General features: G+C 43.2%; 1 protein-coding gene across 2 annotated transcripts; it reads left to right on the top strand.

Annotated features, from left to right (window-relative positions):
- The first annotated feature begins 53455 nt into the window (after positions 1–53455).
- LOC117347047 (acid-sensing ion channel 2-like) lies at positions 53456–112143 on the top strand. 2 transcript variants are annotated; one of them, XM_033917364.1, is made up of 10 exons: positions 53456–54369; positions 70642–70792; positions 74065–74192; positions 79989–80139; positions 84933–84989; positions 86009–86162; positions 94982–95073; positions 100111–100190; positions 110576–110644; positions 110947–112143. In XM_033917364.1, the coding sequence occupies exons 1-10, from the start codon at positions 53707–53709 to the stop codon at positions 111046–111048; spliced, it is 1647 nt and encodes a 548-aa protein (XP_033773255.1). In that variant the 5' UTR covers positions 53456–53706; the 3' UTR covers positions 111049–112143. The 2 variants fall into 2 exon arrangements, with proteins under 2 accessions (XP_033773255.1, XP_033773256.1); XM_033917365.1 differs by lacking the exon at positions 100111–100190.
- Positions 112144–120758: the final 8615 nt, after the last annotated feature.

The raw sequence follows: 120758 nt of genomic DNA, 5'->3' as shown, positions 1-120758 counted from the left end.
AGGAAAACGTGGAGAAACCTGAAAGGGCAGAGGAAAACGTGGAGAAACCTGAAAGGGCAGAGGAAAACGTGAGGAAACTTGAAAGGGCAGAGGAAAATGTGGAGAAACTTGAAAGGGGCAGAGGAAAAGGAAAAATGTGGAGAACCTGAAAGGGCAGAAGAAAAGGAAAATGTGAGAAACCTGAAAGGGCAGAAGAAAAGGAAAATGGTGGAGAAACCTGAAAGGGCAGAAGAAAAGGAAAATGTGGAGAAACTGAAAGGCAAGAGGAAAAAAAACGTGGAGAAACCTGAAAGGGCATAGGAAAAGGAAAATGTGAGAACCTGAAAAGGGCAGAAGAAAAGTGAAAATGTGGAGAAAACCTGAAAGGGCAGAGGGAAAAACGTGAGAAACCTGAAAGGGCAGAGGAAAATGCGAGAGACGAGAAACCTGAAAGGGCAGAGGAAAAAACATGGAGAAACCTGAAAGGGGCAGAAGAAAAGGAAAATGTGGGGAAACCTGAAAGGGGCACAGGGAAAAGGAAAACTTGGAGAAACCTGAAAGGGCACAGGAAAAGGAAAACTTGGAGAAACCTGAAAGGGCAGAGGAAAAGGAAAACTTGGAGAAACCTGAAAGGGCAGAGGAAAAGGAAAACTTGGAGAAACCTGAAAGGGTGCAGAGGAAAAACTTGGAGAAACCTGAAAGGCAGAGGGAAAAATTTGGAGAACCTGAAAGGGCAGAGGGAAAATGTGGAGAAACTAGAGACGAGAAACCTGAAAGGGCAGAGGAAAAAAACATGGAGAAACCTGAAAGGGCAGAAGAAAAGAAATGTGGGAAACCTGAAAGGGCACAGGAAAAGGAAAACTTGGGGAAACCTGAAAGGGCAGAGGAAAAAGAAAACTTGGGGGAAACCTGAAAGGGCAGAGGAAAAGAGAAAACTGGAGAAACCTGAAAGGGCAGAGGAAAAGGAAAATGTGGAGAAACCTGAAAGGGCAGAGGAAATCTTGGAGAAACCTGAAAAAGAAAACTTGGAGAAACCTGAAAGGGCAGAGGAAAAACGTGGAGAAACCTGAAAGGGCAGAGGGAAACGTGGAGAAACCTGAAAGGGCAGAGGAAAACGTGGAGAAACCCGAAAGGGCAGAGGAAAAAGAAAATGTGGAGAAACCCGAAAGGGCACAGGAAAAAGAAAATGTGGAGAAACCTGAAAGGGCAGAGGAAAAAGAAAATGTGGAGAAACCTGAAAGGGCAGAGGAAAACTTGGAGAAACCTGAGAGGGCAGAGGAAAACTTGGAGAAACCTGAGAGGGCAGAGGAAAAACATGGAGAAACCTGAAAGGGCAGAGGAAAAGGAAAATGTGGAGAAACCTGAAAGGGCAGAGGAAAAACTTGGAGAAATCTGAAAAAGAAAACTTGGAGAAACCTGAAAGGGCACAGGAAAAACGTGGAGAAACCTGAAAGGGCAGAGGAAAAGGAAAACTTGGAAAAACTGAAAGGGCAGAGGAAATCTTGGAGAAACCTGAAAAGAAAACTTGGAGAAACTAGAGAGACAAGAAACTAGAGAACAGAGGAAAATGGAGAAAACCCGAAAGGGCAGAGGAAAAACTTTGGGAATCCCGAGGAACAAATGGAAGAAATTCAAAGAAAAATGCAGCGAAAAACACTGAGAAGTAGCAGAAGAAGAAAAACTAGAGGAAAAAAGCAGAGAAAATAGAGAAAAAAAGCAAACTCAAAAAAGTAGAGAAAAAAGCAAGTTGAAGGTTGAAGAAAACGGCAAAGCAAAAGTTAGAGAAAAATCCAATACAAAAAGTTGAAGGGAGAGAAAATAGAATACAAAAAAGGCAAGTTGAAGATGAGAGGGCAAACTTTAAAGCAAAAGATAAACTAAACCTTAAGTATGTAAACTGCATCATCTCCACAGAAAGTAGAGCTCAACACAGTTGTACAGGAATAGAAGGAACTCCAACGAAAGTTAAAGGACTTAGTAAAGAAGAAAGTTTAGAGGGACTTAGTATATTGAATAGGGAGAGGTCAATTATATTTTAGAGTAAAGCCAAGTTTTCAAATGTTTTTGGAAGAGTTGGGAGGCTAGACTCTGAAGCGGGGCAGTAAAGCTGTTCCACGGTTCGGTGATCCTGAAGACGATGGACGTCCCTAATTTTCCTTAATGGGATATGCCTTTTAAAGAAGGGAAGAATAGTTTTGAATGTTTGAGTGGATCTGGTGGTGTTGGATTCGAGGAGTTCCAGGATAGTGGAAAAAGGGGAGGAATGATGCCATGTAGAGATTTTAAGGTTAGGCAGGTGCATTTATAGTGGACCCTAAGAATTACTGGGAGCCAGTGAAGCTTAGACATACGCGGGGAGACATGGGTCAAGATGTGCTTTTTACAAAGGGATTAGTTTAGCCGCAGCGTTCTGAATCCTTTGAAGTCTAGGAAGGCTTTTCTTTGTTAGGCTTAAGTAGATGGAATTGCAGTACATCCAGTCTGGAAAGAATGATGGATTGTACGAGGACAGCAAAGGTGTTGTTGACAAAAGCAGGATCTCATCACTTTCCTTAACATGGTGAAGATTGAAAAAAGGCATTTTCTTTATTAGGGAGTTAAGGTGGTCGTTGAACGACAGTGTAGAATCGATGATGCCCAGAACTTTGCTTGAGTGCTCAAGCTGCAATGTGGGTAGCTGATCTAATTTTGGGCCGAGCCAAAGTAGTTTGTTTTGGTCTCATTTGTATAGTGAGAGCCTAGGATTGGAGGTTCCAAATACATGAAGAGATGTTCTCAGAGAGATTGGTGAGATTAGAGTCGGTCTCGAGGAGCACAAGAATGTCATCGGCGTAAGTGTAAAGTGTTTTCCAAGGGGGATAGTTGGGAGGACATAAATATTGAAAAGAATCAGGATAGAGGTCAGAGTAGGAGCGGGAACATAAGAAATTTTCAGAACCAATCTAAGACTGTTGAGTTATACCAGTTTCAGAGAGTTGGAGAATTAGTACATCATGATGGACAATGTTGAAAACCTGCAGAAAGGTCAAATTGAAGAACAGCAAACTTATTGCAAAGAGTGAAGTTGTTGGACCTTTGAGATTAATGAGGCCAGTAGGGATTTGGTGCTGAAGCCATGTTGGTAGGAGAATGAGAGATTTCTCAAGATAGGATGAGAGTTGGGTAGAGATGGACTCCAGCATCTTGGTCCAGGAGAGGGATGTTTGCTATTGGGGCGCTAGCTGGATGGTGTGGAGGGGTCTAGATCAGCTTTTAAGTAGTGGGGATAAGGCGATGTGTCCCATTTCAGCAGAAAATAGGCCTGAAAGTAGGCAGAATTTATAAGTTTGGTGAGAGATGAGATGGCTTGTGTGGGAATTTTCTCATATAGGTAGGAGTGAAAGGTCCCAAGGTACAGTTGCAGGATTTCAACTTGAGGCAGAGTTTAGCAACCTGGGAAATTGGATACGAGCTCAAAGGCGGTCCAGGATTTGTCTACTGATATGGTTGGCGATGGTTAGTGTACGGTTAGAGTTGGTGGGCAGAGAGTTGTTAGGAGGGTGTTGGTGGAAACGATAATCATAAGGTAGTGACTTTCGTTGAAAAATTTTACTAAATCATCAGCAGGTGGAGGAGGGGACTATGGAGTCAATTTTGGAGGATATGGAGCACCAGATGTTAAAGTATTACTTTGGTTGTTGATCTGGAGATTGTTACCGTAGTAGTTCTTCCTTGCTTTTTTTAGTTCAGAATTGTTGGACTTGATATTAATCCTCCAGGACTGTCTATCTGTGGGGGATTTAGATTTTAAAACTTGAAGGCAAAGAAGCCAAACTTGAAGGCAAAGAGACAAAATACAAAAGAAAAAAGGCAAAATATTAAGCCAAAAGTTGAAGGGAAAGGAAAAAATGCAATACAAAAGTTGAAGAGCAAAAGACAAAAAAAAGTTAAGGAGAGAAAGCTGCAAAAGGTGGAGAAGAAAAAAAAAAAAGACACGAGGCAAACATTTTATTGGTTATACACTAAAAAAAGGAAAACAGACTTTCTGCTGAGTCTGGTTCTGGTGTATTCTGCATGGATGCTTCCAGAGCTGCAATCCAGCATCAACTGCTTCAAGACTTCCTCTTCTAATTCTAGCCACTGCAAGAAAAACCTACAAACGGATAAGCTCCTTTAACTTTGTTTTCCTGGTGTGCACACAATACATTTCATTTTATTCAAATGACATTTACCTGAGAATCTTCAGTAGGTTACTGCACAGGAAAACAATTAAAATTAACAAAGACAATACAAAAGAGTGAAGACAAAGGTCAAAGGAAACTGAAAATGCTTACACGCAATACTCCCGCATGCTTATCTGCAAGGACAAAAAGATAGTGTCGGCATTATAGAATTTAGAACTACGTTCAATTAAAGAAAGACCTAAAAAGTTGAGCAGAGATAAAATGAAAGAGGGATGCTTACCCGCAATACTCCAGCATGCTGCTTATCTGCAAGACAAAAAGACAGCGTCAGCATCATAGAATTTAGAACTACATTCAATTAAAGAAAGACATAAAAAGTTGAGCAGAGGTAAAATGAAAGAGGGTTGCTTACCCGCAATACTCCCGCATGCTTATCTGCAAGACAAAAAGACAGCGTCAGCGTTATAGAATTTAGAACTACATTCAATTAAAGAAAGACATAAAAGTTGAGAGCAGAGATAAAATGAAAGAGGGTTGCTTACCCGCAATACTCCCGCATGCTTATCTGCAAGACAAAAAGACAGTGTCAGCATTATAGAATTTAGAACTACATTCAATTAAAGAAAGACATAAAAAGTTGAGCAGAGGTAAAATGAAAGAGGGTTGCTTACCCGCAATACTCCCGCATACTTATCTGTAAGACAAAAAGATGGTGTCAGCATTATAGAATTTAGAACTACGTTCAATTAAAGAAAGATATAAAAAGTTGAGCAGAGGTAAAATGAAAGAGGGATGCTTACCCGCAATACTCCCGCATGCTGCTTATCTGCAAGACAAAAAGACAGTGTCAGCATATTAGAATTTAGAACTACGTTCAATTAAAGAAAGATATAAAAAGTTGAGCAGAGGTAAAATGAAAGAGGGATGCTTACCCGCAATACTCCCGCATGCTTATCTGTAAGACAAAAAGATGGTGTCAGCGTTATAGAATTTAGAACTACGTTCAATTAAAGAAAGATATAAAAAGTTGAGCAGAGGTAAAATGAAAGAGGGATGCTTACCCGCAATACTCCCGCATGCTGCTTATCTGCAAGACAAAAAGACAGTGTCAGCATATTAGAATTTAGAACTACGTTCAATTAAAGAAAGATATAAAAAGTTGAGCAGAGGTAAAATGAAAGAGGGATGCTTACCCGCAATACTCCCGCATGCTTATCTGTAAGACAAAAAGATGGTGTCAGCGTTATAGAATTTAGAACTACGTTCAATTAAAGAAGATATAAAAAGTTGAGCACAGGTAAATGAAAGAGGGATGCTTACCCGCAATTACTCCCGCATGCTGCTTATCTGCAAGACAAAAAGACAGTGTCAGCGTTTAGAATTACATTCAATAAAAAAGTATAAAATGTTAAAATGACTACCTTATGTATTTAAAAAGGCAATAGCTAGAAACAAAGAAATAAGGCGTACCTTTTTTATTGGACTCGCTCGCTCTAACTCGCTCAATAAAAAAGGTTCTGCGTTATTTCATACATAAATTTATAACAGAATGCAAACCGTCCTCCAAAAAACCCCCCAACAAATCAGCATTGGGAAGCAAAGGAGACTATGGACTCTGAACAATTGCCTTTTAAGTAGTTTCCTAAATTTGCCTCTCGTGTCCTAAACCCGCCCCAGCTTTAAATTTTATATTTTTGACTATCTGCAAAACTTCAAGACATAACAAAATATATAAATTATGCAAAGGCTCTATCGCAGACATATTGTATTAGAGAAGTGTGGTGAAAGGCAAACTTTGGAAAACATTTTGTAGTTGCCTTTGCTTCCTATTGCTAATTCTCCCCAAGGATTTCCCTTCTGTTTTATAAATTTATGTCAACCAGAGAAAACCCTCTTAAATTGTATAGCCAATAGAAACTTAGTCAAAGTACTGCTAGAATTGGCTAAACCCCCTTTAAACCTGAGATGAGTCTAAAAATATAATATTTGCTGAGAAGACACCGGAGTAGAGATCAAAGACATCAGTATGAGCCCGCCATAAATCGTGGAAACCTCTGGCTCGGGTCTAAATGAGAATTGCCTCATACATCATAGTCTATGATCGTCTCCCGTGAACAAAATAGTTATATTTCCAAGTGAGAAAATACAGGCTTAACACTCAGGAAGGAGGTAAAGACATCAAATACCCCTTCAAAGACTAAACCAACACAACTACAATAAGTAATAATAAATAAGGAAACTATGTGAATGGCAATCAGTGATTTACACATGCGCGATTCTAAATATTAAATTTTAACAATACATACATACATAGACATTGACATTAATAAATAAATACATATTATCCAATAAAATTAGTGCAAAATATCTAATAAATAATTCACTGAATAAATATGAAATCTTATACAAATATATAAAAGCAATGTATGAAAGAATTGTGTAAATATAAGAAAGGCCCCTGAGAACTTAATTACTATAAAGAGATTATATACTCATGAAAAGTGCCAGTGCAAAAGTTCCTGTCTAAGATAGCAGCCAATTCTAATTAAAAACCTTAAACATCCACTAAAAGTGAAGTGCAACTGCTAAAGTGCAAATGCTGAAAAAGAACACTAAAGTACAAGTAATACCACTCATAACAGGATTGCAACAGCTACTAAAGAACCAACACTGCAAAATATTACTGGGGTCCCAAACCATTACTAACCCCCAAACATACACACACTACACCACTCAAACCATATACATATCGCCACTCGACAGAGCTCTGTTTCGCGTCATCAGGAGCGGGATACAAATAAATTGATGACCCAGTGGAAAGACAACAAATTTCTCAGGAAATCTGTCAAGTCATGAAAAAATAAATTGATGCAAGTCATAAAAAATAAATTGATGACCCAATGGAAAGATAGACAACAAATCTCAGGAAATCGGTCAAAAGTCATGAAAAAATGAAAATGAATGGTGTGTATGAATCAAACACTAGCGTTGTTTGATTCGTACACGCCGTTCATTTTTTCATGACTTGACTGATTTCCTGAGAAATTTGTTGTCGGTCTTTCCACTGGGTCATCAATTTATTTGTATCCCACTCCTGATGAAGACGTGAAACGGAGTTCTGTCGAGTGGCGATATGTATATGGTTTGAGTGGTGTACTGTGTGTATGTATGTGTTTGGGGGTTAGTAATGGTTTGGGACCCCGGTAATATTTTGCAGTGTTGGTGCTTTAGTAGCTGTTGCAGTCCTGTTATGAGTGGTATTACTTGTACTTTAGTGTTCTTTTTCAGCATTTGCACTTTAGCAGTTGCACTTTACTTTTAGTGGATGTTTAAGGTTTTTAATTAGAATTGGCTGCTATCTTAGACAGGAACTTTTGCACAGGCACTTTTCATGAGTATATAATCTCTTTATAGTAATTAAGTTCAGGGTCCTTTCTTATATTTGCACAATTCTTTCATACATTGCTTTTATATATTTGTATACGATTTCATATTTATTCAGTGAGAATTATTTATTAGATATTTTGCACTAATTTTATTGGATAATATGTATTTATTTATTAATGTCAATGTCTATGTATGTATGGTTAAAATTTAATATTTAGAATCTTGCATGTGTAAATCACTGATTGCCATTCACATACTTTCCTTATTTATTATTACTTATTGTAGTTATTGTGTTGGTTTAGTCTTTGAAGGGGTATTTGTTTGTGGTGTCTTTACCTCCCCCTTCTTCCTGAGTGTTAAGCCTGTATTTTCTCACTTGGAAATATAACTATTTTGTTCACGGGAGACGATCATAGACTGATGTATGAGGCAATTCTCATTTAGACCTGAGCCAGAGGTTTCCACGATTTATGGCGGGCTCATACTGATGTCTTTGATCTCTACCCTGGTGTCTTCTCAGCAAATATTATATTTTCAAACTTTCATCTCAGGTTTAAAGGGGGTTTAGCCAATTCTAGTTATAAATTTATGTAACATTATGTAAACCATTTAGGTTTTTATTGCTATAGAAATTTAATCTAACAGATAGTTAAACTCAGTCTTTAAATAAATAGATAAGAGGAACTAAGATAACACCTTTTTTACTGAGCGAGCGAGCCCAATAAAAAAGGTTTTGCCTTATTTCCTTGTTTATCTACTGCCTATTTAAAGAAGACCGATTTTAAAAATGTCTATAGCAATTAAAACCTAAATAGTTTACATGTTACATACATAAGTTTATAAAACAGATGCAAACCATCTTCAGAAAAGATAATAGCCAAAAGAGGCTTGTAAAAACTAGACGATTGCATTTAAAGTAGATTCCTACCACATTTCTGTAATACGATTGTATTTCAGAGAAAGCCTTGTGCAGATACAGCCAAAATATATAAAGATTAGCTGCAGTGGATCTGCACAAGGATTCAATACATAAAAAATGTATGTGTTGGGCGAAGGCTCTCGTATTATATTACAGAATTGTGGCGATAAAGGCAAAATTTACCCCCTATTTTACAAAATTACAACTGCAGTTTTGTAAAAAGAGTCCTTAGGAACGTACTTAAAATGCAATAAAATATGGCTAGAAGCTAACTTGGCTTCAAATCGAGTCAACAGGTATAATTCCATTAAAGTCAGTCTTCTTCAAACAGACCATATAGAAATAAAGGAAATAAGGCAACCCCTTTTTTACTGGACTTGCTCACTCACTTTACTCACTTACTTGCTCAATAAAAAAGGTCTTGCGTTATTTCCTTCATTTCTATCTATTGCCTATTTAAGGAAGATTGACTTTCATGGAAATATACCTGTTGACTTGATTTAAAGCCAAGCTAACTTCTAACCGTGTATTTTAGAAATTTCTATAGTGGTGAAAACCTAAACAGTTTAAATTAAACAGAACCAAACGATCCTCTGGAAAATCAGTACTAGCCAAAAAAGGCTTGTACAAACAATGATGAACAAGTTCCCGAAACAGTAGAAAAAAGAAACTAAACAATTGCGTTTAAGTGGACTCCTACCTCATTTCTGTAATACGATAGGTAACTAAGAAAGCCTCTACCTGATTTATACATCTCTAATGTACTGAAGCCTCATGCGGATAGATCTCAAAAATTTATAAAAAATACCCCAACTTAAAGCTAGGATGGATCTACATGAGGCTTCGGTACATAAAATGTATAAATTGGGCAGGGGCTCTCGCTCACATATTGTATTACAGAAATGTGGTGAAAAGGCAAAATTTAAGCAAATTGAAGAAATGACTTAAAGGCAATTGTTAGCAGTTTTTCATCGCTATGGAAATTTCACACAAGTATATGGCTATAATCTAGCTTGGCTTTAAAACGACTCAACAGGTATAGTTCCATTAGAATCAATCTTCTTTAAATAGGCAATAGATGGCAATAAAGGAAATAAGGCAACCCCTTTTTTACTGGACTCGCTCACTCACTTTACTCACTTACTTGCTCAATAAAAAAGGTCTTGCGTTATTTCCTTCATTTCTATCTATTGCCTATTTAAAGAAGACTGATTTTAATGGAACTATACCTCTATCCTATAGCCATATACTTTAATAAAATTTCCATAGTAATGAAAACCTCAATGATTTACATAATACATACATAAATTTATAAAAAAACAAAAACGAGCAATAAGACAGTAGCCAAGAGGCTTGTACAAACAATAGTGAAAATCAGGAGTGTCCAACCTTTAAGCTTCCCTGGGCCGCATTGGACGAAAAAAAGTTTCTGGGGCCGTGCAAATGCTGCAGCGAGACGGAATAGTGATGGTAAACACCAGGGGGGGGGGGGGAGTGGAGAAAAACACTGCATCGCCCTCAACCGGGACCGCAGGTTGGACACCCTGGTCAGTAGTATCATGAAGCGACAATATCTAGAAAAAGGCCAACTATGAACAATTGCGTTTTAAGTAGCTTCCTCAATTTGCCTTTCACAGCATTTCTAAGAGAGCCTCTGCCCGGTTAATACATTTATGTACTGAAGTCTTGTGCGGATCCACCCCAGCTTTAAGTTTATTTATATTTTTGGGCTCTATCTGCACGAGACTTCAGTACATAACAAAAATGTATAAATGAGAGAGGTTCTCTTGCTGAAATATATTACAGAAATGTGGTGAAGGCGGCAAATTGCGATAACGGTTTCTAGCGTGGGGGAGCTGTGCCGAATGGCCTGCGCTGCTCCCGACACTCATACAAATTCAATGAGTGTCGGGAGCGGCTCAGGCTGTTTGATGCGGCTCCTTGAGCTAAAAACTGCTATCGTGGTTTTGTAACAGGAGACCTTCAGAAACTACTTAAAATGCAATAAAATATAAGACTAGAGGCTAGCTTGGCTCTAAATTGAATCAACAGGTATATTTCCATTAAAATTAATCTTCTTTAAATAGGCGATAGAAATAAAGGAAATAAGACAACCCCTTTTTTACTGGACTCACTCACTCACTTTACTCACTTACTTGCTCAATAAAAAAGTTTTTGCGTTATTTCCTTTATTTCCATCTATTGCCCATTTAAAGACTTTAATAGAAATATACATGTTGACTCGATTTAAAGCCAAGCTAGCTTCTAGCCATATATTTTTAAAATTTCTATACTCATTAAAATCTAAACAATTTACATATTATACATCAATTTATAAAAAACAGAACCAAACAAACCTACAATTGATCCTAAAAAACCAAAACCAGCAGTAGGAAAATAAGGCTTGTACAAATTATAAAAAAAATTCCCAAAGGTCATTAGTCAAGAAGCATCAATATCTAGAAAAAGGCAACTATAAACAATTGCATCTTAAGTTGTTTCCTACCGCATTAGTGTAATATGATATGTGAGCAACACAGCTTCTGCCCGATTTTTACTTCTCTTGTGTAGTGAAACCTCATGCAGATAACTCAAAAATATTGAACCAAAAAAAAACCAAAAACCTTAAAGCTGGGATGGATCTGCACAAGACATTGGTACATAAGAGACATAAATCACATATTACAGAAATGTGGGTGAAAAGAAATTGAGGAAACTACTTAAAGGCCTTTTTGACCTTTGAGAATTTTCATCATTCTTTGTACAAGCCGCTTTGGACTAGTGTCTTCCTATTGCTGATTTTCCTGATGATTGTCTATTTACTTCTATTCTGTAAATGTAAGTAACATTATTATGTAAACTGTCTAAATTTTCATCACTATAGAAAGTTTTAAAATATACAGCTAGAAATTAGCGTCGCTTTAAATCGAGTCCATGGGTATAGTTCCATTGAAGTCGGTCTGCTTAAAATAAGCAATAGATAGAAAAAAACCAATAAAGGAAATAAGATAATCACTTATTTTATTGAGCAAATTAGTGAGTAAGTGAGTGAGCGAGTCCAATAAAAAAAGGTATTAACTTTTCCTTTATTTTTTTAATTATATCTATTGCCTGTTTAAAGAACACCGACTTCAATGGAACTATACTTGTTGATGCGATTTAAAGCGAAGCAGACTTCTAGCTGTATATTTTAAATGTTTCTATAGCGATGAAAACCTAAACGGTTTACTTTAATAATGTTACTTACAATTATAAAACAGAAGCAAACAAACAATCCTCAGGAAAATAAGCAAGAGTGAGACAATAGCCTCGTACAAATGATTGTGTAATTCAGCCAAGAGCTGAAGCAAAAAATAAAGTTTCACTTAGCTTTTGGGTTGTCAACAGGAACCGACGTAAGCCGTGTAAGATTTTTCCAGGAATCCAGAAATAAAGGACATCTCATTTCTATACCGTTCAAGTGATAGAGGTGCGCTGTGAAAAAAAAAAAAACAGAACCAGTGTCAAACTCATTGGAAAATTTAAATTACATAAATTATATACAGAAGCAAAAAAAAAAAAAAAAAAAAAAAAAAAAAAAAAAAAAGACAGTACATCCTTAAAGTATCAGTACTAGGAAGATAGCCATAAAATGCTTGTACAATTATGAAAAAATTCCCAAGGCTTAAAAGTAAAAAATCATCAATATCTAGAACAAACAATTGCTTTTAAGTTCTTTCCTACTGCATTTCTGTAATATTATGTGAGCAAGAGCACCTCTGTCCAATTTATAAATTTCTTATGTCCTAAACCCTCATACAAATAGAGCTCAAAAATTTAAAAAACAAAAACTTAAAGCTGGGATGGATCTGCACAAGGCTTTGGTAAATAAGATATGTATAAATCACATATTACAGAAAATGTGGTTAAAGGGAAATTGAGGAAACTACTTAAAGGCCTTTGACCTTTGGGAACTTTATCATTCTTTATATAAGCTGCTTTGCGCTATTGTCTTCCTATTGCTGATTCTTTGTCTGCTTCTATTTTATAAATGTAACTAATGTTATTATGTATACAGTTTGAGTTTTCATCGCTATAAAAAGTTTTAAAATATACAGCTAGAAGTTAGCGTCGCCTTAAATCGAATCGACGGGTATAGTTCCATTGCAGTCGGTCTGCTTAAAATAAGCAATAGATAGAAAAAAACCAATAAAGGAAATAAGATAATCACTTATTTTATTGAGCAAATTAGTGAGAAGTGAGTGAGCAAGTCCAATAAAAAAAGGTATTAACTTTTCCTTTATTTTTTTAATTATATCTATTGCCTGTTTAAAGAACACCGACTTCAATGGAACTATACCTTTGACGCGATTTAAAGTGAAGCCGACTGCTAGCTGTATATTTTAGATGTTTCTATAGTGATGAAAACCTAAACGGTTTACTTAATGTTACTTACATAAGAACATAAGAACTGCCATCTCCGGATCAGACCCATGGTCCATCGAGTCCGGCGATCCGCACACGCGGAGGCCCAGTCAGGTATACACCTGATGTAGTTTTAGTCACCCATATCCCTCTATGCCTCTCAATTATAAAACAGAAGCAAATAAACAATCCTCAGGAAAATGAGTGAGACAATAGCCCAAAGTGGCTCGTACAAACGATTGTGTAATTCGGCCAAGAGCCGAAAGAAAAAAATAAAGTTTCACTTAACTTTTGGGTTGTCGACAGGAACCAATGTAAGCTGTGTTTTGAAGATCTTTTGCCAGGAATCCAGAAGTAAGGACAGCTCATTTCTATACCGTTCAAGTGATAAGAGCTGCGCTGTGAAAAAAACAAAACCAGAACTGGTGTCAAACTCATTGGAAAATTTAAATTATATAAGTTACATACAGAAGCAAAAAAACTGAATTGATCCTTAAAAAAATCAGTACTAGGAAGAAAGCCATGAAATGCTTGTACAATTATGAAAAAATTCCCAAGGCTTAGCAGTCAAAAAACATCAATATCTAGAAAAAACTACAACCAATTGCGTTTAAGTTCTTTCCTACTGCATTTCTGTAATATCATGTGAGCGATAGCACCTCTGTCCGATTCATAAATTTCTTATGTCCTAAACCCTCATACAAATAGAGCTCAAAAATTTAAAAAACAAAAACTTAAAGCTGGGATGGATCTGCACAAGGCTTTGGTACATAAGATATGTATAAATCACATATTACAGAAAATGTGGTTAAAGGGAAATTGAGGAAACTACTTAAAGGCCTTTGACCTTTGGGAACTTTATCATTCTTTATATAAGCCGCTTTGCGCTATTGTCTTCCTATTGCTGATTTTCTTTGTCTGCTTCCATTTTATAAATGTAACTAATGTTATTATGTATACGGTTTGAGTTTTCATCGCTATAAAAAGTTTTAAAATATACAGCTAGAAGTTAGCGTCGCCTTAAATCGAATCGACGGGTATAGTTCCATTGAAGTCGATCTGCTTAAAATAAGCAATAGATAGGAAAAAACCAATAAAGGAAATAAGATAATCACTTATTTTATTGAGCAAATTAGTGAGAAGTGAGTGAGCAAGTCCAATAAAAAAAGGTATTAACTTTTCCTTTATTTTTTTAATTATATCTATTGCCTGTTTAAAGAACACCGACTTCAATGGAACTATACCTGTTGACGCGATTTAAAGCGAAGCCGACTGCTAGCTGTATATTTTAGACGTTTCTATAGCGATGAAAACCTAAATGGTTTACATAATAATGTTACTTGCATTTAAAAGACAGAATCAAACAATTCTCATAAAAAAATAATAAGTTTCACTTAACTTTTGCATTGTCGACGGGTACGTCACTCAAGTTTCACAGATCTTTTTCCAGGAATCCAAAAGTGAAGACAGGTCATTTGTATAATATTCAAGTGATAGGTGCACTGTGAAAAAAACCAAATTGGCGTCAAACTCATTGGAAAATTAAAATAAAGAAATTCATAGTAAAGATTAAAAATGAATTAAGGACAGGGGAATACCTATCATACGCAACCTTCACACAATGAAACAGTCATTCCTGCACTGCTCTTTCCTTTTTATAATGGACCAAAAAAGCAGACAGATTTAAAATGAAGAATCAGAAAAGGACTGACAGCCTTGGGAGGTGACACATCATCGAACCTCATATTCCCTCGCTCCATTTCACTACCTAGTGAATATTCCCACCCTAGAGGGCCTAGAATTTGCCACAAGCACAAAGTCATCCTCATCCTACTCTACAGAACCCCCCTGCTCCCGAGCAGAAGCCCTAGAATCCCTACTCAAATTCCATCAGCGAGCTATTCATCTCCCACAAACATGTGACCATCCCAGGACACTTCAACTAAAATTCCAACTGCAAATCAACCCCCATCGCCTCCCTTAAACTCCCCTTCCTTTCTGCACTAGCTTCTCCATTCTTAACCTTTACTTAAGTCACTGTAAAATCTTTTGACTGTCTAAATGTATCCCACTGTGAATGTTTGCTTCTAACCCATTCAGAGCTACTGGGAAGAGGGGATAAACAAATTCAATATTTGCCACTTCCCTCCTTACCTTTACATTTCTGCCAAAGCCAGACATGCATCCTCCTGTCAGAAATCCACAAGGTCAAACAGAAAACACCTCATCTTCCTGCGTAAGACCTAGGCAGAATACATACATGAAGTTAAAAGAAACCATGGAATCCATACCCTAACAAAAAGAAGAAACACCATATTCCAATATGGCAGTGCAGCCAACCGCAAGTCTTAGACAGGATGTATGCCCAAATTATTTGCTCAAATGTCATAGAAACATAGAAAGACGGCAGATAAGGACCACGGCCCATCTAGTCTGCCCACCTTAAATGACCCACCCCCACCTTTCTCTGTGAAGAGAACCCACGTGACGATCCCATTTTGTCTTAAAATCGGGCACGCTGCTGGCCTCAATCACCTGAAGTGGAAGACCATTCCAGCGATCTACCACTCTCTCGGTGAAAAAGTATTTTCTGGTGTCACCGTGCAGCTTCCCTCCTCTGATTTTCCACGGATGCCTTCTTGTAGCCGTGGGACCTTTGAAAAAGATGATATCTTCTTCCACCTTGATGCGGCCCGTGAGATATTTGAACGTCTCGATCATGTCTCCCCTCTCTCTGCGTTCCTCGAGTGAGTATAGCCGCAACTTATCCAGCCGTTCCTCGTAAGGGAGGTCCTTGAGTCCAGAGACCATCCGGGTGGCCATTCGCTGGACCGACTCCAGTCTCAGCACATCTTTGCGGTAATGAGGCCTCCAGAATTGTACACAGTATTCCAGATGGGGTCTCACCATGGATCTATACAATGGCATAATGACTTCAGGCTTATGATTGACGAAACCCCTACGTATACACCCTATGATTTGTCTAGCCTTAGATGAAGCCTGCTCCACTTGATTGGCAGTCTTCATGTCTTCACTGATGATCACCCCTAAGTCCAGTTCTGCTACAGTCCTTGCTAGGATCTCGCCATTAAGGGTGTAACTTCTGCATGGGTTTTGGCTGCCAAGGTGCATGACCTTGCATTTTTTGGTATGTCAACTCTTCTATAACCATTAATTCCAGGCATAATGAGCTTACAAATTTAAGGCTACAATTTCATGATCTACAACTCAGGTTGATAAAGTACCGCCTCATTTTGAGAGGGGGAGAGATCAGAATAAGCGGATTGTGGCCTCTAGAACTCCCCTACATCCACTCCTTTACCTCCTCTTCTACACAATCTGGACGCAGTCCAATTACATTAGTGGGAAGAAATTTTATGATCGCTTGCGACACAGCTGTTTAGGACTTTAGAGTAGACCACCACAAAGTGAACACACCCCAAAGCAGTGTACACCAGGGCAGTGATCAACCTCCCCCATAGCGGTGTACGCCAAGGCAGTGTACACCAGGGCAGTGATCAACCCCCCCCCCCATAGCAGTGTACACCAAGGCGGTGATCAACCCCCCCCCCATAGCAGTGTACACCAAGGCGGTGATCAACCCCCCCCCCCATAGCAGTGTACACCAAGGCAGTGATCAACCCCCCCCCCATAGCAGTATACACCAGGGCAGTGATCAACCCCCCCCCCCCATAGCGGTGTACACCATGCCAGTGATCAACCCCCCCATAGCGGTGTACACCAAGGCAGTGTACACCAGGGCAGTGATCAACCCCCCCCCCCATAGCAGTGTACACCAAGGCGGTGATCAACCTCCCCCATAGCGGTGTACACCAAGGCAGTGTACACCAGGGCAGTGATCAACCCCCCCCCCATAGCAGTGTACACCAAGGCAGTGTACACCAGGGCAGTGATCAACCCCCCCCCCCATAGCGGTGTACACCAAGGCAGTGTACACCAGGGCAGTGATCAACCCCCCCCCCATAGCGGTGTACACCAAGGCAGTGTACACCAGGGCAGTGATCAACCCCCCCCCCCATAGCGGTGTACACCAAGGCAGTGTACACCAGGGCAGTGATCAACCCCCCCCCCATAGCGGTGTACACCAAGGCAGGGTACACCAGGGCAGTGATCAACCCCCCCCCCCCATAGCAGTGTACACCAAGGCAGTGTACACCAGGGCAGTGATCAACCCCCCCCCCCCATAGCAGTGTACACCAAGGCAGTGTACACCAGGGCAGTGATCAACCCCCCCCCCCATAGCGGTGTACACCAAGGCAGTGTACACCAGGGCAGTGATCAACCCCCCCCCCCATAGCGGTGTACACCAAGGCAGTGTACACCAGGGCAGTGATCAACCCCCCCCCCATAGCGGTGTACACCAAGGCAGTGTACACCAGGGCAGTGATCAGCCCCCCCATAGCGGTGTACACCAAGGCAGTGTACACCAGGGCAGTGATCAACCCCCCCATAGCGGTGTACACCAAGGCAGTGTACACCAGGGCAGTGATCAACCCCCCCCCCCCATAGCGATGTACACCAGGGCGGTGATCAACCCCCACAGCGATGTACACCAGGGCAGTGATCAACCCCCCCCCCCCAAAGCGATGTACACCAGGGCAGTGGTGAACACCAAGGTAGACCAACAAGTAGTTAACATCCTAAAGTTGACCACTGCTGTTCTTATGGAAAATCTGCTCAGCCAAAGCCTCCAAATATTCCTGTCTTCAGTAATAAATTCCCACTAATGTAATTGGACTGTGTGCGAGTATATAATGTTCCTAATACTCTTATGATAAACACTTATCTTTCCCAGCGCTGTGCAGGATCAGTCTGTGTCTTTCATACACACTGGCTGTTCTTGTGACAAGTCCGCTCAGTCAAAGCCTCCAAGTATTCCTGTCTTCAGAAATAAATTTTTCTATAAACACTTTTCAAATATTTCAATTCATTTCTATCCATTTTTAAGAAATGCGTTTCCCCAAAAATAAGACTCATTCATTTTGAGCCCAAAAAAGACACTAGATTTTTCCCATATACAATGATCATCTCTTCCTTCTTTTCCACCCCAATTCTTCCTATTTCCTTTCTATCCCTCCCTCCCATCCCTTGTGCAGCAAAACCCTTGCAGCTTTTATCCCTCCCTACCTCCCATACCCCATGTAGCATCTTACTATTCCCCCCCCCTCCGGTCCCAATGGCCTCAATCTATTTAATGTAGCTTGGGCAATGGAGGGATTAAGTGATTTGACCAGGGTCATCAGGATCAGCATGGGTTTGAACCCAAAGCCTCAGGATGCTGAAGCTGTAGCTTTAACCACTGTGCTACACTCTTCTAAAAATATTTCCTTTTTAAAAAATGCATGGCTTCAGTCTTGTGTATAATTCGATTCTCAACTCTAAGGTTCTCCTTGACCAATCACTACCAACCAATTTACCATTTGGGAGTCAGGAAATTCTTACCTGCCATCCTTCCTGTAAAATTTCAGTCGACTCCTTTCAGTGATCAAGTAACTCGCATCCTAGGAATCCCTGCAGTACAAAACAAACTAAATATGTAAGTGAGGAAAGGAAGGACGCGTTAGGACTTGAGGGAGCACAAACAGGATGAAGGAAGGAGGGGCATGAATGGAAAGAGTGAGGGGTGCACAAGCCATAATATGCAAGAATGGAGGGAGTGAGGAAAAGAGATGCTGAGGTGTGGGAGAGAATAGAAAGGGAGAAGTGGGTATCTGAGAGGGAAAGAGATGGTGCACATGGGGAGATAAAGGAGGAGACCTATTGGGCAGATAGGGAGGGAGAGAGAGTTATTGGTCATGGTGATGGGAGAGGAGAGAGGTAGAGATGTATGAGCGCAGAGAGAAGGGGGAGAACATACTGGGCTGAGGAAGCCTCCACACTTTTTTTTTTTTAAAGTACAGAGGGGGAGGGTATTAATGAAGTGCTAGTTTGGCTGTGAGGAGGGGGGGAGAGCTTATGGGGCCAGAAACAAGAGAGATGGTGGGCAATAGTCTCAAGGGAAAGAAGTTAGACCTGGGATGGTGTGGAGGAAGAGGGAAAGATACTTGAAAGAAAAACTGTTGGGAAGAGAAAGGGAGATATGGTGGACCTGGGGAAGGGAGGCAGGCAGGGGGGAGAGATGGGATGGGGCATTTGGGAAGAGGAAGGAAGAGAAGTTGGATCTGGGGCTGGAAGGGAGGGAGGGAGAAATGTTAGGTCTGTGGATGGAAGGCAGAGATGCAGCATCAAGGAGGGGGAAGGGAAGAAAAACAGAAAAGAGCAAAACATTGGACTGGGGATAGAGCAGCAGAGAAGAACCCATAGGAGAGCAGGAGGGAAGAGCTGGGTAAGAAGATGCTAGGAGATGGAAAGAAAGAGATGGGCAGTTACAGCCTGAGGGAAGAGGGAGGGGGGATTCTGAAAGTGGTGACCCATGACAAGAGCAGTGAGTACAGTGGTATTAATATGGTAATGGGGAGTAGAGACCAGGAAAAAGGAGGCTGGGAAAAGAGTGAGATGGGAAACGGAAATGGAAGAGCTAGGGACAGAGAAAAGATGGAAAATTGAGAGGTAGCGGAACGTTTAAAAAGGCAAGATTGAGTGGAAAGAAGCAAAAAAAGAAGTTAAGAAAGCTGAAAGGGAAAAAATACATTGGACACAGGCATAAGAAGGAAAAACAATGGAATGAGAGGAGAGGAGAAAATAAATGGACAGCAGACACTGGAAAGAGACCTAGTTGAAGATGGACAAAATGCAGAAAGAGAAACTGGGATCGAGATGATGGAACAACAAAACATCCAGACAAGGTAGAAAAATTTTTTATTTTGAATTTATTAACTGGAAATTCTTACCTGCTATCCATCCTGTAAAATTTCAGTCGACTCCTTTCGGTGATCAGGTAACTCACATCCTAGGAATCCCTGCTGTACAAAAAACAAACAAATATATAAGTATAAGGGAGGGAAATAAGGAAGAAGGACATGTTGGGTCTTAAGGGAGGGAGCACAAACAGGACGAAAGGAGGGGCATGAACTTGGGACACAGAATGAAGGGAAAGAGGGAGGGGAGCACGAGCCATAATATGGAAGAACGGAGGGAGTGAGGGAGAGATACTGAGGTGCGGGAGAGAATAGAAAGGGAGAATTGGGTATCGGAGGGAAAGATGGTGCACATGGGGAGATAGAGGAGAACTGTTAGGCAGAGAGAGAAGGGAGGGAGTGGGAGAGGAGTGAGGTAGAGATGCATGGGCATGGAGAGAAGGGGGAGAACATACTGGGCTGAGGAAGCCCCCCCCCCCGGACTTTTTTTTTTTTTTTTTAAGTACAGAGGGGGGGATGGTATTAAAGAAGTGCTATATAGGGCTGGGGGGGGGGGGGGGTGAGAGCTTATGGGGCCAGAAACAGAGAGAGATGGTGGGTAATAGTCTGAAGGGGGAGAAGTTGAATCTGGGATGGTGTGGAGAAAGAGGGAAAGATACTTAAAGGAAGAACTGTTGGGAAGAGAAAGTAAGAAATGGTGGACCTGGGGAAGGGAGGCAGGCAGGAAGAGAAAGGGAGAAAAGTTGGATCTGGGAATAGAAGGCAGAAAGATGCTAGAAGATAGAAAGAAAGGGACAGGGAGTTATAGCTTGAAGATAGGTGACCCATGTGGATGAGGTAAAAAGGGAGATGACAAGATAAGAGAACAGCGAGTACAGTGGTATTAATATGGTAATGGGGAGTAGAGATCAGGAAAAAGGAGGCTGGGAAAAGAGTTAGATGAGAAATGGAAGACCTAGGGATGGAGAAAAGATGGAAAATTGAGAGTTAGCGGAACATTTAAAAAGAAGGGTGAGAAAGAAGGCAAGATTTGAGTGGAAAGAAGCAAAAAAGAAAAAAGTTAAGAAGGCTGAAAGGGAAAAATACATTGGACACAGGCATAAGAAGGAAAAACAATGGAATGAGAGGAGAAAATAAATGGACAGCAGACACTGGAAAGAGACTTAGTTGAAGATGGACAAAATGCAGAAAGAAACTGGGACCGAGATGATGGAAAAACAAAACATCCAGACAAGGTAGAAAAAATTGTTTTATTTTGAATTTATTAACTGGAAATTCTTACCTGCCATCCTTCCTGTAAAATTTCAGTCGACTCCTTTCAGTGATCAGGTAACTCGCATCCTAGGAATCCTTGCAGTACAAAAACAATATATAAGTAAGGGAGGGAAATAAGGAAGAAGGATGTGTTGGGACTTAAGGGAGGAAGCACAAACAGGACAAAGGAAGGAGGGGCATGAACTTGGGACACAGAATGAAAAGAAAGAGGGAAAGATGGTGCACATGGGGAGATGAAGAGAACTGAAGGGAGAGAAGGGAGGGAGTGGGAGAGGAGTGAGGTAGAGATGCATGGGCATGGAGAGAAGGGGGAGAACATACTGGGCTGAGGAAGCCCCCCTGGACTTTTTTTTAATTAAGTACAGAGGGGGGGATGATATTAAAAAAGTGCTATATAGGGCTGGGGGGGGTGAGAGCTTATGGGGCCAGAAACAGAGAGAGATGGTGGGTAATAGTCTGAAGGGAGAGAAGTTGAATCTGGGATGGTGTGGAGAAAGAGGGAAAGATACTTAAAGGAAGAACTGTTGGGAAGAGAAAGTAAGAAATGGTGGACCTGGGGAAGGGAGGCAGGCAGGAAGAGAAAGGGAGAAAAGTTGGATCTGGGAATAGAAGGCAGAGAGATGCTAGAAGATAGAAAGAAAGGGACAGGGAGTTATAGCTTGAAGAGAGGTGACCCATGTGGATAAGGTAAAAAGGGAGATGACAAGATAAGTGAGAGAGCAGCGAGTACAATGGTATTAATGGGGTAATGGGGAGTAGATAACAGGAAAAAGGAGGATGGGAAAAGAGTGAGATGGGAAATGGGAAAGCTAGGGACTGAGAGAAGATGAAGAATTGTGAAGTAGCTGAACATTTAAAAAGAAGGGCGAGAAAGAAGGCAAGATTTGAGTGGACACAGGCAAAAAAAAAAAGTTAAGCTGAAAGGGGAAAAAAATACATTGGAGACAGGAATAAGAAGGAAAAGGAATGTTACAAGAGAAGGAGAAAAAAAATGGACAGCAGATACTGGAAAGAGAATTAGTTGAAAATGGACTAAACGCAAAAAGAAAAACTGGGACCGAGATGATGGAAAAACAAAACATCCAGACAAGGTAGAAAAAAGTGTTTTATTTTGAATTTAAGTGGAATGTGTTAGCTTTGGGATATGTGCATCACAATTATTTTTGTATTCAGTGGTATAGTCATATACAGCTCATTTGGGGGAGGGACTGGAGCCCAAAATTAGTAGATGGGCACCAAAGTTTCTCCCTGCCCGAGTGCAATTTATAAATACTTAAGCTAGTGTGGATTCCCAAGCCCTGCTGACTGAAGACATCTTCCTCCGGTTTAGCAACTCAAAATCTCAAAGCTTTGCAGCCAATGGCAATATCCTCAAGCTGCTACTGCTTTCAAGAAAGCCAAGGTGGAGATTTCAGACATAATTTCAATTGTAATCACGTTATTGAAGCCTTAAAAAAATAGAAGAAGAAGATCAATACCCTCATTATTTGCAACATTTTGTTAATGCTTCAAACATTAGTTACTGTAATAATTCTTTAACTATATTATAATAAATTTCCAATTACATTTTTAAACATTCTTATTGCTTGTCAAGTATCTATTTAAATCATCATAATATAATCTGTAGAATTATATTAACAAAATATATAAACTTAGATTTAAACTAATGTCTTTATTACTGATTCATAATCATCTTTGTAAATTGAATCCCCTATGTTATAGGGATCTTTATAATCAAAAGCTAGATCAATCTGGTGCCTCAATTGAAGCACTTAAAAGTATGCTTTTAATTTGTTCTTATTCCTTCACTAGTTAACCTCTTATTCACTAATTAGAATAAACAAATTATATTATAGCAATCTTTATAATCAAAAGCTAGATTAGTATGAGTTACTCTCCAACTTTTAATATACTATCAATTACAAGATCAACTGTTTATCAATCAATTATAGTCAGCAATAAAAATCATTGTGTTCACAAAATACAAATTATTTGAAATCACATCTTATTAAAAAAAATCTCATTTTCTCTTTGAATTAAAACTGTGCTAATTTTTAATGTGCATATTAAATTTTTTTATAACTTTTAAAACCTATGACATTAATAGTACCACATGGTACATAATACAATAATGAATCTATTGGCAACGTGATTTTAAGACCGTTTCTTAAATTGCTTTTTCATTTAATTGAAATCATTCTACCGCTTCTAAAGTTATTTTTTAATTAGTTAAATCATTGTGGTTGTTTTAATTTAATTCAAGTTATACCTTCCGTGAAGCCTGAAAAGAACTGTCGGCAGTGTTTCAGCTACTTCCCCCGCGGCTCCCCTTCCGCGCTTTTCCGGGTGGATTGCGGCAGAGACAGACACGAAAAGCGCGGAAGGGGAGCCGCGGGGGAAGTAGCTGAATCACTGCCGAGGCCGAGTTTTTCCGGGCTTCACGGAAGGTAAAGGACGGGAAGGGCTAAAACGCGGACCTCACGGATCTAAACCCGTACGGCCTTAAAAGTCCGAGGTCCGTGTCGGTCTGTGTCCGTGGCTCTTGTAGTTTCTGTCGCTGACAGACCTTGATTGAGATTTGAGCGCTGACGGATCCGTCTCTGCATAGGGAGGGAAAAGTGTTAGGATCCGTCAGCGCTAAAAATCTCTTCGAGGTCTGTCAGAGGCAGAGACTAGTGCTGGAGCGGCAGAGCAGACGCCAAGAGAGCAGGGACATAGGTTTTGGAAAAGAAGTCTCCGAACTCCAGCACTAGTCTCTGGTTCTGACAGACCTGGAAGAGATTTTTAGCGCTGACGGATCCTACCACTTTTCCCTCCCTATGCTGAGACGGATCGTCAGTGCAAAAATCTCATCAAGGTCTGTCAGCGATAGAAACTACAAGCGGCAGAGACACGGACCGACACGGACCTCAGATTTTTAAGGCCGTACGGGTTTAGATGGCTAAAACAAAGCTTCGGTTTAAGAATACTGAAGGCAACGACTATAGCTAACTTTAAACTGTCAAACTCATTCTAACCGCTTACATCTTAAAACAGCATCTAAAAACTTACCCGCTGTAGCGCTGAACCTCTTCCCTCCAAGGTCACAGCATCGCAAAGATTACCGAGCACAGTCACATCTCCTCACTCCAACGTTGCATTCTCAAAAGTGGCGAATACCGTGAACTTTATACGCTCAGTCATTAGGCTCCACGTCATCGCTCACCTGATTGCCATATGATCATTTACGCTAGCTTTGGTCATCACCCCTCATAGGGTGGTAGATGTTACGTAAACTTCGTGCGCTGGTGACGTGCACCCGATTAATCGTCCGGTTCCAATTCTATCCCGCACAAAGGGAGGACGATTTTATACCTCACAAAATGCTTTAATGAGCTTTTATAAGTAGAATAAGCTTCTTAATGTATATAGACTATGTTGCAAAATTTAATTCTGTACACCAAATTAAATGATCTTGGTATCAATTATATATCCCATGATGAACTTTAAATAAATTATATTTTTCCATCAAATGTGAACTGTTTTGTTCTCATTGCCACAACCTCATTTAAAAAAAAAAAAAAACAACTTAATTTTGCAGGAACTTGGCTGCTGCTTCTTGGGCCATGCACCAAGAGCATAACTTTCCCTTCTATGTCCCATGGCAACCATCCCCTTCTATAAAGCATCTGCCCCCTCCCCTTTCATTTTCCCCTTCCATCATCTTCCACCTATCTCTTCTCCACACCATCTGCCTAGTCTAAGTTAAGGCACTGGTCTTTCACCTGGGGGCCGCTGCTGGAGCACACTGCTGGGCAGTTTGGACCCCTGGTCTGACCCAGCAGTGCCAATTTCTATGTTCTTATTTTCTCTTCCATCTCTGCATCCCCTTATATAAAGCATCATCCTCTTCTCTCTTTCCATCCAGTATCTGCCCCTCCCTCCCCTCGCTCCCTTTCCATCCAGTGTGTTCCTCTCTCTCACCTGACACCCTGCTGCTGAGGTTACAGGTCAGAGTAAACAGCTGATCATATTGAGGTAGCCTGTTTTGCCAGCAGCAGCAGAAGTCGCCAGGGGTGCTGGGGAGATGCTGCTCTTGCTGATGTGGGTCTTCACAATAGTTGTTAATATTCTCTATCTCTTACAGTTAGTGTTCTCTCTCTATCTAAGTGTTAATGTTCTCTCTCTATCTAAGTATTAATGTTCTCTCTTCTAGTGTTAGTATTCTCTCTCTCTCAGCATAAGTGTTCTGTTTCTCTCACTGTTAGTGTTCTTTCTCTCAATTTTAATGTTCTCTCTCTCTCAGCGTTAATGTTCTCTATCTCTCAGCCTTAGTGTTCTGTCTCTCTCAGCGTTAGAGTTCTGTCTCTCTTAGTATTAGTGTTCTGTCTGTCTGAGTGTTAGTGTTCAGTCTCTTTCAGTATTTATGTGTTGTCTTTCTCTTAGTGTTAGTGCTCTGTCTCTCACTGTTAGTGTTCTCTCTCTCTTACTGTTAGTGTTCAGTCTCTGTCAGTGTTCAAGTGCTCGCTCTCTCTCAATGTTTGTGTTCTGTCAATCCTAGCGTTAGTGTTCTGTCTCTCTCCGTGTTAGTGTTCTGTCTCTTCTAAGTGTTAGTGTTCTGTCTCTTCTAAGTGTTAGTGTTCTGTCTCTCAGTATTCATGTGTTCTCTCTCTCTTAACGTTAGTGTTCTGTCTCTCTCCGTATTCATGTGTTCTCTCTCTCTCAGTGTTAGTGTTCTGGCTCTCTCAGTAGTCTAGTGTTCCCTCTCTCAGTGTTTTGTCTCTCTCAGTGTTAGTGTTCTGTCTCTTCTAAGTGTTAGTGTTCTGTCTCTCAGTATTCATGTGTTCTCTCTCTTAACGTTAGTGTTCTGTCTCCCTCAGTATTCATGTGTTCTCTCTCTCTCAGTATTAGTGTTCTCTTTCTCAGTGTTAGTGTTCTGTCTCTCTCAATATTCATGTGTTCTCTCTCTCAGTATTAGTGTTTTGTCTCTCTCCGTGTTAGTGTTCTGTCTCTTCTAAGTGTTAGTGTTCTGTCTCTTCTAAGTGTTAGTGTTCTGTCTCTTCTAAGTGTTAGTGTTCTGTCTCTCAGTATTCATGTGTTCTCTCTCTCTTAACGTTAGTGTTCTGTCTCTCTCCGTATTCATGTGTTCTCTCTCTCTCAGTGTTAGTGTTCTGGCTCTCTCAGTAGTCTAGTGTTCCCTCTCTCAGTGTTTTGTCTCTCTCAGTGTTAGTGTTCTGTCTCTTCTAAGTGTTAGTGTTCTGTCTCTCAGTATTCATGTGTTCTCTCTCTTAACGTTAGTGTTCTGTCTCCCTCAGTATTCATGTGTTCTCTCTCTCTCAGTATTAGTGTTCTCTTTCTCAGTGTTAGTGTTCTGTCTCTCTCAATATTCATGTGTTCTCTCTCTCAGTATTAGTGTTTTGTCTCTCTCCGTGTTAGTGTTCTGTCTCTTCTAAGTGTTAGTGTTCTGTCTCTTCTAAGTGTTAGTGTTCTGTCTCTCAGTATTCATGTGTTCTCTCTCTTAACGTTAGTGTTCTGTCTCCCTCAGTATTCATGTGTTCTCTCTCTCTCAGTATTAGTGTTCTCTTTCTCAGTGTTAGTGTTCTGTCTCTCTCAATATTCATGTGTTCTCTCTCTCAGTATTAGTGTTCTGTCTCTCTCCGTGTTAGTGTTCTGTCTCTTCTAAGTGTTAGTGTTCTGTCTCTTCTAAGTGTTAGTGTTCTGTCTCTCAGTATTCATGTGTTCTCTCTCTTAACGTTAGTGTTCTGTCTCCCTCAGTATTCATGTGTTCTCTCTCTCTCAGTATTAGTGTTCTCTTTCTCAGTGTTAGTGTTCTGTCTCTCTCAATATTCATGTGTTCTCTCTCTCAGTATTAGTGTTTTGTCTCTCTCAGTAGTCTAGTGTTCTCTCTCTCTTAGTGTTAGTGTTCTGTTTCTCTCAGTGTTAGTGTTCTGTCTTTCTCAGTGTTAGTGTTCTGTCTTTCTCAGTGTTAGTGTTCTGTCTCTTCTAAGTGTTAGTGTTCTGTCTCTCTCCGTATTCATGTGTTCCCTCTCTCTTAGTGTTAGTGTTTTGTCTCTCTCAGTGTTAGTGTTCTGTCTCTTCTAAGTGTTAGTGTTCTGTCTCTCAGTATTCATGTGTTCTCTCTCTCTTAACGTTAGTGTTCTGTCTCTCTCAGTATTCATGTGTTCTCTCTCTCTTAATCTTAGTGTTCTCTCTCTCAGTGTTAGTGTTATCTCTCTCTGTGTTCAAGACTTCTCTCTCTCTGAGTCTTAGTGTTCTCTCTCTCTCAGTATTAGTGTTCTCTTTCTCAGTGTTAGTGTTCTGTCTCTCTCAGTATTCATGTGTTCTCTCTTAATGTTAGTGTTCTCTCTCTCTGTGTTAGTGTTATCTCTCTCTGTGTTCAAGTCTTCTATCTCTCTGAGTCTTAGTGTTCTCTCTCCCTCAGTATTAGTGTTCTCTTTCTCAGTGTTAGTGTTCTGTCTCTCTCAATGTTAGTGTTCTGTCTCTCAGTATTCATGTGTTCTCTCTCTCTTAGTGTTAGTGTTTTGTCTCTCTCAGTGTTAGTGTTCTGTCTCTCTCAGCCTTAATGTTCTTTCTCTCTGTGTTAGTGTTCTCTTTCTCTCACTGTTAATGTTCTCTCTCTCTCTTAGTGTTAGTGTTCTGTCTCTCTCAGTGTTCAAGTGTTCTCTCTCTCTTAGTTTTAGTGTTCTCTTTCTCTCTTAGTGTTAGTGTTCTATCTCTCTTAGTGTTAGTGTTGTGTCTCTCTCTCATTGTTAGTGGTCACTCTCTCTCAGTTTCTAAGTTCTCTCTCTCTTAGTGTTAATGTTCTGTCTATCTCAGCGTTAGTGTTGAGTCTCTCTCAGTATTTATGTCTTCTCTCTCTCTTAGTGTTAGTGCTCTGTCTCTCTCAGTGTTAGTATTCTATCTCTCAGTGATAGTGTTCTCTCTCTCTCAGTTTTCATGTGTTCTCTCTCTTACTGTTACAGTGTTCTCTGACTCTTAGTGGTAGTGTTCTCTTTCTCAGTGTTAGTGTTCTGTCTCTCAGTATTCATGTGTTCTCTCTCTCTTAACGTTAGTGTTCTGTCTCTCTCCGTATTCATGTGTTCTCTCTCTCTCTCTCAGTGTTAGTATTCTGTCTCCCTCATAATTCATGTGTTCTCTCTCTCTCAGTGTTAGTGTTCTGTCTCTCTCAGTGTTAGTGTTCTGGCTCTCTCAGTAGTCTAGTGTTCCCTCTCTCTTAGTGTTAGTGTTCTGTTTCTCTCAGTGTTAGTGTTTTGTCTCTCTCAGTGTTAGTGTTCTGTCTCTTCTAAGTGTTAGTGTTCTGTCTCTTCTAAGTGTTAGTGTTCTGTCTCTCAGTATTCATGTGTTCTCTCTCTTAACGTTAGTGTTCTGTCTCTCTCAGTATTCATGTGTTCTCTCTCTCTTAATCTTAGTGTTCTCTCTCTCAGTGTTAGTGTTATCTCTCTCTGTGTTCAAGTCTTCTCTCTCTCTGAGTCTTAGTGTTCTCTCTCTCTCAGTATTAGTGTTCTCTTTCTCAGTGTTAGTGTTCTGTCTCTCTCAGTATTCATGTGTTCTCTCTCTCTGTGTTAGTGTTATCTCTCTCTGTGTTCAAGTCTTCTATCTCTCTGAGTCTTAGTGTTCTCTCTCCCTCAGTATTAGTGTTCTCTTTCTCAGTGTTAGTGTTCTGTCTCTCTCAATGTTAGTGTTCTGTCTCTCAGTATTCATGTGTTCTCTCTCTCTTAGTGTTAGTGTTTTGTCTCTCTCAGTGTTAGTGTTCTGTCTCTCTCAGCCTTAATGTTCTTTCTCTCTGTGTTAGTGTTCTCTTTCTCTCACTGTTAATGTTCTCTCTCTCTCTTAGTGTTAGTGTTCTGTCTCTCTCAGTGTTCAAGTGTTCTCTCTCTCTTAGTTTTAGTGTTCTCTTTCTCTCTTAGTGTTAGTGTTCTATCTCTCTTAGTGCTGAAGTGTACTCTCTTTCTTAGTGTTCAAGTGTTCTCTCTCTCTTACCATTAGTGTTCTCTCTCAGAGTTAGTGTTCTTTCTCTTAGTGTTAATGTTCTCTCTCTTAGTGATAGTATTCTGTCTCTCTCAGTGTTAGTGTTCTGTCTCTCTCAGTATTCTAGTGTTCTCTATCTCTCAGTCTTAGTCTTCTCTCTCACTTATTGTTAGTGTTCTCTCTCTCTCAGTGTTAGTGTTCTGTCTCTCAGTATTCAAATGTTCTCTCTCTCTTAGTGTTCAAGTGTTCTCTCTCAACGTTAGGGTTGTCTCTGTCTCAGTACTAGTGTTCTCTCACTGTCAGAGCTATTGTTCTGTATCTCTCAGTGTTAGTGTTGTGTCTTTCTCTGTGTTAGTGTTCACTCTCTCTCACTGTTAGTGATCGCTCTCTCTCTCTCAAGGTTCATCTTCTCTCTCTCTCAGTTTTAATGTTCTCTATCTCTCTCAGTGTTCAAGTATTCTCTCTCTTAGTGTTCAAGTGTTCTCTCTCTCTTAGGGGCACTCGGAGATACTGAAAGGGGACAGGTTTAAAACCAATGCTAGGAAGTTCTATTTCACTCAGAAGGAGGTAGACACCTGGAATGCGCTTCCGGAGGTTGTGATAGGACTGAGTACACTACGGGGTTTCAAGGAAGGATTGGATAAATTCCTGAAGGATAAGGGGATTGAGGGATACATATAGAGGTAGAGATAGACTATAGAAAGGGTATAGATAGATAGGGGGATTGAGGGATACAGATAGAGGTAGAGGCAGATTATAAAAAGAGTATCGATAGAAAAAAATAAGAAGGATTAAAGGGCTTAGACAAGGACCACCTTACAGGTCATGGACCTGATGAGCCGCCACGGGTGCGGACTGCTGGGTACGATGGACCTTTGGTCTGACCCAGCGGAGGCAACTTCTTATGTTCTTATGTGTAAAGCCGATTGGGTGAAAATCCTGTCAGTCAATGAATCAAAAGAGAGAAGATGTGTATATTAGATCAAATGATAGCCCTACTGAAACAGAATGAATGAATGGGGCTTAATAAACCTTTAAAGGTACTGTTCCAGTGAACTGGGGGGGAGGGATTTTGGCAGAAAGTGAGTTGATCGCAGGGATGTGTAAAGCCGTTTGTTTGAAAACCCTGTCAGTCAATGAATCAAAAGAAAGAAGAAGTGTATATTAGATCAAACGATAGCCCTATTGAAACAATGAATGAATGGGGCTATATGTTCCGCTCCAGTAAGATGGGAGGAGGGATTTTGGCAGGGAGTGATTTCATTGCAGGGAGGTGTAAGGTCGGGTTGGGTGAAAATCCTGTCTGTCAATGAATCAAAAGAGAGAAGATGTGTATATTAGATCAAATGATAGCCCTACTGAAACAGAATGAATGAATGGGGTTCTAGAAACCTTTACAGGTACCGCTCCACTAAGCTGGGAAGGGGGATTTTGGCAGGAAGTGAGTTGATTGCAGGGATCTTTAAGCCGGGTTGGGTGAAAATCCTGTCAGTCGATGAATCAAAAGAGAGAAGATGTGTATATTAGATCAATTGATAGCCCTACTGAAACAGAATGAATGAATGGGGTTCTAGAAACCTTTACAGGTACCGCTCCACTAAGCTGGGAAGGGGGATTTTGGCAGGAAGTGAGTTGATTGCAGGGATCTTTAAGCCGGGTTGGGTGAAAATCCTGTCAGTCGATGAATCAAAAGAGAGAAGATGTGTATATTAGATCAATTGATAGCCCTACTGAAACAGAATGAATGAATGGGACTATATTGTCAAATATATTTTATTGAGCACAACAAAACAGCCAAAACCAGAAACTTAAAGTGAAACAAGGTCAGCTCAAAAATTCACCCTTGATCAACCTAACCCACCCTACCTCCCAACCTCCCCCCCCCATCATCCCCTCACACTGATACAGCAAAAATATTCGATAGGAAACAAGACCGTCCAAGACAAAAGCAACATTAAAAAAAAGCAGAAGTACAGAAGTAATTAGGCTAACAGTTCAAGAGGCGACTACTTGCCGCCGGCGTCATAGTGGTCCAAAAGGGTTCCCAAATGCGTTGGAAGGCCCGGATAGGAGCGTGATCAGGCGGCAGCGCCAGAGTGAATAGTCAGGAGCCTCCACCTCCAGCAACTTGATCAAGATACACTTTATTGCTATCAAAACAGCCCAACGGAGGAATGCTGATGTCTCCGGTTGACGGGGATGGAAGTGTGGGATGGCTCCAAACAACACCAAAGCTCTGCGCTGTACAATAATGTTCCAGATACGGTCCATAAAGAGAAAAATAGTGTCTCATAAGGCTTGTATTGAAGGACAAGTCCAGAACATGTGACCCAGACCAGCATCAGGGGCATCACAGTGTGGACAATCTGCATTTGGACAGAGCCCCACCAGATGAGCTCGCCGAGGAGATATATACAAATGGAGAATCAATTTATAATGTTCCCAAAATACAGTATATTTGCCATAAAGTGGTAAATTTTTATAGCGTTTAATAGCACATCCTCAGACAATTCTACATTTAAATCATGAGCCCAAGCATCCCGTAAGGTAATATAATCAAGCAAAGGGGATTCGTCTTTCAAATGTCTATGGTGAAATTTTAAAGGTAGGGGCTGTTGAGAACCAAATGTAAATGCCGTAGTCAACAATTCCCGACAGGAAGTCGAAAGATGGGTATTAGTCATAGAGGAAATATAATGGTGGATCTCTAAATAGGCAAAGACATCCGTAGGAGGAAGAACAAATTACTCACAGAACAGGTCGAAATGAATGGGGCTATATAAACCTTTAAAGGTACCACTTCGCTGAGCTGGGAGCAGGGATTTTGTCAGGAAGTGAGTAAAGGCCTTTAAAAATACAGCACTATGAGAAATAGTCAAAATTCCAAATACTATTTTAAAAGTACAAAAACACTTTTACATGAAAGAGAAAGAATTACAATTCAATGAGGCACAGAGTATATTACCAAAAAAGAGACAAGATGTGTAATATAGATGAATTGAAAGCCCTACTGAAACAGCATGGGTTACAGGTACTGCTCCACTGAGCTAGGAAGAGGAATTTTGACAGGAAGTGAGTTGATCACAGGGATGTTTAAGCTGGGTTGGGTGAAAATCCTCTCAGTCAATGAATCAAAAGAGAAAAAAATGTGTATATTAGAACAATTGATAGCCCTACTGGAACAGAATGATTGAATGTGGTTCCAGAAACTTTAAAGGTTCCACTCCACTGAGCTGGGAAGAAGGATTTTGGCAAGGAGTGAGTTCATTGCAGCGAGGTGTAAAGCCGGATTGGGTGAAAATACTCTCAGTCAATGAATCAAAAGAGAAAAAATGTGTATATTAGAACAATTGATAGCCCTACTGAAACAGAACGAATAAATGGGGTTCCAGAAACCTTTTAAGCTTCCGCTCCACTTAGCTGGGAAGTGGGATTTTGGCAGGAAATGAGTTCAATGCAGGGATCTTTAAGCCGGGTTCAAAAGAGACAAGATGTGTATGTAAATCAATTGAAAGCCCTACTGAAACAGAATGAATGAATGGAGTTATAGAAACCTTTAAAGGTACCGCTCCAGTGAGCTGGGAGGAGGGATTTTGGCAAGGAGTGAGTTCATCTCAGGGAGGTGTAAAGCTGGGTTGGGTGAAGACCCTGTGAGTCAATGAATCAAGAGAAAAAATGTGTATATAGATAAATTGAAAGCCATACTGAAACAGAATGGATGAATGGGGCTATATAAACCTTGAAAGGTACCGCTGCAGTGAGCAGGGAGGAGGGATTTTGGCAGGAAGCGAGTTGATTGCAGGGATGTTTAAGCCGGGTTGGGTGAAAATCCTGTCAGACAATGAATCAAAAGAGAGAAGATGTGTATATTAGATCAATTGATAGCACTACTGAAACAGAATGAATGGGACTATACTGTATTGTCGAATATTTTATTGAGCACAACAAAACAGCCAAAACCAGAAGCACAAAGTGAAACAAAGTCAGCTCAAAAATTCAACCCAAACCAAACCAAACCAACCCAAACCAAACCAAACCAAACCAAACCTACTCTTTGTGATTCTGTACAGCACTGCATGTGTCTGGTAGCGCTATAGAAATAATTCATAGCAGTATAACCTTCGCTGGACTTTGTCATGTTATTTCTCCTTCACTCTGTTTTTGTGAGTTCCCCTTTTAATGCTGATTTCTAATTATTTGGCATTATTTTGACAAATACACACTTAGCCACAGAAACATTTTTTTCTCTCACACAGACAGATGCAGAAACAGAGACAAACAGTGTCGTAAAGACAGCAGTGATTGCGTTTCTTGCTTTCCCATTTCACTCTTTTCTTCATGCAGCTTTCCTCTTTTGTCTGTCCCCTAATTTATTGTTTTAATATCTTTTTTTTTTTTAATCTCTTTGCCTTCCTCTCTCATCCTGCCACCTTGATCCTCTTTTCCCTCCCTCCCTCCCTCCCCCTCTTTTCACTAACCTGCCTCTTTTTAACCCATCATCTCCTTTTTCTTCAAGCCTAAGAAGCGAGTCACGACCAGCAGCATCTGGATTGGAAAGGGAGAGATGCATTTCAAGGAGTACATGCTCCACAATGCGGAGCTCTTTTCTGGATGCATTTGCAAAGTGCAGTGTTAAGCAGATTTTTCTTTTTTAAAATAATCTCCTGCAGTCAGTGTGTAAGCGAGAGGAAAAGCATATGAGTATGTGAGGGATGGACAGTTTCTCTCCCACATCTAAAGCAATTCAGGAGGAAATCAAGAGCCAGTGTTTGAATGGATTTCTGTAGGAAACGTGCCCTCTCTTCCCTTCCAGGACCATCCATCAGGGCTGGGTTTGAAGCCACTAGCTAAGAATTGAATAGATGGCTCGGAAAGGCAGCAGCAGTGAGGACAGCCTAGGCACCTCGCAGCAGCCTTCCCACCTTCCCACCTTTGCCAACTCATCCACTTGCCATGGACTCCGCCACATTTGGGGCCGGGGTCCGATGACTTTTCGGCGCTTTCTGTGGAGCCTGGTCTTCATGGCATCTCTGAGCCTGTTGCTGGTGGAGAGCTCCGAGAGAGTGGCGCTCTACTTCTCTTACCAGCATGTCACCAAAGCGGAGCAAGTGGTGGCCAAGAGCCTGGTCTTCCCTGCGCTCACTATCTGCAACCTCAATGTCTTCCGCTTCACCAGGCTCACCACCAATGACCTCTTCCATGCCGGGGAGCTCCTGGCCCTGCTCGATGTCCACGGGCGAGTCCTGGAGGCGCAGTTGGCGGAGTCGGCGGTTTTGGCGGCGCTGCAGCAAAGGACCAACTTCAGCCACTCCAAGCCTCAAATGTTCAGCATGCTGGAGTTCACTGACCGTGTGGGCCACGACCTCAAGGACATGATGCTGGACTGCAAATACAAGGGCCAGGGATGCAGCCACCGAGATTTCCAAAGAGTGAGTACAAGCTGCGCTTTGATTTGGCATTTCAGACGGAAGGTCCTGGCAAAGTTGGGCTCATTCTGACTTAGGAATGACTTGCTTGATCTTTCTTAAATGAACGCTCAAAGATGTCGAAAGAGGAAGAAGAATGTTTGTGTTCAGGCTGTATTTCTAATCCACCAAAACCTGAAAAGCAGATAGGTTAGACGTTTCTTCAGATTTAGGTGATTGCATAAGCTTAATTCATGTTATTTGACTGGTTTGAGTTTTATTCCTCTTTGCCACACACTGTGCCCAAGGGGGGGGGATTTTTGTACATCTGTCCTGGATATAGCTATCTATGAAAGCTGGATGGGCTCCAGAAAGTGTGCTGGAGGGAGGCTTTACTTGATGTCATAATTAATATTAATTGAAAAGTTTAAAAGCCATTAGGAAGTAGATGAGGTTCCTCAAGGCTATGATGCCTGTGTCAGGCTATATGCATCACCCTTAGGGAGTAGAGGCATCAATATAATAGGTGAATTAGGGCTTAAAAATACTTGCAGTTTTGGCCATGGGATTTCACAACCACCAAACAAATTCCTCCTTGTTCTTATGTCCTCTGTGATGCAGTGCATGGGCTGGGACACTAGGGGGGATATCGCACTGCATATCATTCTGGTTGTGAACACTTCTGAGTAGGAGTAAGCCTTAGAGTGTCCCTTGGACACTCCGTTCTTTGGAAATAGAGGCAGGAAGAGTCATCCCTTCACTCAGGCCACAAATTCTGGTGCTAGGGGTTCTTATATCACTCCTTTGGATCAATTTTGATGTAGGGTATATAAATGCCATAGGTTACCAGGCGTCCGGATTTTCCCGGACATGTCTTTCTTTTGAGGACTTGTCCGGGAGTTCAGATGGCTTTTCAAAACCTGTCACTTTGTCCGGGTTCTGAAAAGCTTCCTCTAAATCTCATTAGGCAGGAAGAAATCTGTGTATAGCAGCGGGGGGCAGGGATAAGGTGGAAGGGGGCGGGGATGGGATGGGTGGAACTGGGCAGGCCTGGGGGCAAGTCTAGGGGTCTGGATTTTACTATAGTAAAATCTGGCAACCCTACACATGGCTATCCCACACTTTCTTGAAGTCAGAGTCTTTGTCTCTATCACCTCTACTGGGAGACTTTGTTCTAAGATTTCATTATAGAATACTAGTGTAAGTCAGGTGCGAAAAGCTATATCAAGTCAAATATAGAAACACATGGCAGATAAAGGCCAAATGGCCCATCTAGTCTGCCCATCCGCAGTAACCATTATCTCTTTTTCTCTCAGAGATCCCACGTGCCTATCCCACATCCTTTTGAATTCAGACACAGTCTCTGTCTCCACCACCTCTTCTGGGAGACTGTTCCATGCATCTACCACCCTTTCTAGAAAAATGTATTTCCTTAGATTACTCCGGAGCCTATCACCTCTTAACTTCATCCTATGCCTTCTAATTGCAGAGTTTCCTTTCAAATGAGACTACACTCATGCGCATTTACATTACGTAGGTATTTAAACATCTCTATCATATCTCCCCTCTCCCGCCTTTCCTCCAAAGTAAACAGATTGAGATCTTTAAGTCTGTACCCATATGCCTTATCACGAAGACCAGACACCATTTTAGTAGCCTTCCTCTGGATCGAGTCCATCCTTTTTTATCTTTTTGATGGTGCGGCCTCCAGAATAATATTCTAAATGAGGTCTCACCCAAGTCTTATACAGGGGTATCAATACCTCCGTTTTCCTACTGGCTATACCTCTCCCTATGCAACCTAGCATCCTTCTAGCTTTCGCCATCAGCTTTTCAACATGTTTGGCCACCTTAAGATCATCACATACAATCACACCAAAGTCCTACTCTTTTGTCGTGCACATAAGTTATTCACCCCCTAAGCTGTACCCCACCCTCGGGTTTTTGCAGCCCAAATGCATGACCTTGCATTTCATAGCATTAAATTTTAGCTGCCAAATTTCAGACCATTCTTCAAGCTTCGCCAGGTCTTTCTTCATGTTATTCACACCATCCTGGGTGTCTACTCTAGTGCAGATTTTGGTATCATCTGCAAAGAGGCAAATCTTACCAGACAACCCTTCAGCAATATCGTTTATAAAAATGTTAAAAAGAACAGGCCCAAGAACAGAACCTTGAGGCACACCACTGGTAACATCCCTTTCCTCAGAGCGATCTCCATTGATCACTAATCTTTGTCACCTTCCACTCAATCAGTTCTTGTCCCAGCCCATCACTTTGGGACCTATCCCGAGGGCACTCAGTTTATTTATTAGACATCTGTGTGGAACACTGTCAAAGGCTTTGCTAAAATCCAAATACACCACATCTAGCACACTCCCTCTATCCAATTCTCTGGTCACCCAGTCAAAGAAATTGATCAGATTTATCTGACAAGTCCTACCTCTAGTGCCTCCATGTTGCCTCCAGTTTTGTAATCCACAGGATTTCAGAAACTTGACCATTCTCTGTTTTAAAAGCGCTTCCATTAATATGGTTACCACAGCAGTCAGACTTACTGGCCTGTAATTCCCTACTTCTTCCTTACTTCCAATTTTGTGGAGGGTAACATCTGCCCTTCTCCAGTCCTCCGGTACCACTCCCGACTCTAGAAACTCGTTGAAAAGGTCAGTCAGCGGAGCTACAAGAACTTCCCTAAGTTCCTTCAGCACCCTAGGATGTACACCATCCAGCCCCATCGCTTTGTCTACCTTTATTTTAGCTAGCTCTTCATGAACACAACCCTCTGAAAATCAATCATGGTCTATTACTCCTCCATCCCTATTCATGTTTGTCTTCTGCGGTCCTGCTCCCAGCACTTCAGCTGTGAATACATAACAGAAATATTTGTTAAGCAGTGTGGCCTTTTCTTTATCAGCTTCTACATATTCCTCCCCTTAACATAAGAACATAAGAAGTTGCCTCCACTGGGTCAGACCAGAGGTCCATCGCGCCCAGCGGTCCGCTCCTGCGACGGCCCATCATGCCTATGACTTGTGAAGTGGTCCCTGACTATTCCTATAACCTACCTCTACTTCTATCTGTACCCCTCAATCCTCTTATCCTTTAGGAATCTATCTAAACCTTCCTTGAACCCCTGTACTGTGCTCTGGTCTATCACAACCTTCGGAAGCGCATTCCATGTGTCCACCACCCTCTGGGTAAAAAGGAACATCCTAGCGTTTGTTCTAAACCTTTCAATTTCTCCGAGTGCCCCCTTGTACTTGTACTTCCCCACAGTCTGAAGAATCTGTCCCTGTCTACCTTCTCTATGCCCTTCAGGATTTTGAAGGTTTCTATCATGTCTCCTCTAAGTCTCCGCTTTTCCAGGGAGAATAGCCCCAGCATTTCCAACCTGTCAGCGTATGAAAAATTTTCCATACCTTTTATCAGTTTAGTTGCTCTTCTCTGAACTCCCTCAAGTACTGCCATGTCCTTCTTGAGGTACGGCAACCAGTACTGGACACAGTATTCCAGATGTGGGCGCACCATTGCACGATACAGCGGCTGGATGACTTCCTTCGTCCTGGTCGTGATACCCTTTTTAATGATACCCAACATTCTGTTCGCTTTGTTTGCAGCTGTCGCACACTGTGCTGATGCTTTCAATGTTGTGTCCACCATCACCCCCAGGTCTCTTTCAAGGTTGCTCACCCCTAGCAATGATCCCCCCCATTTTGTAGCTGAACATCGGTTCTTTCTCCCTACATGCATGACCTTGCATTTCTCTATGTTAAAGCTCATCAGCCACTTTTTTGCCCACTCTTCCAGCTTCGTTAGGTCCCTTTGCAGGTCTTCGCAGTCTTCCGCGGTTCTAACTGCTGCAGAGTTTGGTGTCATCCGCAAATTTAATAACCTCACATTTTGTTCCCACCTCCAGGTCATTAATAAATATATTGAACAGGAACGGTCCCAACACCGACCCCTGTGGAACTCCGCTCGTGACCCATTGCCAGTCTGAGTAATGGCCCTTTACTCCAACCCCCTGTTTCCTGCCTGCCAGCCAGTGTTTGATCCATCGGTGGACATCCCCTTGCACCCCGTGGTTCCACAGCTTCTTAAGCAGGCGTTCGTGGGGTACCTTGTCGAAGGCTTTTTGGAAGTCAAGGTAAATGATGTCTATGGATTCCCCTTTATCCATCTGGCTGTTTATTCCCTCAAAGAAGTACAGTAAGTTCGTGAGGCACGACCTTCCCTTGCAGAAGCCGTGCTGGCTCGCCTTCAGCTGTCCATTGTTTTCTATGTGTTCGCAGATGGTGTCCTTAACCAGTGCTTCCATCATCTTTCCCGGAACCGAGGTCAAGCTCACCGGCCTGTAGTTTCCCGAGTCACCCCTTGATCCCTTCTTAAAGATGGGCATGACATTTGCTATTTTCCAGTCCTCCGGGATCTCTCCAGTTTTTAAGGATAGGTTACATATTTGGCGAAGTGTTTCCGCTATTTCGTTTCTCAGTTCTTTTAGTACCCTTGGGTGGATGCCGTCCGGACCTGGTGATTCGTCGCTCTTCAGTTTGTCTATCTGTCGGAGGACATCCTCTAGGCTTACCTCTAGTTGGACCAGCTTTTCATCCTGATCCCCACTTATGATCTCCTCGGGTTCTGGAATATTGGATGTATCCTCTCTTGTGAAGACTGACAAGAAGAACTTATTTAACCTGTCAGCTATCTCTTTTTCCTCCCTTACCACTCCCTTCTTGTCTCCATCATCCAATGGTCCCACTTCCTCCCTGGCCGGTTGCTTCCCCTTCACGTACCTGAAGAATGGTTTGAAGTTTCTTGCTTCCCCCGCCAGTCTCTCTTCATATTCTCTTTTTGCTTTCCTAACCACTCAGTGACATTCCTTTGGGTGTCTTTTGTGCTCCTTCTGGTTGTCCTTGGTTTGGTCCTTTTTCCATTTTCTGAACAATGTTTTCTTGTCCCTTATCGCCTTTTTCACTGCATTTGTTATCCACACTGGGTTTTTTGTTAGATTCTTTTTGCACCCTTTCCTAAACCTGGGGACGTACAGGTTCTGTGCTTTGTGCACCGTGTCCTTGAGTAGGGACCAGGCTTTTTCTACGGTCTCCATCTTCCCTGAGCTGCTGCTGAGTTTCTTTCCCACCATTTTCCTCATGGCCTCGTAATTCCCTTTTCTGAAATTGAGTGCTGTCGTTGTGATTCTTTTCACCTTTAATGTTCCTATTGCTAGCTTGCACTGGATCATGTTGTGATCACTGTTTCCTAGTGGCGCTAGTACTCCCACCTCCTTTGCAGGTCCCCCTAGCCCATTGAGGATTAGGTCGAGAGTGGCATCTCCTCGTGTTGGTTCCGTGACCAGTTGTTCCATGAAACAGTTCCTCATAGCCTCCAGAAATTTTGTTTCCCTCGTGCAGTTTGAGTGTCCAATACTCCAATCTATTCCAAGGTAGTTGAAATCCCCCATCACCACCACACTTCCGCTTTTGCATACCTGCCTCAATTCAGCCTCCAGGTCCTGGTCATTTGCTTCTGATTGTCCTGGCGGGCAATAGTACAGTCCCTTCATCTTTGAGTCTCACAATGCCACTTTTGCACTTCTCCTATCACTAATATATCTAAAAAAAAGTCTTGTCTCCCCGTTTTACCATGTCTGCTATTTTTTTCTTTCATGTGCATCTTTGTTTTCCTGACTACACGACCAGCCTCTCTTAACTTTTCCAGATATTTTTGCCTGTCTTCCTCTTTCTGCGATCTTTTGTAGTTTATGAAAGCTAACCTCTTATTCTTTAGCACTCTCCAGACCAGTAGAGGTTAATCTTTACGAGTGGGTATACATCCAATCATGACCAGCAGGTGGAGACTGAAAACAAAGCTGTGGAATAGTACATAAGAGATACCTTTCCCTATTCCTATCAGTCTTCTTTCAGTCTCCAGCACGTGTGAGTGAGCTGTATCCATCTCTCTTAGTTGGGCTGTTGGAATTTGTTTAGGGGATTTCTAGTTCCTGTTTTTGGCCAGACAGAGCTTGGGTGGGCCCTGTTTAGGTATACGTCCAACCTCGGGGGTGTCAATCCCAGCGGGTCTCAAGTGGGATTCCTCCCCCCACTTCCTCCACCCACCTCCCCACATTTTTTTTTAGAGGAGCCTCAGCAGTAAGCCTTGCCCCCTAAATCAAGCAAGGCATATTGCTTCGAGAGCCTGTGGAGTCTGTTCTGTTAATAAAAAAAAAAAATCCTGAGGTAGTGCCGGTCTGTAGGGTTGCTTCCCTGTCAATTTACTGTATTTTACTGTATTTTTGCACTAACCAACACTTTTCTTCTAGCTAGATCGCATATGGAGCAATTGTGCCATTCTCCGGGGGAGTGGTATACAATTTGGTCCAGCCGTGAGGCATTCGCAGCCGGCCTGAACTCGGTGCGGTCTTCTCTCACTGTCTCCGGTGGGATTCCCCGAACCACTGACAGTAGGGGAAAAAGGATTCCCTCTCAGCTGATTTTTCTATCAGCTGTTGCCGGCTTGCCTGCTTTAGCGGATGAGACAGTTCAGGCTTCCCAGCCGCTACAGGCCGTGGAGGGGTTATTTTTGGCAGGATCTTCGCCATTTTAACAGACAGTCCCCTCCATTTTGTCTGCAACCTCAGGTGACCTTCCCCCTGTATTGCAGACACAGGGGCAAGTTTCAGCAGGGACCCCTGCTGGGGCAGGGAGTCCCTGGGGACCCCCTGGGAGTTTTTTTCCCCTGATTTAAATTTCTTTCTTTGTGCAGAGCCTATTTTAGGCAGTTGGGGGTCCCACGTGCGCCCAGGGGGTTTCGGGGGTGGTTTCCCTCTGCACCCCCTGTGGTTTGCCTCTCTCCTTTCATTTGGCATCACCACTTCCACCTCCCTCATCCAAGCGCCCGCAAATTGGTGGTCGGAGGAGCGTGTTGGCGTGGATGAGGACCTGGACGTGTTGGAGGGCTTCCAGGATCCTCTAGAGGGGACGGCTGCTGGCAGCGGGGCAGCGGGTTTCCTGTCTTCCAGCGCAGAGGCGTCCATGGTGCACCTTTTGTTTGAAGGGATGCGCTTTTAGATCTAATTTAGCAGGTCTCCTCGGTGCTGCGTTTTTGAACATGTGCCACTGGAGACCCTGCGTATGGGGGACCCTCTGCTTCAGGGGATCCATCCTGTCTCCCGCTCTTTTCCTGTTCTTCAGGATTTTCAGGATATTGTGCTAGCACAGTGGAATACGCCGGGGGCGCCATTTTGGCTGGTGCACACTCTGGCTCATGGGTATCCCATTCCAGAGAGAGATAGGGCTACCTTACTTTCGCCAATGGTGGACGTGGTGGTCTCAGCAATTGCTAAGTGGCTTACCGTTCCTGTTGATGCTGGCTCTGCCCTTTGGGTCTCTGAGGAACGTATGTTAGACACACTTCTTAAGCAGAATTTTGATGTCTCTGCCTTGGGGGTCCAGGCGGCTATTTGTGAGGGGGATGGTGGCTCACACCATGTTTCAGTGGGCCCAGTATAACTACATCCTAGTCATGGTTCTCTGTGCACCATGTCTCTGTGATTGCCACTATATCCAATTCCTCTTCTTCCATCACAGCTTCTAGATCCAGAATCTTGTTTCCCATACTTCGAGCATTAGTATAGACTGCTTTCCAGACATTGCCCCCTTTTCCCATCCGTGTAGAGGAATTCAGTGTTTTACTTTCCTGAGGGCTTATACTCACCTGGGAGCTTTGATCAACCTGCCCTGTCACTTCTAGTTTAACACTCTTTTCAATAGATTAGCCAGCCTGCTGGCGAAGACACTTCTTCCCTTCTTTGATAGATGCACACCATTCCTGCTCAGCAGCCCTTGGAAGATCATCCCATGGTCCAGGAAGCCAAAACGCTCTTGACAACACCATCTATGTAGCCAAGCATTCATCTCCAGGATGTGAGCCTCTTTGCCCTGGCCTTTACCCTCAACAGGGAGGATGGACGAGAATACCACCTGCACACTGTACTGCTTCACCTTCTCTCCCAAAGCCACAAAGTCACTTTTGACACGTTTGCAGGGGTGCCTGGTAATATAATTAGGGCCAATGTGCATGAGCAGCATCAGATAGTAGTCATCAGGTTTGATAAGTCTCAGCAAACTCTCCATAACATCTTGGATTTTGGCACCAGGCAGTCAGCATACCTCTCGTGACATCATGTCTGGTCTGCAGATTGATGCTTCTGTAACCCTCAGAAGGGAATCGCCAACTACATTACACAACTACCTTACACCTTCTAATGGTCACGGAAAATTTTGTAAGAACTAATCATTAGTATTTCCCTTTGATTTCTGAATGAGTGCTATGCACATCCAGGAAGGGTGAGAGGGTGCAGGAGGGGGGGGTGTTATGTACTTATTATATCATTTGATTGTAATGAGTGCTGTTTATTGTATTAATTGTTTGTTAACCTGTTGCACTTTATGTTGTCTTTTAAAAATGAATAAAGATTTATTAAAAAAAAAAAGAAGTCACCCAAAAAGATTTTATGATCCACAGGGACATTAGGTAAGGATAGTACTATACCCAGTAATTTTTTTAAGAAAACTGCCTGAGCGCTATTAGGAGTATAACCCGAAGCCAGGAGAACAGGGCGCTGATGTAACGTACCCAGAGCAAAGACATATCTGCCCTCAGAATCAGCAATGAGTTTAGTCAAATGGAAAGGGATGAGGAATGCCACACCCGCTTTAGCAGTAGAAGAGGAGGCCGAATAGCACTGACCCACCCAAGATCGTCTCAGCTTACCATGCTCCTGGTCACTTAATTTAGTCTCTTGGAGACCCACAATATCGGCTTTGTGTCGAGCTAAGCACTGAAGAACCTTTGTCCTCTTAATCGAAGAGCCTATACTAGACACGTTCCAAAACACACAACGTATGCCCCGCTTAGGTGTCAGTCACACAGGAATACACTAAATACCAGCAGCACTCAATACCAAACAGGAACTGCCAGGGGTGCCCACCCCCCAACAGCCAGACATCCAGGGATCATGCACACACTCCCCATACACAACCACACAATACCAGGCACCCCTCCCACTCACACCCCAACCAAACCCCCTCCCTCCCCTCTCCTCCTCCCCAGAACCACCAAACACCACAACAAATGGAAAGTACTAACATGCAAGTAGCTCTTCCTTCCCCCACCCTCGGAAAACTCAACCAAGTCACTTAGCAACAAAAACAGATTTATAAGAAAGAAAAGCCCCAACCCCAGAACAATAAAATACAGATGTACACAGAGGCCAAAATAGACCTCCCCGTCAGAAGCATCAGCAACCAAAGGGGGGTTGAACAATAGGGCCTAACAATAAACAGACCTAGACTAGCAGAAAACAAGCAGTCAAAACTGAACCCAACAATAAGAGTCCTGTTCAAAAAGAGAAAAACTTCCAAACCGCTCCACACAGAAGCAGCTGCTGTCCCACAAGACCACCTAGATGGTCAGCCAGGCACACCTAGAGCCCCGAGCATTGAATCAGGAAGAGTCAGGTGCTAGACACCAGATCAGGAAACCATTGAAGCACCTGAGCCCGAGCACTAGAGCTGGTAAATACAAAAGGCTGGCTGTTGTAAAGGACTTGAAGCTTAGTAGGAAACTGCAATGTGAAACGCAGTTTTTTCTCACTGAGTTGTTTGCAAATGGCGGAAAAACCTCGATGGAGAGAAGCCACGTGAGCCGAGTAATCCTGGAACAGGAGAGTGCGATGATTTTGAAAAGTAAGTTCCTTCTTCTGCTGATACACTTTCAAGATCGAGTCTTTGATGGCAAAATTGAGAATCTGAAGAATGACCACTCGGGGTCTAGACATTCCCTCTTGCTTCCGGCCCAAACGATGAGCGCACTCATTACGCAGCGGGCCCAAGACATTAGTAACCAACAACTCCTCCGAAAGCCATTTTTCCAAGGTAAAGAGCAGCTCCAAGTCCAGCAAAGTCTCAGGAATTCCCACCAGGCGAATGTTATTCCTTTGGGAACGATTTTCTACATCCTCCAGCTTGTCTTCATAGCTAGCCAATTTACATTGCAGGGTCTTAAGCTGTCATCAGTAATGCGCCCTGTGTACAGCATTACTGATGACATCATCAGTAACATGGCAGAGGGAATTCTCTGCCAAGAAGGCTGCGAAACAGCCTGTTTAGAATGCTGCTGGCCCGATGCTGCTCTGCAGGAAAGTATTTATGGCTAGCAGTCGGCGGGTTTAGGATGGGAGGGAAGGATGGAGGGTCAGCAGGGGTTCGACTGCGTGGCAGGGGCTCAAGGGTTCTGCTGCACAAGGGATGGAAGCTGGGTAAGAGTTCTGCTGCACGAGGGGTGGGAGGGAGGGAAGGATATAAACTGGGAAAGGGTTCTGCTGTACAGGGGGATGGGAGGGATGGAGGGATAGAAATATGCTGCAGAGGGAAGGCACAAGGGGATGGGTGAGAGAGGAGGAAAGATGTTGCACATGTGGGGGAAAGGAACGAGGAAGAATTGGGGTGAAGGAGAGTAAGGGAGAGATGATCATGTACATGAAAAAAACAAGCCCTACCCGAAAATAAGACCTAGTGCGTTTTTTGGGCCCAAAATGAATATAAGACACTGTTATTTTCAGGGAAACACGGTATAAGTCTCACACTGCTTTGAGATATATTTTTAAAATCAGGACTGGCCAATAGGTCTCAGTTCTTGAAACTGAATACTTTTCAGCTCTGCAAGTATCACTGTTTTGCACTTTTGTGTTTTATTAAGACTGGTTTAAAAATGTAGAGGTTTTACCACTGAAATATTCCTACTTTTGAACATTGATGTTCTTATCTGCTGCATGGTTGAAAATATCACTAAAAACAGACTTAGGATATAAACTAAAGGATCTGCTATCACCACCTTGACTTTTCTGACTGCCTGGTTTTGCTCTGTTCTGCTTTTGTCAGTAGCTGTTATCTCATCTTGTCCCCAGTGTGAGATCAGGTGGTAGGACATTAACTCAGCTCATTACTCATATTCTGTGCTTGGAACTTAGCCAAAAGGATGGGGAGAACAGCATTCCTGTTCATTAAATCCAAAGAGAATGCAGAGTATGCCTTTGACCTTATATGTGCAGTGAAAAGAAGCAGTAATTCTTTGTGCAAATCTAGAGAGAAAGACTTATATCAGAAATGAAAAAGGTAGGACTGGGTCCTGCGTAATGTGAGGGGGATTGAAGACACCAGGTGAATGTTTCATGCTGCAGGCATTTCATTTCTAAACACCATGAGCAGTGTGGTAATGTATAATCTGAAACATCTAATCTATTGTACTTATCTGACAAATTCTTCTGAATGTGATAATACACTGTTAACCACATTGAACTGAGAGGTTACTGCGGTATATAAGTAAGTATAGGGGAATGTGTGGTGCAGTGGTTAGAGGTACAGCCTCAGCACCCTGGGGTCGTGGGTTTGAATCCCCCATTACCCCAGGTGTGAGCCCACCAGGATTGATAGGGAAAAATGCTCGAGTGCTTGAATGTACACCACTTGGATCATAAGTGGTCTATAAATACTAAAATTAAATCAATAAATTTGTTATGTTATCTTCAAATTATATATATATGATGTTGTTATAGAAATTGCACTCGGAGTAGGCATCTAGGCACCTAACTTTGGCCCCTATTTGTTTTGGTGATGCCACTAAATATCCACATTTAATTTGGACTGTTTGAAGAATCTATCCCTCTCCACTTTCTCTATGCCCTTCATGATCTTGTAAGTCTCTGTCATATCCCCTCTAAGTCTCCGCTTCTCCAGGGAAAAGAGCCCCAGTTTCTCCAGTCTTTCAGCGTATGAATGGTTTTCCATACCTTTTATCAAACGTGTCGCTCTCTTCTGGACCCTCTCGAGTATTGCCATATCCTTCTTTAGGTACAGCGGCCAATATTGGACGCAGTACTCCAGATGCAGGCGCATCATCGCCCGATACAACGGCAGGATAACTTCTTTCATTCTGGTTGTAATACCCTTCTTGATTATACCTAGCATTCTATTCGCTTTCTTAGTGGCCACTGCACACTGTGCCGACGGCGTCATTGTCCTGTCGACTATTACCCCCAAGTCCCTTTCTTGGGTACTCTCACTCAGTAATAGCCCTTCCATCGTGTAGCTGTATCTCGGGTTCTGTTTCCTACGTGCAAGACTTTGCATTTCTCTACATTGAGCTTCATCTGCCATCTCATCGCCCATTCCCCTAGTTTGTTCAGGTCCCTTTGTAAATCTTTGCATTCCTCTATAGTCCTAGCCCCACTAAATAGTTTGGTGTCATCTGTGAATTTTATTACTTCGCACTTCGTCCCTGTTTCTAGATCATTTATAAATACATTGAATAGCAGCGGTCCAAGCACCGACCCCTACGGAACACCACTCATGACCCTCCTGCAGTCCGAGTAGTGGCCCTTCACTCCCACTCTCTGCTTCTTACCCGCCAACCAATTCCTGATCCATTTGTGTACGTCTCCTTCCACCCCATGGTTCTTCAGTTTCCAAAGTAGGCGTTCATGGGGTACCTTGTCAAAGGCTTTTTGGAAGTCTAAGTATACGATGTCTATGGGGTCCCCTTTGTCCATGCGTTTGTTAATTCCTTTCAAAGAAGTTCGTTAGGCACGATCTTCCCTTGCAGAAGCCATGTTGGCTTGTTTAAATAAGTTTATAAGTGGCATACTATTTAGCCATTAGTAATTGATTATCAACAACCAATTATTAAAGGTTAATTAGCAACAATTAGGATTTGTATGCACATTTAGTTACCTGCTATTCTTTACCTCTGGGTGCCTAAATCCCATCGCATGCAACCCCAAAGGGAGCATGGCCATGGGCAATTTAAAAATGTGTGCCTGATGTCATAGAACTCTGGGTTCCTTTGCCCAACTTGAGTTCTAGGATTTCCATTAGGTTTCAGCGCTCCGATTTGGATAAAAACTGCCCTTTTAAAGGACAAAACAATCCTCCTCTGATTTTACCCTCCCTATCGTTCTTCCCTTCTATGTTCTTTTTGCAAATATTGTAGTTCTTGTCCATCTCCTTATGTTTGGGGTATGTCCGTAAGTCAAGTAATTTGTTGTACCAACATCCCCTAGTATTGGCCATCTTTCTTAATTTTATAATTTGTTTTTAGAGTATCTATTCTCAGTGTTATTAGTACTGTACACCACCTAGAAGCCTAAAAACAGCAATATAAGAAATTTTTAATAAAACTGAAAAGGCATGCACTATTTATAGAATGGCTTTTAGGACCATATTCTTTAAATGGCGCTGTTATCGGCAATTGCCTTCAAAAGTGGCGCCGATCGCATGTCAATCAAGAACAGCGCCATTTTGAGAATCGTGACTATGTGAAAGGGAGGTCTGCCCCAGGTGCAGCCTTAGGGGGGGGGGTGCACAGCCGGCCAGGTCCGGAAAACTCTACCAGGCCGATCAGCCTGCCTCTCCCCGACGTCAATTCTGCCGTCCGAGAGTAAGTTTGGGCCAGCCAATCGCTGCCTAGCTGGGTGGAACTTCCTCTCCGACAGCAGAATTGACGTCGGGGAGAGGAAGGCTGGTCGGCCCGACGCAGGGAAGACGAGCTTGGGGTGGCGGCGGCTTTAGAAGGGCAAACAAATGTGTCACTGAAAAAAAAAAGAGAGGCCAGAACTGGGTCACTGAAGGCAGCATGTTTACTTCATTCATGCAGCCGGTGGCCCGAAGAGTTGCAGCAGTGCTGCTGGGAAGAACAATGAGCAAGCACCGGATCCTGCCCGGGGGGGAGGAATAGCATGGGGAGGGTAAGAGAGATGCTGTAACGCGGGGATGGGGAGAAAAGATGCCAGACATCCAAGGGAAGGGGCTGACAGAGATGCCAGACCACGGGAGGGAGGAAGGAAAGGGAGGAAAAAAGATTGGATGCACAGTCAGAAGAAGAAAGTGCAACCAGAGACTCATGAAATCACCAGACAACAAGGTAGAAAAAATGATTTTATTTTAAATTTAATGATCAAAATGTGTCTGAATTTATATCTGCTCTCTTTATTTTACACTTTTACTAAACCACAATAGCGGTTTTTAGCGCAGGGAGCCTATGAGCATCGAGAGCAGCCCTGGGCATTCAGCGCAGCTCCCTGCGCTAAAAACTGCTATTGTGCTTTAGTAAAAAGGGAGGGGGGTATTTGTCTATTTTTGTATGGTTGTTACTAAGGTGACAGTGCATAGAGTCATCTGCCTTGACCTCTTTGAAAACCCCCCAGAATAGGAGTGATAATTAACATTTTCTCAGCGTACAGTGTGCTTTGTGTTTTTTTTTTAATTTTATTGTTGATAGATCATTTTGACTTGGTCATTTTAAATGTAGCTCGCAAGTCCAAAAAGTGTGGGCACTCCTGAGCTAGAGCATTGAAGTTGTGTGTTTCTGCTGTAAAGGTCATCTCTGATGCAATCGGAAGTTGCATCAGAGACAACCTTTACAGCAGCCATATGCAACTACAATGCTCCGGCTGCTATAAGAAGGCAGTTTAGACATCGCCGCAGGGAGGTTTGTCGGACTGGGCCTGTTGTCCGGGCCGGGGGGGGGAGAAAGCGCCACGAAGGTAAGGGGCAGGGAGTGAGAAAGGAAGAAAAGGTGGGGTGGAGAGGAAAACAGGGTAAAACAGAGGGGGGAGAAGGATGCTGAAAGCACATGGGGAAGACAGAGTGGGAAGAAGATGCTGAATGGAAATGGGGAACAGAGAGTGGGGAGAAGATGCTTAAGGGAAATGAACAAAGAGTGGTGAGAAGATGCTGCAGGAAAATGGGGAAGAGAGAGTGGAGAGAAGACGCTGAAGGGAAATGGGGAAGAGAGAGTTGGAAGAAGACGCTGGCAGGGAAGAAGACAGATGCCAGACTATGGGAGGAGCGGAGCGAAGAAGATGGGTGCCAGACCAATTTGGAAGGAGGGAGAAAGGGAGAGGCACAGTAACAGAGCAAATGGAAGATGCAGAGAGAAGAGGGACAGTGGATGGAAGGAAGAGAGTAACAAGAAGATGAGGAAAGCAGAAAGCAGAAACCAGAGAAGACAAAGGTAGAACAAAAATTTTCTATTTATTTATTGCTTTAGGAGACCTGTGTCACTGTTTCTGTGGTGTTGCATTGTATGCAGAGTCCAGCTTCTTGCTGGTTCAATTTAACCTTTGTCTATGTATTTCTATTTTATCCCCCCTTTTACAAAACTGTGGAGCATTTTTTAGCACCAGCCATGGTGGTAGCAGCTCTGATGCTCAGAATTCTATGAGTGTTGGAGCTTTTACCACCGTGGCTAAAATTCATACTACAGTTTTGTAAAAGGGGGAGGGGTTAGTTTGTGATGACATATTCCATACTAGGCGAAGGTGTTTTCTGTGTTCTGTGTGTTCGAAAGACATGGTTTTCTATTAGGATTGACGGTGTAGGAATGATCTGTACTAGTCTGGCTTGTTTAGTTTTACAATGGGTGTATTGATGTTGTACTGCTCACTTCAGTATGTAAGATGCTGCCTTTTCCTAGGTACTCATGTGTGACATGTGGCTTGTTACTAAAAATCATGTTTTGTGTACAGATGGGGGGGTGCCAAAAAATGATGGGCCCCGGGTATCACATATTCTAGGTATGCCACTGTGAGATAGAAACAGGAAAAAGGACAAAAATTCCCACTGATCCAAGCCATACACACCTATAATGTGGAATGCAAAACTCCTAGCCCATTAAGGGAGAGCTGAGCCACAAAGTTTGCGATCCCCACTCAGGGAAAACTTAGCACCAGCAAGTACAGGCAGGAGCGCTCCAATGCAGAGTAAACATCGCTGCACTAACAATCACTTGCCTAATAATCATTTTCAATAAGTTGACCTTTTTTAAAAAAAAATTCTTTATTAATTTTAAAAACCAACACTAAGTGCAATAGGATATACATCCAGTTGGTACAATAGACAGCACATATATCTATCAAATAATAAAATAAGTACATATCACCCCCCCCCCTCCACCACCCTGGATGTGTATGAAACTCATTCAGAAAGGAAAGACTTATACTTATGATCAGTTTTTACAAAATATCGCTAATGGATCCCAGGTTGACCAGCTTATTAAAAATCACCTTTTAAATCCAAAGTGTTGCTGGGGGGGGGGGGGAGGTCAAGCTACAACCTATTTTGACTGCCCCTCTGGCTGTCATTCTGCCGGGAGTCCCCACACTGATGTCTTCTCCTTTTCTGCCTGTCCACCCACACAGGAAGAAAAGGGCACATCATATTGGGCTGGACCTGGCAGATAAGGAGTGAAGACAAGAGCAGGGGACTCCCTATAAACTTATAGCAGCTGTGGCAACCAAAAAAAGAGGAGGTCTGCTGTTAAGTAATCCAGGATCCATGGGATCCTGGAAAATTCTGCTTTTTCACCAAGATTCAATACTGTTTAAAAGAGAATCCTAGAAATCCTTGTTTTACTTTGTTCCACATAAATCTCTGACTAAACCAGCAGCCTTCTGTTTGTCTAGTATTGTGGTAAAGCAAACCAGGAGAGAATTATCCAAAACCCAAGTGAAGACGAACAAACCACAGTGGAGATTTAAAATGATGTTGGTGTGTAGTTTATTCAGAAGTCAAGGGCATTACTTAATGTCATATAAGGTACTCTTTTTCTTACCTGTTTAGCACAAATGGACAAGTACTGTTGGTCATTTCAAGAAAGACAAGAATTCAAGCAACTTTTCCTTTCCCGTGGCTGCCCTGGAGAGATGGTGCTCTGAATAACAAACCGTACGGCAACCAGAAAGGAAGAACTTTAGTTCTCTGCCGGGGGGTGGGGGGAACTTGTAAAACTATGATCTTGGAGTGTGGCAAGAGGATTGCAAGGGTCATGTAAGCCTGAAGGAGAGGATACAAGAGAAAAAAGTCCTTTATTGGTGTCTATAATTAGTATGTTTCACAGTAAAATATGTGAACCAGTGAACAAATGAAATCTGATTAGCAGCCAATAAAGATGAGCACTAAAACAGAGGGAACTATTCTTGACTTTTTTTGCCTTTTCTTTTTTGTATTATTATTATTATTTTAGTTGTATCCTTATATTTTAGTCACTTTAATAGCCTATATAGGTGTAATGGACATGGGTAAATTTTACCCCTGCACAAAGGTTACTAAATGCCCTCGATTTTCGGAGATGGTCTTAGCACTACTGATTACAATCGAGCATATATAACGTTGCCATGAGAACATTACAATCCTGAAGCATGGACAAACAATTGTGTATTACAGTAGCAATGTACTTACTTCTTTCGAGCTGAAGTATAGGAAGATCCCGCGATAACAGCGTCTACTGGCTCTGTTCAAAATAAGTAAGTGATGTCGATGCTGGGTGGGGGTGGGGTGTCTTGTGTCGATCCTGGGGGGGGCCCGTTGCCAAGGGGGGGGGGGGAGGCCGATGCCGTAAAAAGAAAAAAAAAAAAATGTTGAAAAACTGAATCCTCTGTTTGCCCTCCTTCAAAGGGCCCCCCTGACAATTTCGGGCCCTAGGCATGTGTCTACTGGGCCTATCCTTTAATCCGGCCCTGGCACAGACCCACCAGCTGTTGAAAAAAAATCAAGGTTAAACACATTTGGTATGTAAACATTAGCTAACACCATCTCTTGCCCCTGGATATCAAGATGAAGAAATTTTACTGGTTTTTGTCAACTATTCTGCCCTGCCTTTCTGTAGCTAAGAGCTGCCTCTGGAATGGAAGGGACAGTTGGAGTTGGAAGTCTTCGCAATGAGGCTGAAAGCTGACGTTCAGGGTCCAGTAGCTTTCTGACCACTAGATGTCAGTGTAAGAACATTCTGCTGGAGTCTTTCCCGCATCTTCAACCATGGTTTCCTGCACTTTCGGGTGGGCCCTATTTTATGATTTCTCTATTTATTCAATTTTCTATAGGAGTTCATAACAGTTTACATGAATTTATTCAGATCCTCAAGCATTTTCCCCTGTCTATCCTGGTACACTTCTCTCTCCCTATTCGCTGTGATAGGGGATTAACAGACATGCAAATACAGAAAAACGGCAAATAACTTTTTCAAATTTTATTTGCGGTTTTCTATTAAAAAATCATTGTGAATATGGTAAAACTGAATAACTTGGAGGGAGATCTGGGCTGTTTCTGAAGGAGAGGCAAAACACAGTGAAGAAAGTGCTGGGAATCAGCGATTTTCTCTGTAAATGCTTGTAATCAGCAATTTCTCTATGCAAGCTGATGTAATTTTTTTTTTTTTTTTGGGGGGGGGGGGGAGCCAGCAAGCTAAAAACCGTGAATAATCGAAACCGCGATTGCTGAAACTGCGAATACAGAGGGAGAAGTATACTATCTAATGTACCTGCGGGAATGGGGGGATTAAGAGCTAGATGCACTAAAAATGGTCATTAAGACCATGTGGGTTGCTGTGGGCTGATTTCTAAACAGTGATCGATGTTCAAACGGCTCCCCATGCAAATGAGTTTTGTGGAGATCACTCACTTAGAAACTGGCTCTCAGACATGTGCAGAGCCGGTTTGGGAAAGCCCCAAAGCAGCCTCCTGCCACTCAGCTGTTTGGGGCTGTGTGTTACACATGCACAATATCTGCCCCATTAAAAAAAAGTCAGTTTGAGCTGCCCCCCCCCTCCCATGACCAAAAATAGAGGCAGGAAGGATGCCCATTCCCTTGTGCCCCACCCAGAAGATGCCATTTTGGAGTGACAGGCCTGTGTGCAGGAGGAACTAGGCAGCCTTCCTGCTATATCATCTGTACTCAGAGATATGGGGATGGTTTGGGGGTGTAGGAGGAGCTGGAGGGGCTGAGGCAGGAGGGAGTGGGCATGCCAGAGTCAGCCATTTAGTGGATCTGGGTCTAAGTCAGTGGTCTTAAACTCAAACCCTTTGCAGGGCCACATTTTGCATTTGTAGGTACTTGGAGGGCTGCAGAAAAAATAGTTAATGTCTTAAAGAAATGACAATTTTGCATGAGGAAAACCCCCTTCAGAACATTACGCAGCCTGTAGAGAGCGTTCCTTGCAGCGGTCCCGCCCCTCCTTTGACAGCAGGGAGGATGCTGCAAAGAGCGCGCCGCGAGTTTGATTTGCCCAGGGTCCTTGTTGCTCGTTTCCCTTTGCCACTTAAGAGGAAGGCGTGGCCCAGTGGGTAGAGCTACAGCCTCAGCAGCCTGAGGTTGGGGCGTTTAATCTTCCAGCCGGCTAGCAGTGACGTCATCATTTGTCGGCAGCAGCTGATTCTGCCGGAGGAGCTGGACAGACGCCGCTGCTCAGTGTTTGATGGGAGCGGGGGAGGGGCTGGGCATGAAGACGGCGGCCGAGGAGAAGAGCCAGAGCCAGAGCCAGAGCCGCCCTCCCGAGCAATGCGCAAAGAAAGCGCAATAAGACGAAAGCGGCCTCGTTCTACTGCGGACGGGCTGCGGCCGCAGGCTCGGGGCCAGAGTCCAGCAGGGGGCGCGGTGAGCAGCTGCAGTACCGATCGCGACCAGGCGGTGGCAACAGTGAACAGTGGCAAATGGAGGCCCTGCAAACTGCACGCTCTCAAGTACATCTATTCGCCAAAATTGGCCTTCCAGCAGCGGGCCTTCTGGTTCCTGGCCCTCTGCACAGCTCTAGGCCTTTTCCTCTCCTGGTCCTCCAACCGCTTCTTCTACTGGCTCTCCTTCCCCTCTCACACCACAATGCATCTGCAGTGGAGCCAGGAGCTGCCCTTCCCCACCGTCACCCTGTGTAACAACAACCCGGTGCGTTTCCAGCGGCTCAGCAAGACTGATCTTTACCATGCTGGCCAGTGGCTTGGACTACTGCTGGCCAACCGCACAGCTCGGCCACTCTTGTTGGACCTACTCAGCGAAGAGCGCAGGAAGTGGTTCCGCAAACTGGCAGACTTTCGGTTGTTCCTGCCGCCGCGCACGTTTGAGGGCATCAGCTGGGAGTTCATGGACCGTCTGGGACATCAGTTGGAGGAGATGCTGCTGTCTTGCAAGTACCGGGGCGAGCAGTGTGGACCGCACAACTTCTCAGCGGTGAGTTTAAGGCAGTGTCCCTCAAACTTTCGAGCCGGGGAACGCTAAAGGTAGTGGCCAGGGCTCGAGGCACCCGGAAGTGTGCAGACATCGCCATGATGACATCATGCATGTGCGTGACATCATCACATCCATGCATGCGCAGAGGCCCTCCAGACGGACCCCGAGACACCAGTAGGGAAGAGGGCTGGAGAGCACTGGTGCCAGCAGATTGCCTACAGCAGTGTTTCTCAAGTGCCCCCAACCACAGACTTCCCAGGCTCCGCCCTACACCCACCCAAGCTCTTCCCCAGATCCCGCCCCCTTTTACTAATTGTAATGCAATTTTTTCCATTCATTTTTCATATCAACACAATATACACAGCAGATATAAATTCTTAAGACTGACACATTTCAATCACTATATTGAAAATAAAATCATTTTCCCTATCTTTGTTGTCTGGTGACTATTTTTCCTATGCTTTTAACTATGTTTCCAGGGCCTTCTTATCCATTGACTGTTTTTCTCTCCTTCACTTTCTGCCCTGCATCCATCTTTCAAAATAGAACAAAACAATACTGGGCAAGCTTCTCAAATAATATCATCATCCATCTTTGGTATTAACTTAACATTCAGTTTTTCCAATTTCCTGCTTTCTTCTCAAAATCTAATTTTCCATGTCTTCCCTTCCCATCTCTCTCTACTACTACTACTACTACTAATAATAATAATTTATATACCGCAGGACTGTGAAGTTCTATGCGGTTTACAATGATTAAAAGATGCTACAAATTGAGTGGAATTAACAAAGGTAAAAGCTAGTTACAGCTCTAGGGATCAGTTATTGTAGAATAAGATTGCACAGGTCAGTTGCCTAAATACTTCAGGAACAGATATTTCTATAGCGCTACCAGACTCCCTTCCTTCCCTTCCATGGTCTGGTATCTCTCCCTTCCGTTAGTCATCTCTCCACCCCCCTACCCCCAGTGTAACATTTCTCTCTCTCCCTCCTTTCTGCCCTCTTCAGTCCATCTCCCTTCCCTTCCTTCTTTCTGGCCCCGCTCCCAGTACAAGATTTCTCCCTCCTTTTCACCAGTCCAACCTTTCTTTCTCTTTTCCTCTTGCATGCTGCTTCTCCTCCGGTCCTCCTTCCCTCCCTCAACCAACTTCTGTCCATGAGTCCAACTTTTCACTCTCTGCCCTCTTCCCCCCCCCCCCCCCCCGAGTGTGACATTTCTCCTTCCCTCCTTTCTATCCTCTCCATCCATCATGCCCTTTCCATGAGTCCAACACTCTCTGCCTCCTGCATGCTTTCTCTCTCCTTGCTTAATCCCTCAAGTGACATCCCTCTTTTCCACCCCTGAACCCAACATGCTCTCTCCCCATGCACCATTTTGTCCTCTCCTCCACCCCATGTCCATTTCTCCCTCTCTCATCACTATCACTCCAGCAACTATTTTCTTTTCTTTCCCTCCCCCAAACCCACCCTCAGTCCAGCATGTGTCTCTTTGGACCCCCGCGTACTTCTACACCAGGGGCCCCCCTGAAGACCTGCATGTTTCCCCCTGCTCTCTAGCGGCTTCCCTCCTGGCCTCCCAGTCTCACCTTTAAAGCTAATTACGGGAGCCTGCAGAGGATCACCGGTGCTGTAGTGAACCTAGCAGGTTGCCATCGGCCCCTGCATCACATTCCCTCTGCTGCAGTCCCGCCCCTCATGTCAGAGGAGGGGTGGGACCACAGCATAGGGAACGTGCTGCAGAGGCATTTGGCAGCCTGCTAGATTCGCTACAGCACTAGCGATCCTCTCTGGCTATAGGTTGCCGCAGTTAGCTTTAAAGGTGAGACTGGGAGGCTAGGGGGAAAGCCGACAAGCCTTCGGTGAATCGGGCAGCACTATGCAGCGCTGGCGCTGTACCACGTAGGCAAGTCAGCTGGCAGGCGCCTCTCTTGCTCCTTAGTGTGCTGTGGCACACTTGGAATCTCAGGAGGCACACTAGTGTGCGATACATCGGTTTAAGGCTGTGGTTGCTAGTTGCTACATTTTTGGTTCTTTGTGCAGTGATCTGGGTAACTGGGTTCCATCCCCACTGCAGCTCCTTCTGACTCTGGGCAAGTCAGTTAACCCTCTATTGCCCCAGATACAAATAAGTACTTGTCTGGTTTCTTCTTCCTCTTACACTCTGTTCTCGTTATTCGAGTGTTCACGATGCACAATTTCACCTATCTGCAGTCGTATCAATTGCGACCAATGTTCCCCATTCATGCTCCTGTATTTGCATATTCGTGGATCTACGCTTTAAAAAAAAAAAAAAAGCTTTTTTGCTTTCACTCTCACTTCCAAATAAGGTCTCCAAGCTTCTGGAGATTACAGATACTTCAAGTGCTGTCCCATGCAGTAACCTAACCCTATTTCCCCCATGGGATCTACTGTTCACTTTTTGTGGTTTTGAAGCACAAGGTGTTCTGCTGGAACCTAACCTCTATTTTCCCCAAACATAGAAACATGATGGCAGATAAAGGCCAAATGGCCCATCCGTTTGGCCCATCTGCAGTAACAGTTATCTCTGCCTCCACATTTTGTTAGTCATGATTTCATGGTTCAGGAACTGTACAGGAATGGACTGTATTCCTCTTTTGGTGCTGATTAGCTGCTTTCTATCTAGTTACAATATTCCTCTCGCCATCTTAATACAATTGAATGCAAGGGAATGAAAATTAACAAAAATATACTGGCCTAACTTAATTCTGAAGCCTGAAAGCAGTGGGGACTTTTTTGGGAGAATGGAGTTATCTGAACATTCTATTCCATTTTCAAACTTGTCCAAGATATTTACATTTTCTTCTTGTATTAAATCTGTATGTTTTTTGGGGAAGTATTATACCTAGAGATGATTTGGCTTAATACACCTTTATCTTTTTCATATACTGTAATTCTTTTCAGAGGTTAAAAAGCTTTTTGTGAAACTTCTTCATTAATGTGTGAGCTTACGATTTGGCCATAGCTTTTGTGGCATCCTGTACTATCATTTGTTGGTTAATCTCTACTTCTCTGTAGGAGATCTGGTTGGAAAAGAGAAAGTAGGGATGGAGTTGAAAGGGTTTCTGGGTTGTTGGTTTTTTTTGAGTACCAAGAGAAGAGCAGCAATCGGACATATGGATCTCGTCAGTGCTGTGTGGTTTGTAGATGAAGGAATGATGTCAGAAGAGTGTGTGGTAAGTTAAGTTATCTTCCCCGATAAGTTGCCTGATTGGAAGTGCTTTGGTGCAGTTAAAGATACTAGGATAGGCCAGTTCCATTCCAAGTGTGTGTGTGTTTTTCTGTTTGTTTATTTTTAATTCTCAACCCTTTGTAACATACAAAATTTTCTATATTACAGTACTTAATTAGGAGTATCGCTGCCTTTTTGCTGTACTTAATGTAATGGGATTACCCAAAGAGAAATGAACACTAGAAAATCTCTCAGAACCATGAGAACTGTCTTAATATGAGACAGAGATGATGAATGAAACACCCCCCGCTCTCCTTCACTAGTGTTCATGTAAGGATGGAGTTTTCATGTAAGTGTTAATGGGAGAGTGTGGCACAGTGGTTAAAGCTACAGCCTCAGCACCCTGAGGTTATAGGCTCAAACCCACGCTGCTCCTTATGACCCTGGGCAAGTCACTTAATCCCCCCAGGTACATTAAATTAGAGTTTCTCAACTTCTTCAAGTCAAGTACCCCTTAAATCTAACAAATATCAACCGAGTACCCCTGCCCAAGCTCTGCCCCAGACATGCCCAAACTCCACCCTAGACCCCACCCCCATAACAATAGTACTAATTGTAATGCAATTTCTTCCATCCATTTTTCATATACTGTGGCCGGGTAAGACCTGGACTGGATTAGCCCCAAGCCTGACCTGGTCATCCAAGCCTCGGCCGAGCAGTTAAGCTAGGCATGGAGGGTAGAGGGGTGTCTACATCAAATAAAGAATGTCCAGCAAAGGTGTGTAGTGTGAATTATTATTTCTTTATTTTATGGCTTATTCTTTGGTGAAACAAAACATGTCCTGGTAGCTAAACAGCCTGTTAGCCCAAGCAGGTTTCAACAATTGTACAGTTCCACAATCAGAACATGTGCTTGCAGCAAACTATGCTCTGCCAGTCTGTATTTCAAAGAAAGAAAAATTCAAACTTTCTGTATCACAGTCCTGGAATCAGCTGGGACTGCTCTGCCAGGTTCCCTCACAGTATTCTTGAGCTTTATACAATGTCAGAAGCATTGTTCCCCTAATTTAATTAGAAGCAGTGATTCTTCACTCCTCTGTTAACAGGATTGGTGAGACAATTCCACTTTATCCAAAACAGCATTACTTTCCCCAAGCTTTACTCCATAAGCATGTCTTCAGACACAGGAGTCTACAGGTTCCATTTCATAATCACTTGTATATATTTCTTCTGGCATTTCTACATCCAAAACAGTGTTACCTTCAGAAGATTGCTTACAAGATTCAATCCTGAAATTTTCTCCCCGTTTCCTGAGGGAAATGCTGGTCTCTGGCTTCTGACCCCTGGATTGCACTGGTCTGCCTCTTTCCAAGGGTTCAGGCAGACTGAAGGTTGGTGGGTGCCTCTCTGGCCTAGAGACCACACCTTTTTCTCTAGCCTTGTGCTGATTGTCTCTAGAAACACCTGTGGCTCTCTGGTGCTTTGCTAATGAGCCTGGATAGCTTCCCTGCTGACTAGCCCTGCCCCCAGCAGACCTGATTGCAGGAGCTAATCCCTTTGTGGGTTTTGCTATCACCTGCCTGGTGCATGCTGTTACTTGTAGTTCTTTGCCTTTAGCATTCCCTACACTAGAACTAGGCAAGTATAATCGGGTCACTTTTGGGCTGCCTTTCACTGGGGATAAATTCTGCAAGGCAGTTTCCCTAATATACCTGCTTCTAAGAGCAGGTTTAGGGATATTTTTAGAGCACTGCAAGGTTTCTTCTGGCATGACACAATACGCACAATATAATCTTATTAATACATAATGGTAACCACAAAATTAGAAAAAAACAAACCACAAAGCACACTGTATGCAGAGAAAATCTTAATCATTTATATTCGGGGGGGGGGGGGGGTTGAAAGAGGTCAAGGCAGATGACTTTAAAATATGAAATGTCACCTCAATAACAACTATAGAAAAACAGAAAAATATAGTGCAAAATATAGGCAGCAGATATAAATTCTCAAAACAGACACATTTTGATCACTAAATTGAAAATGAAATCATTTTTTCCTACCTTTGTTGTCTGGTGATTTCGTGAGTCTCTGGTTGCATTTCCAATATTTCTTTCTTTTTGCCTCCTGCATGCTTCCTTTCCTCCAGACCCCATTCCTTTCTCCAACCAACCAATATCTGTCATGGTGGCACGTGCAGTGACTCACAAGCCTTCCCCCCAATGTCAAGTCTGACGTCAGAAAGAAGGTTCCGGACCATCCAGGCAGCAATTTAAGGTAGTACTGTATTCTATAGTAGAATATGGGTGCCCAGATAGAATAGGTGCTACCCTTGCATCATCAGGGTGTCTACAAGAAGGTGTCCACTTATAGAAATGTCATTAAGCTGTATTAGTGTTAGGCCTTTGCATACATAGATGATTTTCAGATCTTGACAACCTCAGATGTTCAGGATACCTAGAGAATTGCTTTACTTAATAACAGACTTGATAAAATTGCTAATTGGTTATTTCAGCACAAGATGAAATTAAATGCTGATAAAACCAAAGGGATGATATTAATAGACAAGCTGCATAGTCTTGTGTTGTAACAATATTTATGTTCTGGTCTCCCAGCTGCTTGTGTTTCCTTCTTAAATTCTAGGAATAACTGTACACGAATTAGCTTTAAACAACACATATTGCAGTATTATCACAGATTACATTGGCTGACAATGGAGGCTAGAATAATCTTCATATTTGGCTGTATATGTTTCAAATCTTTGAATGGACTATTGCCAAGTTATCTCTGATCATTTCAAATTCGTAAATAGGAAACTTTTATGTAATGTATAATTCTTTGACTTGTGTTTCTAAATGATTCTTTGGTAAAATGTTAGCATATCACATATCATTTTCCACCTCCTATTTGGCTTTTAGAAAAATGCTGAAAACATACTTGTTTGGCAAATATCTTGATTAATTTGTTATGATTTTACTATGTCTGTTAGTATTTCTTGCTTTGTAAACTGCACAGAACTGTGAAGTAGCTGCGGTATGTAAGAATTTATGGTATGTTATGTTTTTCAAATTACATATGATTTGATCTATGAAATCCATCTTCACTGGAACATTAATTCTTTCTACTTAGGGTTACCAGATTTTCCGACTGGAAAATCTGGACCCCCCTAGACCCATGTCTCATCTGGAAGTCTTCCCTCTGACATTGTGACGTCAGAGAGAAGGCTTCCGGTTCAGGCACAGGATGAGCATAGGAGCCGCTGCGCGTGGCTTTGTGCACTGCAGCAGTAAGGAAGAGGGGAGCCGGCCCGAAAATAACACCGCATCAATCGCACTGTGGACCTGCAGTTGAAGAACACTGGTGTAAACAAAATAAATAAAAAAGACACTTCCTCTCTCTTTTAGGTTCTAGCTCACGCTTGCAGTCTAACACCAGCTCTGGCAAGATACACATCATCAAATCTGACATATTGTAATCACAAAGTAGAAAATAAAATTATTTTTCTACCTTTTGTTATCTGGTCATTTTATTTTTCAATTCATGTTGAGCTAGAGATCAACAAACCAAAATCTTCACTAAAGACAAGGCGGAACAAAATATTTTCTGTTACAGCTCCCCAACAATGGAATCATTTACCTACTTATCTTCGGGAAGACACAAGTTTAGAGCGATTTAAAAGCTCACTGAAGAGCTTCCTTTTCATAGATGCTTTCGGTAATTAGCAGAGGATAATCCTTGATCTTCTTTATCCACTATTAACCCTTTCAGGACCATAAGGATCGTAGGCCAATTTTTGTGGTTTTGACGACATTTTTATGGTAAAAAGGGCTTGCAGATGCCAAAAAATTGATTTTTTTTGTGAAATATCATTTTTTTTTTAAAAAAATCAAACTTCTGGCTTATGGACAGTGTGGCAAGTGAATCTTCTCGTCAATCTGGCAACGACGCTAATGAATGAATGTCGGAACCAGTTTGTTTACATAAAGGCAGTATCATATGGAATCCGTACATATCAAATTTAGAACTGTAGACTATCCCAATCAAAATTTATAGGATTTTAAAGTTATGGGACAAATATGTCCCTTGGTCCTGAAAGGGTTAATGACGTAACTCTAATTAACAGGGTCCCCCTTCCTCTGTGTTCTTTCCCTTAATTGGCCTTTTCTTTCCAAAATTTTAGTTCAACTCTTTTTCCTTTTATTTCCAAGTACTGTAAGTCCTAATATAAGAACATAAGAATTGCCGCTGCTGGGTCAGACCAGTGGTCCATCGTACCCAGCACGGCGGCCCTCTGGTCAAAGACCAGCGCCCTAACAGACTAGCCCTACCTGCGTACGTTATGGTTCAGCAGGAACTTGTCTAACCAAGGATTTTTCCCTTATTCCTATTTTCTATTTCCCTCCCTTCTCCAGTGTATCTAGTCTAGACATATATAACAATCCTTAGCCAGGGATCTATTCACTAGAACTCCTTCCAGAATCCTACATTGATGAATGCTAAACCTAGCTACTAGGTGTCACTAGAGAATGGCATCATGAGAAAACTAATTATGTATAGTTTTTTATTGTTATGTACATCGCTTTGAAATCTTTATAAAAGCATTTTAATCAAATTTTTAATAAACCTGAATCTTAGGTCTGTCCCAGTATGGCATCTCTTATGAGGATTGATTGTAAATTGCTGTAACAGCCGTAGCCCAGTCAGTCTGGGGAAGTAGGAGAATAATATTTTATTTATACAGAAGTAGGGGTCTGATCTCATCACCTGCTCCCAAAATACATTGCCCCTCTCACTTTAATTTAGTCAGTCCAGAGTTCTGGGTGACAGTTTTTCACGTCCAGCCAGGAGCACAGTTCATGCAACCCCGCCTCTGAGAAAGTTTTAGATTATTAGTCCAATCTCTAATTCTATCTGCTCTTGATTATTGCAACATTATCTACTTAGCATCTTATAAGAAAACCTTAAATCGCATCCGAATAATACAGAATACGGCAGTGCGCTTGATCTTTGGATTAAAAAACTATGATCATGTGAGCCCCTTTTATCGACAACTGCATTGGTTGCCATTCAAAGCGCGAATTCTCTTCAAATTTAGCTGCACTTGCTTTAAAGCTCTTTTTGGTCTGGCTCCACTATCATCCCAATTTAAAGTATATAAGTCAAATAAAAATACTCGCAATATCTGTCTGTTTATGTTCCCATCTACAAAAGCTTGTTGCTATAGAAAATTCTTAGATAAGACTTTCACTTTCCAGTTAGGAAAAATGAATTCCTGGTTAAGTCCTCTGATTTCTCAAACGCAATCATATCAGGCCTTTAGAGAATTACTGAAAACCTATTTGTTTGATAAATTTGTATTATAATTATTCTCTTGACCTGTTTATATGTATGCTTCACTGATTGTACAGTCCTTCTTAATTGTTAACCGCCCTGAACTCATGGTTTGGCGGTATATAAAAATAAAGCTTATTATATTCCTCTGTAAGCAAAAACTTCAATTCAGCGGGTTCCTACCTCAGTTGGGAATACGTTACAGTTCTCTACTGATCCTCCATGTCCTGTAAAAACGCTAGAGCAAGCATGGACCCTTTTTAAGGACACAGTCACCAAGGCGCAAAATCTATATATACCGCGTATCAACAAGGGATCGAAGAGGAAAAAGAACAAGGAACCAGCGTGGCTCACTGTAGCAGTGAAGGAATCGATCAGAGACAAGAAGACTTTGTTTAAGGAATGGAAAAGGTCAAAAACGGACGAAAACTGGAAAAAGTACAAACAACATCAAAGCAGGTGCCATAAGGCGGTAAGAGGGGCTAAAAGATACTACGAGGAAAAAATAGCCAAGGAAGCAAAAAACTTCAAGCCGTTCTTTCGATATATTAAGGGGAAACGACTCGCAAAGGAAGCAGTGGGGCCGTTGGATGGAATAAAGGGAGTGCTAAAGGAGGACAAAGCCATCGCCAACAAACTGAAAACATTTTTTGCATCTGTATTTACTGAAGAGGATATACACAACATACCGGAAGCAGACAGGCTATACGCAGGAAACAAAGACGTGAAACTGACAGGGTTGACTGTTAGTCTAGAAGAGGTATGCAGGCAGATTGATAAGCTTAAAAACGATAAATCCCCGGGATCGGATGGCATACATTCGAGGGTAATCAAGGCACTGAAAGGGGCTGTAGCTGAACTGCTTCAACTAATAGCCAACCTGCCGATCAAATTGAGAAGGATTCCGGAAGACTGGAAGGTGGCAAATGTGACGCCGATCTTCAAGAAAGGTTTGAGGGGAGATCCGGGAAACTACAGACTGGTGAGTCTGACTTCGGTACCGGGAAAGATGGTAGGGGGCTGATAAAGGACCGCATCATTGATCACCTTGATGGACACAATCTGATGAGGACCAGCCAGCACGGCTTTAGCAAAGGAAGATCTTGCTTGACGAATTTGCTGCACTGCTTCGAGGGAGTAAACAGGCAGATAGACAAGGGTATATCTGGATTTTCAGAAGGTATTCAACAAGGTTCCGCATGAACGACTACTTCGAAAAATTGCGAGCCATGGAATTGAGGGTGAAATTCTCATGTGGATTAAAAACTGGCTGGCGGTTAGGAAACAGAGAGTGGGGGTAAACAGACAATACTCGGACTGGAAAAGCATCACGAGTGGAGTGCCGCAGGGTTCGGTGCGTGAACTCGTGCTCTTCAACATATTTATAAATGACCTGGAAATTGGTACGACGAGTGAGGTGATTAAATTTGCAGATGACATGAAGATGCAGGAGGATTGCGAAGACCTGCAACGTGACATAAACATGCTCGAGAAATGAGCCACAACATGGCAAATGAGGTTCAACTTGGATAAGTGTTAGGTGATGCATATTGGTAACAAAAATCTTATACACAAATACAGGATACTTGGAGAGACACCTAGGAAAGAGATTTGGGAGTACTGGTTGACAAGTCGATGAAGCCGTCCGCGCAATGCGTGGCAGAAGCAAAAAGGACGAACAGAATGCTAGAAATGATTAAGAAGGGGATCATTAACAGATCGGAGAAAGTTATCATGCCGCTGTACTGGCCATGGTATGCCCTCACCTGGAATACTGCATCCAGCACTGGTCGCCGTACATGAAGAAAGACACAGTACTACTCGAAAGGGTCCAGAGAAGAGCAACTAACATGGTTAAGGGGCTGGAGAAGTTGCCGTACAGCGAGAGATTAGAGAAGCTAGGCCTATTCTCCCTTGAAAAGAGGAGACTGAGAGGGGACATGCAAGGTCATGCACCTTGGCGGCAAAAATCCAATTAGGACTTACACCCTAAATGGTGAGATCCTAGCAAGGACTATAGCAGAACGTGACTTGGGGGTGATCATTAGCGAAGACATGAAGACTGCCAATCAAGTGGGGAAAGCTTCATCCAGGGCTAGACAAATCATGGGCTGTATACGTAGAAGTTTCATCAGCCGTAAGCCCGAGGTCAGAAAGCCGTTGTACAGATCCATGGTGAGACCCCATCTGGAATACTGTGTACAATTCTGGAGGCCACATTATCAAAAAGATGTGCAGAGAGTTGAATCGGTTCAGCGAATGGCCACCAGGATGGTCTCAGGACTCAAGGATCTCCCGTATGAGGAACGACTGGGTAAGTTGCAGCTGTACTCACTCAAACGCAGAGAGAGGGGTGACATGATCGAGATGTTCAAATATGTCACAGGCCGTATCAAGATGGAAGAGGATCTCTTTTTCCTTAAAGGACCCACGGCAACAAGAGGGCATCCGTTGAAAATCAGGGGTGGGAAATTTCATGGCGACACCATAAAATATTTCTTCACCGAAAGGGTGGTTGATCGCTGGAATAATCTTCCACAACATGGGTTCACCAGAGGCAGGTCATGCCAATCCAATCTTATAAGCTTCTTTGATTGGGTGACAAGAAAGCTAGACTCAGGAGAGGCTCTGGACATAGTATACTTAGATTTCAGTAAAGCTTTCGACAGTGTCCCGCACCGTAGACTATTAAACAAGATGAAATCGATGGGGTTGGGTGAGAAACTAACTGCATGGGTCAATGATTGGCTGAGTGGAAGACTTCAGAGGGTGGTAGTCAACGGCATCCTCTCTGAGACTTCGGAGGTGACTAGCGGAGTGCCGCAGGGCTCAGTCCTGGGACCATCCTTTTTCAACATATTCATAAGGGACTTGACCCGGGGGCTTCAGGGTAAAGTATCACTGTTTGCCGACGCCGCCAAACTGTGTAACATAGTAAGTGAAAGCAACCTCAAGGACAGTATGACGCAGGATCTGATCACGTTGGAAAACTGGTCCTCGACATGGCAGCTGGGCTTCAACGCTAAAAAATGTAAGGTCATGCATCTCGGCAGCGGAAATCCATGCAGAACATACTCCTTGAATGGAGAAACGCTAGCTAGGACTTCAGAGGAACGGGACTTGGGGGTAATCATCAGTGCAGACATGAAGGCTGCCAAACAAGTAGAGAAGGCCTCATCTAAGGCATGGCAAATGATGGGATGTATCAATAGAAGCTTCGTCAGCCGCAAACCTGAAGTCATAATGCCACTCTACAGAACCATGGTGAGACCTCATCTGGAATACTGTGTGCAATTCTGGAGGCCACATTACCGGAAAGATGTGCTTCGAACTGAGTCGGTCCAGCGGATGGCCACTAGGATGGTCGCCGGACTCAAGGGTCTCTCATACGAAGAAAGACTGGGCAAACTGTAGCTCTATACCTGGAGGAGCGCAGAGAAAGGGGTGACATGATTGAGACATTTAAGTACGTCACAGGTCGTGTCGAGGTGGAAAACGATATATTCTTTCCCAAGGGACCCTCGATCACAAGGGGGCACCCGCTCAAACTCAGAGGGGGAAAATTTAGTGGTGACACCAGGAAGTATTTCTTCACGGAAAGGGTGGTAGATCACTGGAACAAACTTCCGGTGCAGGTGATCAAGGCCACCAGCGTGCTCGATTTTAAGAATAAATGGGACATCCACGTGGGATCCCTACGAGGGTCAAGTTAAGGAACAAGGTCACTAGCACTCAGACTCAATGGGGTGGGTCAATAGAGTGGGCAGACTTGATGGGCTGTGGCCCTTTTCTGCCATCATCTTTCTGTGTTTCTAACAGGTAACTGAGGCCAGCAGCGTGCCAGATTTTAAGAAAAGATGGGATTGGCATGTGGGATCTCTTCATGGAGGTAGTTAGGGGGTGGGCCATTAGTGTGGGCAGACTAGATGGGCCGTGGCCCTTTTCTGCCGTCATGTTCTATGTTTCTATGACATGATCGAAACATTCAAGATAATGAAGGGAATAGACTTAGTAGATAAAGACAGGTTGTTCACCCTCTCCAAGGTAGAGAGAACGAGAGGACACTCTCTAAAGTTAAAAGGGGATAGATTCCTTACAAACGTAAAGAAGTTCTTTTTCACCTGAGATTGGTGGAAAACTGGAACGCTCTTCTGGAGGCTGTTATAGGGGAAAACACCCTCCAGGGATTCAAGACAAAGTTAGACAAGTTCCTGCTGAACCAGAACGTACGCAATTAAGGCTAGTCTCAGTTAGGGCACTAGTCTTTGACCTAAGGGCTGCCGCTGGAGCAGACTGCTGTGCACGATGGACCACTGGTCTGACCCAGCAGTGGCAATTCTTATGTTCTTAAGTTCAACGTTTGGATTCCAAGTCGTTTGAGTTGTGGGGCGTTCGGATTCCAAGGTACCACTGTATTTTGCTTTTTGCTGAGCTGAATTTTATAGACTCCATAGTGACATTAAAAAGGCAGCAAATATGAATCCTGTGTTTGCCTGGTTTAGTATTGATACTAGTTGAGAGATTTAATTTTGGAGCAACAGTAATAAAGTGGAAATGTCACTGTTTCTATTTCATGTTTGTTGTTGTGAAAAGAATGTAGAATACAGGGAGCTGAAAATGTTGGATGGAGTAAATAACAGTTCCCTGCTCTATTAAATTTTCATTTACTGTCCTGGTCTGATTTTAGCAATATGTGCATAAGAGGGCTCAAATAGAAACATAGAAAATGACGGCAGAAAGGGCCACAGCCCATCAAGTCTGCCCACCCTATTGACCCACCCTCTTAACTTCATCCCGCTAGAGATCCCACATGCGTATCCCATTTTTTCTTAAAATCTGGCATGCTGCTGGCCTTGATCACCTGTAGTGGAAGTTCATTCCAATGATTGACCACCCTTTCGGTGAAGAAATACTTCCTGGTGTCGCCATGAAATTGCCCGCCCATGATTTTCATCGGATGCCCTCTTGTGGTCGAGGGTCCTTTAAGAGAGAAGATATTGTCTTCCACTTCGATACGGCCTATGATATATTTAAACGTCTCAATCATGTCCCCCCTTTCTCTACGTTCCTCGAGTGAGTATAGCTGCAATTTGTTCAGCCTTTCCTCATATGGGAGATTCTTGAGCCCCGAGACCATCCTGGTGGCCATTCGTTGAACTGACTCAATTCTCAGCACATCTTTATGGTAATGTGGCCTGCAGAATTGTACACAATATTCCAGATGAGGTCTCACCATTGATCTGTACAAAGGCATTATGACTTCGGGCTTCCGGCTGATGAAACTTCTATAGATACAACCCATCATTTGTCTAGCCTTGGATGAAGCTTTCTCCACTTGATTGGCAGTTTTCACGTCTTTACTAATGATCACTCCTAAATCTCGTTCTGCTTTAGTCCTAGCTAAGGTCTCACCATTTAGAGTGTAAATTCTGCACGGATTTCTGTTGCCAAGGTGCATGACCTTACACTTTTTAGCACTGAAGCCTAGCTGCCAAGTCGAGGACCAATGTTCCAATAAGAGCAGGTCCTGTGTCATACTTTCGGGCAAAGTGCTGTTTACTTACTATGTTGCATAGTTTGGCATCATTGGTGAAGAGTGTTATTTTACCTTGAAGCCCCTGAGTCAGGTCTCTTATGAATATGTTGAAAAGGATCAGTCCCAAGACCGAGCCCTGTGGTACTCCACTGGTCACCTCCAACGTATTGGAGAAGGTACTGTTAACCACTACCCTTTGAAGTCTACCGCTCAGCCAGTCATTGACCCATGTAGTTAATGTTTCTCCTAATCCCATCGATGTCATCTTGCTCAACAACCTGCGTTGTGCAACGCTATCAAAAGCTTTACTGAAATCTAAGTACACTACGTCCAGGGACTCCCCCATATCTAGTTTTCTTGTTACCCAGTCAAAGAAGCTAATCAGGTTGGATTGGCAGGACCTTCCCTTTGTGAATCCATGCTGGTGGGGATCCCGTAGATTCTCCTCATTCAAGATTGTATCTAATTTATATTTAATAAGTGTTTCCATGAGTTTACTCACTATTGATGCGAGACTCACCGGTCTGTAATTCGCAGCCTCTGTCCTGCAACCCTTTTTGTGCAGTGGAATGACGTTAGCTGTTTTCCAGTCAAAGGGGACTCTTCCCGTACTCAGGGAAAGATTGAAGAGCACGGATAACAGTTCCGCCAGGACATCACCCAACTCCTTAAGAATCCTGGGGTGTAGATTGTCCGTTCCCATGGCTTTGTTCACTTTGAGTATTGATAGTTTGTAGTAGACGCTGTTGGGTGTAAAATCGAAGTTCTGAAACGGGTCTCCTGAGCTTTACCTTGCCTGCAACTGTGGACCGGTCCCCAGCGCCTCGCAGATAAAGACAGAGCAGAAGTATTCATTTAGTAGTTCGGCTTTATCAGAATCTGAATCTACATAATTCCCGTCTGATTTCCTAAGGCGTACTATCCCATCTGTGTTCTGTTTCCTGTCACTAATGTATCTAAAGAAGGATTTATCCCCTTTTTTAATGTTCTTTGCTAGATTTTCTTCTATTTGAAGTTTTGCCTCTCTTACTGCCGTTTTGACTGCTTTAGACCTGACCAGATAGTCTTCTTTTGTCACCCTATTTCCTGATTGCTTGTAGGAAATAAAAGCTTTTTTCTTTTCTTTAGCGAGATCTGAGATCTCCACAGTAAACCACTAGGGCTTATTCTTTTTTCGTTGTTTGCTTACTGTTTTTATATAGCGCTTCGTTGCCTCATGCAGGGTAGATTTCAGGGTTGACGTAGCCCCTACATCATCGGTTTCAGCTTGGTTTTGCAGTGCCCGATGGACGAAGTCTCCCATACTTTTAAAGTCAGTGCCCTGAAAGTTGAGGACCTTTGTTGCTGTGTTTGATCTAGTGAAATCTTGTTTGAGGTTGAACCATACCATGTTGTGGTCGCTGGAGGCTAGCATATCGCCTACCGAAACCTCCGAGACACTATCTCCGTTGGTGAGTATCAGGTCCAGTGTCGCCTGATTTCTAGTGGGCTCCAGTACCATTTGTTTGAGTCGTTCTCCCTTTTTTGAGGTTAATAGCCTTTTGCTGCCACTGGTTGTAGCGGAAAGCGTGTTCCAATCAGCATCGGGCATATTGAAGTCCCCTAACAGTACCATGTCCCCTCGCAAAGTGATGTTCTCTATGTCTTCGATTAATTCCATATCCTTGTCTTCTTGTTGTTTTGGAGGTCTGTATACCACTCCAAGATACAGGCATTTTTCTTTTCCTCTGGCCAGGTTCACCCAGAGTGATTCCCTGGTGTATTTGACGTCTGTGATTCTGGCAGCCTTGATGTTTTCTCTAGTGTAAAGTGCTACCCCTCCTCCTATCCTGCCCTCTCTGTCTCGACGAAGTAAGTTGTAACCTGGTATAACCATATCCCACCCATGTGAGTCAGTGAACCAAGTCTCAGATATCGCTACCACGTCCAGGTCGGCGTTCATTATTTCTGTCTCCAATTCCAGAATTTTATTGCCTAGACTGTGTGCATTAACATACATAGCCCTCCATATGCTAAGACCCTGTGTGAAATTTCCTGCCTGAGTTTGGGTGACTCTTATAGTATTGTTTTTACTCTGTGTACTTATCTCGGTCTCAGAAATGGAGTTTCGACTCACCTCTCCTGGATAATTACTGCGCTGGTACATGAGTGGGTACCCCCCCCCCCAACTTACCTGATAACTGATGAATTTTGTTTTTCTTGTTTCTGCTTTCTTTAAGGTGTTTACAAGATATGGCAAATGTTACATGTTTAACTCAGGACAAGATGGCTACCCCCTGCTGACCACAGTGAAGGGTGGGACAGGAAACGGGCTGGAAATAATGCTGGACATACAGCAAGATGAATATCTGCCAATATGGGGAGACAAGGGTAAGACACAATTGGGTTTGACTTGATCCTGACCCTACTTTTTTTTTTCTTGTTGAATCTCTACAATGCAGATAAACTAGGATTGGCTTAGCCTGCCTAAATGGCATGGAACCAGTTGGTAAGAAGCAAAAAAATTTCCTTTCAAGTGAGATTGAGTTCCTTATACAGTTTTGATCTTTTTTTTTTTTTAATTCTGAAACTAAAACACTTCCTTCTTTTGGTTTAGAAGTTTCCATATGGTCTTGCTTGTTATGTGGATTTTTGTGTAGGAAGTGCATAATTAAACATTACAGTTAATTTTTTTCTACAGCAGCTTTAATAATACTTGATGATATCACAGTCCTTGAAATTTCTGCTAAACAAACAGGGATCCCAAGTATTGGGAGTATGAGCCAAAAATACTGTACTGTTTGTGACAGAATTCTGAATAAAACAGGATCAATGGTAATGACCGATAATTAATGGTAGCATTTAGCTCAAGGCTAGTTAAATACTTTGCTGTGATCAGAGGACTTAGGCCCAGATTCTCAAAACTTTAACACCGTCGCTAAACTGTTTACTGACGGATAACATGTCAATGGCGAGCTTTCTAGCAGTCTCCTACAATGACATGCAAACAGGGTCTCTTCTACATTGAAATGAGCCCTCTGGTGGATTCTTTAAAAATGCCAAGCCATTTTCTAAAAGCGACTGGTTCAGGTCAGTTTCAGAGACTGCTAGAAAGTCTGTTGCGATGCAGCAGGAGAGATGCCCGTTCTCTCTCTTGCTGCAACACAACATCTCTCCCCTGTAGTGGCAGTGAACACGCTGTAGCGAAACAGGGTCTCCCGTTGCTGTACAAAGCATTTGGGACTGGCAGTGACTGACTACAATGGAAATGAGTGAACTTTGTTGTACGGTTTGGAGGAAATTTATATATGGTCCCAATGAAATGTGAAAGTGTTTGCAGCATTGAACGTCTCTCTCCCGATGGCTGCCGGCTTGAATCGGGAACCGGGAGATGCTGGTGGATGGCAGAGGCATTGGCCGAAGTGGGAGGGCAGCTGCAAGAGGACCCCGAGGGAAGGAAACCACCCTGCTGAAGAGGCTAAGGCACCCACAGGCAGGCACCCACCCCTGGGCCACCATAGCTGAGAGCTCATTTAGCGAGTTAACGCTTGTTTTGTGAGGCTCGCAAACCGAGGTGTGATTGTATGTCCAGAAAGGTTCAAGAAACAGTGATAAAGGACAATAGGAGAAAGCTTGAATCTTTGGAGAATTTTTCTCGAAGTAATAACTTAAGATTGGTGAATTTCCCTAAGATTACCACAGTAACCTGAGAGGCTTTGGAGATTTCAGAGGAGGTGATAACTCCTTTAACACAAGTTTGTTATCTTCCTGACAGGCTGCAGAATTAGCAGCAAGAAATTGCTCAGGATTTGAATGTTTCTACATTGTTAGAACTTTCTGATAGAGAGTTGGTAACACCTGCAACTTTGCTATTAATGGTGGCTTTGGCGCCAAATAAAAATTGGCTAATAAAAATTTTCTTTAAAAACAAGCAGAAGGACTTCTTAGGTTTGAGAATACAAATGTATCCAGATTTGGCCAAGGATACCCAGAGGCGCCAGAGAGAATTTCTATTATTAAAATCCGGAGTGTTAGCTTTGGGGGCGATGTTTTATTTACATCACCCTTGTAAATGTATTGTACATTATTCTTCGCAAAAGTATGTTTTCTTTAAATCCTTTCAACTGTCAACGTTCCTATCGCTATCGTGACTGGAAAGGAAAAAGATAAGAGCTAAAGCCCTAATTTAAACTAGAATTGTAAAGGAGCATCCCTGAGTTCAGCTAGATAAGTTAGGCTTTTCTTCTCTTTAAAAAAGTTACTTCTTATTCTCGCTTTAAGTCAGGGCTGCCCAAGTCCGGTCCTCGAGATCTACTGGCAGGCCGGATTTTCAGGATATGCACAATAAATATGCATGAGAGATAGATTTGCATACAAAGAAGGCAGTGCAAGCAAATCTCTCTCATGCATATTCATTGTGGATATCCTGAAAATCTGGCCTGCCAGTAGATCTCGAGGACCGGACTTGGGCAGCCCTGCTTTAAGTCTTGGATCCCAAGACTTAAGCTGAATTTAAGCATGTAAATATTGGTGTAAAAGTATATTTCCCTTGTAAGTATGTTTATGCTCGAATTTGCTTTCTGTACAAGTTTATCCTGTTCCCCAACCCGATTCACTAAACTGCTGTCTGATTAATCTCCTACCGATCCACCCATGCAAATGAGTAAAACCCCATGCAAAATAGCCAAGTGATTGATTCACTAATAATGGCTTGGCTATTTTGCATCAGGGTTTACCATTGTACTGTGTTACTGACAGGTCTGCCTGTTTGTTTGTTTTTTCTTTTGTTTTTTTAATGGCACTGATATTTTGCATGTATTACATACACAAAATAGCTCAATAAAAAAAAAAAAAAAAAAAAAAAGCTGCCCCCCCCAACAAAGTTCTCCTTCCCTCCCTTGCCAAGCGCCGCCAACGAATGGCAAGAGGGATTCCCACTCCCTCCTGCCATCGGCCCCTCCTCTTCTTCTCCACCCAAACAAAAACAAAACGGCAGGAGGGATGCCCACTCCCTCCTGCCACCGGATGCCCCCTCCCTGTAAAAGTTGGTAGCAGGAGGGGTACTCATTCCCTCCTGCTCATTAGGCCTCCAGCGACGAGACTGGGCCTTAGACCTCGCCCTGGTGCATCATGTGAGAAAGTCTCTGATTGGCCAAAGCAATGGGTTCGGGAGGGAGGGAGGGGCATTTTGTCGAGGGAGGACTTTTTTCATTTTTTTTATTGATCAGATATTTTGCGTGGATAATACATGCAAAATATCTGGCCCATAACAAAAGAAAGAAAAAAAAAGCCGGCAGAAGCCCTGACAGCAGTGACAGGAAGCTGCTTCTCCTGTTACTACTGACAGGGCTCTGTCCTGACTCAATCACTTACTGAGCGATTGAGTCGGGGAGTTTGCATGCAAATGATTTGCACCTCTGTGCAAATGATTTGCATGCAAAAAAGATAGTGAATCAATCGCTGTTTAAAAATCGACCAGAGAATCGGCCAACAGCGATTGAGTCACTTTCTTTAGTGAATCTAGCTCCTTATCTTCCACTGAATATCATTACTTATAATATTACTAAATAGATCAGAATGACTTAATTTTGCCCAAATGTCTTGGAATCTAATTATTTTCTCTGTGAGGAGACTGACACATTTCTTCCCATTTTTTAAAATAGAAGAGACAACTTTTGAAGCTGGCGTGAAAGTACAGATACACAGTCAGTCCGAACCACCATTTGTGCAAGAACTCGGCTTTGGTGTAGCACCTGGATTCCAGACCTTTGTTGCCACACAGGAGCAAAGGGTAATTCTCTAACTCCTTTGCTTTTAAATTTTCATTCTGAAAAGCAAGAGGGTGTTATTCTCATAATTTTCTGCTGTAGCAAGTTAAACCAGATCAACATCCCATATGAGAAGGCTTGCTTTCTTAATTTCCAACTTTTATTAATAATATATAAAATTAAAAGAAATAAAATAAAAAGAATAAAGGTACTATCTTTTTATTGGACTAAGTGCATTGTTTGATTAGTTTATGAAGGTGATTTCTTCCTCAGAACACCTTTGAAAGCTAATCAAACAATGAATTAAGCTAGTCTAATAAAAAAGATATTCCTTTTGCTTTGTTTTATTTCTTTTAATTCTATATATTTATCTCAAAAGAGTGGACTAACACAGCTACCACATTATTTCACTCAACTTTTATTACAAAAAGCAAACATGGAACTTGCTATAGATAGCTGAAATCAAGAGTTCTGTGCCATGTCAGTACAGACATGGTGAGACTATATTTCAGTTGAACATAAATGACTAAGGGCTCCTTTTATCAAGCCGCGCTAAACCGCTAGCCGCTACCGCCTCCCTTGAGCAGGTGATAGTTTTAGGCCAGCGCAGGGGTTAACGCGTGATGAAACGGAGCCCTAAATGAAAGGATGCTTCAATAAAATGTTTAAAAAAGCCCACAATTTATAGGGGCAGAGAGAGGAGAAAATGCTGTGCTGAATGACCTGCTGTCTGTGTCTGAGATCTTTGCCTCAGAAAGAGGGTGGATCCAATTAGTGGAGACGTAGCGTTATATGTTAAGCAGGGCCCCAAATCGAATGGACTCAAAATTCTACAGGAGCAAAAACGTACTTTGGAATCCCCATGGGTAGAAATTCCGTGTGTAAGGGGGAAAAGGATAGTGATAGGAGTGTTCAAAGGCCTACTAAAAAGTTGACTGTTTAAGGACGCCTTTAACTGACCCAATTAAAATCATAGGACCTCACTCTGGAATATATCTGGACAAGGAACACTGCTAAGTAGAAATTAAGTGTCTCTTTACCCATCCTTTTTCATTTATTTTGGAATTGTATTTACTCCAATTTTTTTAACCCCCCCCCTCTCAACTGCATCTTTATGTCATAATTGTTTTTAGTGTCCTGTTTGTTGGAGTTTTTATTGTTTTATTTTTAATCTTTGTAAATCGCATTGGATTTAGATATTGCGATCATATCAAATATTTTAAATAAACTTGAAACTACTACTGTCTGCCTGACCAGGATGAGCAAACAGATGCTGAAATGTTATCAGAAATTAGGTAACAAAGAAATAATGGGTGATTTGAACTACACTGATATGGACTGGGTAAATATATCATCAGGGCATGCTAGGGAGATAAAATTCCTTGATGAAATCAAGGACTGTTTTATGGAGCAGCTGGGTCAGGAACCGACAAGAGATGAAGCAATTTTAGATCTAATTCTTAGTGGAGCACTTGAATTGGTGAGGGAGGTAATGGTGCAGGGGCTGCTAGATAACAGTGATCATAACATGATTAGATTTGATATAATCCCTGAATATCCTTACAGGGTCAGATCGATGGTCCATCAAGCCCAGTAGCCCGTTCTCACGGTGGCCAATCCAGGTCACTAGTACATGGCTAAAACCCAAGGAGTAGCAACAGTCCATGCTACTGAGCCAGGGCAAGCAGTAGCCTCCCCCATGTCTTTCGCAATAATAGACTATGGACTTTTCCTCTAAGAAGTTACAGGGAAATACTTTTAAAACCAATAGGAGGAAATTTTTTTTCACTCAGAGAATAGTTAAGGTCTGGAACACATTGCCAGAGGATGTGGTAAGAGCGTATAGCGTAGCTGGTTTTAAGAAAGGTTTGGATAAGTTCCTGGAGGAAAAGCCCATAGTCTGTTATTGAGAGAGACATGGAGGAAGCCACTGCTTACCCTGTATTGGTAGCACAGAATGTTGCTACTCTTTGGGGTTCCGGAATCTTGCTATTCGTTGAGATTCTGCCTGGACTCTTGATACTCTTTGGGGTTCTAGAATCTTTTGTTACTGGGGGGGGTTAAACAGATACTGGGGGGACAGGGTGCAGAGCCTGGCAAGTAGTGTGGGATTGGGTGCAGAGCCTGGAAGGGAGGGGGGGACAGGGTGCAGAGCCTGGCAACTAGTGTGGGGTTGGGTGCAGAGCCTGCCAGCGAGTGAGGGGGGCTGGGTGCAGAGCCTGGTATATATTAGTACAGAATGTTTTTTTTCTTGTTTTCCTCCTCTAAATCTAGGGTGCGTCTTATGGAGCAAAAAATACGGTACCCTAGGCTAAACAAAGCAGCTTTTTTTTAAGTGGCTATCTTCTACCCAGTAATGTGTCCAAAAATGGCCACTTCCTCTGATCACCAGCTAGCATGAGTGCTGTCTCTGGTATTTTTTTCCTGAGAGTTAGGAATGGGGCGTATCATGAAATAGATCAGTGGTCTCAAACATGCGGGCCGCATGTGGCTCTCCAGGTTTTATTTGCGGCCCGCGGTCTGAACGCGATCAACAGCATTTCTCTTCCCCTTTCCCTTCCTTTTGGAGCAGCAGCGTGTCTGGCCGGCTCAATTCCATTCAAAGCCGCGGGTTGGCGGCTCCTCGCGCTATCCACTCCTGCATCAGAAGCCTCTCTGATGTCACAACATCAGAGAGGCTTCAGACGCAGGTGCGGATCTCGCAAGGAGCCGCCACCCACGGCTTTGAATGGAACGAGCCGGCCAGACACGCTGCTGCTCCACAAGGAAGAGAATGGAAGGGGAGGGGAAAGAGAAATGCTTCTGCTACATAGGAAAGGGGAACCCTAGGGAAATGCTGCTGCTGCTGTACAGGGAAAGGGGAAGAGAAATGCCTCTCTTGCACAGGAAAGGGGGAAGGGAAATGCTGCTTCTGTTGCTGCTGCACCCAATTGGGGAAAGAGAGGGAAGGAAGGATAAGGGAGAGGAGAGGAACAAGAGAAAAAGCCAAGTTCATGGGAGGGAGGGAAGGAAAGGAGATATCAGACCATGGAGGGGGAGGGAGAGATGCAAGGGCATGGGGGAAGGGAAGGAGAGAGATGCCAGACCAGGGGAAAGGAAGGAAGGAGGGAGGGAGAGAAAGGAAGGAAAGAGATGCCAGACCATGGAAATAGGACGGAAGAAGAGAGAGATAGGAAGGGAAGGTAAGACATGGAAACGTAGATTTTGAAAAGAAAGCAGAAAAATTGAACATTAAGTTAATGCCAAAGATGGATGCAAGGCAGAAAGTGAAGACGGAGAGAAAAACAGTCAAAGGACAAGAAGGCCCTGGAAACATAGTTGAAAGAACAGAAAAATAAAGTCACCAGACAACAAAGGTAGGGAAAATGATTTTATTTTCAATATAGTGATTGAAATGTGCCAGTTTTGAGAAAGAAAATATATTAAACTTTAAATGTGAGTGCTGCAGAAAAAAATAGAGTACTTGGAGGGCTGCAGAAAACTAGTTAATGTCTTATTAAAGAAATGACAATTTTGCATGAGGTAAAACTTTTTATAGTTTATATATCTTTCCTTTTAACTGTTAAAGGAAAGTTTTATAAACTATAAAGGGCTTGGGCTTGGGCTCCCTGCTGCCCGGATCGTTTTAAGGTGGGGGGGATTCTGTAACCGGTGTTGTTTTTGACAGACACCGGTTACAGAATCCAGCTTTTAAGCGAAGGACTGGCTCCTCCTTTGCCTAAAAGCCCTTGTGTTGGACGTTTGGGGCTTAGGCGTTTTTTTGGTTCATTATGGGGTATAATTGTAGACGTCGGGGGGGGGATAAGTGTAGACGTAGTGGTGGCCTGGGCGTTTAAACAGTTGAATGTAGAGGCAGGCCATAATCAAAAAAAGGACATTTTTTGGGGTTATGGACATTTTCCCTGCTTCTGCTTTCAACGTTTAAGGCCTTAGGCCAAAAAGGGACTTAGACGTTTTTTTTTTATTATGCCTCTGTCTATATAAAATTTAATAAAATAAAACATATAAAAACACATGTTGTAAATATCATATGTAAATAAAAGAATTTTTTGATAAAAATGTAAAAAAAGGATATAAAACAGCTGGTGTATAATATATGCTAACTGGACATTGAGTATTGTAAAATCTAATGATAAAGCTATTTAATAATATTACAAAAAATGGTGACTAGATCCAAGTATCATATAAAATATAAAGTAATCATTAAAGAGTTTTTAAAAAACAAACACATTGCCATGTAATATTACAAAAAGTTAGTAATACATAAAAAATTGATCAATATAGTTTATTCAGGGATCTCAAAGTCCCTCCTTGAGGACCGCAATCCAGTCGGGTTTTCAGGATTTCCCCAATGAATATGCATTGAAAGCAGTGCATGCAAATAGATCTCATGCATATTCATTGGGGAAATCCTGAAAACCCGACTGGATTGAGGTCCTCAAGGAGGGACTTTGAGACCCCTGGTTTACATATATACTATATCAAACATCAAAATTAAATTAACCTTAGACATCACAAAACTTATTTTATCTAAAAAAATCATGTAAACTAACATCAAGATGGTATGGTCTATACAGAACTATAAAATTAAAATACATACATAGACATCATATCCATTTATATGAATACACAGCTCCAAGTCACATATACTTGTTTATACAGAAAAATGTTATGATTTTATGCAAAAGAAAATGTATAACATAAGAATCAATATATATCATAAATATGAAGAATCAATAAATGTAAATAAACAGTGAATCCAACATAAAACAAAGAGTTCAATATACTGAAGAAAGATATGCTATGTAAAAGAAAACAGATCCGTTTGAACTATAAACAAAGGCATATTCCTTTAAAATAGTCAAAGGAACAATCTTGTGAAGTATAAAAAAGGCGCCTGGGAAAGAAAGCAGAGGAAGAAAAAAAAGGGCTAGAATGAAATGGAATAGTCAAACATATTATATGTGAAATTGTGAACACAAAGGAAGTGTGTATAAAAATAAAGATAAAACCAATAATAAACAAAATAGTGACATCACATGGGTTTTTCGTAAATTTATCAAACCACCTATTTGCTATAGAGGTACTATATAGATACACAACCTTAGCTACCATGACCCCATTACTCCAGCGCTCTATGCAGCTCAATGGTTACCAATCAAAAAGCGATGCATCTTCAAAGCCCTGGTCATGACATACAAGAGATTCTACCAAAAAAGCCCAGCCTACATAGCATCCAAGCTACGCCTATACACCCCTAACCGCCCCCTCCGCTCCAAAGCGGAACAAAGACTCAGCATTCCCGCAGGGAGATCCCTCTGAATGAGTACGCTGTACAATATGGAACCGACTACCCACACAAATCAGGTCGTTAGTCTCACTAATGACCTTCCGCAGAGCAGTAAAGACCTTCCTCTTCCGCCAATCGGGCCATTAAAAACTGCCTCCTCAATATACTTCTTCTAGTACTCTTTCCTATGACCAGTCTGGTCTCTAGAATAAGCTCCGTTATTGTCTACTGTAACTTATTAAAAACTGACTAGTCTGTTTTCCAATGATTGTGAGCCTGTTCTGAGCTTCTGGGAGAACGGGATAGAAATCTAAATAAATTAAATAAATAAATAAATAAATATATTTCAAAAACCAAAATGAAAAAATAAATAAAAATAGGAAATGAGTAAAGAGAAGCCAGCAAAGAATTTATGTGTCCACACATTACTTACTGAGAGCCGATGTCCCAGTCCTAACAAAAAAGTTGAACTGCTTGTGTGGACAACCTATTGGTCTGTGACCTCACATCTTGTGCCTTTGTTTTGCAGTTAACCTACCTGCCCCCTCCATGGGGTGAATGTCAAGCAGCAGAAATGGGGTCTGACTTTTTCCCGGTGTACAGTATCACTGCCTGCAGGATAGACTGTGAAACCCGATACATCGTGGAGAACTGCAATTGCCGCATGGTTCACATGCCAGGTGAGGGAAAGGCTCACAGCATGGTGGACTCCCATATACATCACATTTGAGTTGCCTTGCTCAAACAATTTTAGCAATTCTATAACTTGGCACCTAATATTAGGCACCAAGGAGCAAATTCTATAAACGGAGTCCTGATTGTAGGCTGTCTAACCAGCCAATCGGGACGCACATTTAAAAAAAATAAAAACAACACCCCGAGGCAGGTATCTTTGCGAGCCTAGAGAGGCGCATAGGGCCAACTAAGCTCGCCCAAGGCTAAGCATGGACGTGGTTTCGACTGGCAGTGGCCTTAGGCAAGCTTATTGATCAACAGTAAACTACCATATTCGATCTGAAAAAATGGGACCACATCACCCCTTTCTACCACAAACTCCATTGGCTCCCACTAGAATCCAGAATCATATTCAAATTTGCCTGTTTTTGCTACAAAACAATATTTGGTTTATCCCCAAGCTACATCACCCCTCACTTCACCCTAAACCACAACTATAAGAACTCCCGTAGAATTCAACTCTTCGCCTTCCCCTCCCTAAAACTATGCCACTCAAAAAAAATCCTCGACAAAACCTTCGCCTTCCAAGCCGCCAAACTAAACCCTTGGCTAGCCCAAATGGTCCTCAAGGCCCACAACTACCTCGACTTTAGAAAATTACTCAAAACTCACCTATTCCGAGACCAGGACCCTTAATGCCCCTTCTTCAATTCTCCTCCTCTCCCCTAATGAACTACCCCCCTCCCCCGTCTCCCTCCTCTCCCCCCTACTTTCTCTTTGCTGTTCGCAACTCTATGATCAACTTGGTATGTAACCACTTGTAACTCTGTCTAACTAATGTGAACCGCCTAGAACTCTCCTGGGTATGGCGGTATACAAAAATAAAGTTATTATTATTATTATTATCCTACCATTCTCAAATCAGTGCAGTTGTTAAGAACTGTTTCTGGAAATTCAGAATGATTAAATCCATATCCAACATTCTTGATTCTCAGTCCCTTAACATTTTAATTCACTATGACTCAACTGTTAGACTTGTCTCCCGAGGGTTTCCTCTCTTTCCCGCAGGTCTGGGATAAGTGGGGCTTTCCTTCTCACTATTTGTTCTCTTACTTTCAACTTCGGCATTACTGGGATGCTGAACGTAGGGGCAATGCGGGGGCCTGGGCTAAGGGGCGGTTGGATGCAGTTCTCTAAGCTACGCCGGTGCAAGTCAATACTCTCGCCCACTGGTACAGATTGCTGAAATACTCTGTCTTTTTGTCCATGCTGGTGCCTTTGCGGTCCACATGGGAAAGGGACTTGGGACATAGTCTTTCTGAACCGCAATTTCTGGCATGTTTCCAGACCCTGACTTTCAAGAGCTCCAGTACAAGCTTTTCCACACAGCTTACTTTACTGTACAAAGAGGGGCATATTTGGGACTGTGGGATAGTGATCTGCGTTAAGTGCAAGAGTCACTCCTTCTTAGAGTGCTCCAAACTGACTATATGGAAAGAGGTACTTCCCCTTTTGTTCATCGACCAGTTGAGTGGGATTATGGGACCCTTTTGCTGGGCTTGCAGGCTACACTTCAGGATCAGAGCTTCACACTTCCCCAATGCCGTTTCTTTTAAAATGTTCTCCTTTAAGTTAAGAAACTGATTTTGACTTATTGGATATCAGCAGACACGCCACCAATGTCCCAGTGAAGGGGTAGACTTCAGGAGTTAGCTCAGTTTGAGATTCGGTCATATGCTAGGTCTCCGCACAAGGCCCAACAGCATTATGTTACCCTGTGGGAGAGCTTGCGAGATCTAGTGTCTTCTTGAGAGACTGAGGGGGGGAGGTGATGGTTCTTTAATCTTTGGTTTGATGGCTACTTGTCCCCAGTGGGGGCTTGCAGGGTTCTTGGTACCTAGGGGATGGGGAGGAGGGGGGTTTGGGAAGTGTTTGGAGTGGGTGCGTTTGTGTTGGTGGATGTCTTGGGGATTCCCTATTTCAAAACAAAAGGGTGGAAGGCCACTGTACTGCTTGGTTTGATACATACCTCTCTCTGTCCTGATGAGTTTCCACAGCTGCTCAGCAATAAGCTCTTTCGATCTGCTCTACCTTTGGGTTTCTGGCTGGGTTCGGCAGGTGGGATTGCTGCCTTTGTTGTTTTTTTACTGATATTTGGACCTTTTATGCTGCTGAGTTCGTATTTTGTCTAGTTGTGACTTTTCTTACTTTCAATAAACATATATGTAAAAAAACAAAAAACAACAAAACAATACTCCAAATGGGGCCTCACCAACAACCTGTACAGGGGCATCAACACCTTCGTTCTTCTACTGGTAACGCTTCTTTTTATACAGCCTAGCATCCTTCTGGCAACAGCCACCGCCTTGTCACACTGTTTCTTCACCCTTAGATCTTCAGAAACTATCACCTGTGACCGGGCACAGCCAAGCTGGGCTCAGCAAGTGACCTAATCCAGTACACACAAACCTCGACCGAGCAGTTTGCAAGGTTGTTTTGGTAGCTTGGTAAGGCTCAAAATAAAAGAATTCAAAACTTTGGGTGCAATTTTCTTGGGTGCTGTTTATTGTTTCACCAGCCAAATAAATTCTCAGGTTTGCATCACCTTGTGCTTAAGCCCAGCATTCACAAACCAAAACAAAACAAAACATTGCTGTCCAAAAATATGCCAGAATATAAAAGCCTTATTCCAACAAAATAAAAGCTTTTCTTCTGCCAGGCCAAACTCCCTTGGGGTTAGGCTTAATGCCTCAAGGGTGGGATCTTCTCCAAAATAATTTTCCCTCAATGGATCAGCTTGGAAAGATCCCCTCCCCAGATCCCAACAAAATGGCTGCCTGTGGCTTGTATTTAAAGTTCAAAACAAAACTTCAACATTTCCAATAAATTTGAGCAGACTTAACTTTTCCCTCCAGATCCCTTATTAGCAATGGCTCTCAGCCTATGTCCATACCTTCAGAGCTGGGTAAATCAGAACATTCTATTTCCATATCATATCATTATCCGCCATTTCACTATTCTGCACAAACCCAGAGTCAACCTTATCATTAGCCTCCTCATCCAAACCTTCTGCCTCAGTTTGTTGCCATGAGGTGGACTGTTGCTTTCTGGTTCTCTGTAACTGGAGTCTGCTGCTTTCTTTTTTCTGTGTGGCTCTGGCTTGCTGGGTCTGGAGCAGGTAGGCACTCCGAGGTTGGCCCTGGAACTGTCTCTGTGTGAAAGCTAAACCCTTTTCTTTCATTGCAGGGAGCCGATTAATCCTCCCTGCAGGTGTGTTCTGGTAGTCTGACCTCAGAGAACTTCTCATCTGGCCTAAACCAGTTTGAGCCAGTTTGGGTGTGGCCAGTATCCCATTCCTGCTCTTTCCTTTCTCTGGCCCTATGCCTGCTGGGAGATGTAGTCTTTCCATCTGTTTTCCCCCCCAACTGGATTAGGTAAAGCTAAACCAGATTTGCCTGCGTTAAGCAGGGCTTGAGGATGTTTCCTTGCTGGAAGGCTTGGCTTGTGAGTATTCCTAGGGGCTGCTTTGGGACTCTCCTTAGCAGGCTTAGGGATACTTTCAAGGGTTTTAACCTCATTTCCTTCTTCCGGAAAGGCTTCCTTGCTAGGAACAAGGTTCGCCCTGTGACACACCCCAAGGTCCCTCTCCTCCTCCGTGCATATCAGCCTCTCGCCTCCCAGCATATAGGGTTCCTTCCGATTATTAATCCCCAAACGCATTACTCTGCATTTCTTTGCATTGAATTTTAGTTGCCAGATATTAGACCATTCCTCTAACTTTTGCAGATCCTTTTTCATGTTTTCCACTCCTTCCATGGTGTCTACTCTTACAAATCTTGGTGTCATCCGCAAAAAGGCAAGCCTTACCTTCTATCCCTTCAGTAATGTCACTCACAAATATATTGAACAGGATCGGCCCCAACACCAAACCCTGAGGGACTCCACTACTCACCTTTCCTTCCTCCGAGCGACTTCCATTAACCACCATCCTCTGGCATCTGTCCGACAACCAGTTTCTAATCCAGTTCACCACGTTGGGTCCTAACTTCAGCCCTTCAAGTTTGTTCAAGAGTCTCCTTTGAAGAACTGTGTCAAAGGCTTTGCTGAAATCTAAGTAAATGACATCAAGCATATGTCCTCGATCCAGTTCTCCAGTCACCCAATCAAAAAATTCAATCGGGTTCGTTTGGCCCGATTTAACTTTAGTAAAGCCATGTTGCCTTGGATCCTGTAACCCATTAGATTCTAGGAAGTACACTATCCTTTCTTTCAACAATGCTTCCATTATTTTTTCAACAACCAAAGTGAGGCTTACCGGCCTGTAGTTTCCTGCTTCATCTCTGTGACCACTTTTGTGAATAGGGACCACATCCACTCTTCTTCAATCCTCAGGAACCACTCTCATTTGCAGAGATTTGTTGAACAAGTCTTTAATAGGACCTGCCAGAACCTTTCTAAGCTCCCTCAGTATCCTGGGATGGATACATGGGGGGCCGGGGGGGGGGGGAATTATGTGCATGGGAGCATAGGGACAGAGACAAAGGGGAGATACATGGGGATGATACATGGACACAGGGGGGCAATGCCAGACACTGAAGTGAGATGGTTTGTTTGAAAGGGATCAGAGCTCACGGGGACTGGGCAGAGATGGGGACAAATTTTTTTCCCCATGTCATTCTCTCTTATTTAGTTGCTCTTGGATAGTGAGGAAGACATTTAAGTAACCCAGTTAGGAGGAGCTGCATTGTGGACAGACTCATGGTGAATCTTAGCTTTTAATGTTGGGTTTTTCTTTCAGGGGATGCCCCGTTTTGCACGCCAGAACAGTACAAAGAATGTGCGGAGCCAGCCCTTGGTAAGGAGGCCAAATTGACCACCCTTGACTCACTTTATTCCCCTTCAGCCATGGTTAAAGATGTCATATTAACATAGTAAATGACAGCAGATAAAGGCCTGAACAGTCCATCCAATCTGCCCATTAGTTATTCTCATATACCGCATCTTCTCTATAGAGATAGAGCTCGGCACGGTTTACAGGAAGAGAGGAAAATATGATAAGAATTAGTGATTCTATAGAGAGCAGCAGAAATTTACATTTTTGAAAATAGCTACTTTTCAGATGTTTTTGAAATAATTGGAAAGAGCCCAAGTTACGCAGCTGGACAGGAAAATTATTCCAAAGCTCAGTGATTTTAAAGTAAAGAGATTTCCCTAATTTTCCAATATAGATAACGCCACCTGGTACTGTCTTAGGTTCAAGCTGCTGAAGTTGCCATCTAAGTTCACTCCAGCCTAACCAACCATAATGTGAAACTGTGACACAGGATAGGATTAAAGACCCCAACATGAGGTTACAGCTATACAGCATTGTGACTGCTTAGTTATTTTATTTGATATACTGCAATTTTTAACAATGAAGTCAAAGCTGTTTACAAAGAATTAAAGCAATGGGCAGCCCAAGAAAAAGTTTGCAAATGTTGGACTACTTGTACACCGAGGTGTGCCTTGGCAAAGGGGAAGGTTACAGGCATTCAGTTCACCAATGTGTCCTAGCACTGGGCAAGGTTGCATGCGTTACAACGCAGTGATTTGAAGGAAACAAACGTCTCCCATCTCTCATCTGTACACCATAAATGAAGGGAATTAAGTCAGATCTCTGATCTTGTATAATGAGGGAAAAGTGTAAACACTACAAATACCGCAGAAGAGAGAGAAATAGGACTGAGATAAGGGAAAACAAGCTAAAAAAAAAAATCAAGAGCAGCTGCAAACTAGGCCCCAAATGAATCACCTTAGCTGCTCAAGGACTCCTTTCAAATCAGTCCCAGCTAATGGAAATCTTTCCATATTTGTGTGTGTGTGTGTCCTTGCTAGGTTTGCTGGCTGAGAAGGACAGCAATTTCTGCATCTGCAGGGTGCCATGCAACCTGACACGCTACAACAAGGAGCTGTCCATGGTAAAGATCCCCAGCAAGACCTCTGCCAAGTACCTAGAGAAGAGATTCAACAAGTCTGAGAAATACATCTCGTAAGTGCAGCAGCTGCCTGATCTGGCACTACTTTTTTACCCCTCACCTATCTTGGGTGATACAGTGATCAAGTATAGCAGCAGTGGAGAACCAGGTGTTTCAGTGAACTCATGATTTATGTAGCAGAATTTGTGGGTCTGGATGTGGGAGCAGTGGCGTACCTAGGGTATGTGGCACCCGGGGCCCATCATTTTTTGACACCCCCCCCCATGTAAAATTTTTTTTTTTTTTTTTGCAATAACCATGAAATGGAATAAATGGTCAGAATAGAAACAGGCAGTGAAAATTTTCTTTTATTGAACCTCATTTATGTAACCATTATTCCAAACATAACATAACATAAATTATGTCTGAATTGTCATGACATCAGAAGTACATATGGAGTAGTTGCAGGTGATGCTTGGGACAGTTCTGATTGTGTTAGTTCGGTTTTATGTGTTTTTTCAATAGAAGGGTTTTTATTTCTTTTTTGAAGGTTTTGTAGTTTGTGGTCGAGGTCAATAGGTTGTAGAGTTGGGGGTCAAGTGTTGCAGCTCGAATGGCTAGGAGGTTGTCGAACAGTTTTTTTCTTTTGACGTTTTTGGTTGCAGGGTGTGTGAATGGTGCGTGAGTTCTCCTATGTCTGTTTGAAGTGGATTTAATTATTTAGCTGAAGAAATTAGTTATCCCCCCATTCCACACACATTAATTCTCTTCCATTTTTGTTCCCATTATAAAAAAACACTGATAAGTTCCCAGGAAAAAAATACATTAAAATAAGAAGTGAAAACAAAGGCCCCTACAGATGAGAACATAACATAAGAATAGCCTAACTGGGTCACACCAATGGTCCATCATGCCCAGTAGCCCATTCTCATGGTAGCCAATAGTGCTGCCCGATTAAGAGAAAAATATTTCATTCGATTCGATTCACCCTGTTGAATCGATTTTTCGATTCGATTCACTGTTAATGACACCGCTTTTTAAGTTTAAACAAAGTACAACAATAAATTTCACAAAGTACTTTAAAAAAAAAAATCACATTTTTCCATTAAAGCAGTTCTGGAGACATTTGCTTGAACAGTCTTTTTTCCCAGTCCATAAGCAAGCAATATGAAAAAGATTTCCTTAATTATCTACTCAAACATTTTTGCTATTTACTTTCATTGTACCTAGACTATTATTCAGTAGAAAAAATTTAGTTTGTTCAATCAAGCAGAACATTCACTCATAGAAGTCCAATGTCCACACAGGATTTGATTGAACAAACCAAATTTTTTCTACTGAATAATAGTTTAGGTATACTGAATAGCAAAAATGTTAAAGCCACACAGAAAAGCAGTAAAAGTCAATAGGTTCTCCAAGTGGGAACAACCTGATGTCTCAGCACTTGAGGAAAAGACCACGTAATAATGTTTATAAGATAAATCATATAAATGATTATACTGAAGCAGGGTGTCCTCAGCGTGAGAGGTAAGCGAGAGGAGAGAATTCTCCAGTGCTTTACACAATAAGGCTCCTCTGCCTGCAGTGCACACCATCATAGGACACCTCAGGTGTGCTCAAATTAATCAATGTGATAAATTAAACAGTGATAAACAATTGGTCAATCACAAGAGTGCAAGATCAAACAGGTTGTTCCCACTCAGAGAACCTATTGACTTTACTGCTTTTCTGTGTGAGTAGATAATTAAGCAAATTTCTGATAGCCTACAGAACTGATTCTCACCTTCCATCCCCAGCCCCCAAGACTTACCAGACCCCCCCTGCCGATGCATTTACTTACTGCCTGAACTGGATATTAAATCGTGGGGAAGAGAAGAGAAATGCGGGGAAAGAGCCAGCCAAAACTAGTATTTGTTGCTGCTGAGTGCACCAATCCAGGGCAAGCAGACGCTTCCCCCATGTCTTAATAACAGACAATGGACTTTTCCTCCAGGAATTTGTCCAAACCTTTCTTAAAACCAGCTACGCTATCTACTTTTAACATAACTTCTGGCCACTTCATTTTTAAGCTTAGATCTTTCCTTCCAAACAGAGACCTTGCTAGATGTCAAATACAGCACAAGGTAACTTCACATGGACTTAACTGTGCAGGAAATGAATCTCCTCATACACCCACCATATAGTGCAAAAATGTGCAAAGGTCTGTTTTTTTCTTTCGATCACTACATAGCCTAATGCCACACAAGCAGCGCTGTTACAAACATATTCTGAAGGTCAATGCTAAGGTTGACAAAGTTTCCTTCCTTGGACCAGAAGGAGATACTGACAAACCACTGGAAGAGATTCTAAAACAACTACCCAGAAATAACACCCAAAGACCCACTCAGTGTGTGAACCAGTTGAGTGGAGTGGACTAACTGGGGGTGGAAATGGGCCCAGAGTTTGCTCAACAGAATTTCCCAGACTACTTCTTCCTCTCAACACACTGACATGCTACCACCACCACCAACACTAGGAACACCTCACCGAGTATGCCAGCAATGCTTATAAACTTTATAAAACACATTATTATATTTTCTTATAAAGCATATATTTTAACTGAACTCAGCCTTGCCATTCACAAAAATAGAAAAGTTCCCATTTCAAGCTGTCTCATGTACACTTTTCAAATCTAACAAATTGTAATCACAAAACAGAAAATAAAATTATTTTTTCTACCTTTTGTTCTCTGATCAATATTCAAATCTTGTTGGTCCCAGGCTCTTGTTGTCTTGCTTGCCAGGGTCTCCTTTCTCCGTGCTAACCATCCGTCTGCCATCTCTGTTCTCCCCTTCCGTTTCCCTTCCCTCTCCCGGAGATCTGGCATCTTTCCTTTTTTTTGTCTCCATCCACAGATTCACCTTTTCTCAACTCCCCACCACCCCAGGATCCACCATCTCTCCCTTTCTGTTCCCAACTATCCTCCTATCCAGTATCTCTATCCCCCCTCCACACCATCCCCTGTTTCCAAGTTCTCTCCCTTTCTGTTCCTTCCCTCCTTAAATCCCATTATGCACCATCTCTCTCCCACTCCTCTGTTTTTAGACCCATTATTTCTAACCCCCAAAGTCTGGCATATGCACGTATCTTTGAACCCCCCCTTCCCTCTCTCCCTCTGTGTACTTTTACACCAGGACCCCCCTCCCCCGAAGGTCTGTCCCCCCTCCGAAGGGCTACACCCCACCCCTGAAGACCTGCACCCCCCCGAAGGACTTTACCTCCCACCCGAAGGTCTGTCCCCCTCTGAAGGCCTAAACCCCACCCCTGAAGGCCTGCACCCTCCCCGAAGGATTGTACCCCCCACCCGAAGGTCTGTCCCCCCCTGAAGGCCTGCACCCACCCCGAAGGCCTGCACCCACCCCGAATGCCTGCACCCACCCCGAAGGCCTGCACCCACCCCGAAGGCCTGCACCCCCGAAGGCCTGTCCCCCCCTTGAAGGCCTGACCCCCCCCTTGAAGGCCTGCCTGCTTGTCCCCCCTTGAAGGCCTATCCCCCCTTAAAGGTCTGCCTGTCCCACCCCCTTGTAGGCCTGTCCCCCCTTAAAGGTCTGCCTGTCCCACCCCCTTGTAGGCCTGTCCCCCCCTTGAAGGCCTGAACCCCCCTTGAAGGCCTGCCTGCTTGTCCCCCCTTGAAGGCCTGTCCCCCCCCTTGAAGGTTGGCACCCCCCCAAAGGCCTGCACCCCCTTGAAGGCCTGTCCCACCCCCTTGTAGGCCTGTCCCCCCCTTGAAGGCCTGCCTGCTTGTCCCCCCTTGAAGGCCTGTCCCCTCCCTTGAAGGCCTGCACCCCCTTGAAGGTCTGCACCCCCCCGAAGGCCTGCACCCCCCCGAAGGCCTGTCCCCCCACTTGAAGGCCTGCCTGCCTGTCCCCCCCTTGAAGGCCTGCACCCCCTTGAAGATCGGCACCCCCCCTGAAGACATGCACCTCCCCTGAAGGCCTATCCCCCCTTGAAGGCCTGTCCCCCCCCTTGTAGGCCTGCACCCCCTTGTGGGCCTGTCCCCCCCTTGAAGGCCTGCCTGCCTGTCCCCCCCTTGAAGGCCTGCACCCCCTTGAAGGTCTGCACCCCCCCCCGAAGACCTGCACCCCCCCTTGAAGGCCTGCCTGCCTGCCTGTCACCCCCCTCCCCCTTGAAAGTCTGCCTGCCCGCCCGCCCGCCCCACCCTGAAGGCCTGATGCCCCGACCCACCCCGAAGGACCATTCGCCCCCCTGGCCTCCCCGCACTACCTATGAAGCAGCCGCAGCAGGATCGCGACGTCAGCTATCTTTGCGCTGCTTAGGAGCTGCTTCCTGCGCCGCGGTCCCGCCCCCTCCTCTGACGTCAGAGGAGGGACGGGACCGCGGCGCAGGAAGCAGCGCCCAAGCAGCTGAGGGATTGCTGACGTCGCGATCCTGCTGCGGGCTGCTTCATAGGTGTGCTGGAAGGTCAGTGGGGCGAGCGGTCCTTCGGGCGTGGGGGGGGACTGAGCGGCAAGGCCGGGAACACCCCCTCAGGGCTGGTACCCGGGGCGGCCCGCCCCCCCCTAGGTACGCCACTGTGTGGGAGTTCATTGCTACCACTAGGTTTGTATGTCTCAGTGGGGTCCCTTTCAAAGGAGCTAGTGACACATGGGACAAAGGGACTGCATTGGTGCAGGTCCCTTGTTATGTTTTCCAGTCACCAGGAACGATTTAGTTCCTGAATGCTTTTCTGTAGTTTCTTGTTTATGATATAGGCTAGCAGACTAGTCTTGATGTTTGCTAAAATTATAGGGTGAGCTATACTGCTGAGGTATTGTACCATTCCCCTCTACCCGGTTAAGCAGTCCTCCAGTACCATCACCAAATTTCTGTGCATCAAACTAGTCTTTGACAATAAAGATATGCGAGATACAATCTGGATCCTAAACTTTAGACAGGAAAACAGAAATGAACAGGTTGCCTGGTAAGAGTCACATTAGACTGAGAAAAAGAGGTAACATCAGCTGTTTGAATGGACGACTCATTCTGAGCTTCTGTCTCCTCTCTCAGTCTAAAGCTGAATCTCTCTGTATCTGATTAAGACATAGCATTCCTATGTTGGTTATCTGTAACACTTACCAGTTCATGTAGCCTTCTGATACACAGTATCAAAGATGCACCAAGGCATTTCCAACGAACGGCTTGTGATGATGCTCACTGACAGGCCTCAGACTTTGAGTCGCCCGGGAACCCACTTAGAGGTTTGGATGATGAAGAAGATCTGGAGCAAGTAAATTTGTTGAGCTTGAATAGAGATTTTAAAAAATGTTTTTGTGATCTGGGAGGTGAGCTGGCAACCCATATTAACACCCTCCACAGAGGTATGAGAGATCTTGGGATGAGATTTGAAGACATGGAAGCTCAATTTGAAGTTCAGGGAGAAGTGGTTCTTGATTTACAAACTCAATAACATTGAAAATAGGGGAACAACTTACACTTTCACAGTGCCCCTGAGAGCAACAACCAAGAAAATGCAGATGTGCCATCAACTCTTGAGTCTAAATGAGACTGCTCCTGCTGATGCGCTAGAGCGAGCACATAGGGCTCTCACCCTGTGACCGATAGCCACTCTAGAGACATTGGGGGTCAATATTCATCACTATATGGCTGGGAATGGCTCCTGACCATCCAAATAACACATAGCCAGTCACCACCAATATTAAGCGGCTTGCAAGCTAAGTTCAAGGTTTTCAAGTTTTTATTAAAAATTTGATTAATCGCATATTAACATTCTAGGCGATATACAATACAATTAAATTGAAGAGATCAAAATTCAAACATAACATAACATTGTGCTTATTGACCGTGTAACCAGAAGTTCAACGCGGTTTACAAAAAGTTATAAACGTAAACATGTTACTTGAAATAAGATGATTCATTAAACAGTCAAATATTTAGAAAAAAGATAGGTCTTCAATTGTTTTCTAAAATGGGCATAGGAATGGGTAGTAAGCAACAATATTCGAATTTGTTGTCATGAAGAGCTGCCTGAGATGCCTAAGTATGATTAACGAGAACCAAAACACAGACAAGACCCACAGACCAACGGAAAACAAGAGGGTAGAGGGTAGAGAAATACAATATTTTAGAAAAGAAAACAGTTAAGAATAACACAAAGGGGGAGGGGAAAGTTAGTTGAGAGCTGCCTTTTCATAGATTGTAAGAGAGTCCTGAATTATGGAGTAAAAGCGTCTCTATAGTAGAAGCTTTTTAATGCTCCTTTAAACTTATTTAAGTTCAGCGATCAAAGGATGGTATATCTTTGGCTGTTGAGACAGCCGCTGAATAGTGGCATAGCCAGCTATGTCTTGGTCGTCCAAAAATAGACAAGAAATTCAATGATCTTTCCTGTTTTCCTGATATTCATATTTATAAATTTCTATTGTTAGTTTAACTATTCTTTTTTTCTATAATGCTTCATTTTCTTGGATCTTTGGAGTTTGTTTGTTTTCAATGTTCAATACTTTTCCTGCGGTACTTTCTTTTTCCTTCCCTCTTAATTATATATCTCTGTAATATAAGTGATGTCTTCTCTTGGATGCTTTAATTAGATTGGAGCCTGTTTGAGCAGAGATAGTAGCTCAATGCCTATGTATTAGTATTGTAAACTGCTTAATACTTATGTTCAAGCGATATGTCAAGTGCAATAAATCAAATGCCAGTGGCCAGATATGAATTTCCAGTATTGCCACAGACCGCGGAAGATTGCCAGTGATCTCCCGTGCTCTGAACATGAACCTGATTGTATTTGTTTGACTTATCTACTTCCACAATGGCCCATTCTAGACATCAAATATCACTGGGCTTTTCCTTTGGCCCTATGTTTTCCTAGCAAAGATTCTCTTGGTAAAGTATGAAAAATTGAAGATGCATGGAAGGCACCTATGAAGCAGGCCTAGCTCCTGCCATGCTATTGGATACAAAGATAGCGGCTTCATCTTCAGGAGTGAAAGGAAAGCGCTGGGCTTAGCCACACAATAAGATTATAGCGTCAGCCAGATGGTGATAAAACTGAGCCTTTCATTTTCCTAGACATTTCTACCATATTTGCAGCATGGTTTAGTGTTTTCACCGTTTACTAGTCTACAATCTTATAATTTGATGGGCTATAACCTTGGGGTTTCTTGCTTTAATTGCTTCTGCTGGGCATGATGGACCACTGGTCTGACCCAGCAGCAGCAATTCTTATGTTCTTATCAAATAACCTGGGCATAACCCATATAAAATCTTAAAAATAAAAATTAGACTTTTGAGTTTGATTCTTGCCTCAATAGGCAACCAATGCAATTTGTGTAAAAGCAGGGTGGCGTGATCATATCTATTTCCTCACAGTATGAGTTTGGTAGCATCATTCTGCAAAATCTGTAGTCGTTTCATCTGTTTAACAGGAAGACCTAACAGGCAAATATTACAATAGTCCAAGGAAGTAAGTATAAGAAATTGAATAATAACCTCTCTAAAAAAAAAAAAAAAAAAAAGTTTCATTCTAGGCAACAATTTTGGTTTAAACCATATTTTTCTAATCAAATTATTAACCTGAGTTAAACCTACATCTAACAAAACCCCCCGTAATTTAATTTAATTTTTATGTTTATCTGTGTTATACTTAAAACTAAAATTAAATTTATATTTTATAGTTCACTTCAGTTGGAACCATGTTGGCACCTCTGACATGCACTAATCTTGCTCTAACTGATTAGTACACAACTCACTCTCTATTTCCAGACACTCCCCCTCCACCCAAAAATAAATAATATTTTTTTTATCACAGGTAGTGCATACAAATTAGAAACTTACCACAGGACACCTGAAAGTTGTCCCAAAGTAAACTATTTTAATCTGCAGTAAGCATGCCAATTTCCAAGTTTTATTTAAAATTTGATATACTGCAAAACAAAGAATATCAATGTTGTATACAATTAGCTAAGTATCAATGCACTAGTGCTTACCACATCTTAGTAAAAGGACCCTTTAGCCTCTTAAATCTAAGCCAATGAATAGATCCAAATTGGTTTTAGGCATCTAAATTTAGGTGAATTTTCAGCTTAAAAAGCTAAAAGGTTTTTCAAATTTAGGTACCTGGGGAAAGTGACCTCTAAGCTGTTCAGGTCTAATATATATTTACTCCATTGAGGGCTATATACTTAGTCCAGCGATTGTTCACGTTTTTCATTCTGTATATTTCCAACAGAATGAAAAAAGTGAAAAATCATTGGACTAAGGGCTCCTTTTACAAAGCTGCAATAGTGGTTTTAGCGTGCGCTTAGCACACGCTGAATTGCCCCGTGCGCTAGACCTTAACGCCAGCATTGAGCTGGCGTTAGTTCTAGCCGCGTAGTGCGGGTTTAGCGCACGCTAAAATCCTGCGTGCGCTAAAAACGCTATCGCAGCTTAGTAAAAGGAGCCCTAAGTGTATAGCCCTCGATGGAGACTGCCCCATCTTTGTTGGCTGGGCTGAGAACTTTTCAGTGGCCCCTTGTAAAATCTATTTTACTCTTTTGGGATCTTCTCACCTGAATTGGCCACTGTTGGAAACAGGATACTGGACTTGATATACCTTTGATCTATACCACTATGGCAATGCTTATTTATTTAATTTGTTTTCTATCCCCTTTTCCCCAAAGAGCTCCAAACGGGTGTGTTCTTACATTTGGGGCATCTGCAAAGTACAGCATTCAGTCATGCTTCCTTGTCATGTAAAGAAGCCCTAGAATAAGTCTAGAGGATCCTTAATGAGGAAGTCAGGACAATCTCAAAGATCAAGTTGAATGTTTGGTCAACTGCTTGCCAGATGAAGGTAGGTAGACTGGACGAGCCTACAGGTTTTTATCAACAGTTATTTTTCTGCCTCCTACAGAGAGAATATCCTCATCCTGGATGTATATTTTGAAGCACTGAATTATGAGACAATAGAACAGAAAAAAGCATATGAAGTTGCGGGATTGCTCGGTAAGGAGAATGTATATTTACAGCCATTGTGTCTTTTCCCTCATAGCTTCAAGCTTTTGTAGGTCAGTCAACTGCATCTAGATCATGAAGACAAAGCAGACCTATCCAGATTGGGGGTTGGGTTGTTAAGGATGGCAGTGTGGGAGGGAGGAAGGAAGGAAGGCTGTTTTGAGTGGCTTGGGGGACTCGAAAGAGAGAGAATAATTTTTTAAAAAAGGTTATGTGGATCCCAGATAATATGCAGGCCCTGACTAAATAAGTTCCAGTACCAGCGCAGCACCTGTTAGCCCACACATATGAGAAGGCGCTGCAAACCTTTCCATAATACTGACCTCGCAACAACCCAATTGCTGTATATAATATAATATAGGTTTATTAATAATAGACAAAAGTCAGCTTACACAGAACAACAAAGTACAGCACATTGGGCCAATAGATAACATACAGAGTACTGGCTTCTGTTTATGGATCCATCCTCAAGTTAAGCCAGCCAGTATGCCACTTATATACTTTTAGTTCAATAGCCTAAAATACCACCTAGTTACAGATTACATACTCACTTTCTATTGGGTTGACACATCTAACATATCTATTGATTGTATATTTTGCATATTTATCTCGGAGCCATATTGAAGCATGATGTCACCCACTGTCAAATTTGACCTCTCTATTTCCCTGACAATGCATTCTTAATACTAACTTCAGTAATTTCTGAGAGCAGGCTCCCTCCTTCCTGAGTTTGATTGTTATTCCGTCAGCAGTTCTGATAAGTTTCTGGTAGGACATTTTGTTTTGGTTTGTCTTCTGGAAAGTCCCGGAATGCTGCTACCGTCAGCAGATATTTGCCAGTTACTGGGGTAAAGATGGACCTTTTACATAAGCATATTGTCTCTTGCTGACAGGGAGAAATATGATTGTCCAGAAACTAGAATTCAATAGCATAATGTCTCTCTTAAAAATATAACTTTTTGGGGTCTCATAGGGGTCTTCACCTTCATTCTCATGAAGGTCTTACTCCTGATTCTTCCTCACATAGCCTGGCACTAAATATTTGGGGCTATATGCCAGGCATGGTCATTGTTTAAAAAAAAATGCAGACCAATGCTGGCTAAATATCTATCTCAGTACATTTTTGAACCTTTTCAGTGGAAGAATTCAGGCAGTTACTCCTGATATGTATTTCAGAGGTATCTGGTTTATCTATTTGTTAAGCACCTCTGCTTTTTCCACATAGCTGTTCTTAATATCTTTCAACCTCACAATTCCATTTCTAGCCTTTCTCCTTTCACTAATATATCTGAACAAAAGTTTTGTCATCCTTTTGTTTTCTGCTTTTAGCCACAGTTTCTTGGCTTTCTGCCTTAATTCTCTCTCCTAATGAAGGGAGCAAAGGTCTTGAAAGCTACTCAGGAATAAATCAGCGCAGTAGAAGGGAACTACTTCAAATTGGTAATTAACCTCTGTCTGTATGAAATTTAATTGTGAAATCCTTCAACTCCATGGAGATCTTTGTTTAGCCTCATCCCCTACCCACACATACATCATTAATACTGCAGGGATGCTACAGAGAACTGAGGGAAAAATGTGTAACAGTTTGTCAAACTAATGTGTAAACCTTTTTCATGGCTTAGCTTTAATTGGCAGTAGACTGAGTTACAAGCCCACTTTTTATCCAAGTCAACCCCAAAAGGTTGGTTCAGTTCTGATCTTCTCCATGGCACATAAGAAGTTGTAGATCCAGTTTCTCTTAGAAAGGCAGGCAGAGATGCAATGGGGTAAAACTAGAAATGGGTCAGCTTTGTGAGACTGACCTGAGTGACCTGGGTTACGGGCTCTAAGATAGCCCTAGATTCTCAAAGACAGGCAAGTGATGCATGTCAGTAACAAAAATCTCATGCACGAATACAGGATGTCCGGGACCCAGGAAAGGGACTTGGGAGTTCTGATCAACAAGTCGATGAAGCCGTCCACACAATGTGTGGCAACGACTAAAAGGGTGAACAGAATGCTAGGAATGATAAAAAAGGGGATCACAAACAGATCGGAGAAGGTTATTATGCCGCTGTACCGGGCCATGGTGTGCCCTCACCTGGAATAATGCGTCCAGCACTGGTCGCTGTACATGAAGAAGGACACGGTACTACTCAAAAGGGTCCAGAGAAGAGCGACTAAGATGGTTAAGGGGTTGGAGGAGCTGCCGTACAGCAAAAGATTAGAGAAACTGGGCCTCTTCTCCCTTGAACAGAGAAGATTGAGAGGGGACATGATCGAAACATTCAAGATACTGAAGGGAATAGACTTAGTAGATAAAGACAGGTTGTTCACCTTCTCCAATGTAGAAGGAATGAGAGCGCACTCTCTAAAGTTAAAAAGGGGATAGATTCCGTACAAACATAAGGAAGTTCTTCACCAAGAGAGTGGTAGAAAACTGGAACGCTCTTCCGGAGTCTGTTATAGGGGAAAACACCCTCCAGGGATTCAAGACAAAGTTAGACAAGTTCCTGCTGAACAAGAACGTGCGCTGGTAAGGGCTAGTCTCAGTTAGGGCACTGGCCTTTGACCTAAGGGCCACCGCGGGAGCGGACTACTGGGTACGATGGACCTCTGGTCTGACCCATCAGCGGCAATTCTTGTGTTCTTATGTTCAAACAGTTATGGTGTCCCCTAGAGCCTTTTTTTGCAACGGCTCATCACAGTGGCGAATTTTGACGTCGCTTATACTTTGCTGCTACTCTACAATTATTTGTGACTTTTTTTGTTATCCCCCTTTTTTTACCATGGACCCCTGATGAAGGTTTGTCAGAAACACGGACCGTGTCGGGTCCCTTGATTGGTAAAAGGGTTTGCATATAATTATTTTGTCACAATAAATTTTGCCTACGTCTTGTACAGATCTGCAGTTCTGTTTTGTTTGCTCTCGGTTGTTTTTTACTGCAGTTTAGGTTGGAACCTTTTCTCCTTGTTTTGTCCCCTAGAGCCTCCCAATCCTGGGTTCCTACCTATTCCATATACTGTTGTATTCCATGCTGCTCCTCTGGGCTTAGCTGGAGAGGTCTGTATTCTTCAGACTTGCTGAGAGCTCTCCAGTTCTATGACTGCTTCCTGCTGCTAAGGGGTCCACCCTTTTCTCTCCCTGCAGCTGGGTAATTAATTCTAGGTACAGGTGTGTTCCTAACCATGATTGCTTCTGTGTTCTGTGGTTTGCTGGCTGGTTTAAACCAGTCCTTAGTCTAGTCTAGTGTTGGCTGGAACGGCTCCAGCCCTGGGTTTAAGTTTAACCTGCTCTTGCCTAGCTAGGACTTGTAGTTCTGCCTCTACTTTCTTAGTTTATGGTGTTGGAAATAACAAACAGGTCTTTGGGGACTCAGACCCCATTCTATTAGTTCTTTCTTCAGATACGCCTCCATTTTACTCAAGTCCACAGGTTTGAAATCCAGGACTTTGATTTTTTTGTGGCTGCCCTCTGTTTTAATTGTTATACCAAACCATGATCATTGCTGCCCACTCGGACACTAGAGATACTTTCTCCATTTTTGAGCATCAGATCCAGTATCGCTTTTTCCCTCATCGGTACCTTCACCATTTGTCTGAGCGGAGCTCCTTAAAGGGCATCCATTATTTCTCTACTTCTTTCCAATTCCGCAGACAGAACTTTCCAATCCACATCCGGCAGGTTGAAATCACCCAGCAACAGTACCTCTCCTTTCTTCCCCTGCTTTTGGATATCTGCAACAAGTTCTTCATCAATTTGTTGCTCTCGAGTCAGAAGTCTGTAGACATCACCCACATAGATAGAAGTTCCATTTTCTCTTTTCAAAGCTATCCATATCATTTCTTCTTTCCCCAGGGCCCCTGCATTTCAGTCACATAGAGATCGACTCCTACACCCTTTCAACCATCTCTGTCCTTCCTGGTATGTTTGCATCCTATCCATGGGAATCACTGAACCATGTCTGCCTCTAATATTAGGGCTTGCAGATCATGATTTTTGTTGCCTAGACTGCGAGCATTTGTGGTCATTGCTTTCCAGCTACTTTTCTGTGGCAATTTTATTTTTTGTTTAGTCTCACTTCTTGTTGCCTTGCTAAGAAGTGTATTGCTAATATTGTGTACATTGTTATCTTTACTACTGTCACATCTTGACCTTTGCTGAGGGTGGCCACCGTAAGTGTCCTTCAAACATATGCTACCCCCAGACACAGGCAGCAGAAGCTAAACCAAGAAGGCATGCTATGATGAAATTACCTCCCAAAATGTGTTCAGGCCCATGTGTTTTATGACCACATCAGACAAGCATTTTCTATGGTCTGGCATTATATCCTTAGGCATTGACTAACTTCAGAAGTATTGATCACTAAGTCTGAACTTTGTTTATTCCATTCAATCTGTAACATTTCTAATCATTGTAAACCTCATAGAACTTCACGGTCCTGCGGTATATAAATTGTTATTATTATTATTATTTAGGGGTGGGGTGCAGGCCTTCAGGGGGGGGACAGATCTTCAGGGGAGGGGGGCCCTGGTATAGAAGTACATGGAGGGAGGGAAGGGGAGGGGTTCAAAGAGATGTGCATATGCCGGACTTTGGGGAGGAAGAAATGGGTCTGAAAATAGAGGAGAGGCCATTATTTTTTCTTCCTCGTTTCGGCAGGTTACTCGCGGCTAGCTGCGGGTAACAACCACCGTGTCATTCTCTAGTTTCCTCTCTAAGACCACTCATGGATGTAGTGAAACTATTTTGTAACTATTGCAAACTATGGACTACATTTCCGAATCTGCTCAAATCTGTGATCTGTCAATTCTAAACGAGCCAATGTTATTCATTTCAAGCTGAGCACAGATTTTCAATAGTGCTACTTGCTGAAAATCCACATCACTTTAAACAGTTATATGATGGCTGTTGAACTGAGAATAAACTTCAGAATGTTTATCTGCAAAAATTAAAACCAGACTGGAAACTGTACTTGATTTAAAGCATTTTGTGCTCTAGCCCTAATGATGATAGGAGTAAAAGGAAAAAATTGTCTTGACTTTCAGGTGACATTGGAGGTCACATGGGATTGTTTATTGGTGCTAGTATCCTTACAATCTTGGAATTGCTTGACTATATGTATGAGGTAAGATCTTTCATCCTGTTTTCTACACTTTAAACCACTATTATTCAAATAGTGCATGAAATGGTGAGTTAGAATTTAGAGCTGGCAAATTTTACTAAGGTGCAGCAAAAAGTGGCCATACTGAGTTCTTGTGCTTTGGCCATTTAAAAAAGAAATTGGCATGTTTGCACTTAGGCCCAGATTCAGTATAGGGCACCTGTTCTCAGAAACCACCTATGAGAGGGGCCTTAGGTGCCTGGGCCAATCAGGCTCCTCTCCGGTGCATCCCAGAATACACCAGGAAGGGGCAGGCCCACTATTCAGATGAATGCGTACCAGACGGACGGACGAAGTGTCCATCCAACTACTAAAGGTATGGGGGGGTGGTCTGGCTGGGGTAGGCAGGGGGGTTAGCGGCATACCTTCTCAGGGGGGGTGTCCGGCAGGAGGGACTGGGCATCCCTCCAGTTGCGGTCATTACAAGGGAAGGTAGGGGGTGTTCAGCAGGAGGGACTGGGCATACCTCCTGCCAGGGGATGTGTCAGTGGGGTTCTGTCCACAGGCATAAGCTCACCTAAGACTACTTCCGGGTGAAACCATGCCTAGCCTTAGGCGAGGTTAGGCGGCCCTACGCATCTCACTAGGTTCCCGGAGGCTCCTACAATATAGGTGGCCTGCCTTGAGAGGATTTTTTTTTTCAAAAGCGTGCATCCTGATTGGCTTTTAGGCAGCGATAGGCTGCCTAAAATCGGACGCTGTTTATAGAATTTGCTCCTTATTGTCATCTGCTAAGGTGGCAGATCCTCTTAAGTGTATCTCTGGGATATCTTCCTGTTCCTCTGGCTGTATTATGGCCAAATTGTAGGACCTGCAGCATGCAGTGACGATTTCACAGACCTTTGTAGGGCTACACTAAAAGCTCACTCCCTTCGGGTGCAGTTTGGGTTCTGGGGGTTCACAATGGAAGTTATCATCCAGATCCTGAGGGGATAACCAGTCTCATTAGTTGTTTGTTGGCAGTTCCTACAAGTGTTTTTCATGTCATCCTCCAGACTACTAAGCCCACACTGGCCACTCACCTGTAGGGGAAATAGAGATATGTAGTCAGTGTTAGAAGGGTATATGAGTTGAAGGATGGTCTTCACTTATCAGCCTCTGATCTCTGAAAGGCATTGTGAATGACATAGACATCATGACAGGATCCCCAAAAGCTGGCACATTACAGACAGGGAGTAATAGGATCTTGGATTTCTATACTCAGCCTTCTTGACTGCATAGAAACCTAGTAAATGACAGCAGATTGTCACAGGCCGGGGTCTCTAATGAGAGCAGCAGACCACCTGATTGGCTTAGCAATGCCTATGCTGTGGTTAAACTCCAGTATTTTGGATAAGGATTTCCCTTCCAGCCAAAAGAAGGAAACCCACCAAAGGTTCAAGTTCTTAGAAAGATTTATTATTCTTGGCCCCTGGCCAGACTTTGTGTTTGGGTTCACAGAACAATTCCACTGTTTCAAAAGCAACAAAAGCAAAGAATTTCAGCAGTAAACAAAAATACAGCTTTTCCTCCAGCAACTGGCCAACAGCCACCTCAGCTGTTGCAATTAGTTAAACTTCCAACAATCTTAATTTCTTTGCCAGCACTAAGCCAGGTAAAGACACCAGAGAGAGAGGTACAGTACAGCAATACTTTCAGGCAGGTTCTTAAGGTAGTAGTAGCAATGCTTAATTTTAGCAAGGTATTTTGCCCCTTTATACAGGCTGAGCAGGTTCTTTGCATTCAGGCAGCTTTTGCCCAAAGAATTATTAAATAACTCTCCCTGGTGATAAGTGAAGCAAAAGGTACAAATATCTGCTTTACCTCCTTTACAGTCCACAAACTAGCAGACAGCAAAAAGACAGTTCTTCAGCACAGGCTAGCTCAGCATTCAGAACAGCTTCCAGGCACAGCTGCTGCACTGCACTGCTGCTAATTAGATGCCTCTGTTCAAACATATCCCAATGCCAAACCTCAGCAAAACAAAAATAGGAAAAACCAAACGTTTCTTTGAGCTAGTTTTGAAAAGACAAAAAAACTAGTTCATAAGCAGGAAAAACTTCTGCCAGCACAAGCCCCTTTCTTCTAGGCAAAACATTCCAAACCAAAACCCAGTTCAAAGTAATGTCCTCCTCAGAGAGTTAATGGCACAATTCAGCACACTTACATTTACAGCAGTTGATTTCTATCAATTCCATACTAGGTTCTGGTACACTCTCTGTTGCTTCAAAATCCATAGCTTCCAAGTTATTCACCTGGCCCAGTCCTCCAGCCTCTCATTGTCTGGCTGGGAAAATAAATGTCCTCTTCTGCTGGGCACTTCCCAGCTCCTCCTTCCTTTCTCTTCTCCCTTACTAACTTCCATTTTAGGGAGCTCAAGACCATACAACCTCTGCCTGGCTGGAGGGGGGGGGGAGGTTAATCAGTTTTCTAGAGAACTGCTATGGCTGCCAGAGGTCAGATTTCTCTGTTCCTTTCTTAAAGGAACAGCAAGCATTTCAGGAGGGGGGGGGGGAAAACCCTGCCAGGATTTCAAGGCTCTATACAAGAGTGCAAGCTTTCTTACAGAACTTTCCCTCTCTCATATTGGCTCTTCCAGAGATAGTCATTACCTGCCTGTTCCAGGGCACTGACCTGGTCAGCTCTTCTGCACTGGGGCTAAACTTTACACATTTCATAGGAACAAAACTGCTGCAGGCAGTGAGTTTGTCACAAGATAAAAGACCTGAATGGTCATTCCAGTCTGCCCAAGAGTCACACTCATTATACATTCATGGTTGAATTGTCTTTTCTTTAATATTTCTGGGCAATAGTCCATAGAAGTCTACCCAGTACTGTCTTTAGGTTCCCACTGCTGAATTTGCCATTGAAGCCCACTCTGGCCTATCCTAACCATCCTGTCACTACAGCTTCTAATAAAGCCCTCCCCAGCTCAACCTAAACCAAATCACCACATATGGGCGCCCAGTATCCAGCATTAGTTTGTTTTATATCATTCATTTTCTTATTAGAGATCCTCTGTGTTTATCCCATGCTTTTTTGAATTCCGTCACCACCTCCCTCAGGAGGGCATTCCAGGCATCCACCATCCTCTCTAAGTCTGCCACCCCCCAACCTCAATTCATGTCCTCTAGTTTTACCATATTCCTTTCTCTGGAAAAGATTTGTTTCTATATTAATACCTTTCAAGTATTTAAATGTTTGTATCATATCTCCCCTATCCCTCCTCTCTTCTAGAGTAGACATATTCAGGTTGTCCAGTCTCTTCTTGTACATCTTTTGGCACAAGCCCCATACCATTTTGGGCACTTTTCTCTGGACCTCTTCAAGTCATTTTATATCCTTAGCCAGATATGGCCTCTAAAACTAAACACAGTACTCCAGATAAGGCCTCACCAATGACCTGCAAATGGGCATCAACCCCTCCTTTCGTCTGCTCTTTCTATATAGCCCAGCATCCTTCTGACTACAGCCACTGAAGCTATGAAGGTCCCTCTCCCGATCCATATCAGTCTCTCTCTCACCTCTCAGCACATATGGTTCACCTGGATTTCTACTCCCCATTCCTCTGCACTTCTTCACATTGAATTTTAGTTGCTAAACATTAGACCACTCTTCTAACTTTTGCAGATTTTTTCCCACTCCCTTCAACAATGTCACTCACAAACATATTGAACAAGATCGGCCCCAGCACCAAACCCTGAGGGACTCCACTACTCACCTTTCCTTCCTCCAAGTGAATTCCATTAACCACAATCCTCAGGCTTCTGTCCGTCAACCAGTTTCTAATCCAGTTCACCACTTTGGATCCTAAATTCTTCCCGTCAAGTTTATTCAAGAGCCAGCCTCCTAAGTAAATTACATCTAGCACACAACCTTGATCCAATTCTCTGGTCACCCAGTCAAAACATTCAAGCAGGTTTGACATGATTTACCTTTATTCATTCATTCATTTATTTAAAAAATTTCTACGCTGCTTAAAGCTTAAGCAGTTTACAAAAAGAACATACATAATCATGTAAACACACATAATCAAGACAACATAAAACATTGACTCACTACAATTATCTAATATCCTAAAACTTGTAACCCATTGGATTCTACAAAATTCACTATCCTTTGCTTCAACAACACTTCCATTTTTTTTCCCCCAACAACCAACGTGAGGCTTACTGGCCTATAGTTTCCCGCTTCATCGTTATGACCACTTTTTTGAAGAGAGAAAGCATCCACTGTTTTCGAATTCTGCGGAATCTCTCCTATCTCTAAGGAGTTATTGAACAATCTTTTAGAGGACCCACCAGAACCTCTCTGAGCTCTTTCAGTATCCTGGGATGGATGCCACCCAGTCCCAAGGCTTTTGTCCACCTTCAATTTTTCAAGTTCTTGCATAAACGGTGCAGTATTCACTCCATTCTCACACATAATTCTGCCAGCCAATTGCGGTCCTACTCCAGGATTTTCAACTGTATGCTTCTTCTCCTCCAGACCTCATTTCCTCCCCCAACTTTTTCTTTCTTTCACCCTGCCCCCTTCTTTCTTTCTCTCTCCATGCCCCCTTTCTTTCTGTATGTCTGTCTTTCTCTCTCTCTTTGTGCCCCATTTCTTTCTTTGTTTCACCCTGCCCCCTTCTTTCTTTCTCTCTCCATGCCCTCTTTCTTTCTCTCTGTCTGTCTTTCTCTCTCTCTCTCTCTCTCTGTGCCCCATTTTTTTCTTTTTCTTTGTTTCACCCTGCCCCCTTTCTTTCTGGCTCCCTGTCGTCGTCCCCCCCCCATTTCTTTCTTTCTCCCTCCCCTCCCCCATGCCACTGTCTTTGGGAAAATGCTGTCACCGCCGCTGGGGAATAGGCTGCCACTGCTGCCATTGGGAACAGACTGGCTCCAAGTTCGCCCTGCTTCTCTTTCCTGCGGGGCCGACCAACCCTCGCCGCCCAACGTCAATTCTAATGGAGAGGACGTTCCGGGCCAGTCAGGCACCCCCTTGGGGCATACACCTGGGGCAGACCGCCCTCCCTGCCCCCTCTTGGTACGCCACTGCTGATGGCTTCATTGTCATGTCCACTATTACCTCCAAGCCCCTTCTTGGGAACTCTCACTCAATAACAGCCCTCCCACTGTGTAGCTGTACATCAGGTTTCTGTTTCCTATGTGTAAGACTTTGCATTTCTCTACATTGAACTTCATCTGCCATCTCGTCACCCACTCCCCTAGTTTGTTTAGGTCCCTTTGTAAATCTTCACAGTCCTCTTTAGTCCTAGCCCCATTGAATATCTTGGTGTCATCTATGAATTTTATTACTTTGCTCTTCGTCCCCATTTCTAGATCATTTGAATAGCAGTGGTCCAAGCACCGACCCCTGCGGAACACCACTCGTGACCTTCCTCCAGTCCAAGTAGTGGCCCTTCACTCCTACCCTCTGCTTTCTTCCTACCAACCAATTCCTGATCCATCTGTGTACGTCTCCTTCCACCCCATGGTTCTTTAGTTTCTGAAGTAGGTGTTCATGGGGTACCTTGTCAAAGGCTTTTTGGAAGTCTAAGTATACAATGTCTAAGGGGTCCCCTTTGTCCATCCGTTTTCCATTGATTCCATTGAAATCCTATGCTGAATTAGGCAGACACCACATGTCACAGTGAGTAAGACTATTGTAGCTTATGGGGAAAATCAGGGTGGTCCTCAAAAGTTGATCTTATAGGTTTCTAATCACACAACCTACATCCCTCACCTCAAACTCCTTTCCCTGTGATTTTTATTTTCCTTCTCAGGCCATTTTTTGGGGTCATCTTTTTCCAAAGCCTCCATCTGCCTCAAACTCCCTAGATTTTGCTTGAAATTGACAGGGATGGCCTCCTCAGGCTTTTTTTTATCCTATGTCATGCCAGGTTTGAATATGGCTTGTCGAGGAGTGTCCATAACCTGCGTGCGATGGAGCATAAGGGGCAAGACGGGAGTCTTGGGTTCAGCCTCCTCTGAGTCCTCCAGGGCTGGGGATACTGTAACCACTGGGGTCCTTCAGCACGGCCAACAGTGCCCCAAGTGGCCACAGGCAAAACTACTGGTCTAGGCGTGCTACTCAGGATGGAGTTAGCCCTGCAGGTTCAATAATAATAAAGGATGAAAACGCAAAACTTTGTTGTCAGAAAAATTCTCAGTACAAATTTAATTGTCAGAATGTGCCAAGGCACCTTAGTAAATTCAAGTACAGCAAAAATAAACACCAGGGGAAACTCCTGTATAGGTTTCAGGATTTTCCTGCTAAAAAAAAACCCCTTTATTTTTTCTTATAAACAGTTTTTTTTAATCAAAGTTCTTTTCTCTAGCCTACCTAATGCTGTAGCAGTCCAAGCATTCAAATAATCAACAGAAAAACACGGAAGCCTCCAACTGCAAAAGCAGTGCTGGGGCCGGGAGTTTGCCTCGAGTTTGCCTTTCAAAGCTTCACAAATCACTTTCAAAATTCTCACCCAGGATTGTAGCAAACTTCTCCCTAAAGTTAGTGGCAAACTTCAGCTTCCTATTAGCTTGAGCTATAAGGAAAAAAAACCCCCAGAGTTTCTTTCTCAGGCACTGGTTAGTGCCCAACCCCCACACAGAGTTCAAAACAACTGGGGCTTTTAAAATGCAGGGTGCTTAACTTCAATACCAGAGCAGTTCAGTTCAATCAGTCAGTGAGGTAGAAAAAAAATATCACCCCAAAAGAAAACAGCAAATGCAGCAAAAACAAACTCAGCAATTCATAAACTCACAGCTCTGTAATCTGTAGTGTTTGGCAGCCAAACCCACATCCATCAATTCAGTTCTCCTGGAATTAACTCCTCCTGATGCCATTGTTTCCTCCTGTACTTGTGCGGCCCAACTCTGGAGAGGCACCAGCTTCCTCCGTCTCCATAGGTCCTATGGCATCACCCTATTCAAAGCTGAGAAACTGCTCCCTGGGGAGAGGCTTATTCCTCTTCCCTATCCTCTCCAACAGCCTACTCAACTCTGCAGGCTTTTCATGAGGAGAGTCATGCCCTAACCTGCCTGAGCCTGCTCTAGCTTGTGGCTCTCATGGGCTCCCCCGGTGGCTGTCAGGGAGACTGCAAGGCTTTTTATAAACAGGGCTGGATTTAAAACCTATGTTTCTAGGTGTGCTTACAGGATTGTAATGACGGGAAGGAGTTTCACTATCCTCCCATCCTCAGGCTGTTCTATCTGGATCCGTGGTTTAGCCCGAGAGGACTGCTTTCTGGGTTTACTTCCACCTTTCTTATACAATTTCACTGGGACCATGGCAGGCACAGAGCCTGACTGGTCACAATGCAAAGGAGGTGCATTTGCAGGGGAAGAGACCCTTTCCAGGACACTCCTAGAATGTCTTGGCCAAGCACAGTCACAGTAAACCAAACCTGGTTTCTTATGCTGATCAAGAAGCAGCTTAATGGTGGGTGAAGGGATGAGTTGACATTATTTCTTCAAAGTGCTTGGGAAGAGCCAGCACCTGACTTTTAACCTTAGGTACTGCCTCTCTGGACAGCCTGTCCAGAGTGAGGCCCTAGCATGGGGTCAAATTGTGCAGACCCCATACAGTCACAACTGTTTTCCCACCTTTTGTGATACTACAAGGTGCCGCAGAGCCCTGGAGGACCGGCAGGGAGGGTCTTTGAGACCCCCAGTACAAGGCTTCAACCCAGATTTTCTGAGCCTTATGCCTATTTGAACTGCTGAGGTTCCTCCGTATCTGTTAGCAGCGTACCAGTGGCAGCGGCACAGGGGTTCTTCCCTCAGCACATGCCCCAACCAGATGTGGATGCAGACATGAACCAGGAGTTTCAGGAGGATGGCAAGTCTGATTCCATGCCACTTTTATCCCAGGATGATGTTTATCTAGCAGAGTCTGCTTCTTTGCAGAAGGATAGCCTTGACTAAATGGGGTAGCGATCCTAGAACAGGGGAAAGACCCCACCATGTGCTGGCTGTTCAAGGCCTTTGCGCTTTCAAGCATTTCCACTTCACTGCAAGAGTTAAAATTGGAAGTTTCTCTAGCTTCCTCTTCTCAGTTATAAGCAGTTCTGTGGCTCTGATCATGTTTTATCCCTCGCATCACTAAACTGATTACTGACCACTGGGAGTCACCAGAGAGATCTTTTCGAGTGGCTAAAAAAAATGGCCAAACTGATGGCACTAGATTTCCAGCAGCTGTTTGATCAGCCAAAAGTAGATTCTCTGGTGGTACAAACGAACCTCCCTACGTAGTGAAGGAGGGGTGATGTTAAAGTACACTCAGGACCGTAACGTGGACTTGCTCCTCAAATGGCAATTTGAAGCTTTGGCCCTAGGGATTAAGATGGTAGCCACCTTTTCCTTTGTGGCCCATGCTTATAATACCCACCTGTCTCAGACCTCAGACTCGAAGGATAAGGAAGATCTCAGGGGTGAGCTATGTTACGAATGATATTATCAGAGTTATGAGCCACGTCTTGGCTTATGTGGTCTCCAACCGATGGATTCTCTAGATCAGACAGTGGGCAGTAGATTGTACCTCTAAAGCTATGCTGATCAGGCTTCCCTTCCAGGGACATTCACTATTTGGCAAGATTCTTGTTGACCTGATGGCCAATTTGGTGGTCCATCATCCTGGTGTTCGGGACAGCGCAGTTTTCGAGGCTCCCAAAGATTGTGTATATATGGGAGGCCAAATGATGTGGAGGTCCTTTCAGGGACCATATCAGATATTCAGAGGAGATATGGGGCAAGCCTCAGACTTTTGCTCCTCACTAGCTCTTAAGAAAGCACAATGATGTCAAGTCAGGGGCTGAGCTCATAGATAGAGGACAGACTGTGGGTTGATTTGGTCTCAGATTGGCACTGGGTTCTGAACATTGTCAGGAATGGGTCCAAAATTTAGTTCATTGCCCCTACAGGACCACTTTGTAAATTCTCTGGCCAACTGGCCGGAGAGAGCCCTCAACATTCAGGCTACAGTACAAAGGCTACTGTTTTTTGGGGCCATAGAGCTGGTCTCAGACACAGAATGGAGCTTGAGCAGATACTCCATTGTGCCAAAGAAAGGCTCAGACAACTAGAGACCGAGTCTGGACCTCAGATCAGTCAATGCGGCACGGAAGGTACCCCACTTCCACATGGAGACTGTGTGGTTGGTCATAGTACCAGTGGTGCTGGGGGACTTTCTTGCCTCCCTCAATTTGGCGGAGGTCTATCTCCACTTTCCCCTTTTTTCTGGCACTCAGGATTTTGTAGCCGTCTTCTCCAAGCTGAAGCCCTAACTTCATACGAGTCTTTCCTCATACGATAAAAGTTCCATCCCCTTTATCATCTTGCTCGCTCTTCTCTGAACCTTTTCTAATTCTACAATATCTTTTTTGAGATACAGTGATCAGAATTGAATCCAGAACTGACATCATGGAATGAGATGGAGGCATTATAATATTCTTAGTCTTATTTTCCATACTTTTTCTAATAACTTGCATGTGCAAGTTTATAGGATTAGGGGGATAATAGCTAATGTTGAATATCTAAATAATACCTGGATATTTTCTGTAACTTTTCTGGATAGTGGCAATATTTATTAGGATTTTATATACCGCCTATCAAGGTTATCGAAGAGGTTTTTACAATCAGTTACTCAAGCATTTTCCCTTTCTGTCCCGGTGGGCTCACAATCTATCTAATGTACCTGGGGCTATGGAGGACTGAGTGACTTGCCCATGGTCACAAGGAGCAGCGCGGGGTTTGAACCCACAACCCCAGGGTGCTGAGGCTGTAGCTCCAACCACTGCACCACACACTCCTAGATAGTTGGTCTAGATAGTTTAAGATACTGGATAGCAGACTGAATATTGCCACTGTCTGGTTAAGTTCTGGGACCAACCATAGAGCTGGTGTTATAATACTTGCATCTAAATGGCTAACACACGTGCATAAATTATAGTTAGGTCAGTGGAAGAAAATGCGCTTGCTGAAATCACTGTGTGTACTTTCTGGCACCTGATGCAAAATGGATGGAAATTATTCAAGTGTTTTGAATACATGGGATGAGTAGTTTCCCTCAGGAAATCAGTTATCACAGGCTTCAGCTCATACTGCTCCAGAACTCAATACATGTGGGCCCCGGGTGTAAAAGCTGAGTATCATCTCTAAGCATCCCCAACCCTGTTTGACGAACAGAAGGGGAAGCATCTACGTATTACCATAGTAACAATTCCCAAGAGGTATCTAGGCAAGAAAGGTTCTGAGGTGGCAGAGACCATCAAATGAAGAAAATTGAGGTGACCTTTGTACATTCATTCACTTACCACATAATACTGGATGGTTAGAAGTATATAGAAACACAGCAGCAGTTTACTGGAAGATATTGTTCTTATTTTACAGCTGATAAAGGAAAAATTATTAGATCTACTTGGGAAAGAAGATCATGAAGGAAGCCACAATGAAAATCTGGTAAGAAAACTTCACTGTCCCATTTCAGGAGAAAGAATTAATTTTGAAATATGCCTTTGTTGGCCTAATGTCAGACAAAGACATCAAATAAAGAATGTAGGGTCAGAAGGAAGCCTCAGGCTGGGATTATCCAATGGCTTGCTGCCCTAGGTTTTGCTTCATTGCCCTCTCCCTAAGTCAGCAGCCTGAGAATTATTCAAACGTAAGATGAATCTTCTGCTGACAAGAGAAAGCTGCTTACCGTTTTGTAAACTAAGGGGGGATAGCATGCTCCCGGTAATGCTTCTGTTTTTATTTCTCAGGGTCCCTGCGATACTGTACCAAACCATGCCGAAGCCACCGACCACACTGTGAATGTGCCACTGCATTCTGCCCTGGGGACAGTGGAGGAGATCACTTGCTGACCCTCCCTCACCCTAAAGAGAATGGTTCAAGAGTGATGAGTAATAGGGAAACCAGAAAGGACCTTGTCTGATTGGGAGGCAGTGGTAAGAGCAGTGATTCACTATGCACAGAACCCAGGTAACCTCCACCAAAACAAAGCTTGAGATAGCACAGACTTGACAATGTTCCTGATGGATTTTCAGCTTCTAAAGAGAAAAAACCCCCACCTGCATGCAAATCCTTTTCATGGCCAGTTGCCTCTTTCTAAGCTGCATTACAGGTTTCCGATTGCTTCCAAATCCAGAAGTATTTCTGTAACTTACAATCTCTACCAGCCTTTGACCATCAGCCCTTTCAATGGTCTCTCTATACATCATGCCCAGGTGGGGCAGAGCTTAAGATGATCATGATGTGAGTTTCAACATCTACCTGCTGGAAAACAGGAAATAGCTTTTAAAAAAAAAAAAAATTAAAAACTTTTAAGTAGTTTGTCTGTTCACTAAAGGCCTTTTTCTGGGTGCGTGTCTGATGTCGCTAGGACATCACTGCCAGTTTGAACCAACTGAATGCTGTATGTGTACCATGATATTTGTGACATGGTAGTCCGTGTGAATCAGTCGGAACTGGAGTGTGCAATGTAATTGTCTGCGTTGGCTTCTCAGCTTAGAATAGTAAAATGTTCAGACTCTGCCCCTTGACCAATATTACTCATAGTTCTCAGGAAATACTGCTCATTTTATCAATATTAGTTCTCTTGGAAATACTGCTTGTTTTACAGAGGTAAGTGTTTCTTTCTCATAAAACATATTTGCTTACCAGCAGCCAAATTATTTGTAAAAATCACTTTTGCTTCTGCACATTTATGGCAGAAGAAACATGTCTTTCAAAGTTTAGGGTGTGTTCTGTTGCTGTTCATAGCTATAGGGTTGGCAGCATGTTGAACTCCAGGCATTCTTTATCATTGTGGCATGTTTTAACAGACACTGGTCAAATTTATTTATTGCTGTTTTGCAATTTAAAATACTTCTGAAATAAAGGAACAGAGAACTCAGTATGGACTTTTTGAGGAGAAACAGTCCATATCAGGGTTAATTGAAAAGTTTCCAGCCTGACCAAGAAAGAGCAAAATTAGCCTCACAATTGACAAACATCTATGGCCAGATTTTCAAGTCAGTTTGATGTCTAGTTTTGACTTGTCAGCCTTTTGAAGTGAACGACTGCTCCATTTTATAAAAAAAATGTACAAAATTAGATTTGAGTTAGATGCAGTGATGCGTCTCCTTCATTTTCAACGGTGAAAGGAAGACCAGACAAGCATTGTTGATGAAAAATGCTCCAGACATCCAAAAATAGCTAGTCACAGCAGATGAAGCCAGAGACTAGTGGGATTATGTCCATCAACCAGCAGGTGGAGATAGAGAGTATTCAGTTGTCCTCAGATATATTGGATGCATTACCTCCTGGTCAACCAGTATAGGTCTTTTCAGAGCAGTCAAAATAAAGCACATAAAAGACATGAAACATATGAAACTCCTTTCCCTCACATGTGCTACATGAAGAACTGATGCTTCCAAAAACCGAGAATGCAACACCATCCGAAAAAGCATGCCCATACCTCGCCAGTGAGCAACAAACACTGCAACAGGGTGAGGCTCTGGGTTCATAGGTTCATAGACAACGGCGCGAAAGACAAAAGCGCGCGCCGACAATTGAGCGCAGCGCGCACCGCTCTAAATTACAGTTTTCAGGTGCTCCGACGGGGGGTTTTGTTGGGGAACCCCCCTAGTTAACTTAATAGACATCGCGCCGGCGTTATGGGGGGTTGTAACCCTCCACATTTTACTGTAAACTGAACTTTTTCCCTAAAAACAGGGAAAAAGTGAAGTTTTCAGTAAAATGTGGGGGGTTACAACCCCCCACAACGCCCCCACAACGCAGCGCGATGTCTATTAAGTAAAGTGGGGGGGTTCCCCCCCCCACGCCCCCCCCGTCGGAGCACTAAAAACAGTAATTTAGAGCGGCGTGGCGGCGCGCGATGTGCTCAATTGTCTGGGCGCGCCTTTGTCCCGGCGCGCTTTTGACCGGACACCGGGTTCATATGCTGTGACTAAAGGAAAGAAAATTATCAGGTAAGGACAATTTTGCCTTCCTTGTCATCAACAGCAGATGAATCTAGAGCAGTGGTCTCAAACTCAAACCCTTTGCGGGGCCACATTTTGGATTTGTAGGTACTTGGAGGGCCGCAGAAAAAAATAGTTAATGTCTTATTAAAGAAATGGCAATTTTGCATGAGGTTAGACTCTTTATAGTTTATAAAACTTTCCTTTAACAGTTTTACCTTATGCAAAATTGTCATTTCTTTAATAAGATATTAACTATTTTTTCTGTGGCCCTCCAAGTACTCTATTTTTTCTGCAGCACTCACATTTAAAGTTTAATATCTTTTCTTTCTCAAAACTGGCACATTTCTATTACTAAATTGAAAATAAAATCATTTTCCTACCTTTGTTTGGTAATTTCATCAGTCTCTGGTTGCACTTTATTCTTCTGGCTGTGCATCCAATGTTTCTTCTCTTCTTTCAGCCTCCTGTATGCTTCCTCTCCTCCAGACCTCATTCCCTCCCCCAACTTTTTCTTTCTTTTTCTATGTCTGTCTTTCTCTGATTCCTTGTCCCATTTTTTGCTTTGTTTCTGGCTCCTTGTTCCCCCCCCCCCCTTCTTTCTTTTTTCCTTCTGGCTCCCTGTCCCCCCCCTTCTTTCTTTTTTCCTTCTGGCTCCCTGTCCCCCCCCTTCTTTCTTTTTTCCTTCTGGCTCCCTGCCCCCCCCCTTCTTTCTTTCTTCCTTCCTGCCCTCCCCCATGCCACCCCCGCCGGGGAATAGGCTGTTGCTGCCATCGGGAACAGGAAGAGATCTCCATGGGGCCGACCAACTCTCGCCGCCCGACATCGGAAAGGACGTTCGGGGCAGCCAGGCAGCGATTGGCTAGCCAGAACGTCCTCTCGATGTCAGAATTGAGGTCGGGCGGTGAGAGAAGCAGGGAGCTTAAAGAGCATGGTGCCGGCGGTGAGAAGGGAAGGGAAGCAGTTGGGCACCCCTGCTCTAGAGGAGCCGCGAGCCACACTAGGAAGAACAGTGGAGGGTGACCAGTTGTGCGGACCGCCCCCCCCTTGGTACGCCACTGGAGCAGCAGCGTGTCTGGCCGGCTCATTCCATTCAAAGCCGCGGGTGGCGGCTCCTTGCGAGATCCGCGCCTGCGTCTGAAGCCTCTCTGATGTGATGTCAGAGAGGCTTCCGATGCAGGAGCGAATAGCGCAAGGAGCCGCCAACCCGCGGCTTTGAACGGAACGAACCGGCCAGACTCGCTGCTGCTCCAAAAGGAAGGGAATGATCCAGTCCAGACTGCGGGCCGCAAAAAAACTTGGAGAGCCACATGTGGCCCGCGGGCCGCGGGTTTGAGACCGCTGATCTAGAGACTAGTGGGATGTACCAAAGCAGTCCTAACGTAGGAAATAAAGCTATTGTGAAATCCTCTATTCCTAAATCCTGCCCTGCAGCAAATGTCCAAGGAAATTTGAAAACACAGAGTGTATGTATCCCATGATTTTACAGAGGCCAACCCTCATAGCACCTGTGAGCAGGAGCAATAACAGCTGTAGTGCTCCTCCACGAAGCGTATGGCTGCAGAGCACTAGACTTTCATGACTCCAAGGCCCCCTATAAACTCCTGTCGATTGAATCCATTACACTTCTCCCTCCTTATTCGCGGTTTCAGCAATCACGGTTTCGATTATTCACAGTTTTTAGTTTGCTGGCTCCCCCCGCAAATAACATCAGCTTGCATAGAGAAATCGCTGATTCCAAGCGTTTACAGATAAAATTGCTGATTCCCAGCACTTTCTTCACCGTGTTTTGCCTCTCCTTCACGAACAGGCCAGGTCTCCCACCATGTTATTCGCGGTTTCACCATATTCACAATGGTTTTTAATAGAAAACAGCGAACAACATGGACAGAGGAAAGTGGGAGAGAAGAGATGGTGCGGGTAACCTACCGGAATGGAAGGAAAAATTGACTGGTTGCTGCAGGTATGGGGACAAGGCTTTTCACCACCCCATGGAGTACCTCCCATGGCGGACCCACCAGCTTCTTAGAAGCATTCATAGGATGAAGAGACAATGTCACATGCAGCACTGAAGTTCAGTAACCTTTCTGCTGAGTCCTTTCTCTTGCTGAGTCCCTCTATCTGATGTAACTTCCATTTTTGCCGGGAAAAGGGGCCGATGGGGTGTTGGAGCTTTGGGTGTTTTGCTGGTAGCCGCAATCGTGAGGGAGTGAGGGGGCAGTTGGATCCATGAGAGGGAGGGAGGGGAGCTGCTGCTGCACCTGTGAAGGGGAGGAGAGGGCTGTTTGGGCTGCTGGACCAGCTGGAGCTGAAGGGAAGGGAGACAGTTGCTGGATCTGGTCTGGGGATTGGGGGAGAAGGGAACCACTTGCTGGGCCTATGTAGTGGGTGGTGTGGAGCTGGAGGGAAGGAATAATGCCAGACCCACACTTGGACGCTGAAGAGAGGGGATAAAGGTGTTGGACCCATGGGAAGGGGGCTAGAGGGAAGGAAGAGAGGTGCAAGACCTGCAGAGAGGAAGAAAGAGAAGGAAAGAGAAAAGATGAATCAAGGGGATGAAGGAAGAGTGCATGACATATTGAACATGAGGGAGGGAGGAAAGTGAGCAAGACAGACACAGTGGTGTGAGGGAGTAAGAGAAGGGAGAAGCTGGACACAGGGAGATATTCAAAAAGAGGTGAGATGGTGAGCATAGGAACAGGGACAAAAAGGGGAATGCTGCATCTACATGGGGGTGGTATATGGACACAGAAGATGGCTAGACATGGGGGAGAATAAGAACGCAGAAGGAAGATGCTGGGCAGTTCACATAGGGATATAGAGGAGTGATACTGTACACAGGAGAAGGGGATCATAGAATGGTGAGATGATGAAGGCAGGGAGATGGGTACAGGTGAAATACTAGAAAGGAGACAGAGAAGGGAGATGCTGAACATGGGGAGAAATTCATACACAGATATAGAAGATGGATGGTGAGCATGGAGAAAGAAGAATGGGCAGGAGACTCTGGCAAGTGAGTTAAGAGAAGGCAAAAGAAAACAGACCAGCGCCCGAGACCAACTTGATTTGAAGAATAAAATGACAAGAGAACAAATGGTAGCAAAAAATTATTTTATATTCTCTTTTGTGATTAGAATATATCAGATTTTAAATATGTATCCTGCTAGAGCTGGTGTTAGACCTAACTGGGGACTGCAAAGTCCAGGCCGTGCTTCTTTAGCTTCCAGCTGGCTTAGGGCTCTCTCTCTGACCAGGGGGAAGTTGCCCTAGTTGCACAAAACAGGGACAAAAAGGGGACCCTAACGCTAGTCTTGTCAAGTGTGACTTATATTCTGTTAGCATGATTTCTCTGTGTAGCATTCTGTAATAATTTGGCTTATTCAGTTCTCTCGATAGTGGAGGGGATATTTGGAAAGGGGAGGGGAGACAGGGGCTTTGTTGATCCTTGCTCTGTATTATTTGTGTTTATAAAATGACAATTGCACAGAATATTGTTTCCTTTTATACTTTAATAAAATAAGTTCAGTATAAAATCATAACTATTTGAGGCTTGTGCGGATGAGATCAGATAGCTTCCGGGGAAGGGCGGGGACTGAGCTGGTAGAGACGAGGCAGGAACGGTGCTGAGAACAAATTTCTTCCCGAGTCATTCTTTATTTCAGAGCTATAACACTGAATTTTAACATAAACAAAGCTAAGTCAATTCAGAAATGCTACAGACAATTCTGCATCTCAGTCTCTACATATTAGAGCAGTCGCATTGAAACCTACAACGAAGGATGTCTAAGAGGATTTAACTCTCTCCCTCCCCACTTGTGTGGTCTTTATTATTATTATTTTGAAAATTGTATTGGTCTCCCACCTCCCTTTTGTATCTTGCCGTTGTTTTTACATGCTTTGTATTGATGTTTTTATGTCCCTTTTTAATAAATAATATATATCTTTAAATGTAAACCACCTAGACTTAATGGTAGGTGGTATATCAAATAAACAAAGTTGAAACTTGATGCATAGCTAGTACAAAATTATCTTCAAGCTTTGAAGCGGAGGCAATGCAGATACAGTATGCTACAGAGATTGTTGCGTCTCAGTCCCTACATATTAGAGTAGTAGCATTGAAACCTACAATGAGAACTGCCGAGCTAATACAGAAATGATCTACAAGCTTTGAATATATGTAAAGGTGTTTCAGACCTATAGCATTGAATTTTACAATAAAGGAGGTTAAGGCAATGCAGAATGCTGTATCTCATAGTCCCTGTATTAGAGCTGTAGCGTTAAATCCTACACTGAAGGAGGCTTATCTTCAATAATCTTCAAAGCTCTGAAGCTGTGTGAAGCTGTTTCAGAGCTATAATACTGAACTTTACCATAAACGAAGCTAAGGCAATTAATAAATGCTACAGGCAATGCTGCATCTGGTACTCCCTGTTGTATTGTTGAAATCCACACTGAAGGATGCTGAGCTAATACAGAAATGGTCTTCAAAACTTTGAAGCTGTGTGAAGGTGTTTCAGAGCTATAACACTGAATTTCACCATGACACAGGTCAAGGCAATACAGAATGGTAAACCCTGTGCTGTATTAGAGCTATAGCGTTGAAACCCACGCTTAAAGATGCATAGGCACTACAGACATGATGTACCTACCATTTAAGCTGTATGAAGGTGTTTTAGAGTTGTAACTGAATTTTACAGTAAACAATGCTAAAGCAATTCAAATATGCTAAGGCAATTAATACGATACTCCCTGTATCGGAACTGTAGCATTGAAACCTACCCTGAAGGATGCTAAGCTAGTACAATAATGGACTTGAAAGCTTTGCAGCTGTGTGAAGGTGTTTCAGAGTTATAACACCGAATGTTACAGTAAACGATGCTAAGGCAATTCAGATATGCTGCATCTCATTCCCTAGATATTAGAGCAGTAGAGTTGAAACCCACACTGAAGGATTTATAGCTTGTACAGAAATGATCTACAGAGCTTTGAATATATGTAAAGGTGTTTCAGACCTATAGCATTGAATTTTACAATAAAGGAGGTTAAGGCAATGCAGAATACTGTAGACAGTGCTTTATCTCATTCTCTCTGTATTAGAGCTACAACATTGAAACTCACACTTAAGGATGCATAGTGTAGCGTGGCTGTCCTTCGGATTACGGCAGGGACCAGCACACGTCACTAATATAGGCCCTGGCATACTTCCCCAAGAGGGAGGGCTTACCATCACTAATAATAAAACCCTAAGCGTGCATGCACACTCCTACCTGCGTGATACGTAGCTCCGTGGCAGGTAGGAGTGGGCATGCGCACTTAGGGTTTTATTAGCTTGGGAGGAAATGCCCGGGGCCTCCGGAGCACAAAGGGGTGGCAGCGACAGAAGCGGCATGGGCCGACGGGTGGCGGCGGAAGAGAAGCAGCGGCACTGGTGGCAGGAGCAGGGAGTCAGGGGGGAGGTAACAGGAAAGGAGACCTACTGCTAGACAGGGGGAGCAGGGAAGAGGTGCTAGACGGTGGGCGGTAAAACGAAGGGAGAAGGGCTGCTGCTGGACACGGGGAGCAGGGAAGAGGTGCTGTTGGACAGGGGGAGTAGGGAAGGGGTGCTGCTGGACATGGGGGAGGTAAAACGAAGGGAGAAGGGCTACTGCTGGACATGGGGAGCAGGGAAGAGGTGCTGTTGGCAGGGGGAGCAGGGAGGGGATGCTGCTGGATACGGGGGATGTAAAAGGAAGGGAGAAGGGCTACTGCTGGCAGGGGGAGCAGGCAAAGGGTGGTGGTGGATAGCCAAGGAAAGAGAGAAACAAAAAGAAAGACAAACAGACAGACAGAAAGCGGCCAATGAGAGAGAGACAGAAAGAAAGAAAGACAGACAGCGGCCAAGGAGAGAGAGAGAGAGAGAAAGACAGACAGACACACCCGTTAATGTAACGGGCTTAAAGACTAGTAAAATATAATTGAATCGCAAAACAGGTAAGCTTTCCAAAATTGTATTTATTACTCAAACAGATTTTGTTTGAGAATCAAAGGTAGCTGTATACCCAAGTACAACAAACAATAACCAAAACCAAAAAATTTCTTCTGCCACCCTGGACTGGCTGAACTCAGAGTTCTCACTCAATGTCCCAGGTAAGTTCAAATAATTTCCAAACAAGAAAAGAAAAATTTGAAACAGTAAATACTATCAATCCTTTTTAACCCAACAGGATGTTGCAATCCAAGCACTAAGAAATCTTCAATCTCTCAATGTTACAGGAGAGAGATTGGTGGATTTGCAAAAATAAGCACTTTGGAGCATTGGTGGATTTGCAAAAATAGGCACTTTGGAGCATCCAAAATGCAGACCCTCAAATCCCACCTCAATGATGTCAGGCAAATCCAGCCCCCAATCTCTGTGTCTCCTTAGTACAGGGGTGTCAAAGTCCCTCCTCGAGGGCCGCAATCCAGTCGGGTTTCACCAATGAATATGCATGAGATCTACTAGCATACAATGACAGCAGTGCATGCAAATAGATCTCATGCATATTCATTGGGAAAATCCTGAAAACCCAACTGGATTGCGGCCCTCGAGGAGGGACTTCGACACCCCTGCCTTAGTACCATAAAGAAAATTAACTTTTCAGGCAAATACAGTTCTTAACTCCAGAAGTGTTCAGGTAAATTACCTAGTTCCATGGCCTCTGGTAAATGATCTCCTGCAAGCTCATTTCCACGTCCTAGAGGCTCCTCCTGCATGTGAGCTTCCCTCGGCTGGCTGCCTGCCTCCCTGAGGCTTCCAAGCCTTCAATTCTTTCAGAGTTGCAGGGCCCGGCCTGGCCCAGCCCAGCTCTGTGCAGGGGATGGTCACTGCTTAGCTCTGACTGCCTTTACCTGTTTAGCCAGCAATTTCAAAATGGTGGAACTTAAAGGGACAGAGCCCTGTTTTACCTGGTAGTGCTTTGTGTGTAATGAAGGCAGTGTTCCATGTGATGAGTTCTGTTTGTGCTGAGCATGGTGACTGGATTCTAGGTTATACAGCTCAGAGTTACATTGGTCAGCTCTAACCAGCTTAATAGAGATGTTTTTGCATGTTTTAACTGGCACAAGGTTGGTCTGAAAGTCAGACTTGTGACAATAGTTAGTACAGAAATAATCTACAAAGCGTTTAAGCTGTGTGAAAGTGTTTCAGAGTTATAACACTAAATTTTACAGTAATCAATGCTAAGGCTATTCAGATATGCTAATGCAATGCAGGAAGCCAAGACAATGAAGAAATGCTACAGACTATGCTGCATCTGGTACTCCCTGTATTGTTAAAACCCACACTGAAGGATGCTGAGCTAGTACAGAAATGGTCTTCAAAACTTTGAAGCTGTGTGAAGGTGTTTCAGAGCTATAACGCTGAATTTCACCATGACGCAGGTCAAGGCAATGCGGAATGCTAAACCCTGTGCTGTATCTTAAAGGAGAAGGTAGGACAAAGGGACAAAGCAGAAACAGCAAGGATAGTAGGATAAGGTCACAGCACACAGCAAAGTCTCACAATATCACCAAAAAATACCAGAAACACAAACTGGGAGTCCTATAGACAAAAGTCAGCTCTGCCAGAGCTCTTTTTATAATAAGGATGCCTA

The sequence above is a fragment of the Geotrypetes seraphini genome, chromosome 13 (genome assembly GCF_902459505.1).
Source record: "Geotrypetes seraphini chromosome 13, aGeoSer1.1, whole genome shotgun sequence".
Classification (NCBI taxonomy): Eukaryota; Metazoa; Chordata; class Amphibia; order Gymnophiona; family Dermophiidae; genus Geotrypetes; species Geotrypetes seraphini.
The sequence above is the reverse complement of the archived record's forward strand: the minus strand, read 5'-3'. Positions and strand labels throughout refer to the sequence as shown.

What these genes read in the sequence shown, in the direction of transcription:
- LOC117347047 (XM_033917364.1), top strand. Translation starts at nt 53,707, where the DNA reads ATGCGCAAAGAAAGCGCAATAAGACGAAAGCGGCCTCGTTCTACTGCG. An exon ending in GCCAATATGGGGAGACAAGG is followed by an intron (nt 70,793 to 74,064) that starts GTAAGACACAAT and finishes TTTTTAAAATAG; the next exon opens with AAGAGACAACTTTTGAAGCT. An exon ending in TTGCCACACAGGAGCAAAGG is followed by an intron (nt 74,193 to 79,988) that starts GTAATTCTCTAA and finishes TTTGTTTTGCAG; the next exon opens with TTAACCTACCTGCCCCCTCC.